The sequence below is a fragment of the Anthonomus grandis genome, chromosome 8 (assembly GCF_022605725.1).
Source record: "Anthonomus grandis grandis chromosome 8, icAntGran1.3, whole genome shotgun sequence".
Classification (NCBI taxonomy): domain Eukaryota; kingdom Metazoa; phylum Arthropoda; class Insecta; order Coleoptera; family Curculionidae; genus Anthonomus; species Anthonomus grandis.
The window spans coordinates 11,995,736-12,139,914 of record NC_065553.1 but is presented as its reverse complement, the minus strand read 5'-3'; the positions used below and the strand labels follow the sequence as shown (position 1 = coordinate 12,139,914).

Here is a 144,179-nt window from a genome sequence, read left to right as displayed (position 1 = left end):
AAATAACAATTCGGTTTATATCAAACTATTTACAGATTTAAAAAATTATATTTTATAAGAACTCTTTTGTACATTTTTTATCAAAAAAAAATCGTATCATCTTTAGTTAATATGTATAAAGAGTTATTTATTGCACCCATAGCGGTTAAAGAGAGGTGTATTCAATAAAATTGATCTATTTTTTTGATATGTTGTCTTGTTTTGTAATTGATAAATAAATATTTATTTGTAGAAAAATACTTGCAGGGAATTATTTCTATTGAACAAGGTTGAGATATTATAAAAATAGCTCTTTTTCAAATCTAACATATAGGATTTTATTTAGATTCAATCAAAGGAATCTGTTGACAATCCAACTGTCAATTGCACGTAACATAATTATGCATCTAATTCGGAAAATATAGCAATCAAGTTTAATCTAGCAGATTTTATAATTGCGTATCTAAATTTGCCTTGTCAAGATTAAGTAAATATTTATTATGAAAGTAGAGATCTATTTTTTTAGGCTAGTAGATTGCAATAAATACTCAAAAGGGTTAAAAGAGGAAAGGTATTATTAATAGCTTTAAATAAAGCACGTGTAACTCAAATATGCATGAATAGTCTCTTCAGTCTAAATAGAAGACATCACGACATGATTCTAGCGCAAAAAAAGAAAACCTCACAAAACGTTCATATTCTAAATAATACTGTACATCATATTCAAAAGTCAAAGACCTAAATGAGTCTCAAGAAAGGTTTAAATAAAACTTTAATTCACATAATTATTCATATTAATAATCTATGCAAACACTTTACAATTAAGCGTTAACTCCTTAGTATGTATGGCGATAATATGTCCCTTTAAACTACTCTTTTGCGTAAAATGTTTAAAACAATATTGGCATTGAAACTGTGGCGATTTTCCGCACTCATATTTCATGTGTCGCTGACAGCTGCTACGGTAAATGTAAGTTTTTTGACAATTGGGACAAGAAAATCTTCCATCGTACAGGTTATTAGGCTGTAATATCATTTTATTTAAATATCCTAAAACAAAATACAAAAATCAGTCAAGCATGTAAAATACAATTTAATAATGAAATTCACGTGTTACAAGTAAATAGTTTTAGTGTTTTTGTTTAGACTACTAGATTACATAAGGATCTCTCTAATAAAACCTTTAAAGTAATTAAGAAAGTCATAAAACTGAATCGTAACTATATACGTCAATATGAAAACATTATTAAGTTTTAATACATATTTATTACAATAATAAATGTTCTTTAATGCGTGTTTAAAAAGTATAAGTGTGAAAAGAAAAACAAGGAAAAATATAAAACATATTAGAAGTATAAATTCATGTTTTCCCCGTAAACGTTAATTAAAATTTGTAAACCTATTCCATGCATAACTTAAATGGGCGTTGCACTTCTGTAATTTCTATTCTAACAACTTAACAGGAGAAACAAAAGAAAGAAAAACTTAAAAGTTTAATAGCTTTGGTACCTACTACCTATGCTTATTTACTTTTTTTTTAATAAAACACAAAATAATTATTCTTGCTATAAGATGGTTTCTTCTGTATTTTAAGTGACAGAAGTAATTATTTCCATGTGAAGCAGCAACGACTTACTTACTCTAAATGCTTATTTTTTATTTTTGATTATCACAAGACTACTTGCTAAAAATAACATTAAACAGTAAACTTAAATAGTATGGCACAGTATTACAATGAGGTAATAATAAGGAGGCAAGACAAAACATCTCGTAATGTAAGACTTAAAAAAGAATTTCAGGTTATTTAACCAGGAGTAAAAAATCAAGGATATTAGTTTTTACGACAAATCATAATTTTCGAGAAGTCTCTAACTCAATCAAATAATAAAATTTATAAAATCTAGATGAAAAGTTATGTTGCATTAAAAAATTTGCCACTCTGGCACTAAATTAATTGTGATCAATCATAAATAGGTAAGTAACCTATCATAATAATTCTTCAAAGATAAGATTTTAAGATAATTATTCGCTTAAAGTTTCATTTAAAATCCTCAGCAAAGAATTTCCATTTAAAAGATACCGCGTTTTGTGAAAACAATTATTATAAAATAAAAATTAACTTATTATTACTTTTAAGCCCCTTAAAAGACCTTTAAATTTATATTGATGTTCACTTTCAGTATTGCGAAGTTTATAATTTAAACGACTATGCAAATTAATAAACATAATTATCTTTACCAGTACAATCTTTTAAGTAGTTTTAAGTCTTACATAACAATTTTTGAGATTATTTGTCCCCAGAGCCTTTATAAATACATTCTAATTAAATAAAAGTTAATGCGAAACATTTACATTATTAGTAAAGTGAGGTTGGCCTAAAGCCAATATTTATAAAATAAAATATTCATAAGAATGGTTTCGTTCAAGGGTTGCAGTCCTAAAAAAACCCACAAACAAAAACACGTGAATCATTAGGTTTACTTAATGGTGAGCTGGTATCCATGCACGTAAGCAACGTGACTTTTAAGGCTGCTTTTTTGGGTAAAAGCTTTACTGCACAGCTTACAAGTAAACTGAGGGGCCACTCCACACTCATACTTTAAATGTCTAAGCAAGTTCCACTTGTACTTGTAACTTTTAAGGCACCTTATGCACATGTGCCTGCCGTTGTCTAAAAAAATCTTGGATATAGGCTCTTCTGGGTGTAAGGTTTGCGCTTTTTTATGTTTACCTTTTGGAATGCATGCCCGCTATAATCTGACGCATGCAATAACACTGAAAACAAAAACAACGACGAAACTGGATGCGAAAACATGCTAAAGGCTTAAAATTATAAAATAATAGGATCCATCCATTACTTACCTGAAGTTAAGTGGATTAAAAAAATGTTTTTATTGAAACGAATTTTATATATTTTATAGAAATACAATAGGAATATATTGGCTTAAAAATATGGCTCTGTATACTATAGCAACCCAACCCGGCAAGTTATAGATATATCAAATATATAATAAGTTTATGTTCTGAAATCGGCCATAACGTCTCCGTGTGCCCTAAAATAATGAAGTTCTAGAAGACGCTTTTCTGTATAAGCCTTATCACAGAAATCGCAATGAAACTGTGGCTTTCGCCCACACTCGAATCTTTCATGCTTTCTTAGGTTCGCGATGTTCCTATAGGTTCTTTTGCAAGAGATGCATTTAAAAATAATACGCTCTAAAAATAAAACTTTAGATTAGAAATATTTGGTTAATAAATTAGTCAAATTTCGTTGATAAAGGTATGGAAGATTATCGCAATTTTTTACTTCTTTGTTGCGGCTCTTCCTCCATATTCTATTCATAATTTTTAATTAAAAAAAAACTATATTGTGGAATTGTAGAATAATTAGGCAAAGGACTTTACTTAGGTCACAAATAGCAACAAGGGTAATTTCAACAATGCGATGAAAATTGTCTGTTAATGTGAATTATTTCTCGTGATCTCAGCTTACACGTTTGCTTAATTTGATCGTTTGTTGAATATAGGTCGATACATCTTCAGATGATCAATCAAGATCTTCATATCTAGATCAACCTCAGGATTCTAAAAGATACATAAAAACAAATAAAATCATCGAACCAGTTTATATAATTATAATAAAATAAATTATTATAAACTCATTGACTGAAATAAATTATTTCGAAAAATTGGTTATAAAAGTTTACTAAAACAAAAAAAAAACACTAAAATAATTTCTAAACCTTAAAATGTATTTACTTAATTAAGACAAGCATTCATAGATGCTTTCGTGCTCTAGATTTTTTTTTAACAAGACAGAGAAACAAATTAAAAACCCTAGAGCATGGAAGGACCTATGAATTCTTGTATTAATTATGATATCACAGTTGTTATTTCGAGGACGATCTAGAATATAGGTAAGTGTATATGCAGTTTTTCGTTTCAAAATTTCCTAATCTTATGTGTTGTGACCTTTTGGTGAAATTGTGCTGAGTGTTTTTTTTGTTCTAGTTTATAAGATATAATTTTAATCAATGTTATTTTTATTGTAAAAACTGCTTTAATGATTTTTAATTCAATGATTTTATTTGTTTTTTATGTATCTTTTAGAGTCCTGAAGGTGTCACAGACATCGAAATCGCGACAGCAATATAATTAATCGTATGAAGTATTTTTTTTACCTATATCCAACATATGCAAAAATTAAGCAAAATTATCTGCTAAGTAAGCTGACATTGCTGCCATATGACGCAAGAAGTAATGTCATTCTTGATACACTACTCAAAATAATTATCGCATATTTTGGAGACCCTAATATAAAGTGTACGAAAATAAAACAACAATAAAAATCCAAATCTCAATTGTACGTAATTACATAATATGTTTAATTAGATATAAGTGCCCCTATGTCTCTTATAATGAAATGAGAGTGACGTAAGTTTTGTCCTTTGTTATCTTTTTATATAAAAATATCTTATAATATATCTTATAATCTTTTTCGATAATATTGACAAGACTCTTGACAATGGCAATAGCCATAGCCAATGGCAATAGCCATTGTCAAGAGTCAAGCAAATTTAAGTTTTTAACGTACAAAAAAAACGTACAGTGCATATTTGGATATGTTTTTTTTTTAAATTTTCTACGTTGCATACTAATTATGAGAGCACGAGATGACAATTCTGAATATTAATTAATATTATTAGAAAGTTTCTTTAAATAAAATACTTCAAATAAAGGGCCAATTATTTTTAAACTTTTTTTAACAATTAATTTACATTTTTTCTTAGCACCCTTAAATTATACGAAAAAGCAGTAAATTTTGCAGACGTAATAGGCTGAATACTGATGCGGCCGGACCTCTGTCACCTGTTTGATGTCTATTTGGTTCGATTAGATGTTCCAAATTTCGGAAGACAAATATCAATGTGTCTTCTTGGGGCTCGTATACATTAATTGGGTGTCAACTCTGCATTTTTATTTTAATTGGTGCGTCAGGCGGGACGCGCTTTCGGATTAATCATGTTTAGATACTATTTAATAATAGTAAGGAGAGGCTACGTTCCGTGTTAATTTTTTTTTAATTTTAATTCAACAATTGCATGAAATAATTACGTGATAAATTAATAACAAATAACTGGATAATTTTGGGTAGTGTCTACCTTGTCTACTCGTAAGCTTCGCCACTGACTTTAAATCATCATGTAGTGGAAAGATATTCTAAAAATCTTTTTACATTTTAACGTTAATCATACTTCAAAGATTTAAAAATTTTTACTTCTATAGATTCCTTTATTTCATTTTTATTTAGATAAAACTTTTTAAATACAATTAATTTCATTATTTTTATTTGATAATTGCGGAGGCTTAAAAAAGATATTTAACTAGATTTTATGATATATAAAAAAAAATAGATAGATAGACCTATAAACTTCTTTAGTAAAGTTATAATTTATTTATTAAATATGAATTATATTAAAGAAAATTGACAACTGTACTATGACACTCCCTTTTAGAGATCTTTTTAGTTAAACCCATATAAACAATATTAAGACAAATCTATTTTTTGTAAACAGGAATAAATGAGGGATTAATGCTTTAAATCTTGAAGGTGGATTGGACAGATTTAACTTTATATTAAAGGATTACTGTATGACATTGAATCTAATCCGCTTGTCATTTATGCATTTTGTCATTTTAATTTAAATGCTTATTAATGGTTTTACTTCTTCAATAAATCCTGAAAAAAGAACAGAAATATTTAAGATATTATTATTCAAAATTAAAAATAAATCAGGTAACTCTACTACGATACTCAATTATTCGATATATATTGATTTAAAGAGAATTAAATTAGTGATTACTCGTTTTAAATCTCAGGAGAGTAGCAGGAATATTTTTAACTTTATGTATTTTCAACTTAAAAGATACTGAAAAGATTCAGCTTCTGTAGATTCCTTTATTGTATCTCTGTTCAGTTGTTTATTACGGTGTGTTTATTACAGGTGACTAAAGATATATATTTGTTAAGTAGTTTTATTAAATAATTAGTGGAATGAAGAAGTGTTTATTATAAAAATAGGGCTATAAGCTTTTTGCACAAAATTATAATTTATGTCACACTATTAAGAAGTAATGCACTAAAATGTTAATAATTTTGTCAAAAGTCCAAACTTCCACAAAATTTAGGGCGATTTTAGTAGTGTTTATCATATATCATAAAGACAGCCTTGATAGACAGACCTGTAAACTTTTGTAGGTATGATGCTCCCTAGAGCTTTTTAGTGAAAATATTAAGATAAATCTGTTTGTTGTAAAAATGAAGGAATAATGATTTTAAATCTTCACCTTAATATTAAAATTGTCAAGCAGTGAATCTGACGGCCGGGTCATTTTTGCATTTTGTCATTTTAAATTAATTGCTTCTAAATTCTTTCACTTCTTCAATTGATTCATTCTTGTAAAAAAAAAGAACATATATATTAAAGATATCATTATTAAAAATTTAAAAAGAAAATAGAAAAAATCAAATCATTTCGGTACCATACTCATAATATTAATAATGGTTGATTATTCATGTAGTGAAAAATAAATAAATGATTAGTGAGTGAGTATTAGAGTAATAAGTAAGTATAAAGAGATATTTATTAACTTTTTTTATAAAATTATAATTTTTCTCATACTCCTAATTTAACTAGTTTCTAATTTAAAATCGATTTCGTAATTATTTATATTTCTTCTTTGCAGTGACCAAAAAAAAGGAATTTGTTAAGTATTTTTTATTAGATAATGCACATATCCAGACTTGACAATAAACATCATATATTTAGACATTAGTATTTTTTCGCTTGTTTTTCATTTGTTCTTTTTGTAAGAACCGGAAAATTTTTTTAAATTTAGTTTTGTATTTAAAATTACTTATTTAATTTCCATTTATTTTTTCTGTTAGATAAAGAAGTTACTAAATAGTGAACTTTCTTCTTAATAATTTTCTTAAAAGTCCAAACCACCACAAAATTTAGGGTAAGTTTGTTATATCAAATAAAAAATAATTAGGAAGCGATATTATAAATATATATATACATATATAAATTTTGAGGCATATTTTCTTCAAAAATTTATAATTTATTTATAAATATGACATTATTTGTTTACTTTTAAAGTTTAAAAACTCGGTGCCCTATTTTTAAAAAAAGTGTTTCATGGTGGTATTAAATCAAAAAGTCAAGTGTTAAAGCCATTTAAAATAATATATACAAAAAAAGCTTTTTTAACAGAGGATTATTTTAAATATAAAGGATTATAAATTAGGAGGTTAGTCAGTTTGTAAAATGATAAATTGAAAATCAATACGTTAATTGGTTTTTAATTTTTTTTTCTGATTAGCCAAGCTAGATTCTTCACTGCACTCAAATATAAACCAGAAAACCGAGCGTTAAGGAATTTTATTAATATTTTGTTTTGGGTTATTAAATTAGAAAAAAAAATCAAAATATTGCTAAAATCAAATAATTGTAATACGATAATCCCTAAAGCTTATACGCCTAATCTTATCATAATTTTCTATTAACAATGAATGCAAATTAAACAAAATTATTAATTAGGGAGAAAAAGAAATAGGAAGCCCTTTATTGACCAACAATCGAAAATTTAAAACAAGACACCGAGAATAACTTTTAAATAACCTAAAACTAAAAGAAGCGAAGTGTATTGTATTACAAAGATTTTTATAAGAGGACAATGCCACCACCAATAATTAAAAATTGCACAATAATATAACGTAAAATAAATGTTTAAAAATCACATCAGCTGAGTGATGTTTAAATTATGAAAATAGCTTAACGTGATCACAGTAAAACTTAAATAATGGACGTTTTCGTATGTCAAAAGAATAATAATACATAAAAGTACATTAATACTTTTGGATAGCAGAATTTTAAAATTAGACCTACAAAGCTAATACTATTTACAGCCAATCATATTGCTGGAAACTGTTTAGAAATTGGCAATATTACATTTCAAAATAAAAAATCCAATGTGAGCAGAACTTTTAAAACTAAAACTTGAAACATTTCCACGTAACCATGAAAAATCACTCCCACTTAACACTATTTGGCTTAAATTTGACCTCCGTACACTTAATTTTAGCGTTTCGGTGCTGCTCTAGATGGTGTTCATGCTTAAACTTCCTGAAACACCATGGACATTGATATTTGGGTTCTACTCCACACTCTAATCGTTTGTGCCGTTTTAGTGATGACTTGTTTTGGTAAGTTCTGCCACAGAGATCACAGCACAACACAATGTCTGTTATAACTAAAAGAAAAAAATTGGTTAGTAGAGGGAATAGAAAAATTGCTGGTAAAGAATAAGAACGGAAGAACAGGAAATGAGCTACATTTCTAAAGTTTTATAATAATAATTTTGCAGGAAATGTTGAAGGAACTGTGGTTTATAATGTAAAACTATTTACACTTAATTTTTCGTTCATGTTGATAGTCATCAATTTTTCACGCAATATTTTGATATCACAGTAGTATCTTTAAAATGTTATGCCGCAAAACTCACATTTTTATTTCATTTTGTTTCCAAGATGGCACTTGATGGCCAAGATGCGCCATTTTCAAACTGAACAGTTTTCAAAAGAAACAAAAGAATTATTGAGAAGTAATGGACTTTTAAATCACTTTCCTTATAAAGTGAAAGCAAGAAACGTACAATTTTCAGGTTATTCCATTGGTTGTGATGAGATTTAAACTAATATCACCTTCTAAATACTTTAATTGATAAATGTTTAGAATAATCCCAAATGCTATCTGCCAAAATTTGTTATACAGATCAACATATTACAAAGCTAAGGGAGTAGAAGAACGTATCCTTTTGAATAGAGTCAAACTAAATAATAATCGATACGGCGATGATACCATGGTGATAAGAATGCTTCAAAGTACTGACACATCTTAGTCTGAATATCAACGAAACAAATGATCATTAGCAAAAGAGATATAAATGAAGATCACCTATATGTCGACGGAACTCGAATTGAAGATGTTCAACAATATTGCTACCTTGAAACCTTTATAATTGAACAAAATACACAAGAAATAAAATGTCGTATAGGAAAAGCAAGGACAGTATTTTATAAAATAAGTGCCATCTTCAACAGTTACAACATATTTATGTATTTTTCTGTTTTGTTGTATGGCGGAGAATCACTCACAGCTAAAAATCTGGAAGCAATTGAGATGTGGCTGTATAGGAGAATGCTTAGAATACCATGGACAGCTCACATTACAAATATAAAAGCACTAAGAAGAATGAAAAAAAATCTAGAGGTAATGTACAGAATTAAAAAAAGAAAACTGGAATACCTAGGGCATATCATGAGAAATAAAGATCGATAGTCCCTACTTCCAGCCATAGTACAAGCAAAGGTATTAAGTAAGAAAAAGAAGAAGATGAATTTATTACAGCTAAGACAGCAATATTCATACCTAGAGAACTTGGATCAGGATAGGGATGATCAGGTGAGTTATGACCCAGCAAAGATATTTGGTTTATAATAGGTTAGAAACACTTAGCAATCATTTCAAGAAATCCAGATATCTTGAGCAACTTCAAGATTTGGAAAATCCACAATAGCTATAGAAGCTACACTTCATTTATCACGTCTCAATTAAGCTTAATTAAGAGAATGCCAGTCGTGTTGATGCTATACCCATTAGAAGCTGCTTGAAAAAATTAAGATTTCAGCTAACCAGTGGACAATCCTCTCACAGTTTTACTGTTGAATAAGCTGCATTCACTTTAAATTCATAAAAAATGTAAAATTCATTACCCTCTGGGATAGAGCTAGCACAAGCTATATATATATGCGATACGTATTAAGGCAGAGATAGCTTGAAGTAGTCAAGATTAGATTAGGTATATTTATTAGTGAACCTGAATGGACTCAACCTCTATCATTTAGAGTAGGAATTTGATAAATATTTTGCGAATATAGGTTAAAATTTAGATATATGCAATGGTTAATACAGTTTATGAAAATATTTTTTTTAAATAAGTGTTCTCTTGAATTTTCTAAAATATTTATGTTATATTTAAAAGTAGAATATACACAAATTCCGCTTTTATGTAAATATTTTATTATAAAAACTGAAAAATCATTATACAAAATATTAAATGTTAAATATAATATCAAAAATAAATATAATATTAAAAATATTGTCATATTATATGAAGTGCCTACATATATTTATTATCTCATTTACCATGCAAATTTTTACAAGAAAGTATGCGTAGTTACAGTATAGTATTATATGTATAAATAAGGAAACATGAATGATGTTTTTAAGATGTCCAAAGATTTCCAAATAGAGTTAATTCAACAAACAAACCTCATTAAAAAAACTTGTTATAATCTTCATTTGCATCCCTAGAAGCGTAATCTAGAGATCATAGAGGTAGAAATCAATACTCTGACCTAAACTAAGGCACATGTAAAAAAGCCAATTCAAAAAATAAAATCATCACAAAAAATCTTAAACACAATTAAATTGCAAAAAGGCTTAAAAAATAACAAAACGTGAAAATAGCTTATCCATTTACAAGAAGTGATGCTATAAGAATATATACTCGTTTATATTTTTGTTTATAACTCAAGTTCCATTTTACAGAGAATGCAATAAGAAAAACTCTGCTAAGCACCTCTTAAGTGAGTATGAATCATTTACCCAATACCGAAATGTTTAATAAACCTTAAAGGTTATTAGGAACACAACTTCTTAAAAAAATAGATTATAACTACAGAATCTAAGAAAAAAACATAGGATAGATTGTCGATGCAGAGGAGAAACCTGTTTTTAGTGCACAGACTAAACCAGTTTGCAAATTCACTGCAAGAATCAATATGCACATTGATGTGTACAGGGCTATATCCAGATAAGTACATAGAAACCGTCGTCTCTAGTAATTTTATATTTATTAAAATAACTTAACGCACACACCTTGTTTCTACACGAACAGTCTTTATCCTGATTACTTATGTGACATTATATAGCAGATTTTATAATTGAATAAAATATACTTAAATATAGGTAAACACTTCAAATCTAAAACTACGTTTACCTAATTCTTAATTATAAAAACACCATTGTATAAAAAATAGTTTAGTAGATATTCTTAAAAAAGTAATTATTCTACATTGATTTTAATTATTTAACTTCATTGTGCAATAGTTAATAAACTTTTATCAAACTTAACTTAAATAATAAATAGAAAACATCGTTAGCAACATGAAAGCAATATTTAAATAAAAAGTTAAGCTGGCGGTATTAGTCAATAATTGTAATGGACAACACCCCTATGTTCAAAATAGATTATCTCAATTGCTCCAATGTTCTTAGAGAGCATTTAGTATTCATAAAAATATCATAGCTTATCTCATAAATGTTCCACCTTCAAAAAATGCTCAAAGTCCCGCATATGCTTGCTCTTAATGTGCAATGCTAAAACATATTTATGCTTAGAAGCATAGTCGCAATAACTGCATTTGAATTGGGGCTTCTGGCCGCAGATGTACTTCATATGTCTCTTCAGATTGTCAACTCTGGTGAACGTGTTTCCACATTTTGGACAGAATAATCCCGGAAGATTTCGGGAGTCTCGGATTGTGCGACCTAAAAATTTAATGTGGTGAATTTTTGGGATTATAGGATTGGTCGAGTGCCCTTCACCATATTTGTGTTTAACTATCACCTAATGCTTAATCTGTATATACAGTGTTTTAAATTAATTAACTAGTCTACCCAAATACGAAAAATATATTTTTTTTTAATTATTCATATTAAGTGTAATATATTTTGTGGTTTTTCAGGGACTTCGATGGAGTATTGACAAAGCATGAATCGCATAGTATTAAAAATTTCGTAACATAGACTGGGGGATATACAACTAAAATATTTTAATAGTTTTGGCATTCAGCAATTTAGGTGTAACACCCTATTTAGATTGTAAGTAAAAATCTAAAAACAAATTTCTCTCATTCTCATAGTTCTGCTCGAATCTTATTAGAACCCGGTTTTTTGGTTAATGGGAAAAATTTTTACGCGGTATTATTTGTTCGATTTAAAAAAATAATAATTTTTGGTGAAAAAGTTCGATGCCCGAAAAACGATAAATTCCAAACTTTGGAGGTCGATATCTCGACTTCTATAGACATCATCGGGAAAATTCGAACGGTTTTAACTTAACTTCGTCCCCCCAAATCCAACGAGATCATCCGCAAGATCGTCGCTCTCATATAAGCCGAGATATCGCATTTTTAGAGCCCATTTTGGGGACTCTAAAACAAAGTCAAAAAATGACTTTTCCCGAATTTTTAAAGTGCTCTCCCTAAATTCCAAACTTTGTAGGTGGATGTCTTGGGCTTGCATGGGCAAGTTTGGATAGAGAATAGGCATATTGGGATCGTTTAAAGGTGGAAAGATGATGTGGAAAGAGATACCACATCATCTGTGGTATCTCTGTGATGTGATAGAAATACGAAATTGGGATGAAGTAGCATGAGATAGGACTAGATTTTGGTCGAGAAGGTTAAAACGCTTAAAGTGTTATTTTGTGACTTTAAGTAAGCAAGTATTATTTTATTTTGTACTTTATTATTATTCTTATATTTAAATGTGTGTTTTTTTCAAGTTACAAGAAAAATCAGTATTCAAATATTTCCACACTTTCTCAATAATTTTAGATAAAATAAAAAAATAATATAATGATCATTCATATATTCTAGTAAAAATAGAAATATATACACAATTAAGTACGTACACAATTATAAATAAATATCATTATCATAAATAAATATCAGACCAGCCTTTAAAATAATTTATGTATAAAGATTACCAAATATATAGGGCGTTTCTTAAATCAAAAAATTGTGATTCTCTCAAAGTTGTTTTATCCGAAAGTTATCAAGCAGATTAGAGATACAGGGTGTCAAAGTATTTTGGCACCAAAACAAAACTCTCTAAATTCCAAACTTTGTGCCATTATGTCGTTTCCTTTATTACAACAAAATTGTCACTGACATAAGGAGCTTGCTTGCTACTCTCTTTATGATAAACTTTTAAAACGCCCTGTATTAAGAAAACTCTTAAAACATGAACACAATTATACCGATCCATTCTTTGTTTTAATGCTGGTAGAGTTATCAACGTCCGGTTTAAACCCTTTCCCATGTTTCATTATCATATGCGTTCTCAGGTTTTCTCTGCGATGAGTTTTATGAGGGCAGAAGAAACAGCTCATTTGTTTTTCCTGACCGCATTCGTTTAAATGTCGCTTTAATCCACGTGCGTATTTATAGCTTTTAGTACAGTTGGAGCACTGAAACGGTCCACCTTGTAAGCCTAAAATATGTATTTAAATCAATTGTAAACATTATTGACCCTAATGATGGACGAACACTACCACGCTGATAAGAAAACTACTCGAGCAAATAAAACATCCTAAATAATAACGAATGTTGTGCATGAATAACAATCGGACTAACTACGTCGATTATTTTGGCCTAAAAAATTAATATAAAAAACTTGTCACTATTCAATAAGATATGCAAAAAGTAAGCAAAAGTATAATTATCAGATCATCAGCATACTAACGTTATACATTATACACGTCTGGTCAACTCAGTCCCTGGGTGCTGAAGGCTGTTCCTTTGAATTTTTTATTGTATTATTATTGCAGCACCCAAGAAAGAAATTGGCTAGTTGGTCAAGTCTCAAATCATGCCTTATTGCATTCATCAACGAAGAAACAAAAGAGATTAAAATTGAAGAAACCATTTCCATAGAAATCATTTCCAATCGAATCGACTCCGAGTTCTTCAAAAGCCTTGATAGGTCGATCTTTAGATCGTTGTTCTTTGTAAGGCTGGAAAAGACCGACATTTGATAAGATTCTTAGAAAATTGACAGAAGTTCTTCAGAGACATATCGAGCTTTAAGTAAAACGAATGCTTCTTTGATATTGACCTCAGCAGTTTCACGGAGCTCTCTCTCTCTTGTTTTCTTCAATCTATTATAATTTTCTTTGATCTTTTCTTCATTTTAATTATATGTAATATTATACTACAGATTGAAGATTGAAATTAAGCCAAATGCCTGGAATTTGAAAAAAAAATATTAACCGTGGGCACTACTAGAATTATTTTCAATTCAAAATAATGAATCTACTACTGCTTGGAATTTGAATTGAAATATAGTAAAAGGGTCTAAAATTCCAGAAAGTTGAAGTCATAATTTTTTTCTTATTTTATTTAGCTAATCGATTTTCTTATTCCAAGCAGTTTAGTAAAAATATTTATTTTATTTTTTTGCAGTTCAGCAAAATTATGATTCTAGTGCAAAAAAAGTGAAAATTACAGAAAAATTCAAATGTCTGAAATATGAAATAAAATTAACTGAAATAGCTAAAATTCCAGGCAGTTGGGTGATTTTATTATTCCAGGCAGTTAAGCAACTACTGCCTGCAATTTGAAACAAAAGAAGTTTTCGCGATACAGCGCTTAAGATTTGAACAGTGTTTTCACAATATTTCACCCTGGTGTACCATAGTTGTATAAATATGTTTTCAAAAAACATCGTAGTTTCGTCAAAAAATCAAGTTTACTCACTTAGTCTCAAACATAATACATATTTAATCAGCTAAGAAATGAAACACAGGTTGAACCTATTAACGCTGATATCTTCGAAGCCTTTGAGAAGATCAACTGTGAGATGCGTAAACATACCAAACGAATCAGAAACCTTTATCAGAGTGGTATTAAAGTTGAATAAAGGCACTTCGTATCTCGTTGATCATCCTGAATGTGATTGTAAATGGTATGGGAGAAGTGGTAGGGACAGACAAACAGGTTTGGTAATGACCTGAAACTCCACCTGCAGATTGAGAATGATTATTGATGTGTGCAACCATAGTAAAAGATCTTATGCAGGACTGATGGAATTGGTAGAATTGAACTACTTCGCAAATTTCGCAGTATCCTCGCCTCTTTTAAAAGATTCCACAATATCATCCGTTTGAAAGAAAAACGAGTTAAAAAAATGGAGGTAGTACAAATAAAATTTACAAATTATTTAAAGAACTTTTCTCTAATCAATTCCAAGAGAAAGTAAAATCATTTTTAATTTAACAGGCATTCTATGGCTTCTACGCATGTAGTATTTTTAGTCGCTTCTTTTTGTAGATTTTTTTATTAAGCACAAAAAACGTTTTCTAGAGATGTTTAAAAATTTTGTAAATAAAGGGTATAACTACAGGGAAAAACTACAGCGCATTTGCCTAAATATATTATTTTAATTTTTTCAACATATCTAATACACACAAGAGACAAAATTACAAAGTAAACACACCCATTTGTTTCACAGCTTGTCCCACAATTGTTTTTTCGTAGGAATTGGGATTTTTATAGGTTAAATAAAGGATACAATAAATAAATTAAATTGAAGAGATAACCATTTTACCATTATGTCTTGTCAAGGTGCCAAGTAAAGCAAGTAAGAAAATATTTTTTTCAACAATTGCCTTGTTAATAATAATAATTGTACGTTGTTTGTAAGCATAGTCAAGAGGAGAATGTGCTTAGTTGTAAATTCTGACTAGACCAATTATACAATAACAACATAATATATTGGAAAGTAAATTGGTTAAAAAAAAATAAACATAATAATTTAAAATAAAAACAGGTTTAAAATATTTCCTAAATATATTTTTTAAAGTAGCGATATTCGCTTAAAGTAAATTTTCCCACCACCACCAGATATAAAGTGCTGCGAAACGGTTTTTTCAAGCCCTTAAATTCTCAAACTATTATTGTAATTCAGTAGCATTAACAACAGCATCTTCCCAAAATTCCCTTGTGGCACCAGTATCACTTGAACGTGGTGGTCTTAAACCTGTGGCTGCTCCATGTTTCTTAACGTAATGTATTTTCAAAACGTTATTTCTAAAGCATTTATAGTCACATAAGTTGCAAAAGAATCTGTAACTTTTCTGGCACTCGTACTTCACATGCCTTTTGAGGTTTCCTAGCTGCTTGTACACTCGTTTACATTGATTGCATTGAAATCGTTCTAAAACGTATCGCATGTTAGACTAGTTAAATAAATTATACGATCTACAGGTAAATATACAACTGAGACAAATATTATCAAATAATTTTATTGAGCACAAAACAATATTTATATAATTCTTAAAAGCTATATGCAGTACATTGATAATTTGTACTAATAATTTTAAAATTTCGAATCATTTAACATTTCTTTGACAATATAAGGCACTTAGAATAAAAAGAGTATAAAGAAGATATAGAATGATAAAGCGTAAACAAGCAATGGAAAACTAAATTTAAAAACATAACCTAATACTCTTAAGGCAAGCATAAAGAAACTAATCGTAACAAGTCTTCGGTATATACATTTAGCACATAATTTTTTTTAACTATAATTAATAAGGCACAAACAGAATATAATTGTCGTCATGTGAGGTATGCAGGCAAGGAAATTAAATTTACCTAGTCATTCTTAAAAAGGGTTTAAAATAGGCAGCATAAATAAGGCACATTTATAAATTCCAGTCCGTTTTTCAGTACGTTGTCATATTTCGACTCAAAATATGCATATTTCATGTAAATTCAAATCATTATGTTCATAAAAAATAAAGAGATTCAGTGGAATCATTGGTAAACCGTGGAACAATTGTCAGTAAAGCTTTTTTTTATTTTGAAACAATATTGCCATGACTATCCACTATAACAGGTAAAAGTTGCTTTAACGTTCTGTTTCTGAGTTCCAGAAGGAATTGTTCTTGTCAGTCATATTATAATACCAAGCATAACGTTAAAGACAGAGAGAATATTATAATTCTTTTAATATTTTTATGAAAATATAATTCAAGTAAAGAAACTTGATCATGTTGTTTTCACTTGAACTGCATACCTACACCTTATTTGTAGACCCTACGCTCTTGCTTTATGCAAAAAGACATAATGAGCCTTAAGGTTACTTTTGTGTCTAAATCGTCTAAAACAGACTTGGCACTGAAACTGTGGCGGTACGCCACACTCGTACTTGATATGTCTTACTAAATGGCCCTTTTGTTTATAAGAGGAATTGCAGTTCGGGCACATAAATCTTCCGTTTTGATCCTGGGCGAACTGCATATTTCTGAAAACTATTTGGTTTATTAGTATTTTTTTTTTTTGGAGTGGAAGTTGGGTTAGGATAAGAGAGGTACAGGCGTCATAACACATGCCAAAAGTTGAGGTTTTACTCTAAATTTTTAGTAGATAAAATTGAGGAACAACCGTACCGCTATCATTGATTATAATTAATTACAATTAAAAACTTCTACAACGTTTATTTTTCAGCTATTAAGTTTATCTCAGTATAAATAGTACTACTAGAAGTTTTATTGTTTTTTAAATATCAATTACACTTTTTTCTAGGCACCTGTATGAAAGAATACGCCTTTTATCAAATTATAATAAATTCTAGCGATTTAAATCTCAAAAAAACTAGAGGATCTTTAGAAGACGGGTAACGTATTCACTTAGGTTATGCCAATAGAATAATGGTATGGCATATGGGTAATTAAACTTAGATTTTAGTAAAAACTACAATATTATATGGTTTATTATAACGTATGAAGAATATCCTTAAAGAAACTATTTTTAGTTTTTAAATACAAAACGTGGGTTTAACAACGAGGGTATATGAGACAAATAAAACATCGGTTACCAAACTGTGTCTTTTATTAAAATATACACATATCACAGTAAATTTTAAGATTACTATAAAAAGAGACATTTTAAATTGTATATTGAAAAAAGAAAGGTAAATAATATAAACAATAAAAGATGAAACAATCATTAGGACAAGACTGTGGATAACTATACAAAGGACCTTAAAACTAAAAGAAAGGAAAAAACGCTATATTGCTTTATTATGAGAAATTGAGCCTAAATTTTCCTAAATATTTTAGAATATTGTGTTAATTTAAAATATAAAGCTATTTTGTCACCTTTTTTAAGATTGGTAGTCGATGGTGATTAATATGAAAACATTTCTAAGAAGAACACTCTAGAAAACTTAATGCTTAAATCTCAATATTTTTTCAGTTTCCTTAGAAAAGGTATAAAAATTGTTAAATATATAATTCAAAAAACACAAAAAAAATACTCTAAAAAATGTACATGTACCTGTTTAAAGGCCCGAAAAGATTACTTTAAAGTTTTATTAAAAATGTTCTTTTCTCATTCTTACTGTTAAGTTTCGTATCAAGCCGAACTCCTTCGTACCAATTTAGTTGTATTTATATATAGGGAAAATGCAAACGTATATAAATGGCTAAACGAAATATCAAAAAATTCAACTCTTAAAAAAATTGAAGTGGAAAAACTTAAAGATAAATGAATTTAAAGAACTCCTTTAAAATAGTATATGTTTAAATAGGAAAAGTAATAGTTCGAGATGTTACAAACATTAAGAAAGTACCTCTACCTGCAAATCCAGAAAGCATTTCTTATATATGGTATTTCACATTTTCTTACAAGGGGTTTAAAATTTAGGACATTTAGAGCGAGAGAAGCTTAGAAGTTTCTAATCTTCATGCAAGATGAGTAAAATATATAGAGATATTTCATTATATACTGAAAATTATTAAAAAACTTTTTTACCGAATATTTGCGAATGCTATACTTTGTAAAATGGCAAAATCTGCATGACAGGACGTCATTGATAAACGGAAGCATACGTGTAATTAAGCTATTCCATAAAAGACGGCTATAAGATATATATCATTATATATCTCTTAAAAGAATTTACTCAATTAAATCCTTAATGGTCAAATTACATAAAAATTAAAATATTTTCCAGTTAAATAAAATTCCATGAAGCTCGACGCCACTGCACACGTCAAACAGATATTATTAGTATTTGAAAAAAGCATTCAAGGCCTATAGCTGATAAAGTAAGTCTTTCATATAATAAATATAAACTCTGCTTAATATTAAACATGGCAAATATTATTGTTCTGGTTGAAATATTTTAAAACCCTGTACATTATAGACTCAATAACTTAAAGCTTAATAATGAATAAAGAAGCCAAATTCATTTATAAGTACTCGTAAAGTACCGGTTATATGTATGTTTGCAAAACACATAAAATTGTCAACTATAACGTATAGTGCGGATTGAACTAGACACACGGTTTCTCAAAAAATGAAAAATTGCAATTTTCTCGACAACCCCGTATATTTTTAAAACAATTTTTAAGACGTATTTTTTAATTTTTTTATATTTTTTAAAAGCTTAGACCCGTCGATTTTTGTTGTCAATTTTTTAATATAAGAATACAGCAAAAAGGGTGGCTCAAACAGGGTTATAACACCAAAATTAATTTTTTCAAATGGCAACCCCGCAATTTTTAACTTAAAATTCTAAATTGGTATGATGCTAAACAGTATATTAAAATAATATACAGAATGCGAAAACTTAAAAAACACTTTTATTAAAAAAATACCTATCTACAGCAAATGTTCGAAGTGACCACTAGTAACTATTTAACAAAATCCTAGTTTATCATAAAAATGTTGTCACTGGCGATATATTTCTTGCTATATCTCTTATGCGCCCTTATAATTCCTCAATATTTTAAGGCCAAACAAGCTTAAATGTCTGTTCTTTAATGTAGCATAGAATATAATCTAATAGATTAAGATCCGGAGATCTAGCCGGCCAATTCACAGCGCTTTTCTCTTCCTATCCACTTGTTCCTCTAAAGTGTGCAGCAGGAGCACCGTGCATAGAATATACGGATCCTTTTGATTTGGAAAGCTAACTGCTAAAGCAAGAATTAATTGTGAACATAAGAAATCTAAATATAAACATGCATTTAGAATTCTTTCAAAAAAATATGGTCCTAAGATCCTATTGTTAATCATTCTTATCCATATGGTGACCTTTTGCGGATACTGGGTATTTTTTTAATAGTCCAGTGGGAATTTTCTTGAAACCAGTAAAGATAATTTTGTTTGTTAACTTTCCCGCTTTATAAAAATGTAGCTTTCTCTGTAAATATTATATTGTCTAAAAAATCTGGTATTTTGTCGCATTAATTCAACCCAGGCGATTTTCTAGACTATTTTGGAAAAGTTCTTGTACATAGGAAACTTTAAAGGGATGCTCTTTTTTTATATATATAAATATCAAATTTTCGTCTGTTGCCGAATTACGTAAAGACGTACAAGGATGTTCCTGAATTATTATATTTGGATATTTTTCGTTAAATAGTCTGTAAACACTCTCTCTGATTCCTTTTTATATCACCATAACCAGCCACTATTAAAATATCTGTTCGTTGCTGCTCCGTTAAATACACCATTTTTTATTATGAAGTAATAGTCAGAGTTTAAGTAATAATCGTTTTCTTGTGGTGACACTCGTTGATAATGACGTTGACAGTTTACCTTCTTAAGGTATTCGTTTCTTTATCCAAATCTTCAATTTCAAAGAATGTTAAATATGCAAATTGGTCACATTTTGCTAAAATATGTAGAATGATATAGAGAATCATAATTTAAAAATATATATTGGGTAATATATTTTTAAAAAAAAGTTGTTTATTATAACTCCTTTTTCAGCTACTTTGTATACTAATTTTTTACAGAAAAAAATGCGCAATAAAAAATAAAAATTGACCATTGTCGAGAAAATTGCTACATTCCATTCTTTCGAAACTCCGCGTTAATGTAAACGCTGTACGTATTCTTTAGTTTTATTGTATGTTATAATATTAACATAATGTTGATAAGTACTTTAATCTAAAATAGTCTAAAAAGAAAATATGCTCAAGAGTATTTTTTCCGGACTCAAAAATGAATATGATGAAAGGAAACATTATTAATTCAAAAGTAAAATATTCTAACGAGATAGTAGAAAAAGATATAGAAAATAGAAAAAAGGGACAATGATTTTGTAAATAGAAAAAAGGTGGATAAACACTCGAAGAAAAAAAAATTATTGACTTAATTTTTCTAACGCCGCAGCAGATGATTCTCAAAAAAAAATATCTAGAAAAAGTTCTATCCTCGAAATTTAGTAAATTATAAAAAATCAGAATAAAGTGATCAGGCCTATAACAGGTATAATTAGGTCGTAAAATGAATATTTCAACTGAAAAATGAAACGTGTAAAAATTTTTAAAAAGGGACGTATAAAAAAACGTTGCACCTAAATTTTTAAAAAGTATTCTCTTTAATCGAAACAATCGAAGATAATGATTATTTATAACGGTCGACATCAACTTTAATCAATATAGTAAGTATATGACATTATACGAGTACATCAAATTGTATATGTCGTGGCATGTATCTAAAAAAATTATATATCATTTTATAAATGAAGAATGAGCCCAAAGAAGCTGACATTTAACATGTTATTTGAAAAATTTATCTCAAATTACGTAATCGAAAGAAATTCAAGATAATAATGATTGTCATCGATAGCAAACCTTATAAGAAAACAATTATTTTAATGCTAAAGAACAAAATTTAGGATAAACCGAAAAGATTAAAAAAAATATATTTAATCGACTTTTTAGAAGTGACTATACATCAGCATTCTTTATTAAGCATAACTTATGAAGAAATTAATTTATATGTCAAATAATGGCTGAAAAATAAGACATAAAGCCCATAGTGAATGAATATTTACCCTTTGAAATTACTTAGTATCGAAAAAAAGCAGTTACAGATAATTAAGCCCATAATTTAAAAATAAAGAGGGGTAGAAACCAAAAACAATTAAACCTGATGGTTGTGTTCACAACTATACAAAAATTATTACCATTTCAACATGTGTATCAAGTGAATGCCATAGATTGTTAGAGTATCCTATCTAAAATCATTTCTTAATATATGTAAGTCTTTCTAACCTCAATACTACGTCGGTCATCACCACAGGTGACATACAAACTTTCTATGCAATATTATATCATCACCATGTCGAACATACATTAGATGCTATAATTATCATGCTTAGAATGGTACAAGGACTAAAAACCAATTGTTTGTTATTAGTTTGATACAAATATTAGTTCAGAATTTTAAAAGCATGAGTCCTAGTAAAAATTTAAAATACATTGCAATTAAAATTATCTTGGCAAATTTTAAGATTGTTATAACTTAAGTAACAAAAACTTCGGTGGTTTGCGCACTTTTCCTACGTATAAGTTACGTCCGTATTATATTGATGTACGGTCCTAAAATGCGTATTGTAATTACTCCTCTGCTTGAACTTTTTACCACAGACACACGTGAATTTAGGCTCGATTCCACATTCGAAATTTAAGTGTCGTATCAAATGGGTTTTTTGCTTGTAAGAATTTCCACACTTGTCGCAAGGGAATCTTCCTCGGTAATCCATTTGGTACTTGCTAGGTCGCATTTTGGATGCTACGAATTTGTACGAAATGCCTACAAAACATATTTATTTAGAACCTTGAATAAAACTAAGGATTAAGGTAATTCAAATAACACAATTAAAACATTATAAAGGCAAAAAAGGAAAATATCGTAATATTTTACAGATATAAATGATTATCAGTGTATCGGTACTAAAGTAATTTGGTTATATTTATCTCAGAAAAATCATTGGTATTCAAAAAAATTTCAGAAGGAATACACTATAAAATCAGATTTTTTATTTAAAACTTATTTTACTTGGTTTTATGGGTGTGTCAGGTCAAGTAAACCTGGTGAATCTAGAAAAATTGTATTTCAATTGTATCACCTTCTGAAAATTATATTTTCCTATTTCCATTAATTACGCATTACCATTTTCAAGGCTATTTTCAGCAATATACATATAGTACTCTTTGATTGGAAAATTACAATTTCCGTAATGTTTAAAATAATATACATATAAATATATATTATGACCTATAACTAATATGAAATTGCCACATCAAGGTAGTGTGTTAAGTATGTTGTGACAGATTTTTTTAGTTGTTATAAAAATTGGTAACATTTTTAAATAAGTTGTGAATAATGTGTTGGTCTATCTGCTGAATTAGCTCCTTACTACTTTTTTTTATATACATGTACTTTTTTACTATTAGGTTTAAAAAGTATAGTGGTCTTCAACTAAATTATATCCAATCCCCAACAGGATTAAATAAAAACAAAAAAAACACACGAAAACCCATTTATTTAAATAATATTAATCTACCTTTATGTAACACTACAGTTTTGGCTTGTATAAATATTCCTAGACTAATTTTTAATAAATTCAAACTTTTGGCTTATTACAGTCATGGCACGGTTGTAAAAATATTTCTTGTATACCGTCTTATAATCCTTAATAATTAAAAACACGAAAGTAAAATTTTATCTTAAAAAATAAATAGTATATAAGTTACGTACAGTCTAAATATAATAAATCAATGGCACTTTTAAAGACTAGATTTGGCTTAAATATCAGTAGTTTTAGCCAAAAGTCAATACTACCTATATACATTTTAGGTGATAATATTCTATTTGAATCATTTAGCAGTTAAAATGGGAAAATAAAGACTCAGTAATTGAACAGTGAATACTCCAACGCTAATGTGGTACAATACAGCACAGAATAAAACTGACAACCCGTTTTGATCTTTTTGGGTCTCGTCAGTTCAGTGATACAAGAGAATGTGATAGTCAGCTTAACTACTGATAATTTATATATTGACTGTTGAAATTAATTTATAACTTCCAAAGAGGTTATTAAAAAAAAATTATTTTCTATTGTTAAATCTATTTTGAAATCGATTTGTTAAGCGGTCTTCTCATATAAATTCTTCCCATAATATAAATTCACTGTCCTAATGAAACTCTAAGTTAAAAGTCAAAACGCTTATTAACTTGGAGAATTATGAATCCTTAAGATTTTATTTTAGATTGATAGTTATAAATACAGACTTAGGTAATAACAGGGCTTTAAAATTTTATTTGGGCTTCTTTGGCTTAGGTTTACATTTAGAATTTACAGTGGTAACTATCTTAAGTAACAGAAAAAAATTAAGATTTTGAGCATGTTGTGGTAAGAGTAAAACATAAACCCTACTAAAGAGCACGTTCATTATATCCGCTAAGTCGTTCATATCTCCAAAAGTAAGTGAGATACAGAAAAATATTTGAGACCAAAGTTGTTTAGGTTAGGGACATGTATTTATAGATGTCAGTTTGACCTTAAGGTCGTTTATCAAAGTCAATTCAAGGACACAGTTTTTTTTTAAATGGGAAGTCCTATTTTTGTAGCGGATTCGAAAAGAGCTTTTAAAGAAGAAAAAATTTTACTTTTAAAGAAATATTTCAAACTTTGTAGCCTTGAAAAGGTCAAATTATAAAAAAACTGTTAACTGTTAACTATTATCACTAGAACCTGAAAATGACCTTTAAAATTGACCTCAAGGTCAAAATGGTTAAGATTATTTAAACACTTGTGATTGATCTACCTGCTGAAGTATTTTTTAAAATGTTTAATTAATACAGAAACATAAATAAACAACTTTTTATAATTTGACCTCAAGGTTACGATAACAACGTTTAAAATATAATTACAAAGGTAAAATTTCTCGCTCTTTTCGAATCCACTACAAAAAATAGAGGTAACCATAAAAAAAAAATTACTCTGACCTTGATAAGATCTTGAAAAAACACATCAAGGTCAAACTGACCTCGACAGTCCCCCTCTATCATGAACAACGGGTTTCAAACGTTTTTCCGTACCTCGCTTACTTTCAGAGCAAGTTAGGTGCATATATTATAATGACCCACCCTGTAATCTCTAAAATTACTCTTTCATAATAATAGGTCTATTATTAGTTACTGCTATCCTACGTTTAACTTAAATTCCTATTCCCTGCTGTTTTTTAAATTAATTCTATAGCTCTTTTTAGCTACATTTTATCATAATCCGGATACAAAAATTTATAAATATTGAGGGAAAAGTTTGAAAATTCATCCTTATGGGATCCCCTGACATGCTCCAATAAAATATACTTCCTCCTTGCAGCGTAGTTGCAGTAAATGCAGGAAAACATTGGTTTCTTATTACACTCGTACCGTAAATGACGTGTCAGTGTGTGTCTGTGTTTGTAGACTTTATTGCACTGATGGCAGACCGATGGAGTAATTTCTGAGACTAAAGTTAGAAATTTGGTGGAGCCTACAATAATAATTTACTTTATTATATATAAAAATTCTTGAGGGTCTACATACCGTGCAAAAACAGATGCAGCTACTAATCACACTAAAACTCCTACAGTTATAAATATGTAATAAATATTTACCTGAGACTTTTATTTGCACTTAGTTTTATCAAGAAATATAAAATCAGTAAATATTTGAAACAACTTTATCACATATATTGACAGCTGATGTAAATATGTTGTGCTCTTAAGTCAATAAGCAGGGGCTACATTATGTCTTAGCCCTTTACGCTCCTCTCAAAAATCGAAATTTTCAACTTGGCAAAACTGTGATCTTTACCACAAATAGCTAAAAAGTTCAAGCCTACCACAGTGAGGTGAAAAATATTTTCAGCACATTGACCAATAATGAGCAAGTGTCTTGGGTAGATGTGAACTTAACACGTTATGCCAGTGACCAGGGATTCATTTAGATCTAGTCCAGAGAAGTTCTACAGATACTATAAGATCTATAGATAGACTCAAAGACACAAAGTTTCTGCAATTTGATTTTGATTTGGCATAAATGCAATTTTGGACATCGTTCTTACCGTGGTATATTAAGGATTTTTCCAGTTTGTGACGATGTTCAAGGGACCATTTCTCACATAAATCGCCTCAGAACATCGGACGATTGGCAAATTTACTTTCTGCGAGGATCAGTTAACCTTACTCGGTTGTATGAGCTTTAAATCATCAGTAGACAACACTGTCTGCTATTTAATTTTTGTTGAAAATTTACGAAATTATATTCTTTGTCATTTGGAAAACTGAGATCATATCACTATTTGAATGTGACGTAACTTGAAATTCACTATCTATACCTGTAACTTCCCTTTCTTGTGGCAAGTATATTATATAGTATATATTTGTGAAAGTTATTAAAAAATCTTTTTTTTTAACTGGCTAATTCTTCAATATAGATGTAGGTTTTAGAAATAAATAATTCAATAGGATGCCGCGTCTAAAATAGACAATCTAAATAAACAATGATCTATTTCAAGAACAAAAAAAAACTAAAATGAGGAAGACATTTTCAATGTATCTTAATAAGCTTTAGAATTGTATACACGATCGGCTAATTTGAACTTCTCTTCATCTAGTTTGGATCAAGAATTTGATTTATTATTGCAATTTAGTACAGTGATTTCGGCACCCAAGACCTAAGTAAGCCAGTCGTGTACATTATATTAAATTTATTCATATATATGAAATAGCACATTTTTTAGTCAAACAAACTTAATTTCGTACAATATAATTAACCTTAATAGATTTATTTTCTCTTCCCCAAATCAGATTTTTATCTTACCTCTTGATAAATATTTAAAATAAGACAATAATTTAAAAACAACTGTTACTATGTATTTTATTTATAAATTAAGATATACTCCATCCTTAACATAGTAGCGTAGCTTATGAAAATTTTTTAAATGGTCATTTAGTTTCATACTCTTTCGTGCCACGTATGTGCATAAATGACACTTAAATATCAGATTATAGTCCATCGCATCTGGATAAAATATCGTTGCATCAGTTTCCTTTTTTATAGTGCATGTTGAACCTAAAAAAAGGAAAATTACTTAGATTCATTATATAATAAACGATATTCATAGAGGCTCAGTAATCTCAGGTTTTTGATACACCTGATAGTAATAAAAATTATTTTTTTATACTATGTCGACTGTTTTTATTACATTTCTATTACAACATTTTCTATAAGCTAAAAATGCAGATATAATTAATATACTATATAATAGTTTTTCACAATCACACAATATTCTATATTACTTGTTTATATATAATAGTCAAAAATTACTACCTAAAAGGTATTATACAATATTCTTATTATTATGGGTACTAGCACAATACATGGCAATAAATTTAAACAAATCTTAAACTACTCAGTCCAATAAACCTGTCTTTTTTTAATAGAACCGACGCTATTTTACTTCATTAATATTAGGAGAACTGGTGAATAGCTTAAAGCAAAAAGTTGTCACCCTCTAGTTTTTGAAAAAAAATCTTGTTCCAGAGTTTATATTTTTTATTAGGCTCATCGGTATCAGGCAAACAAGTGTCGTGAAAAACATATTTTTTAAGTGGTCTATGACATATTTCAAACCTAACAGTTCTGGTAAAAAATTAAATACAAAAACACTTTAGGTTTTTTAAAAAGTCTTTGCTATCCATGCAGCTCTCCAAAGTCATAGGAAGTAAATACGATCCGTTTGTCAATTATGTTTTCCCCAATTGAAATGACAGATTTACTGTACTACTATTTTGGTTTCAATTTAAACATTTTTTTTTTGTGAAACACACATGGTGCCATATAGATTAACACAAAAACAAAAGAAGATTATTTATTTTTAAATAAGATATAGTATATATTGCACCTTTTTTGCTATTAATATCTAATTTTTTGAAAAGCCCTCCAGTAATAAATAATTTTACCCCTAATTAAATTTAAAATTACCATGGCTTAAAACAACCTAACAAATATGTCAAAAACTAATAACCTGCCTGAAAATACCAAATTCAATATTTTATACGTCCTGATCGGATAAATCAGGTTCAATTTTAACGCTTATTTCCCACTCTCTTTCTTGCATGTACCGTTCTGGGTACTTCTTGCATGCTTGTCTTTGAATATGCGCATACCAAGTCTGACGCAATTCGAAAGAGGTACTGCAAATATCGCAAATAAATGGTGGACCTAAAAAAACAGTTTAAAATAATAATTCTTTAATATCCTTGAATAGTAAATTACCCTGAATAATTGGCTTTTGTTGCTCGCAAACCTTCCTCTTCATATGGTAGTCTAGAGATGAATTACTTGTAAAAACTTTTTCACACTTTTCACATTGCAGTACTTTAGGCTCAGTTTTCTCTATAATAAATATTATTTTTATTATATTTATCTAAAGTTAAGTTTAAATAAGTATTACCGATCTTGGGCTTCAGGCATACTTTGTGGTTTAAATGGTAACGTAAAGAATTGTAGTGCCTAAACGTAGCATTACAAAATTGGCATTCTTTTTCTTCTTCCACTAAAATTTAATGATATTAATAATAAACTACCAAAGCAATAAATGGTACTAACTTTTTGGTTCTTTAGGTTCTTTTGGAGCGCATACGTTATGCTTTACATGGTAGGAAAGTGCCGATGTAGTCGAAAATATCTTTTCACATTGCTCGCATTGCAAAGGTTTTGGTTCAACTTCCTCTGCAAATTTATTGAATTTACTGATTTGTTGAAAACGACAGTAGATATTTACCTTTCTTTGGTTTTAGGCATACTTTATGGTTTAAGTGGTAGTTAAGAGAGGTCTTATGTCTAAAAACGGTGTCGCAGTTTTCACATTTAATTATTTCGTCCTCTAAAAAATCACAAACAAATATTTCAATTGTAAACTGTTTAAATATTTTTAACCAACATTTAGGTTTGAGAAAATAACTCGAGTGAGCATTAGCGTGACCGCAAGTAGCAGTTATTGTCCCTTTAAAATCTTTGTAAGGAAATTTCATTTAACATACCTTTTTCTTCTTCCACTTGTTCACAAACTTTACGTCTGACATGATAGTTTAAACCAGTGTTGGTAGCAAATACTTTGCTACATACAGGGCATTTTAACTCTTTAGCTTCATCTATAAGAAGAAAGAGCATTCATTAATTAAATGATGAGAAGAGGAATGAAAACAATCAAAGACAATTTATCAAAAACTGACAAAAACATATATTCTGAACCATAATAATTACTAGCATGAATTGAAGCTTTTTAGTATTTCAAATAAGCCTTAAGTATCATTTACAAAATAGGTCAGTTTGCTTTTCAAATTTACTAACAAGACTTCTTTAAGGACGAATTTTAATTATTTGAAGATTATTAAGTGTTATTCCAACGTATGACGTCCATATTAAAAAAAAATAAAGACAATGGTAAGACGACATTGCAAAATTCGGTAACGATAGTAATGATCAACCAAAATACACGATCTTCATGTGTCGAAATGTTGCTACCTCTAGGTCAGAAAACACGACAAAGATCAGTAGCGAATAAGTATAAAAAGAATGACCTGGGAAGATCATAAGACAGGGACAAAACATCGCTAACGTTAACAACCAATGATGTGATTTACATTATTTTTTACATATCGTCGGCTTACTTTTAAAACCTTCTAGGTCTGATTTTTACTGGTCAAACAAAATTTAAAACTTTAAATTGAATATAGTGAAGATCTATCAGACGATCGTGAAACCTTCGATGTCGTTGCATCACAATGGCATGCGTCAAAGATTTCTGCATTTTGTAGAAAAGATCAATGTGATCGATGTGTGTCATATAAGGCTGAAAACGTCAATGAGCAGGTATAAAATTGCCACATTTCTAAAAAAGATAGAGCACGTGATGAAACATCATCAGATAAAAGTAATGCTCGGCTTTTTTTCACGATAGATCTCCAATCAATTCTTCTTTGTCTAACAGGCAACAGGCATTAAAAATTGGTGGTTCATAATTTTACCTTGGAGAATCTGATATCAAACGCATTTTTGCATCTACAAATAGGCAAGGGAATAATTATTCCTTAGAATTACTTGGCAAGTGTGACAACATGCACTCCACAATTGCATGGAAAATTCGTAATAGAGAAATTAATTCGCATAAGTATATTTCCGCTTCTAAAACGGCTTGTTTAAATCCACGATCCTATTAAGATGAATATTTAAAAAATGTTGCTGTACTAAAGTATCACTCTTCCATTCGTTCTGAATATAAAACAGGAGATTATACTGTTAATGATTTGTGTGCCATACAATACAGACCTGATCGAAAGCTTTACTACAAACTGAATTTTGACGATGATTGGGTCGCATTAAAAAAAAGTCAAGGGATTGATGTTATAGTTTCTCATTATGAAAATCAATTATTAATTAAAAAAAGTAAATACGACCATTTACAGAAAAATGAATTATAATTATTGGTTAATAAAAAATCAGTTTACAAAACTGATATAAGGTGGTTCATACACGTTTTTCATCACTCGGGTACAATTAGCCTGAACTGACTTAGGACGTTTTGAAAGTAAGCCGACGATATGCCAAATGTGGCATAATACGAAATTTACAAATACGGTATAATAAAAAATTCAACATATATGATCGTTGTAGTCCCCGACTTTCAAGAACCCTAAGAAGCGACAATAAAATAGACGAATGAGTTGTATGTAACAAGTGCAAGGAATCAGAACACTAATTTAAGTTATTTTAAAAAATAGAACAGCAAATGAGTCTAACGAAATTTTGCTTTATTCCTATGCAGTGGTAGTGAAGAAATGTCTAAAGAAGTTAGCCTAAAGAAACATTTTTAGTGGAACTAGGCTAACCCTGATTTTTTCCACTACCTGGAAATCTGTCTTATACATCTTTCAATCCCCAGTTATGTGATAGCAGAGATTAGAAATATTGATTCTTAAAGTCTGAAAGACTATAAAAATTTTTTCATCTTTAGATAAACCAAACGATTATGAATTGTATCACTTAAGAAAAAAGAAATACTGGCATTACCAAATGAGGATATACTTGAATTGAAACCTACAAGATATGACTAGCATCTGAACTGAAAAAGCTATAAACATTCAACTGAACTTTAAATTTATCAGATTTTGGCTCCATCAGATGGCCCAATAAAACCCTGTACTATACAACTTACCCCTTTTCGGCTTGAGACACACACGATGCTTCTTATGGTATCGCAACGAAGACAAGTGGCGAAACCCTGTGTTGCAGACATCGCAAAATATGTCTCCTTCGCGATAATCGGGATCTTGGTTCGATAATATCGAATCGAAATGACCCATATCGATTATGTCTGCGTCATCGAGGAATTCGGCATCTTCGATTTCATTTAAGTCTAATATTTGATCAGAATGTTTTTGGTTAGCAACATATTCCGGTTCCTCGTGGGAGACGTCCATTATTTCTTCGGAATCAGTTATGTTCTTATCAGCAGTATAGTTTTTTTGTGCTTCTTCAGGTTCTGTTTGGTTTGTAGCACCACTTGTGGTTGGTTCCGGTTGTTTGTCTGTATTATTAGGCTCCTTATCATTTGATATAGATTCTTTAGCAGGAGTAACTTTGGCGGTTTCATTTGCTTTATTTTTATCTAAAAAAAAAGGCTATAAGCATAGTTTTCATATGTTTATATTATACAATAAGATAACAATTAAAAGCAATGGATTGAAATAGGAAATTAAATAATTTGCTAGATTGTTTTATAAATTGAGAGAATTGTGCATTTTGATCAACCACAGCAAAAAAAGTCAATTATAATGTTAATAATTATTGCTGCAAAAAATAAGACAACAAACCTTATTGTTTATACATCTAATTATAATAACTATACAATCAGTAATGATTAACACACCAAAAGCTGTATTTTAATTTTACCAAATACTAACCTCTAAATAAAAAACAATTGATTTAGAAAATATTAAACTTTGAGTGTTCAACATGTTTGCTGAAGAAATGAGTTTGCAACTCTTGCTTATAATAAAAGCGTTTGTTACAGTGACTGCACACCTCATTTTTCTCTTTTCCACATTCGATGCGCATATGTCTGGTGAGACTGCCCTTAGTTTTGTATTTTTTTGAGCACCCGGTGCATTGAAAACTGTCAGCGCGTACAATGCCTACAAAAAAAGTACTTTAGTTTTAATTTATGAGAAGGATATCGCTTGACATAAGTTGCTGAATGACAGAATTTGCGAGTTCGGTGAATGAGTCTTTGAAGATGTCACCCTTAGATAACTTGACATGCAAGCTCAACATTCTCACAATTAGTTTGTTAACAGGGTTTACGAATATGAGTTAAGAATATGAGATTCACTCCATAAATTATTGAATACAGATGTACCGCCATGTAAGGGACATTTCACTACGTGTTCTTCAGGTAAATTCGAGTTAAAAATGTTTTATGAATATGGCTTTCCCAATATCCGAATTGTTATTTAGATCCTTAGTTTGTTATTAAGTTTACCAAACCACTTCAGCTCTTGTACATTATTTCTCTGCATACTCTAAACTCTTCATATGTCCTTACGAGTAATAGTCCAAAGGATTTAAATCCGGGCTACCAGGAAACTATTAAACTGAAAATCATTTGCGGAATCATATTCATAGAACTTTTCGGCTTGAATTTCCCTAAAAAACACTTGAATTGCTCCATTACCTCGCGGGTTAACGTGTATGTATGTGATATAAATGTAACACTGTAATATGCAGTTTTGCTAACATCTTTATTTATTTACTATGAGTTTTAGATGTTAAATCTAGGGAAAAAAGCATAAAAATGATATTGCTTAAGGATTTCTTTGGGCAGCCTTATGTATAATACCAGATACGCTATGATTTTAAGATCAAGGACAAATGTTTGGTTTAATAAAAAATCTGAAATAAGAGGAATGGTTTGCAGTGGAGAGTATTGATTTTAAGTTCTCATAGCTATTTTGTTCTCTCAGGTATTCTAGTTTTCTGTGTTTAATGGTGTACGTGCCTTCTGGATCTTTTTTTCTTCTTAGTACTTCTACGTTTGTAATATGAGCTGTCCATGGTATTCTGATCATTCTTCTATTCATCCGCATCTCAAATGCTTCTAGATTTTTAGTGGTGGCTTCTGTGAGTATCCAGAAGTTTATGCTTTACAATAAAGCAGAAAAGATTTGACTGTCTAGTTTCTGAAGTAGAGGAACAAAATCAAGTTGATTCAACTTATACTGATCTATGTAAAGCGTTCGACAGTCTGCTTGACCTTTTTTGATCAGTAGCGACTGATCAAAAAACTGCATATGATTGGAATGTCCGGTAGTTATTTAATGTGGATAGAATCGTACCTTAACCAACGACAACAAAGGGTTAAAGAATGCGGTTACCTATTAAAAAATGTAAACGTGACCTCTGGAGTGCCACAAGGATTTCAGATTGGCCCAATTCATTTTCTTCAAGTTTTCTAAAGTTCATTATGCAGATGACTTAAAATTTTGTATTACCATTGATAATGTGAACGATAAGCTTCAACCAGATCTTCATGGCTTTGTTTTCTGATATTTCCTAAATGGTATTAATATTAATGTGTCCAAATGCAAATCTATCAGTTTTTATAAATCTCGAAACCCAATCTTAAACATTTACTCCATGAACAATATTGCCATTTAAAGTACGCGGACTCAATTCTTGACATAGGAGTAAATGTTTCAGTCAGATCTGAACCTTCAATCAGCATATTGACAACATTATAGCAAGAGGGCTTAGAATGCTGGTATTTATCAAGAGAAATACCAGGACAAATTCAGGGTACCAAGGCAATAACATCCCTGTATTACATCTTGGTTCGTAGAGTACTGCTCCTCTTATTCAGCCAATTATACAGTTCACAAGCAGAGGTTGGAAAGGGTTCAAAGCAAATTTCTGAACTACTTGGCCTCATTTTCCTTCCGGGGACCCTACAATACCAAGCTTCTTTTGTGTGGTATTAAAAGCTTGGAAGAGAGAAGGAAAGACGCCATGTATATAGCGTCCTGGTAAAACTTTTAAAGGGTGCAGTGGATTGCGATATTCTATTGGAGTCAGTCAGAACTAAGAGGTTCATCAAGAATGACTAGACATAGCACCCTATTTTGGAAAGCATAACATGGTCAGACTGCATTTATCAACAGACTTAGTCACAAGTACAATCACAGTCTTTTTCTCAGACTGTAATATATTTGTTTCGTCCACAGCAAGCCTTAAAAGAAGAATGTCTTAGCCTAATTGTTCTAATTTTTAGCTAATTACTCCTTCATTTTACGAATTTATTGACTATGTGTATATTTATGTTTGTCTATAATTTTCGTTTTACTTGATCCCCAGCTACTGTAATGCCTTTAGTCTTTTTGTTTGTATAGTTACATAATATCTTTGTTTGGTGTCTCAATGTAATCATACTATATAGAACTGATAATTCTGTAGCTCAGTATGTCAAACAATTAGATAAATAAATAAAAATATTTACATAAAAAATACCGTCCTTTCTATCTTAATACTTAGCAATATTGTTAAAAACTTTCAATTCGAGTTCCATCAACGTCTAGGTGATGTTTATATCTCTTTTGCTTAAGGTCATTTGTTTTGTTTTCTTTAAATTGATAATAAAACCATATTTTTTACTGTACCTCGCTATATGGTCCATTAACGTTTGCAGAGTAAAAGTATCAAATATTATTCAGTCTATTATTCAGTATAAGTACTGTGTTAAGGGCTTCGTTGAAGGTTTTTTCGGAATATAAGTTGAATACCAAAGGCCAGAGGACACATCCCTGGCCTTACGTTGTATTTTCACCTGTTCCGTTCATTCTCCATCAACTCTTAAGCATGCTGTCTGATTTCAGTAGTGATTTGAAATTAATCTGATATCTTAATCGTCCAAGCAATAATTCCAGGATATTAATTATTTTATGATATTGAATACGATCAAATGGTTTTTCATGATCGATGAGACATATACATACATCACAGATGCGTATGCATCACAGTTGACGTCTTTGTATTTCTGCATTAGGACTTGAATTCCAAAGAGTGCCTATCAGTTCTTTGCATTTGGCAACTCTATAAATTCTGATTGCAGCCATTTTTCGAGGATATTTCCAGAAGTATAGATTCGTTCGAAGATGTCGGTAATGCCAGCTATTCCTTCATCATCCAACAGCTTTAGAAATTCAACCTCTATGTTGCCTGGTCTCACTGTTTTTTTGTTTTTTATTTGTTTTAATGCTATTTCGTGAGCACGGGTCTTTGACCTTCAAAAATCCAAGTCATACTGGCTTCGACCTGTCTTTCAGATCATGTTTGTCAATGATAGTTGTTCCATTTGTCTATGATTTGTCATAACTTGTCACTTTTTCTCGGTTTCAGTTACCTCTTTTATTTTTTTGTATAGGTTAAATATGTCGTGTCTAGCTTGTAATTTCTATTTCTCTGCAGCTTCTTATTCTTCTTTGGTTCTCTAATTTTTTTTTTAATCTGTGTCTGTGTCTGTATATTCTTAAAAACCACACGCTCTCAAGAAAATAAGAGATTTTGTTTTCTGCTTACAGGTCGACTAACCTTTAAAATCACCGGTAAAATGTCTAATTTTTTCAAACCAATAAAAGAACTGTAGACAAATGTTTTTTTTTATTCTCTCTAATAATTATAAAATAGAGCACAAAATTTCAAAATATATTTTAAACAATAAAATAGATTATATAAACAAAATTATTACTGCTAAATAATTTTCGTATCGATATATCAGCTCAGTACTTGATATATTTACTAACAAATAACTGAAAAATGTTTATGAATCAAATACAAATCATAATTAAGAAAAAACATTGCATTGTTTATAAACAATTATTTCGTTTGCATATATTTATCACTTATATTCCATAAATAACAATTTTCCAACCAGTTTTCTCATTTCAAAAAATTGGTGGCCATCATGTTCATTATCGTGATCTCGCTTTTAGAATGTAATTTACATTTGAGTCATGTCCGGTAATGCTAATGTATAAAGATATTGTTTATCCTAATAGTTAAGCGTCTGATTTTGCTGATACCAAATTCGGCTGGTTTTGCTGGATTGAAATGTTCTCTCATAAGCTAAAATAATTATTTGAACTCAATTGCCTAAAAAAGTGATGTTTTTAACTTGACATGGTTGAATATCTTAATGTTTGATATTATCTCTTATTTTATGCCAACTTACAAAAAAAATATAATAATTTTTTTTTAAACAAAAACATTAATATGTTTAAAATGAACCGATACAATGTGCTTTCTCAGATTATCACTTCTTTTACACACGTAGGGGCAGTAGGAGCAAGGGAAACTGCCGTGTTTGATACCACATTCGAATTTGATATGACGGTCTCTGCTTTTTTTAAGCCTATAGATCTTCTGGCACTTTGGACAACTGTATAATATATTTCTGTCTAAATAAGCTAAAATTTAAAGAAATGGCATATGTTTACTATATGGAAAGGTTTATAAGGTATTTTATAACTTACTAGTTTGTTTTACAAAACTACTTTACTGTATGGGCTAACCAACTCTACCTACTTGGACACACAGTACCAAAAAACCAGACAAAAATAATACACAGAAAAACTAAAGCAAAAGTTCACAAATATCACGAGCTTTGAAAAACTCTTATTTGGATGACCAATATCTAACGTAAATAGATTGAGGACATAGATTATATTTATATTTGTCTATTTTTTATTGATCCAGGATGATGCTGCATGGTGCTCATGGTGTTTTTATAGGAATGTAATTGCTAAATGTAATGACTTCTTTAGGTTATTACCCTATATAAGCTTATCGGATTGATAGTTTTAAGAAAATAATGTATTCCTTAAGTCATCAACATGTTCAAGTTCAATAAATTATTTCAGAATTTCTCCACAATTCATTAGATTAAGATATTATTTAGTAACGCCATCAAAGAGCTTTATAGGTCTGTTGATATATTTTAACAAAATTTAAATGAACTGAGCTTGTTTTCCGAACTTAACTTAAAATTATGTCATAGCACTTTCAATTATCTTATGTAAGGTAAAGTCACATACTATTAGAGAATTGTTTTGAATCCCTAATTACAAGTTCACTTTAAAAAATAGGGCAATAACATTTTTTTTTAAAGACTCCTTTATAATAATGATAATTTTAATACTAATGCTCCAATTGTTTTGTTTTTAAATTACTATAAGATACGTAAAAATCAGACAGTAGAAGCTTGATCCGCAATTCGCGTTTCTAGCTTGGCAAGCGTATGAACTGAGCTTAAGGATTCTCGTATGGTGGGTTGCCTAATAAATTATGTGGAATTATGTTGGTTTAGAGCCTTCTTGACGTGGCGGCAAAATTTAAACTTACTAGGCTATAAAATAAAACAAATTAAAAACTATTAGTTTCATAGCAAATAGCATTTTTAATGTCAAAATATTTATCCGTCGTTGAAATGTTTACATTTAAATTATTTATTGGCAAAGCGAAAAATTGAATATTTTATTTTGGGAGACTCGAAGCACCCCCAAAACTGGTTTATTCGAAGCGAAGAAACAAGAAGTAAATGTTTAAATTAATCCAACAATTTTGCTGAGAGAAATACAAAGTAAAATAGAAGTGACTCATGAGATAGCTCACTTTTAAAAAAGTATAAATTTAAACACTACAAATACAAAATACGAAAAGAAGGTTTACGAGATTCACAAACCCGACAATATTTTATCAAAATAATACACGATAATGGTCGCGAAAAAATCCCAGAATTATGAGAGAAAGTGGTTTTCAAGAACGATTTGAGTTTAACGTGTGGTTGAGTGTACTTGGAAAAAAAATAATTGGCCCTTTTATATTGCAGGATGTATAGGACAAAGATATTTACATGTTCTCTAAAATTAAAATGAAAATGTACTCGATGAACTTCCTTTAATCTTTAATCGCATAATATTCCAGCAAGATGGAACACCGGCACATAACACTAGGATGTCTCAAATTATTTAAACAATTTGGTGAAAATTGATTAGGCACCGATGCTCCAATTAGATGGCCAGCAAGACCACCTGATCTTACCCCACTAAATTTTTTTTATTTGGGGATATTTTAAAGAAAAACTTAGAAAGACGCGTAAGAGCTGCAGTAAGTCAAATTTCAGATTTTTTTTAATGTAAATTGAGCAGAATCATGGCTTAGATACATATTCGTGACAAAAAAAATGTGAGCCTATTATATCGTTACTGTGCCCGGTATATGTGACATAAATGTTTAATTCCATAAAATGTACATAACCATAACTGATAGGATTTCTAACTACTTTATCAATAATTCACTTGCAAATATCTGTTATAAGTAATTAATTCTTTAGGAAACTGATTTATTATTTACTAAATTTATTTATTTATTAAATAACTTTTTTTTTTAATTGAAGAAGTCCTTTTTGGTAGTAGAATAAATGGTTAATAAGGAAAATATTTTCTTGCTTTAAGATTTATGCATTTCGATGAGATAACTCATCATCATCGTTTAGCGTCAACATTTAGTTTTAATGATTAAAAACAATCAAACAGATGTTTTTGATCAGTGGCTTCAGCAATCTCAGAAGATTTTTTTATTTACCTTTTTTTCTTTGAATTAATGTAAAATAGTTTATTGAAAATACTTTCCAGTAATTTGTCTAAACGACTGTGATTAGTTTTTGAGTAACGGTATTCAAAAAGTAATTTATTTTAACTGTCTAAATACCTCATAAACTTATTAACTAGCTCAATGAATTTAGTACATGAGTCAAACTTTGAAGCTGATAAGACAAAATACTTAATTTTATTATATTTTTTAACTAAATTTTTAGATATATGGTATATAAATATCATTAAAATACCCTTTAGTTAAAGACTTTGTGATCTGAAGAATGTATTGTGCATTTAAAAGAACAAATGGTCTTTAAGTCTTAAGAAATAGCATCACATTGGGGCTTAAGCCAAAAGTTTAAATAAACATTATACTCTTATTCACACAAGATGTTTTTAGTTTTCGTTGGTTCATCAGTAAACTTTGGCAATAAAACTTGTTTTCTTTAACAACAAATATATTTTAATAAAACAACAACTAAAAATAATTAATATTATGTCTGGCGAGTACGGGACATTTATGTATGTTCATCTGGTGCTTCCTTTTAAACCTCTTTCGACAACCGAGACATTCGAACATTCGAGCTTCATCACCGAGGCTTTCGCAGTCGAATTTCATATGTCTACCTAAGTTGTACCGGTACTTGTATCCCTTATTACAATGGGGGCATATGTGCACCTTTTCCAAATCTAAAATCATATTTATTAGTTTTCCTTGATCCGTCTATATTTAATTTAAAAATTATGATAAAATAAACAGACAAAACATTGTGATTAGAATATTTATTATACCATTATAAAAATACAACAATATTTTAAGAATAAAATGATAAAAAAAGTAAAAGTATAATAAAAAATGATACTGTTCGTTAGATCACTTTTCCTGTAAGTAACTACCTAATATCGTTATAACAGATCTCTTAAAGTATAGTTGTATAAAATACAGTCAGAAATATTTAATTTTTTAATACTTATTTATAAAGTCTAAGTATAAACCCTCATAAAACTAAAACCCTTTACCAAAAATGAATAATAATAAATTACATTATACGTGGACGGAACTACATTCTAGAATAACATTATAAAATATAGCGAGATTCTAACATGAACCAAACTTACACTAACGAATAAACTTAACGAATATAATAATGGAATGTTATATAATTATTAGGTCATTAAACCAAATGGAATGTTAATTGCACAATTTTGATTTTTTGCTTCAACAATCAACCTATGTAAAATTAATAGTATAAAAATATATAGTCTAGATATTAACCACCTAACTTGTGTTACCAATCCCCTGTGCCAAAGGTAAAACTAAAAACATTAACTTAAGAAAACCTATATGCTATAACAAATACGAAAGTAAACAGACCGAAAAAAATACTGTTTATAGTCGGATCCTGCCAGTCTACAAAAGTATTGGCTGTAACTTTGCATCGGCATGTTTCTTGGAGTTTAGATGGAACTTCAAATAGTCAAATCTCTTACACTTGAAGTCGCATAGAGGGCAGCAAAAGTTGGCCGCCTTACCGCACTCATACTTCAGATGACGACGGATGTTACCTTTGAACTTGTATTGCTTGTTGCAGCGCACGCAGCTGTAGACCCCGTCTTGGCAAATGTACTCGCCCATAATGTCAATTTCTAAAAAGACAGGCACAGGGTGTACATAGATGCGATTTTAGTGAAAGTGACCCAGCACCAGTCAGATTTGCACCATAATTGGGGTAGTAGTTAGCTTGAAAGTTTGGAAGGTTAGTGAGAATATACTTGTAAAAGGATACCAAAGACTAGAGGATGTTAATAATTCTATTGTTGGTTAAGGTTTTTGCAAGTTGGAACTACTGATCTTTTGTCGATCTCCACCACCAACAAAACACTAAAACAAATAGCTACGGTTTTAATAATGGGGAAAAAAATAACAATGTCAGTCAAGTGGCTTTTTTAATTTAATAATAATAATAAATGTCTTTATTCTTGTGAACATACAAAAAATGGCAGAGTTTAGCTTTACATAGCTACTCTACTTAACCATTAACTAAATCTAACATAGAGAAACATAATAAAAAAATTAAAATTAACATGCAATAACACTCATAGAATAAAATAATAAACTGATAAGTAATATTCCTAGTTAAGTCACTGATATTCGTACCGTCGCCATCATGTATTTAAAACAATAAAAAAACACACGTACTATCCACTAGATAGAAGAAAGGATTTAATCGATTTCTTAAACTTCAATAGACCCATGTTCATAAAATTTTCAATTCACGAGTTATAAGTAGACGGAGCCAATATAGGAGGTAGGAGAAACTATTCTTAAAAAATCCGTGATGAAAACGAGGTGTACTAAATCGATGAATATAACTTAAAGCAACGTTGTGTGTATTATAGCGATATTCAAATTTATCGTAGAGATATTGAGATGATGTGGAAAAATGTAGACAGTGTACAAAAAGTGAATAGGCATAGGTATCCCATTTATTAACTTTAAGCCATTCCAGCTCAACCAATCTTTTACAAATATCGTCGTACTTTTTTATTCCGTAAAACAAATCTACAACAATTATTTGTAATTTTCTGCAATCTATTTTAGTGAGTGAGTTTAAAGAAGCATAATATATTTAATAGCAGTAATCAATCATGAGAAAAACAAGACTTTCGCAGAGCTTTTTCCTTAACCTTTGGCTAATTATGTAAATATTGCGATATAGTGGTTGTAAAAAACCGTAGCATCTTTTAGGAACCAAAAATACATGTTCGCGGAATTTTAGGGCATAATCAACCATAGGCCCAAGATTTCTAGCACTGCTCAAGGTGCTTTGGATGGCAAAAAGGTAAAGCTAAGCATTTTTTTCGCATTAAGCACAAAGTTATTTTTCTTAGAATATTGATGTATTTGTTTAATATGAAATGGATGAAAGGTCGAATAAATATCGCATTTGGGTGTAATCGGCAAAACAATACATACTGCAATACATAATCCAAGCAAAAATGTCTGAAGTGTATACCAAGAATAATAGGGGTCCAAGTGTGGATCCTTGCGGCACTCCAAAAGTGATGCGCACCATATTCCCAATCACGATAATAATCAATAAAAAACTTCGAACTCAAAAGTCGAATCAACGCCATTTACTATTCAAGCTTGGCACAAAGCAAATTATGATCCAGAGTGTCGAAAGCTTTTCAAAAATCTAGAAGAATTATAGTATTTTGGAAATTGTAGGAAGTATTCTAATGGCTCTTAAATCCCAATAAAGGAGGTATATGCGAGATTTTCACGAGTCTGGAAAGTAACGATTTTCCAAACAACAATTAATAATAATATGGGTAATATGTTTTTCGAAGTATATTTCTTTTAGATGGGCTGCAGTAAATAATACTGTGGCATAAGATCTTCAATTCTGCAAATATTTTACTAACTATTTGACGACCATCCAATAAAACAAATATATATACAAAAACCAAAGAACAAGAGAAAAGCTTTAGTAAAAAAATTGTCAGGTTTAACAAACACATTTTAAGTAGAAAACAAGTATAGCAACTTAAAAAATTATCTAAAAGCAATTTATCTACATCTAGAAAGAATTTATTATATCTAATGTTCATTTATCAGAAAAAAAAATTAATTACTTTTATTGCTATATGGGGCACTTAAACTCAACTCTAATATCAAAAACAGGAATTGGAATAACTCGGTTATTCTCGTCATAGATTTCATTGTATAAAATTATTGTATATTCATTACATTTTAGATACTACAATAGGAATACTACCCTCAAGGAATCTTATTATATGTCTGTTTCTGAATTAAAATCAAGAAGTATTGTTGCAGATGTTCTTCGGAAACACTGACCAGTATATAATCCAGGGTTCGGTAATTTTAAAAATTGAGCGACCTGTTTAGCCATATTACCAAGTTTATTTACTCCAATTGCTTGCTTGGTGCAGCGTCCATTTTGAAAGTTAATGAAGACATTATTTGTCCTAATATCTGGTGGCCGCAGAGATAAATACTTTTTAAATAATCTATAAAATTCTCCTGTGATTGTAAATTGCCTGGATATTTTAGCTTTCGTATCAGGAACATTGATTAATACAGCAGATCCCAAATCCTCAATATCCTGAATTTTCATTGAATAGAGTTCATGTCTTCTACAAGCTCCCATTATTCCCATTATTAAAACAACCTAAAAATGAATTTATTACTAATATTGTAAACGCCCTATAAATATAGGTACCTTGGTAACAAGATAAATATCATCAGGTGCATTATTTATAAAACGGGTGACTTCTTCTCCAGTCAATACATTTGACTTTTTTCCTTCATAGCCTAAGGATCGTTTTTTTAAAAATGCTCGTAACCTGGCATATTTTGATAAATCTGTATTGTGTTTAACCTTAATGGTGGTTCTTAGCATTGAGTACACTTTCCAAAGTGTAGGTGCCTTATTTGACTTTGCTAATTCGCTAAAGTAGGCAAGAACGACATTTTCGGAAAAAGACTGAGCGTCTTTAAATCCTGGCGATTGGATAAAAAGGTTATATTGCTTAAGATATGAATCTTTAGACTTTTCAGGCAACATATTTCCAGCAGTCTCTGATAGTTCTTCAATATCCGGAGTTGTATCAAAATCAAGATCATTACTGCTGTCATCAGACACTAAAAAGATTAAAGTTATAGATTAATTTTTAGATTAGTAGTAATAATTAATGAAATAATAATAGTTGAACTTTGTTTTTCCATGTAAAAATTAATGAAAACAAAGAGCAGAGAGGTTTATCATTTCGATTCTTAATTCAGGTTTTAAAGCATGGCATTTATCAACAGGGGTGTGATAGAAGCTGTGTAAATGGTTGTATTGAAGTTTGTTAAGAAAAGTAATAAGTCTTATTTTTCGCAAAAGTAACAGCGTTAGACAATAGATATTAAAGCGTTTAATAATCATTGTATAACTATAACGGTATGCTGTGTTATAAACAGTTTGTAGGATAAATTTACCTTCAGTTTTTTTTTAAATAAACCTGAAATTATAATAGAATTAATAAAGGTAACTGAGTTGCATTTACTAAATGATTTTGGCAACGTACAAAAAATTGGCTATTGTAAAAAATCAATAAAAAAATTACCAAAGAATTACTTCAGACTAATTTCAACCTGTAAGTAAAATCCTAAGTAATTCTTCTTCTAAGTCACGACGAGGCTAATTAAAAAAAAACAACAGTATCATTATTCGTACTGTTTGTCTTTTTAAGTAATAGATTTCTTGCTCGTTTACGTGGAGTAAGCAGCATAATGAATTAGTCATCTTTGTCGGTATCGTTGACATTGACCATTTGGTCCAACTCCTGCTCAGCAGTTTCAAAAAAACTTTTAAAACTTTCTCTTCACTTACATGGCAACACAAGCCAGTTTGGTTCGAAGTTATAGCTTGGACGCAAACCTTCTTGGGAAGTATAAGGTATCACAATCATTTTTAAAGGTATAATTGTCAATTCCTTGCTATTATTTCCAACAGTTTCCACTATTTTAAACATAGTTTTGATATAAAATACCGGCATATACCATAAACAATAATAATAGTTGCAGGGTATGTTACGAAAATTAAAAGATCCCTTTACTATACAGCAGTTAAACGAAACACAATATAACCAAATAATTGTCTACTGTCACTTTAGTTTTATTATGTAGTTCTCTAACGCGCTATAGTAAACAGGGAAATTTAACTTGCTGTGTTCCCAGCTTAGGCATTATAGCCGATAAGGATATATAATCGTCAGTTATTCTGTTATATCTTGATGGTATAAAATCTAAAATTTTAAGAGTTTAAGAGTCAGATTTAAAATATTAAAAATAACACCTACCTTCAGGATCAGAGTCTACGATATTAGAAAGTAGCATAAACTTAACATTTTTGAAACAAGAGTTTTTCAATAACCAAATTTCCCAAAATATTTATATTTTTTTTAGTTCTTAGTATATTGTGTTGTATTACTTTCTATAATTAATCTGAATAACAGTAGCATATTCTATAATGAGTATGAAGCAAAATTCTGTACGAGTACATTTGTTTGGAGGGGCTCTACAATTATGGAATTCTGAATCCTCTTATCCTTTAGACTATATTTCATAAGGAATAATATTTAAAACAAATAAGTATTCAAAAAACGAACCCTTTTTAATGGGAAAGTTTACCTTTTTGGCTCCAGTGCCTTTTTGAAGCAGGACTTAAAACATGCAATTTATCTATATCTAGAAAGAATTTATTATATCTAATAACTTCTCAGCATGACTTATAGTACATAGTATTCTTAGAGGAATCTTATTCTGTGTCTGTTTCTGAATTAAAATCAAGAAGTATTGTTGCAGATGATCTTCGGAAACACTCACTAGTGTATAATCCAGGGTTCGGTAGTTTCAAAAATTGAGCCACCTCTTTAGCCATATTCGCAAGTCTATTTATTCCAATTGGTTTCTTGGTGCAGCGTCCATTTTGAAAGTTTATGAAGACATTATTTTTCCTAATGTCTAGTGGCCGCAGAGATAAATACTTTTTAAATAATTTATAAAACTTTCCTGTGATTGTAAATTGTCTGAATATTTTTGCTTTCGTATCAGGAACATGGATTATTGCAGCAGATCCCAAATCCTCAATATCCTGAACTTTCATTGAATGGAGCTCATGTCTTTTACAAGCTCCCATTATGCCCATTATCAAAAGAACCTAAAAAAAAATGAATTTATTATTAACATTGTAAAAGTCTAATAAATATAGTACCTTGATAACAAGATAAATATCATCAGGTGCATTATTTATAAAACGTGTGACTTCTTCCCCAGTTAATATATTTGACTTTTTTCCTTCATAGCCTAAGGATCGTTTTTTTAAAAATGCTTGTAACCTGGCATACTTTGATAAATCTGTATTATGTTTAATCTTCATAGTGGTTGTTAGCATCTTGTACACATTCCAAAGTGTGGGTGCTTTATATGACTTTGCTAATTCGCTAAAGTAGGCAAGAACCACATTTTCGGAAAAAGACTGGGCTTTTTTAAATACTGGCGATTGGATAAAAAGCCTATATTGCTTAAGATATACATCTTCAGACTTTTCAGACAACACGTTCCTAACAGTCTCTGATCGTTCTTGAATTGTATTAAAATCAAGATCATTACTGCTGTCATCAAACACTGAAAAGATAAAATGTTATAACTATTAGTAGTAATGATTAATGATAATAAATGTAGCACAATATTTTTCCTCAAATAATGAATGTCTCCTGTATTGTAAAGAATGACTTATTCTTTAGATCAGCATCACATAAAATATGAACGTGAACAAAGAGCTATGGTAGAAGTTTAAATTAATGTATGGCATTTATACGATACCATGGTAATAAAATTATAGCGGGAAAAGCTAATGTTGTTTAAAAAGATTTCCGAATTAAATCTATGATTTAAAGTAGTACGACTTCTAGGTAGCACCACATACCCAACTAGCAAAATAGATCCCTAAAAAGAATGAAATTATTTTATAATTATCATATATCCTTTGAAGAACAAATGTTATTTTATAAAACGTATCATTACGACCATTTTGTCGTAAAAACAATAGGTTTATGTAATCCACATTACAGAATAAAAGATTACTAAAAGAATACAAATTTTATAACAATTGCACTCAGTTGCGTTTAGAAAATCATTTCAGCAGTGTCGCAGTAGAAACAAATAAAAAAGAGTCGCCATTTTAAATTGGGGGGGGGGGGTATGTTACGAAAATTGAAAGATTCCTATACTATACAGCAGTTAAACGAAACACAATATAATTAAATAATTGCCGCGCATCACGTACGTTAAACGACACTTTAGTTCTATTATGTAGTTCTCTAACGCTTATAGATTAACATGGACATTTAACTTGCTATGTTGCCAGCTTAGGCAGTATAACCTATAAGAATATAAAATTACTTCGAACATCGTAAGTTATTCTGTTATATCTTATACTTCTTATGAGCGTATAAATGCACATAAAATATATTTAATTTTTTTGCTATAAAACAAGATGCTGTCCTAAAATATTTTCTGCTGAAATCTGGCAACAGTAACAAATCATTAGGAATCAAACCACTTGAGGCGCTGAAAACCGTTTATAGCGTCTCTATTAAACAACATTATAGGACTTTATTCTCGTATAAAGCCAGATGAGAACAGAATTTATGTATAGCGTTTCTTATAGCACCAAATTATTGTATAAAATTAGTCGCTATTTATAAAATGTTTGTTGAATTTCGCCAGAAAAAAAACAAAGTTACTGTATTAGCGCTTCTGACTGCGTTATAAAATACCTATAAAATATTTTGTGTATAAACTGAGACCCTTTTTCGTTGTAAAAGCATTATATAGTGATTTATAGCCGCGTTATAATATTTTCACGTTTCTGGAAGATATGCTGTATAAGTGTTCTAACAATCTCTATAAAACTAGCTAGGATATACTCATTCCAAAACGAGTAATAAAATAAAGCCATTTATTTATTGAAAAGTATATTGGAATTCGTGTACTTCATAGTTATCGTAAAAAAGTTATTGTCAGTGCTTTTTAAAAAATACTCAAAATGAAAAAAGAGATCACAACTCTCATGAAACAAGGTTCGAAGTCCTCAATGCTTCATCACACCAAAGACATCAATTTAAATATTTTGCAAATGATAGATGATGACCCTGGGAGTGTTAAACTTTGGTGTGATGCTAATGGCTTGACATTTAATATTACAAAGCCAAGTATCCTAAATTTTAGACATATTATTGAGAACATTGCTAAAGGAAACACTAAAATTGAACACTTGGATGAATGTAATTTTTTGGGAATTTGTATTGACAGCAGGTTGAGCCTTGAGTCTCATATATGTAAAGTTTGCTCTAAAGTCTCTTCGAGTTGTTATCCTGTGAGAATTGAGATTGGTACTATGGTTGCAAGAAATGTATATTTTGGTTGAGTTTATATTTGGTTCATATTAAGGTTCAGGTTAAGGCTCATGTTCAACAACAGTCTTTAATTCACTTTTTGTGCTACAAAAACGAGCAATGTGTTATATCTATATCCTGGCTTCTACTGCTGACTGAGACTGCTGTCATCTATATTTTATCAGTGATAAAATGTTATCATTAGCATGTATTTTCATTATGAAAGAGTTTACTTAGTTTACCCTCATTTAGCTTTGACTAAAAGGTATGTCATTTATAATAGCAGTAAATTATTAAATAATTTGCCACTCAGGATCAAGTGTCTTCAAAATTACAAAAGGTTTAAAATTAGTATCAAAAAGTTAGTTGTATCCTTTGCATTTTATCAGGTCGATGACTACCTAAATTGTTTATTTTAGAATTTATTTTTGTTTTCTATGTATCATTTTATCAAGCATTTTACGTTATAGATTTTATCAATTTTAATATGTTCAACACCTAAGTACTTAGACCTATGTATTTTCACTTCCTACATGTTAGTATGCTCGATTTTTTTTATTTTTTGCCTATTGTCTAGATATTGAATTATTGACTCTATTGTATCATTATATTTAGATTTCGCTTTGTTAGTAATTATATAGTTATGACAATAAAGCATATTTTGACAATTATTACATGGCCAATTTAATCAATTAATATCAAGAGAGACAAACAAGGATGCAAGTAGTCGTCTTTATTACTTAAAGTTTCCTCTAAGGGGATGGTAAATATAAAAAAATTATATGGTAAATATAAAAAGAAAAAATTGGGTTTGATTCATTAGCACTAGCAACATACTGACGATACCATAGAAATGTAGTGTGTGTTAGAGACTAAAGAAAATGTATTAGAAAATAAAGAAATAGAAAAAGGCAAGTTCGTTAGCCGTCAATTCCAATCAATGTAACATGACTTATACAGTCCGCTATATATTATGCGATGAAATCACTAAGAGTAAATTAATGCTCATTTCGCAGTTAATATTTTAATATTCTATAAACATAACTAAATATATAACAATAAGAATTATATATATAATTCAATTATATATATTAATAAAAAATAAGATTTATTATAAATTTATATTGTACTAAAATAAATATTTTTCATTAGCTGCAATCCTTCTCATTAGTAACTTTTTTCAATTTTGAATATATCCTGATAAAAATATGATATTCCATGTGCTTAATAAACGTCAATCTCGAGTAGAACTTGGTATCACATATGTCACAGACGTATGGTAACTTGTCGCCTACCAAAAATGGCACACCTAAAACAGCACCTATAAAACTTTATTGATAAGCCTTTAATATTAAAAAATTAAATACATTAGCAGCTTAGCATGTAAAAGGCAGACTTTGTACAGCACTTTTAATTTAATAAAAAAAAAAATCAAAAATTAAAGATTTTTTATTTAACGATATAAGTACATACATTAAAACATAATTTTTATCCTCACAAAAAAAAGAAACATAAGGATTTTCGGCACTAATTTTTCAGTAAAGCCAACTTCGTCGTAATAATAATCGCTATTTGTTAGTCTACATATGACATAAATTCTGATGTTCAATCAATTGCTGATGCGCCCAAAAGCATTTCTTGCAAAACTTGCAATATCGCTGTTTCATTCTTCCGCATACGAAATTCCTATGGTTGTTAAGAGATTGTTTTCTTTTAAACGCTTTACCGCACTCGCAACGGTACTTTGATGGGCCAGATGGTAAATTGATAACGTCTGATTGGAGAGAGTCAACGAGGTGCTCTGAGGCAGTTTTGCCAGAGTTCTAAAAGAATTGGTTTGATTAAAATCCTTATTTCAATTAAAATTATATATATTTGCTATTTCGTGCACTTAGAAAAACAAGGTACTAACTACATTTTTCTCAAATTTGATATTTTTGCATTAAAGGTTTTTTACAGCATTTTCTGTCGACTTTTAATGACTATAACGAGGCCAACAAGTTAGAGCCATGTTTGGCTAATAATTTAATTTTACAAGACTCCTTTGTTAGTCTAACTGCGCGATTTATAGATAGTATTCTTATGGAAGCTATTATTTTAAATATTTCCTATTACTAAAAAATTGTTTTTCATTAGCAAAAACTCCCAGTAAGTTTGAATAAACATATATCAACAAAAGTAGAAATTGTTGTTAATCGAACAGGATACAATAGAGAACTTTTTTTTTCGTGTAACTACGGCCAGTTAAAAATACTATTTAAATTTTTAAATAAAAGAGAATCTATACCTGCCATAGAGTAGTCAGTTTTTCTTCTGAACATTCTTTAAGAGTATTTATGTCTCTAGGTACAACAGTGCCAACCAGTGAAGTTTCGATTGTTATTTTCGTTTTTTTACCTGCAAAAAGAGAGTTTAGAACCCTTAACAGAGTCTTAAATGACTTAGCAAAACATAAACTTTGAATGAGAACTAAAACATGAAAATATTTTTTTTGTTATTAGGTTTAAATGTTCTAAAAAGCCTAATACAAAATATTAAATGTATATATTTTGCCAAATTACATTTCTATAATTACAGGTCACAAGGTAGCCATGATTTAACTTTTATAATTTAAATTTAATAATCCATAGTTTCCCATGTAGTCATTTTTATTTAAATTTCAATGTGTTCTTTTCATATGTGTCGACAAGTGTTGTTTTCTGGTGAAAGCTCTACCGCAAATGTCACATACTAAGCTAAAGGTTCTTCCGCAGTCTTTTGACTGGTGACAGTGCAGGGAGTTTTTTTTCTTGTATTTCTTTGGACATCTGTCGCATTTATAAATAAATTCTAAAATAAAAAAAATGAAATTAAGCACATAGTACATAGTTCTTGGGAAAACATTTACCTGGTTCAATAAACATTTTAGTTTCTGGTATCTATCCTGGTCATGCCATGTTTTATTTATTTATTTGTATTATAATATGGAATATGTTTCAAATTGAAAAAATAAAGTAAGTAATAAAAATAGCAAGTTTACTATAAAAACCAAACGATCTGACTAGGAGAATGTATTTTTAAACAGGAATAAGAAACTGAGCTCAAGCTCAATCCTATGAAATATGGTCGAGGATGATATACTAAAAAGCGTAAAAGCAGCGATACATTCTTCCATCAAACTGTATACAAATTCCGATATAGAAGAAGATAATAATAATTTTAGAAAAAAAGAACTTCATAAGATAGGAAGGAATTCATGGTTATGCAATTTGAAAAGTAATTTTATTAATCTTTACTCTTTTATCGGCAAAATTAAAAAAAAGTACATTAATTTATTTTATTGCAAAAAATTGAATAAAGAACTTGCGAAGATAAATAGGCACATGAAAAAAATCAATTTCTAATTTTGCTTTATAAGATACTTACACAATACTATTCGTTGACGATATCTACAAACATTTATTAAAGTAAACAGTAATAAATTAAACTCCAAGTCACAGGTCTCACACATATTGAATACAAAGTCAAAAGGTTGCATGTGTTTTGCCTGTACATCCTCATATCTTCTGTGAGGAAAAAACAAAAAAAAAAGGCTTATTACTTCTGTTTCTTCCTTACCACAGTATTGAGAGTTTGATTTATTACTGTTTCATTTGGGTCTAAAAATGGACTATTTCTTCGAATTTATTATAATTATAGATTTTTTATTTGTACTTTTCGTTTTTACACGCGCTGTAATAAAAAAAAATCTCAGAAACTCCTAACCTAAATATGTTACTTAATTTTTGACAATTGACAAATTAAAAAAAAATAACAATGAAAGAACGTGTGAGGAACAATTAAGAAATAAATGAATTAAATAATATTAATCATTACTTCGCATTAGGGTTAAAATGCATCATATCCAAATGGTCCTTTGATTTCAACTGATTTTTCAATTCCTGTTCAACATACTCGAATTAGTATACTGCGTGGAAGACTTGAAATATTTTTTGAAAATTACCTTCTACAACTAAAGTATATTTTCACAATTGCCATCCTCTGATAGTCCACTATCTCCATGGTAAGTTGCAGACGTTCTGCGAAAACTGTGGCCAGTATAACGAGACAAATTAGGCAATCCTAAATATTCGGCAATTTTATAAGGACATTTGGCAATTTTATTTCTTCCGATAACTTGGACTGAGCATTTTCCATTTTGAAAGTTTAAGAAAAATCTATTGGTTGTCGCTTGTGGAGGCCTGAGATTTACATATTTTTTGAAAATTGCAGCATATTCTCCCACTAAAGTATACGATCTTCTTTTATGTGCTTTTGTATCAGGTAATTTAACCAGGATGACATCGCCGTGATACTCGATGTCATCCATTGTTAGGTTCACTAACTCACTGGAGCGAGATGCTCCGAGGATTCCTAAAATTGCCATAACCTAGAAATAAATTGTTAATATAATACATTTTTATTTTATTATATTACAATTTATTTTTATAATAAATAAATGGTTACCTTTATATCAAGAAACTTCTCATCAGGAGCCTCGTTTAAGAATTTTTCTATGGCTTCTGGTGAAAACACAGCGGCCTTATTGGGACGATAACCAACAGATTGAGTTTTAATGTATTCCTTTAGTTTGGGATAAGTACCAATATCAAGGCCTTCATTTATTTTAATCACAGTCCTTATCATCGAAAATTGGCTCCACAGTGTCGAAGGTTTGTACTTTTTCGATTGCTCATTAAAGTAAGCGAGTAGTGTTTTCTCGCCATAAGATAACATATTGTTCGACTGCTGCCACGTTTTAAATATTTCAAATGTAGTGTTATATTTTTCCATGGATTTTTTTGGAAGCAAACCTACTTCTGTATCGTTGGATAATAATTCGATGTAGCCTGTAAAAAATTCTATTATGTTACTCTTTTCGGTGTAATAAACTAATTTAGTAAACCAATTTGGGTCTTTTTACAACGATCTTTTGTTGAAGCTATATTTCTAACCCAATACTCACTCGAAAAATAGTGAAATAAACGAAAAAACTCTTTTCTTCAATTTAATTAATCATCAAATTTCGTTCACCATCACAGTTTTACAAAATAGTTAAATGTTTTACTGAATCTGACTCATGTGTATTGAATGATAAGACTTATTTATTTTCATTGGTGCAGAACTGTCCTTTTTTTTTAATTAATCTTAATAAATAAGTTTACAAATTCTCTCTTACGATGATTATGTGGTTTCCTAAGCAGAAATCTGTAAAATTACGAAACATTTTTGAATGAGAATGAGGCTAGGCCTGCAAGGGCTATAGCATGTTGTGTGACTAAATTAAAAATAAAGAGGGCAGTAAATGTAAATAGAGTACTAGAATTATTAGATTATCATAATTCATAACACGTATAAAATTACCTTAGGAATCTTCAAGATGATAATTTAAGAACTTCAAATAGCCATATATTAGAAAGAACTTGGGAAGAGCAGGGATGGGTCTCAGTGGCGTGCATTGGTGGTTAGATGGTAATTGATTGAGCTTTAATTTACAGCTATAGTTAAAGAAAATGTTTTAAATGCTCCAAGTTTTAAAGTTTCCAAATGTACAGTAAATTATATTTTTCAAGGGCAACTGCTCCATCCTTGCCACCTGCAAAAGTACATGGTTTAGGCCTTAATGATTACCCCCCAAGGGTAGAACTTGTACATGGGTCTTAATGAAGTTTAACCACAATGGATTTACCTCTTTAATATTATTTTTACCGTACTTCAATTAGCTGAATATAGGGGCCACAATTATTGAAAAAAGTAAAGTCAATGTTTGACACATATCACAAGTCTAAATTATAAACAAAAATTTAAAAAATCCTATTACTTAATTTATATACCAAAAAAATATATATTTTTCACTTTGGCATTTTTTTTCACAATTTGCAAGTTTAGAGTCTATTTTAGAGTGAATATTTTTAAACATTTACACGATATCCGATTACAAATCAACGAAATTTATATCTAATATAAAGCTAGAGTCAGATCGGGCACATAAGTTACTAACGACTTGTCATCTAAGAACACACTTTTTCCATATAAAAGTGAAAAGTATTGAGAAAATATAAAAACTTTATAAACACATATATATATATTTACAGAATAAATAATTTTACTTTCAATAACAATTGTTCTTAACACATTTTATGCACTCTCCGTATGTGATTGGCAAGATGTTGTTTTCGCTTATATTGCCGCCCACAAATATCGCAGATCATACTCATTTTATTGCAGTCGCGAGTTCTGTGAGAGTTCAACGAGTTTTTTAACCTATAAGCTTTGGAGCATTTGTCGCACTTGTATGGGTAAACTGAAAGAAACATAATGGTATAGGTTTAATATTTAAATACGAGTTAAAAACGTTTGTTTATTTGTGTCTTAGATGTATGCTTATTAATTAAGTAACATTAATCTTTATCGTAGTAGAATTCTAAGAGTATAAGTCAGGAGGACTCGCTAGAATTAGGGCAAAAGCTCCAAAGGTCTCTATTTCCACAACAATTGCCATAAGAAGTGGCCAGTCTTCTAGTGAGTGTACCTGGCTTTTTTTCTGCTGCTCACTTATATCCAGTCTTTTAATCTCTTCTCGAATGTAGTATTTATAGTAAAATTTTAGTACAATGTTCTTAAGAGTCCTTCAAGAAGGTCATATCAAAGATCACTTCTTGAATCTGCTTACTTTATCTTCAGAAAAGATCCACTGCTTGAGATGATAACCATGAATGCTGAATAATGAGTCTCAGTATTTCAGCATTGAATAATTAAGGTAAATCCATCCTTGGATGGCTGTTTTTCGATGGGACAAATGAAGCTTCTTGTACCCAGTTGTCGTTTTATCAAGTTGATGTTTTGTTTACACGAAATGCTGGTTAAAATGTTAACTTAGATATAAATCTATTAATAAAATTCCTTGGAACCCTGACATCAAGCGATTGACATTAAATCAAGCATTTAAGTCATGTGAAATTCCAACCTATTCCTTGTGCACACTCAAGATCATGGCCGTAAGAATTAAGTTTTAAAAGACCGAACACTACTCATCACTGTTATTAATTTGATAAAAATGTATATTGGATAAAGATATTTTAGATTATTTAAATATAAATGCAAAAATATATTTAAGTGAATTTACAAAGTACAGTTTTCAATAAATAATATAATGTAATATAAAATAAATAAATAAAGTTAAAGAATGTTTCAGATACTATAGCCAATAAACATATAAAATTTAAGCCCCACTTAGACTACAGATCTGTACGTGGGCGTTAATAATAAAAAAAACAAAATCAAGAAATTCAAAAAAGTACCCACATAACAACAAGAATAAAAACATAAAAAACACAAAAAAAAACGATGTAAAAAACAATAAAAGAATTGTTTATGTAAAAAAAAATATATATGTAAAAAAAAGTGAGAGACAAAAAAATTAGAGACAAATAATAAAAGTTTATTTTTTTACTGAGTGAGCCTAAAGACGACATTTGCTTTTATTTTGTTTAGTTTTGTTATTAGTTTTTTTTGTTATTTTTAAGGGCAGAGTTCTTTCTTGGTTGTTATTTGAAAGCCCGAATTTTCTTGTTTTACCATTCTTAATGAAACTAGTTACGGTTTTTATAATTTTAAATTGGCGTTTTTCTTGGGTACAGAGTATCTCAGATGAAATATGTTTATGCCTCTAAATCTATAAAATATACTTTACTATCTCATTTTTGAGCTCATATGCGAAATTTGCCTATTTTGTCCACTTTTGCGGTAAATCCTTATTTTCTAAATATAGGAAAACTATATTTTAAAACTTTTGACTCAGGCTGATTAGAATATTATGGTAGAAAGCATTTATTTTCTAGATTAAAATCTTTAGCCAAAATTTCCCAATTGTTTTCTAAAAATCTTTTATTTACTAATCTTTTATTACTAAAATTCTTTTATTTATTTGTTTAGGAACTTCAGCCTTAGTAACCCTATTTTTCTATCTAAATAGCTTACATAGAGCTTGGCTTTGAAGCTGCCAGGGAGATATTTTTTATCTTTAGATATTTATAAGATTAAGATTAAATCTAATTTTACAATGAAAATGTAACGTTTTTATAAACTATATAAACAAAGCTATTGTATAGATTATGGAAACCTGTGCCATTTTTTAATAAATTTTTTAAGTTATAATTAGTAATAATATAATTGACGTATGTTAAAAATGTTATATTTTGAAAAAAGCTCTTTGCTGGGAGGTCAAATTTTTATCAATACTTTAAAAATTTTTTTTTGTAATATGGCTATTGGTCTGAGGTAAGTTTAGAAACTCCTCCCCATGCCAATATGTCATATCTTAATATAGGTTGGACTAGGCCATTATAAATTACGAGCTTTTGTTTGGTCGTCAGAGTAGTTCTAACTTCTTTGAACGTGAATATTAAATATCTATTTTTTTTACATAACTCTTTGATACAAATGTCATTCCATTTTAAATGGAAATCAACCACAGCTCTGATATAGGTGATATTTTGACAACTTGTTATTTCTAAGTTTTCATTTTCTGACTTCAGTGAGGTAAAATTAGGTTGAGAAATTCTGTGTGAGGAAAATGGGATAAATTTGTCGATGTTCATTGTTAAAAGGTGCTCATCAAAGAAGTCTTTTATTATTTGAAGGTCTTTTTCTGCTTTACTTTTAACTTCTTGTAAATGCAATTATTTCTCCATTTAGGGGAAGTAGTAACAAAAGATTTGGAAAATGAATTGTACCTTATGGTACTCCAAAAGACGTTGATCTATCGTCACTTTCTTTCATCACCAATTTTTACAATTTGGATTCGATCAGTTAAAAGTTTTTTAATAATTCGTAAACAAGACCATAAAAGCCAAGGCTATAGATCTTCTTGAGCGAGTGTTCTTGGCTTACAGTATGAAGAGCCTTCGTCAGGTCTATAAATATTCCTAACGAAGGCTCTTTATTGTCAATAGTGTCATAAATTTGTGAGGTTAGTGATGTTATTGGATTTTCTGTTGATGTTTTTTTCTTAAAGCCCAATTGTTTCTTTGATAAAATGTTATATTTTCCTAAATAGTTTATGATTCTGTTTAAGTGCTTGTTCAAAGATTTTACTCAAGAATGATGTAAGAGTGATTGATGGTCGGTAAATTTTAATTTCTAAGTAGTCGCCGGATTTATTTATAAGCTTTATTGGACTCTGCTTAAAATTTTTTTGGTAGTTTTGAATATTTGGTTTATTAGGTAAGTTAAGATTGGAGAAATTATATCGAAACAGTTTTTTAGTATTTCAGTTCTTACGTCGTCGTGTCCTGGAGCTTTGCCTAATTTAAGATTTGCTATGTTTTTTTTTTAATTTCTTCATTTGACATTTGATAGATAGATGTGTTTAGTGATGTGTCTTTTTTATATAACTTCTTTTTAATTTTTTTCGTCATTTTTCCACCTATTGTCAAGAAAGTCTTAGAAGTCTTTTTGGACTTAAGAATGCATTAAATTATTAAGTTATAATTAATAATAATAGCCTTTTTCAAATCAGAATGCCTGTATTTATTAAGATATCTAATATGACCAGTATGACCGGTCTTGTAGTTACATAATTGTACACAAGTAAATTAGTACATCGAGATTTCGAAAAATCTTAACCTTGTCGTCATTTAACCAATAAATGAAAAGCACCAAGACGTTTACGTTTCGAACGAGATTAGTATTTCTAAATTTGCTCAAAACAATCCTTAAAATTGGTACTTTGAGCGCACATCTTCGAAGTGTACAAGTGCTTTTTTAAATACTCCGTCCTCTTAAGGATTTTCTTGCAGATTTTGCACTGGAAAACTTTTTTATTTGTGCAGTCGCGAGATTTATGTGATTTGAAAGAGTTACGGCTTCGATACAGTTTACCGCAGTCCTTGCATTGGATTCCTTTAGGAGCTAGAAAAAAAAGCGAAATTTAACAACAGGAGACAAACAAAAATTCTTTTTAAATCTAGATCCAAAAAAAAGAGAAGTTATGGAAGAAACTTAATTGTTGTTTCAAATTGTTTTGAACTTATTATTTTATATTAAAACTTTACCAAGTTTCTTGCATCGCTTCTAGTTTCCTAGATGCTAAAATACTCACGGTCAATGCTGGATATTAAAATAATTAATCACCGCATCCATTTTAGGCTCCTACGATATATTACGTAATAATTTTATGATAAAAAGTATTATTTATTATTATTCGTTAGATGAAAAGTAAGGAGACTGGAGGTAAGGAGACTGATCTGGATTCGCCAAGTAGCCACCTCGGCGCTGTTGGTCAGAAGTGAATCTCGCTGTTAGTGGCTAGTATGCAAGTAGCAGTATTTCATCCTTGTAATTAATATTACTGTTTTGCAAATAATACAATAACACAGCGCCGATGTGGCTACTTTCTGAAATTAGTTATCGTTCATTTTTTGGGTACGCAAGTTTAGCATACAGATTTCCTCTACTTACCTATAGTCTTCAAGGCTATGGACCTAGGCAACTTTTATATAGTAGCCTTAGGTTTTTGGACAATTGTGTTTCTACATCCTATTGGGTTTAACTGTTTTCCTTCTTTTAGTTTTAATATCTTGATCCGTACAATTTTCTTTTCATTTGGAAAACTTATGAATCGCTTAGAAACCATTGCATGTCACAACATGGAAATAAATCCTTGTTATCAAAATGCCTGATGTTTTTAAGATACTTTTGATAACAAAACTACATTTTCAATAAAAATGTAGATTCACAAAATTTTCAAACCCATATCATTAATTAAATAGACGACAGTCAGGTATGTGATTTTTATTTCCAAGCCAATAAAGAAAAAGCCGATTTATCATAGGTTCATGTTGTAGATCCGACATACACTTAGAAAGATCCTTTAAAACTGTTTTTCAAATAAAAAATGTAATAGGAGCAACAAGAAAATAATTAAACTAATAACTTTAAAAATATTTTCACTTTTCCAAAATATTTCAGAATTTAAGTGTTTTGAGGACAATATCCAATAAATCCTTGGTTTACTTTGATCAAATACTGCAATGATTTAAAAAAAAATAAAACAAACATATGAAATTCATATATAATAAGAAAGGTAAACCAAAATTTGGCAAGTTATAAGGTTAAATAAACTTAAACCTAGTTGAGTAAGTAAAACATCACTTAAAAGCAAGTTGTTTCAAAAAAATGACTAACCTAGGCTAAATCTTAAAATAATTAGTGGTGGTAACGTAGTGCAGGTAAAAATGTAATATTTGTACAATTTGATTTTGGTATAAAAAGATACCCAGTTTTCCTGGAACGAATAACATAACTTATTCTAAGATAAATATTACAATATTAAAATTGGATGGATAGTAGGGTTACTAAATAATTACCTAAATAAATAGTATAGGAATAAATAATTATAACAAAAACCTATCCTAATTCCAAATTAAGTGTCAATAATCTCCTATAATTTGGTAGTCACCTTAATTATTATGGCAAGTATAAATAAAAGCAATTATAAATATTATCTTGGTAAGCTAGTTTTCAAAGGCACATAAAAATTAGAACGAGATCACTTAAGGCATTAAAAACAAAAATAAGTAATAAAACATACTAAACTAATTTGTTAGAAAAATAATACTGGTCAGAGATCTTGGTTCAGTCCATTGGATTTCCCATTAACATAATGTTCCCTTGATTCATAAACCTCATGCTCTCCTTCAAAGGGTTGTGTTTTCCTTTCATGTGAACATTCAAATCGTATTTATGTTTAAACTTCCTAGGGCACAATTCGCAAGAGTACCTTGGTTCTTGGCCACATTCAAACTTCATGTGACGTGTTAACGAATGTCGTAAATGGTAGGTTTTTGAGCAACTAAAATATTTATTTAATTGACTAAAATCTTACTCAAATAAACCCTTATTATCAACGAAAATATTACTTACCGTGGACACATGAAAAGTTCACCTGATTTATTGTCCGGGCTACGCTTTCGTTTCTTTGGTTTCAAGGGTTGAATGTTTGCTGTATTGCAATTTTCTTTGTCCGACTGAAGGTAGAGATACCGGAAGAGTTCTATTTTAAAGACAAAACAAAACATTAATATTTAGTAAAACTAATCTAAGGCCCTCTCTACTGTTCTACAAACCTACACAATACAGGATCTAGACTTTTACTGGGAATTAACAATTTTCTCTGCTTTCCTTCTAGCTAAAACATCAACATACAAAATAAAATTCTAAAATGCAATATTTTGCTTATTTTTCTATTTGCATAGGTATACATTTTTCATATAGTTACAATATTAATTAAACCTGGGGAAAACAATTTAACTCTGTTTAGGATGCTCTTTCATAATGTGTAACTGCAAATCACCCAAAGTGTGATCTGTGAAACTACATTTTAAACAGCCATATTTGCTCTTTTTCTTTTTGCCCTGGCATAGGAATTCATGCTTCGCAAATACGGACCGCATGAAGAATATTTCGCATTTGGGGCATCGCAGTTTATCCTTTGGTTTAGGTAGTCTATCTAGAGGCCTAAAAAAGTTACATAATGAATATTTGGAAATTTTTATTATTTAAATCTATTAAACTTTTGCATAAAAAAAGTTTTAATTACATATAATGGAACACAGTAAGTGTATGAGCATGTTTATCAATTGTTTAAATCAAAATCAAAAAATCATTGGAATACTGTACAGTCTTCCAAATTCGTGGACGTCATGGCAGTTAGCAAAAGAATCAGGAACGAAAATCAAATTTTTACAGTTGCCCAGATAAGTTCTGCCCGCAATATATTTTTTTCATATAAGCATTAAGTCTGATTTTAAACTTCTATAATAAAGTTAGGAAAGGTATAGGCACAAGTATAATTACATATAGAGTAAAATAAAGGGTACATTTGGTTTTTTTCCCAACATAAAAGATAAATGTTTGTAAAATAATAAATAATTTAAAAAATCACCGTATTTGTTAACATTTTGTTACAACTTCAAACTTTTTGTGTAAATTAAAGATAGAATACACCATATGTTAGAGACACACATTTATTTATTTATTTATTTATTTTATTACTGTGATTTTTGTAAATTATTTATATTTTACAAATATTTGTGTTTTATGTTTGCAAAAAAATCAAATTACCATTCCCTTTTTTTATATGTAATTATAGTAATTTGTATAACTCTCTTAACTTATTTTAGAAGTTTAAAAACAGATTTAATGCTTTAATTTAAAAAAATATATATCGTGGACAGAACTTATCTGGCCGACTGTAATATTTATTTCAAATTTAATTTGTTGATGAAATGCCAAAGCGGGTTTTCAAAAAAATCTTATAGTATATGAGGCAACTAAGGTCATCTTATTAAAATATTGCTAATACCTATCATGCATTGTTCTGTTGGCTGTTGCTCTTGTTGGCTTTTTTTCCCCTGTCCTCTAGATCATTGCGACGTGTCTGTTCAAATTCATTTAAATTCAAAGTCATTAAAACATCCAAATATTTTTTTCATTCAACGTATTTATTTATACAAATTGCGATCTTGTAAATCACGATCTTGTCGTGTTTTACGAAAATCATTTCTTCTTTTTTCACAAATATATGTAAGCAAACTGTTAAAATTATTATTAAAAATAAAATTTTAATCCGCAATTATCGGTAATTTTGATATACTTGTGCAAATAACGACGAAAATTATCATTTTTTTTAAAGATTTCGATAATTACGGAGATCCTGTTTATCACCCTATTTGAGATGTAAGTCACACCATTCGTAGATGATAGCTAGTACAGATAGCTAGACATAAAGAAAGGTTCTGAAGGTATCATATGCAAAACTTGCATTATTATCCTGTTATTCGTAAGTTTTCACCTAGCCCAGCAAGAAACAAACTATAAATATTAGACTAGGCAATAGCCATTAATGATCAGTCAGTTCATCCTTCAAGCAAATTTCATTGTAATTTCACCTAATGAAATAGTTAAGTTCTGGTGTTGAGTAAATGAGCACTATTGGAAAATATGAATACACATACATAAAAAACTAGTCCAAAGAAAACCTTTCTGACACTAGTTGGTCAATACAGTAGAGTAGCTATTTATCTTTATAAGGTTAGCACTCGCCTAGGAGAACTAGAAATAAATGTTTTAAAAAAGGTAGGGCGTAAAAAGAATATTAAATTTGCCAGACACTTAAAGAAATTAGTACCTCATTTCTTCAATTTCAACTATCAAGCAATTATATAATTGCTATCATCTTTTGATTTCTTTTTCGATCCCAGAAAATGAGGAACCATATAGCAATATTAACTGGCCAAATTTTCATAAAACTCATTAAAGCCTCAGATTATTTAGCTAATCGGTCATTTATATCATAATTTTAAAAATACATGTTTAATACAAAACGCATAGTTCCTCTGACCAAGACTTTTTTTTTAATTCAACAGATAGCGACACAACCTAGTTTACATCTGTTAGGCTGCTCTTATGAATATCTTAAATACAATTATATATACATATTCTTTTCAACTTACCCGATACATTTCGGCTCCTTTTGAACCTTTTCAGGTAAATCAGCAATAGTCATACTCAAAAATTTCTTCCTTCTCTGTTTACTAAATGCGCCTCTCTGTTCCTCTTGTACCAAAATAATTCTAGAATCTTTAGTCAGTTCACCAATCTGTTTTGGGGACATTGGTTCATCAAGGTCAATAATGTCATCAATCTGCTTGTAAGGTTTTACTTTTCTTACTAGCGGATCAGCATCAGCAGCAGCTGGTTCTGCGTCTGATATGACCTCATAGCTGCCCTCCTCACTGGCATCTACTGAAATAACTTCATTATAAGCATTAGCGGGTTGCTCTGCAGCAGCCTCTAGCTTAATATGTTTAGGATTTTTATTGGCCGAAACTGCTTCAGAAATATTTTTTGTGAAAGAACTTGCAGATCTTAGTGTTCTACTATTAGCGACACCTTGAGGAGTGAAATAGAAAGGCTCGGATTTCCTTTCAAATCTACGACCAGTATCTGGTTTGACCAAAGTCGAGTTGAGGGCCAGTTCCTTTTTAATACGTGCGACTATATCATCGTTTTTCAGATCCTCTACCTTTAGAATTTTTACTAACGGTCTTTTATGTTCTTGGATTGGGTTGACATGTCCTAAAATAAAATATCAATTAGGAAAGTGTAAAAATTAGTTAATAAACCTCAAAATATTTCTCATTTTCTTTGAACAAGGCTTTGCTAATAACAGGCGTATCTTCATACAGATCCAAATTTATTACATAATTTTTATTTCTTACAACATATAAGAATATTTCATAAATTCAATTTAAAATGTTAGCCAGTGGAATCCTATGTACGAGTATGTCTTCGTTTTAAATGCGACTTCAAATTGTGTTTAAGTTTTGTACTATAGTCGCAATAAAGGCACTTTAAGGCCTTTTCTTTATTACACTTACATCTTTGATGTCTGTTTAGGTTTGTCTTATACTTGAAGATTCTATTGCAAAATTCGCATTGAAACAGCACTAAAATGGTTTTATTTGTATGCTATACATAGAGGCGTGTGCAAATACATTTTACTTGCACAAACATGCATTAAGTAAAAATGGCTTAAAATGTGTAAACAAAATTCCTTCGAAACTAAAAAATATATAATGAATAAGGTAGGATAAGAGCATAGTATGGATAATTTAGATACTAAGGTAGTGAAGAATATATTTTAATATCTTTTAACAAAACATCCGATCCTTCAAAAACGAATGACGTAAATTGAAAGTTTCCTGGTTAACATTGATGATTTTATAATTTGTTCTCACTACTAAGAAGTAGGTTTGAAACATGAAGAATATATCGGCTTGTCTGAAGTGTCTAAAATCCCTGATATTCAATGTGAACTATGTTAGAGAATGAATTAAATAAGTACTCAGAGTACTCACTGGTGATGAGATGATAATCTGAGAAAATATTTACAGCAGTCCTGGAATGCATCATCAAAAATAGAAATTATTTCAATATATTACTTAAAAGAAGATTTTGGCACATTGGACAACTTCTTGAAGATGAAAATATGACCAGTTTCACAAAATTGTTAAAAATACAAATAGTGTAACGGATTTCTTCTCCAATATGGCAGATAGGTTGAAATGGAAACCTTCTAGTGAGACCAAGAGTGCCAAAGAATTTCTGCAGAAACAAGCAAATATGTCAAGCATTATATACACAAAGAAGATCCAATCGACTATATCTAAATATTCCGTTATTATCCAGCAAGGTTGCACAGCTTCAGAAAGGGTTAATAATACAAGTACGCAGAAAACTTAAAAACAATCGTTCACATTTAGCTAGTTTGACTTTGGAGATGGCTTATCCGTAACCCATGCTTTATTAGACTGAGAATTGTTTAAATGGCATTAATACCGATAAATATTCTATTATTTGCTTTAATTAGTCTATTTAGTTTAGATGTGATTTAAATCAATAGATTCCCTTAGCAATTAAAAAAAATAAAGGGGTTTCTAGGGATTTACCTTGATTCGGAACTAAGATTTGATGAACTAGATGTGTACTGTTTAAGATATTTTGCTTCATGTAGCATAGAGTCCATATTTGCCTTGCAGAGAGCCAAATCTTTGGTACAGGGAAGTTAGAAAACACTATTTGGATCTAAATATTCTTAATTCATATGGCTATAAACAATTAAATGATTTATTGTTACAAGAATAGAATAAGTAATAATTTGAGCATTACGTACTAAGTAAAAATACAATATATTTATTATAACTTTAATATATTAGTTTACGTCAGTTATTATTTTCTCATTTTAGGAAAATAATCTCAGCTAAAAAAACATGGAAAACTAAATAATTATATAAATATAATTCCTAAATGTGTCTCCGAAGTAAATGTGACTTCAAATTGTGTTTAAAATTCGAACTGTAATCACAATAAGGACATTCAAAGGCCTTTTCCTTATTACATTCGTATCTGTGATGCCTGGTTAGGGTTGCTTTATACTTGAATTGTCTACTGCAAGATTGGCAATGAAACAGTGCTAAAAGTTCAATATGATTTGAATGTTATACGTATACAAATGACGTTATCCTCTGCTACATATTGTCACATAAGATAATACGAATGATACGTAATATCTTAAGGTAATTCAAAGGTATCATTTATTATCACATACCATGCATAACATTTAATACGAACTAAAACAAAGCAATGATATAAGAGTGTTTAAAAAACGTAGTAAATGACTAGATAGTAAATTCCAATATTTTAATATCATCTGATATCATAGGTTCTGGTACTATGACAATGTAAAAAAACTGACATTTGTTCAGTAAAAGGTTAGAACCCACGAGTAGGTAGTGGTTTATATGCTTTCATTACTCATTCCAGCTCTCTGTGCTACTTTCTTATTCAGGTTAACTTTTGGACATATTAAAAGAATATTTACCAAAACAATAAATTAACTTTATCTGGTATTTCTTTAAAATATTCTATAAAAATTTATCGTCAAATTTAGTATAAATAAAAAATAAGTACAGGGTCTCCAATTTACAAAAAAAAGAAATTAAATATTTGTGTGATATTTTTAAAAGTATTCTGTCAAAATAATATTTATGAACAGTGCAGTTAGTGCATCTAAATTTTTTACCATACTCATATTTTGTATGCCTGGCAAGTTTTCTTTAATGCTTTCAATATTTTCTATGGGTTAAAGAGACTTATAGTAAAACTAAAATTAGTAAAATAAAAAAAAACAGTAAAAACATTAAATAAGATGCATTCTCAATTTAGTGAAGTGGGCATCATTGGTTGATTCCCAATTGTTTTTGAAAACCTTACGACTTCTATGAATTTTCAAATGATTTCCATAAGTTTCCTAGAAATCTTCCTATATTTTCGTGTACTCTGTGGACAACTGCCATTTTCAGTTGTCCACAGTTGATCAGGTCTCTGTACATCATACATTCTAATAATAGAAATAAGTATAAAAACAACTCTCTGAGCTTTAAATTCACTATTTATTTTTGTAGCAGTCAAAGTTTACACAAAACGTTCCAGCATAAACTGTTTTTGATGTTTTCTCTCTACGTGAGTTTTTATATGACTCTTCTGGAAAGCCGCGTAGTCGCAATATGGACATTTAAACGATCTTTGCCTATTACACTCGAAACGTTGATGTCTGTATAGGTTTGTTTGATGTTTAAAGCCTTTTCCGCAAGTTTGGCATCTGTATGTTGCTGAAATTTGTATGGTATTTTAAACACTAGATAATGCCACTCCTTTGATATTCAAAAAAAAAGCATGTATCCTCTCTTTGGCCTACTGTCTTTTCGGCACAACACGCAAAAAAGTGCATGAAATAAGATGAATGTTGTGTGTATTAAGGTATAAGCTTTCACACGTAAAATACGTAACGCATTACGTTAAGTTTAAGAGAGAAGGTCAATGGTTCACTAATTCCCTGATTCGCCACTTATGTCTCGGTTCTACGTTCAATTTGGGTTAGACTGTAATAAATAGGGAGGAATTAGGAAAACGCTATTGTTGTTGTTTTAACCTAAACTTAGATTTAATATTTGAAGTTAATACAATACAAGACCTTGATTGGCCGGGCGTGTATACTAGCAAAGCCAGAACTGGTATGTATGGGATGTACTAGAATACCCAAGGGTATTAAATGATAGTAATTAAAGTAAGGAAATCAAACTATTAGGAAAGATCATGAAGATGTACAAATTGATATTTTTAGTTAGAGATCCTTGTTAAAAATATGAAATTAATAAAAGTAACTCAAGCTATGTTTCTACAGATATTGAGTTGAAGGAAGAAGCTAAGGGAGGAAGTGATAAGACAGATACTGGACGGTAGTTAAGGTTGGAAAACGATATAAATCTTTAAATTTTAGGTAGGAAAGACATAACTAGTTAATACTTTAATGAAAAAACTTTATTAAAAATATATCATATGTGTATCAAGAACATAGATATAGGTAATACAATAGAAATGCATATTAATACCGAGGGGCGAAAGGCGAAGATTCTTAAATAGTGTGCAGTTTGTAGGTCGAATAAAGGAAAAAGAAACAACAATCACACACTTAAGCATCTGGCCTTTCGGCACTAGTTATATACATCAATTTTCATAACTAGTGCATCAAAAGAAAAAGAAGTTTTTTATAGGATCCTGTCGAAAGCAACTTTTGACCCTTCTGGGTAAAAATCCAGCGTTTTGGCATGGCTTAAGAGAAAATACTTTTGATGCGCCTATTATGTAAAAAAAGATTCAGTATAAATAAAAATACTTTAGTCAAATATAAACTAAATGGCTAATAACTGATAACAGAAAAAATAATACATTTTGTAAATATTGAATCGAAGGTGAAAAAGAGCACGTTGAAGTTGTTTGTCATTAATTAGAGTATTTATTTAAAATCGTGAAATCCACCAAGGACTGAGAATATTTAGGAATTAAATAATATACTAGGAGTAATGTATTACTTAGTTATAGCTGCGAAATGTATACAATACTAATATATATTAGATTACCCCAGGTTGTTGGAAACGTAGTAAGTCTTCTCAGTTAAATACTCTCTATTTGTTAAAATTTAATGCATTACGAAAATAAATAAAACAAAAATGACATTATAATAAGAAAATTTAAAACAGACAGTTCTAAGCATAAAAAATAGGACTAATTATATTTGAATAGATAATCGTTTCTGGATATTTCATATAGACTTTCATCCATGAATATATCCATGTAGTCATTTTACAATGCGATCCCAAATAGTCCTTCTTGATCCTACCTAAATGTTTTTTTAAAGTTTTCATGCACTTGTTAATATATTTTTATGTACTTGCTTTTATTTTTTTTTATTTTAAATTAAATTTTTTTTTTAAGTTATTTTCCCAATTTTACAGAATGTCCTGTAAATAATGGTAACAGCAGATTCCTTTATAAAAAAATAAAGTTGAGGTAAACTTTCCTAGTCTAAAAGTCAAAAAGAACTAAGATACAGGGTGATAAACTTAACTATTTTTTTCGGTAATTTTGGCTATAGATTTATCTTTAACAGTTTTACTTAAAAAAGGTATTGTTTTCAATATGCTTAAGATAACATTTTATTTTCATACTTTAGGTTAAAATATTTTCATGACGAGTGATTATTAAAATTCAAACTCAAACTTTTAGTAACGTTATCTATTACCTTTATTTTTTTCTTATTGTTAGGTCTAATAGATATTGTTATTTATTGTTACTTATTGCGTGTGACGTTGAAGTCGAAGACCTGGGCCATCACGAAATCCAGACTTAAACCCATTCGATTTTCGCATATGAGGATACATGAAATTAATAGTAAAAATATTAACTGCTGCTGAGCATTTCCAGATGAGCAATTATTTTTTACGATTCGGCGATCTTTCAGTAAAACAATTTTAAAATGTATTGAGACAATTGAAAGTCATGCCGATCATTTACTGGCAAATATTCATAATTTATTGCTCTAATTTATCTTTTGTATTTTATTATTCATTCGAAGTGTATTAAAGCAATTTAAATAGTATATAAATGTGATTTTTTTTAGTGCATTGAAAACTTTAAATGTAAATATCTCGACAAGGGCTAATCGTAGCGAGATTTTTGAAGTACATATATCTTTTTTAAGTGAAACTATTGCCAAGCCTAAAAAAGATACGGAATTTAAAATAAATCAAAATATTGCTGGTAGTGCTTTCTATGACGTAATTTAAAAAAAAAGGTAAATTTTAAGGTTTGCCTTATAAAAAAACATATTTAAAATTTTGTTAGCAAACGAAGAATATGAAATGCTAAATTTATGGCCAAAATTCTAAAAAAAATTACATTAACTTCATCACCCTGTATTTTGGTTATCTTTGACTTTCGGAGTAGGAAAATTTACCTTCATTTTTTTTTTAAGAAGTCTGCTGGTAAATTATTTATCATTATTTATGTGACACCTTGTATATTTGTTATACTTGCTGATAAAATAATAGCTTATATCATATCATTGGTGAAAAAGTGGGACATAAAAAATTTAGCATGAAAAAGAGAATCAAATATATGATCGAAACCTCGTTAAACAAATAATATGTAATGCCCTATTTTTAGTTTAAATTTTAAAAATTGGTAATTTTCAAGTTTCTTTTAATTAATCTAAGCAAATTACCTTTTTTTATTTCAGGCTAAATTTCTCAGTACTTGTTTGTTGATGATTTTTATGAGCATGAGCAGTCTTATTTCTAAAATCACCAGATTCTCAAGTAGGCAGTATATTTTCATATTTTTTCAGGCAGTATATTTTTCCTTCCGGCCGTTAAAAGTTCATTTTAAATAATAAAAATTGATGTTGCACTTAAAGGGTTTTTAATTTGCAAAAAAAATTGATTGCCAAGGCAAAAAAAATTGCACTTAAAGGGTTTTTGACATAGTAAAAGTATTATTTATATTCGCCAGTACTTTTTTTTTTTAAATATTCTAATGAAAGGCTGATAAAAAGTGCGTTGAGTATTATATTCGATACCTAATTTTAACATTGCTTCGATATATTCACTTATATATGTAAGGAGAACGGAATCACGGTCACAATTTGTACCCAAGTCATTAGTTCTTACAAAATATTAAATTATTTTATAACTGTGTAGTTTTAATCTCATACAATGTAAAAGGTATCCCAAAGTCAAGAGTAACCATTGGCATGTCGTAATACATACAATGTCGGCAAAGTTAAGTAAATTTAAATTAAAACAAATCCAATTATTTCCAGCGATATCCGAAAAAAAAGAAACGAAAACTTAAAAAACCCTTTTTATTTTTTGTGACGATATTTCATACCGTAGAGCAAAATAATCAATACTTTTTCATGGCCACTTTTTCCTTTCAACAATTATCTTTAGTTTTTTTTTCTTATAGACACCATATTGACATTTACCAGATATAATTAGTTCTTTTAACTACATTGTAAACAACATACTACACTTCAACAAATATATCATCAAATTCAAACATATCCAACAAGTTCGGTACTACTAAAAAATGGATAGAAAATTCTTACCTTAACATTAATATTAACTCTCAAAATGTTTTTAATAGGTGTGATACATCGTTAAAAAGGTAAATAAAAGGAGTATTTAAATTTAGTATAATCCATGACGCCCATAAGAAATCGGTAGATACACAGAATGCAGTTGATAATTTAATATTGAAAAAATCGTTTTTTTTTCTTTAATTTAAATAAACGCAACTTTGACCGAACTTAACAGACCATGTACCTCTTATGGTTTCCGAAATACCAATGGTCACTCTTGAATACAAATACATAAAATTAATTTTTATCCTGAAATTAAAATGATTTTACAGTTAAAAGGGGTTAGGACTTTTCACAATCGCACTGTATATCTACTTCAAACGACATCTCGACACATGGGTCTTAGACAGAATTTGATTAGTTAAAAAACAATATGCGGGTCAGTACTTTTTGGTAGATAATACTTAAATACAAACAAATGTATATAGTTCGTGCACAATATAAATATAATTATCCTCTCATTTTCTCATACTCAAAAAAAATGGCAAAAAATCATAAATATAGTACAACCAGTCTAAAGAAAAAAAAACATATTTTGATTTTCTTATGTAAACTATCAAATGTAATTTTCGACAACGCACTGCGAGTGTTTGGATATCAGGTGCCTTTTTAAAGTGCATTTCTGAAAGGAACTATAAGGGCAGTAGTCGCAAAAAAACGATCGTTCTTTTCCACACTCGTACTTGACGTGACGTCTCAAGTTGGCTTTATTCGAATATAATTTACCGCAGTAGCACGGGTACATTTTTTTGGAATCTAAAAGTTAAAATGTTTTATTAATATTAATATTTTTCTGTTACATTAGAAATAAGTGTTAAATTGCCCGTCTTTCAATAAAACTTATAAAGAATATAAATACAATTTTTGATGTTGACAAAACATACAATAGCAGTATGGAGAAATATAAGTCGTGTCAAAAAGTATATTTATAAAATAATAAATGAATGCACAAAGAATAAAGTTAAAGAAATTTATTTTTTTTAATTATATATTTCTTAAAAACTGACAAATATTTTATATTAATGCTAAATAAATCTTAAAAAGACTAAAATAAAAAAAAAACTGTAGACACTTGTGTCATATTACCAGATATTAATTATAAATTGCTGATTACCTACTCATATATTAGCGAGGCTTTTGCAAACAAAAACATAATTTGTGAACCTAAGATTTTGCAATAATTTTTCAAATTACGCATTGATTTTATTTATTCTTCAATTTATATGACATTTACTGTTAATTAAGGTTTATTACTTTTTTTCGCACATGGTTTTTTAACTTTAAGTAGTTTCTTCCAGACTTCTTTTTAATATATTTTTTTCTAACTTATAAAGTAATGGAATATTTTATATATGATGTCTAGTCATAAAAAAATCATGATTGATAATGGTGAACAAGTAAAGAGTGACCACCAAAATGCCTTTCCAGAATTTCTAAGTTTTTTTAACATTATGGTGTATACATCTATTTTATAGAAGAATATAAACAGTGAAATAAATCTAAGAAAAATATGTTAGCCTAACAGATCAGACTTCAAAGAAAAGCTAAAATTAACAAATTAGTGATAAATGCTGTAAAAGGAAAGCAAAACTTCCAGTATAAAAACATAAAGAGCATAAGAAACTAACATTTATTTTACATAAGTTTTATGGAAGCCCGATAACTCCGGCAATGCTTTGTTAAGAACATATTTAAACTTAAAAATAGAAATTAAACTTATAATACTTAAAAGAAAATTAATTGTTCAGACTAAAAATACTGCGTGCTGCATTTTCAATGCATTAATCTAATTAGTAAATAAACAACGGTAACTTTAAATATTATTTTAGACTTAAAACAGTAAAAATCCATTGCAATAAGTTAGTTGTCATTTAAGAATATGTATTAAAAACATTTAATTTACATCTTATGCATTATCCTTAGAGTTTTAAATAGTTTCATTAAAATGCTTAAACATTTCCTTATGTTGACATATCACGTGACTTTTCAGGTGATATTTGTGATAACTGGCATAAGGACAGTAGGGACACACGAACGATTTGATCTTTTGGCACTCGAATTTTTTATGGCGGCTTAAGTTGGGCTGGTGCTGATACGACTTTCCACATACGTCACAAATGAATAATTTTTTTTCGTAAAACGCTAAAATAAAAGCATGTGACAATAAACATGTAAGGTAAACAGGAAAAATATAATTTAATAAAAACTTATTAAATATGTAACATTGAATAGAAAAGGTTAAAATATTTAAGTACGGTTTATTGGTTGTTGGGTATTTAATTACCTGGAGCTGGTTGGAACTTCCATTAAATGAGTATATTTTTTCTTAGTCAGTTATCCATAAATAATAGAAAAGAAAGAAATGAATGTTTTTCATTTTTAATAATACATCTCTGATCCAAGGTTTTATAAGATTAGTGACGTTTAATAGATTTTTTCTAATGGAGATAAAAAATTGAAAATGTAATTATAACTTATTACAGATGAAGAATGATTGAATACAAATAAAAAGAATCAAACTATAGAAAAAAACAATTGCAGTTTGGATAATTCAGGCGACGATAAAACAATAAAACGCGATAGTATCTGTCAGCAAGGATACTGAAACTAGGTTTCTGACATCCAACATATATAAAAAGAATACAGTGGGTAAGCGAGACCTAACATACAGTATAGCAAAAAAAAAGAAAAAAAAATTGTTTTCCAATTTTTGGTTATAATCTAAGCTATAGACCAGTGGAATCACAATACAATGCCGTTGGTTGTATAAGGCAAGCCAACTTGCATAAGAAATATGAAATTTCAGCTAAATCAGATGGTAATAGATGAATAAAAGGCGAGTCTTTGATAGAAAATCTTTGAGTACACTTAAACGTCGTTTAAGTTGAGTCTGAGACAAGTTTTTTTTCACGCTTGCATTTGGTTTAAACATTCATCAAATTGCTTTCACAGTCATTTTTAGGAGGATATTAGGTCAGGGCAATATGTATTTGACATTACTTTATTTTAATAAAGCAAGATTACTCTCCTTTGAGTTACATTTCACAAATTCCATTTCTTCGTTTAAAATTGTATAGCCAACCGTCACTGGCAGTGAACTTGGAAGGTGTGCAATTTCCTTCGGAATCTTCGGTTTTTATTGTACGCAGCTGCTGATATATAGCTTTTGCTTTTTCCTTGATAATAGGACCCTGAATGGATATGCCCAAGCTCCGCTTTTGCTTGATCCAATCGAGAAGAATTTGCTCAACTTGAGGGAATTTTCCTTCATCGATGCGAGTTCGGTTGCTCAATTTGCTTGGAAGCTCTTCATACTTTTTCCTGTACAGACCTTTCTTTTTCATGATTCTTCCAATTGTGGCTTTGTTAACTTTGTAAATTAGTGCAACGTTTGTGTTTTTTTCGCCACCCTCAACAAGATTTATTATTTCATTTTTAGACTTCAGCGTCAATTTTTTGCATCTTTTGACTTGCCTACATTTGTCATCTAAAAAAAAATAAAAGAATCAACAATAATTTTATTGAACAACTCAACAGTATCGTTTACTGAGTGAAGTAAATAAACATCATAACTTCAAATTGAGTATATATACCTGACATGGTTGCAGCTACAAATCCTTCTATATTTCCAATTAGTCAATCATGTGCAATAGTGGGCTCTCCTTGAGTCAACATAATCAAAATGTTTACGTTCGTAACCAGTAAACTTAAACGAGGTTTCAGTGTAATTATTACCCATCTCAGACAAAGCGTTTTGAAAAATCATAATGTAAGGACGTTTGACCATAAATTTTAACTTAGCTTTAAGTTAATACAACAATAAAATGTAGTAGAGATTAAAGAAATAAAGAGAAAGATCTTATTTTAAGACATGCAACCTATTTCTGATAAAATTTCTAATATGGTTGGGATATGGATGGGAAAATGGTTCAGATTGCAAGAGAAAATGAAACGGCAGTAAGGAGAAATTTGAAAAATCAATTTTTGAGACAGGTTAACCCACTTAAAACACTATCAACCAAAAGGATCCTAAATAGGGTATAAGACAGAAACAAAGAAAATCTAAAACATGTATTAGGTGTTCATTTTTTAAACAAGATAACTTATCTAAAACCTGAAAGAAGTCGTCCATTTTCTCAGACACCTAGATTCTAAAATCTAAAGACGACGCAAAGTATGTGTGTCAAATATTTTTTTAAACGTTAGTTACACGTGTTTTAAGAGCATCATCAGACCTAAAAATTAAAAATAAAGAAACGAATTACAATAAAAAACCTTAGATTTTTAGTACCACTTTTCATCATTGTCCATTTACCCTCATCACAGTACTGTTTCATCATTTGATAGAATATTTTTAAAATACTATATTTTTTTTTATAACATTAAGGTTTTTTATTGAAATTCGTTTTTTTAAGGCCTGATGATTCTCTTAGGGGCAAAACACGTGTTACTTTTTAAGAAAAAAAATATTACTTGAGACCGAGACTTTGTGTCCCCTTTAGATTCTCTAAAACCTATCCTTCCAGTAAAATGACAATCCTGTAGAGAAAACATACAATTTTAAGGTAATTCGCATGATAAAAACAAAAATCAAATGATGTAAAGTAAAAAGAAAATTTTAATGATCCTAACTAACTCAACCTAACCCAACCCATATTAGACAAGGTATGTTGAAGCATCATAAGGATGATTGAAATGATGCTTGTTGTATGTAATGAGAAATAATATATTATGAAAAAAACTTAATTTGAAAGTGTTACAAGAAAAGTCTGAAATAAGGTAAAGATGTAAAAAAGAAGCATTGAAAAATTCATATTTTTCCTTTATAATAATTCATAATAAACAAGTAGGATGTTAATAATATAAGGTTTGTTACATAAAGTAAACAAAGTGACGTTTCGACGATAAACGATACAAAAACCCAATAAAAACAATGGTACCATTTGCATATATCTATCTGCCCTTTTTATTTTTAAACAAGAAAAAACATTGCCTTTATAAAAAGCTTACAAGCGTTAACAATGTACTTATATACTAAACAATCTAAATAAACAATTGAAAAATTACAAATCAAATGATTTGACTTAGAAAGAAAAACTTAAGGAGGCTTTATAAAACCGTTAAAAAAACTTTTGTTAAAAATGTATTCTCCCCTCCCCATATAACAAGATCTCCCAGTTTAATACGAGAGCCATATACTGCAACAGTAAGCAACTGCCTTAACTTAAGTATACATTGCATTTATATCCAACTCACTACCCTTATGCTTTCTCAAGAAATGTCTCTTAAGGGTATACTTGAAATGAGTAGCGTATCCGCACAACGGACATACGAACTGTGGTTTCTTATCGCACTCTTTATTGATATGTCTATAAAGTGACGGGTGGTGGCTAAATGATTTTCCACACGTTTGGCAAATGTACTTTTTCTGTTGAGTCATAATTACTATGGTCTCATCCTGATTTTGTTCCTCTTTAAAGGGCTCGTACTGGTAATTATCAAACACCTGAACTTCTGATGCGGCCAGAATGGAATCGTTATCAGTGTCACAGTGGGATCCATTTTCATCAGGAATATCTTCTTCGTCTTTTTCGACAATAAATTGATAGTTACCTAAAACTATGGAAGGATTTTAGCAATTTTATTTTAACAATCAATTAAAAAGACGAAAGACATTAAAAAAAGCATGATATTAGGAAATTTAGGGAGTAAACAAAAATGAACCATAACAACGTTTATTTTTGGTACAGTTAGAAAATATAATCAAAACTATTTACTCATAGATAAATGTATAACAAAAAATAAATTTTTTAAATATATTTACTTAACATTTTATACAGGGCGTTTCTACTATATCTCAGCAATGAATAATCCAGTAGCTTTGTAAAGAGAATCGTTTAATAGAAGTGGCTAAAAGACATTACTGAAAACAATATTTAACCTTCTCACTCAACAACAGACAAAATCGGACATTTTTCATCTAACTCATCCTTATAAGTCACAAAAAAAATACGTCGATAATTTCAATACAATTCTATATCGTTTTGGCTTTTGCTATAAAATGTCGAATGAGGATAGGAGTGGAGGTAGAAAGTTTGATATTATTGTGCCCAATTTGTTATTTTTTAACAAAAAGTGATAAACCAAACAATGTAGAATTGTAGAAAAAATTTTGACATAGATTCATTTTTCTCCACTTTTTATGAGGTTGCTAAAAAAAAATCCTTTTCTTGCCCATAGCAATGAGGTTCCCTAGTTGTACAGGAAACTGTCAATCTGACATCATTAAAGAAAAATTTGATTTTATATAAAGTCGCCCAGCGAAAATTCTGGAAATTATTGTTAAGTTTGGCCACTAGGGAGCGTAATTAAAATGCCAATAATTCAATTACAATTTTCTCCGGATATGTCAGCTTAAGATACCTTTCTTTTAACATAATTGGAAACCTCGTAAACCTAGAAACCCGTATAGTAAAATTTTGATGGCAGAATCGAAAAGTAGATTAAATTTACTAAAAAAAAACTCAAAACCGTAGTCGACTATCTTTTTTACTTTTCGAGTTATTACCAAAATAATCATTTTTTACGCTTAATATGGGTATCTCGCTTGGCATTAATAATTATAAGGTTGCTTTTGTTTATTTGGCATAAACTCGTCATCTTTCTAAACTATCACTCATTTCAAATTATGTAAAAATAAAAAAATTTCCAAAAATTCTGAAGTTATTATAATAAAAAGATAATTTAATTTAATCATCATTATACTAAAAAATTTAAGGCATGTTTTAAGGCCATTGGGTTTTAACCAAAGAACAATAACAAAAGCTTCAATCAACCTTCAATATCAACCATTTTTTTCAAAAATTACTAAAACAGCATCATAAATTATCGATGGCCGTGATTCGGGAACAGTTGGCACGCGTCAACTCTCCATAGGATACCTCGCCGTTCCTCTTTTGCTATGTGCGAAACAAAGATGGAAATATAATGATGGAGCGTCATAATAGCGAAACGTCCAAACTGCTCTGCAATTTTTTGTTATATTTTTTATTTAAAAAAAAGGGTAATTTTATTTTTTAAATTTTAGTTTGGCGTGTGATAAGTCGATCATAACTGATGTTTTTTGGACCCAAGAGAGGGAAAGTATTTCATATATTATTTTACGTCTTCCAGAGGTCAGAAAAACAATTTTTTTCTAACCATCCTCCCAGGAGCCTGGAGGACTTTTTTAACGTCTTTGATCTGATTTGTTATGTTTCCCAGGAAATGTATTTATTTTTTGTTTTCCAAGCTTCTGATGTAGTTTTTACACCTTCCAGGAATTTAATTTTCTTCCGTTTTTTCCCAGACTTTTGACGTCATTTTTAGGTGTATAAATTCTATGCCGGAAATTTCGATTTTTTTTGATTATGCAAGGAATTATGAATATTTTTTTCCGCTTTCGCAGTTAAAAAAGAAAATAATCCTTGCAGGCTCTTGAGAACAATTTCCTAATGGCTTTGAGGTTATTTTTTCGTTTTCCACATTCGTCATTTTTATTCCGAGGCATTTTTTCAATTCTTCCTGCTTTTTAACGTATGTTTTATGTTTTTCAACATTTGGAATTGTTTTTCTCGTTTTGCAGTGTTCTATCGGGAGTATTAGGACAATAATCAGTTTTTTTTAATCTTTTAATCCTTTCAGGCTCTTTTTTTTTGGCCTTCGACGTCAGTAATACTGATTGTAAGTAATTTGACCAAATTTTCTGTTATGTTTCTTTTATGTTTTCCAGGACTTTGAAAAAGAATTTTTCCAGGTTCCTGACCTTATTCTTACGTCAGAAAGTAGAAAAAAATTTATTATTCCAGGCTCTTGGTAATTTTTCTTGTTTGATATTTTCTTTCCAGGAAATGAAAATAATTTTTTCCTTTTGCTACGCTTTTGACGTAACTTTTACGTTTTTTATAAATTAGAAAAAAAACTAAATTAGAATTTTTTTGGTGATTCTTTTTTTCGAATAAATTTAATCTACTTTTCGATTCTTAAATTTATTACTGCAAAATTTAAAATGAAGTTAATCAGAATTGTACCGAGCTATTTATATTTTTGTGAAAAAATCACAGTAAAAGTTTTTAATTCAAATGTCGCCTCTTACCAATTTTACTAAAAACTTTCGCGTACTACCGGATACAATAATTAAAAGTAATTACATTTCACTTTTAAATAAGCCCAATTTGAACAAAATGGATGCCTTTTAAACGCAATTAAAACAATTACAATTTCACTACCTGTCCTCCTACTTTCTGAAGATTGAATTATTGGTAATTTATCTTGGGCACTTCTTTAATTTCAAAAAAAGACTTTAATGATGTCAGATTGACAGTTCCCAAGATAAAGCCGCAATGCACCCTTAGTGAAACACCCTGTATAAACACCTTGTATAAACCTATATAATATTTTAATAAGGATTACACTTATAAAAAGGTATTTGCAATTTGGTATTTGTCCCAAATTTATACGTAGTAAGAACATGCCGTTTGTTTTCTTTTTGTTTGCAATTTTACATTTGTTTTTAATATAATGAGCGAATTTTTGTTCCAGTTTTCGTATCAAACCATAAGCATCGTGTATATTTAGATTATGCCACATGAGCATAAACTAAATAACTAAATACATCTTAAGAGAAATAAAAAAAAAAACTTAAAATTTGTATTCCGTTGTAGGGTGATTTATGCCCTATTCCACTACTTATTTACAGTCTCAAAGGAACGAAGACAAAAAAAAATCGTTTATAAGAAAAATACAAATGACTCTTTGAGACACCCCTAAAAAAGAGAAAGTATTCCTTAATTATTTTATTGCTGGCTCATTGTAAATGCCCACATATAGTAGTAAATATAATAATAAAAACCAGTAAAACAAGAAATTAGAAACGGTTTCATATACGAATCATAACCTTAAACAAACTAAATGATAACTTGAGCTATAAACACTTAAAACTGAGGAAGTAAATTCAAAATTACAATAATAATAAAAACGAAAAATGTCATTTTGCTAGATAACCCAAATGCCTGACAATAACATGCCTCTGCAAGTGAGTTTTCTGGTAAAAGGCAGCCGGGCAAAAGTCGCAGAAGAACGACTTTTCCTTATTACATTCGTACTTCTGGTGTCTCCAGAGACTATTTGAGTGCACATACCGTTTTCCGCATGCCTCGCACTTGTTGTCGCGCCTCAAGGTATGCCCTGTAATTTAATTTAAAAAAAGAACAAATGGGTATTCGTATTGTAAAGTGAGTCAAATGATTCCCAGACAGAACACAGGACATGACAACGGCATCAGCAAGTTATTGCATGTGGTTGCAAAGCTGGGTTTTAAACACAAAAGGCACATGTTACTTCCCATAGCAAACAGGTCATTAGCGACTGCAAATCATGGCAAAAATATAAGATACTTTTTCCAATGTATAAAATGTATAATGATAATCAGTAAATGTAACTAGCCCATGTTTGTTATATAAAAATAAGTATCTAAGTTATTGCTAAAAGGCTCCTTTTAAAAGCTTAAAGGATCCTTAACAAAATGTTTGCAATAGTACTTTTTATGCCTATCCAAATTTTGTCTGTGATAGTAACTTTTCTCGCAAAATGAACACTTAAAGTCTCTAGTTTTTTTCACATTGCAATCTGCACATTTTTTGTATTGGCTTGTAGGTCTTCCTAAAAAATATAATAAGTCAATAAAATATTACATAAATGAGTACATTAATACCGTAAACGAATATTAAAAAAATTGGTACAGCGGACAAAATTTGTGCAATCATTCCCGTTTAGTATTAATTTGGTCAAAAAAATAATAGCAGTATTTAATTTGACGTTGTTTATGGTTATTAAACAGGTTATAAATGTCTTATATAATGAAAATAGTAAAATCAAAAGTAAAGTGATTTAGAAAATGATAAGCAAAAAAATTATTGACACGAAACCTACTGAAACTCAATTATTTTAGCGTTTCTAACTTTGTCGGTTTCTGATGAAAAAATTTTACTGAAATAAAAATAACCAAAGAGCTTTAAATAAAAAATTATGAGTTATGAATTTTGTTTATGAATTATGAAATTTTGGCGACTTTTTTTTATAGTTAATTATTTTATATAATTTTCTCATTGTTTTTACTTCACAATTTTCTAATAATACGAACTTTTGAACACAGAGGACATGTTAAAATAGTTTATAAAAAAACTAGTAAAATAGGAAAATAAGAAATAAAAATTTGATATTTAGAACAACATAAAGAAATTGTTGCATTTCTTAAAGTAATAATAAATATATATATTTTTTAAATATGTAAAGAACATAACAGTAAAATCACAAAGTAATTCCAACTTACACTCATACACAAATAACAGTTACTGAAACCTTGGAAACAATATTACACCATTATTTCTGCATGTTTTATTTCATAGTCTTTTTTGGGTTGATTTTCTTTATATGATCTTGTTCAGAGTTAATTATTTTAACTACATTACAAATTTGTAATTAAGATTATATTAGGATAGTGTTATAAAGAAAAGTAAAGAAATAACACTTTTAAAAATTCTTAAACCAACATAGGTACATGATGATCACTGTAGTTTCTTTTTCAATAATTAATTATTCGGTTAATTTTTCTTTAATTTTTTAATTTTGTAAATTTGTGCTGAGAAAATTTTACTATGAAAAAAAATTCTTATTATTTTGATTTGCTTTAAGCTTATAAATATTTTTAATGGAACTGTCTTTTAATGGCGTTTAAAGGTTTATTTATCCTATATCTGATATTAAATTTATTATTAATCCTACATATGCTTATAGTCTCTATGTTTTTTATATTACTAATATATAAAAATTATGAAAATATTAACTAAAAAAAAAATAACTAACAAATTTTAGATTTCTCTTACAAGTAAAAGCGAATAAATAATTTTAAAAAAAATAACGTATATATGATACCCTAAAATAAAACGTGAATAAATAAATACTTAGAGTTTTTTTTATGTTATTTAAAAGTTTTCTTCTAATTTTCGATGAATTTATGACATAAAACGTTTTTGTTTCAAATGTTTTTTTAATTATTTTTTATATTCTTTTCTAAATTTGTTTACTTTATTAAAATTTAAAAACATTCATCCAATAGAGTATGAGAGTGTCTATAAATAAGTTGGCTATTTATTAGTACTATCAATTTTAGGGTGGTTATCTGAAAAAATATTTTACTATACTTCTTACCATCATAACCATTACGTAATATTGTAAAATCAAGAAACAGGGAGAATTTTAAAAATGGTTCGACTAAAATTTGTATCGCATTCATAAAACTAGTAGTTCCCACAAAAAAAATCTCCTTTTGCGCAAAAAAAAATTAATTTTACAAATAATATTAGAATATAATAATAATTTAATCCAACTTAATAAAAAAGAAAACAAAATTAATATTTATTAACCATATCGTTTATTAAATATAACTAACTACCCTATCCAAAAAAAAAAACTGAATATATAATTTCCATAACAGAATAAACGGGTAAATATACAATCAAATAAAATGTCTTATATCCACTATTGACAAAATAATGTATGTGCAACGTCTATTGTGTGCCTCAGGAACTATGATTTATAGCAACTTAATTTAACAATGGTATAAAGAGAATCACAAAACTGCAGAGTATTTGTAATTAGCTGCGAAAGCTAAAAAATTCGTCCGTCCCTACACCTTAACATTGTAAACTTACATAACTTAATATTAATACATTCAGGGCCTTTGATATAAAATCGTAAATTTTGAAAAAAAAATGAATTATAAAAGCGTTGAAATTCTATACACATATAAATTAAAGACCCCGCTGTCTAACTTAACAGAGTATAAATTGTCTTAGCTTAATTTTATTATATGTATGTTTTTGAGCATTCAGAGCAAGCGAGTTTTTAACTAAATCCTAAAGCGTATATAATAAAAATAACTCTTCAAACATATTTAATTTTGATGTCACACACGACTTCGATTTCAATAATTATTTAAAATATGTTTGAAGACGTTTATAATCAAATGAGCAACGAAGCAGAATAACATCGCAAAAAAGCACTATCTAAATAATAGTAAAAAAGCAAAAAAACTACTAATGGAATCATATAATATGTCTTTTATCGTCAAAACTTAATAATGCTTATAATCCAGTAAAGAAAATGTTACAGAATGAAAGAAATGTATGTTGGAAAGATATTTTGGTGTAGGGTGGAATTCTTAGAGAACCCTTTAAGCGGAACATGATTAAAAAATGATATCTTGTCAAATAATTTTATATATAATCTTGCATAAAAAATTCATAAAGAGCGAATATGTATATACTGTTGTTTTTCATAAAACCTTATATATTTTTAGCTTGATAGAAAAACATACTTGTTATGGCAAAAATACAAAAAGGACCCACAGAAATTGCTACCAGTCCTTTAATACCTATAAGGCAATTTGAATTTAATTTTTTTTTAAATGTAGTTAAAGGTAGCACCACCGTAAATCAAAATCTTTCCAAACCAACATTTTCTCACCAATAACGAGATACCTTATTCAACTAGGATATAAACGAATAACTATAACTTAATAAAAAAGGAGGTCAAGGCTTCGTTCGAAAGGCAATTTTCTTAAATATTAACATAGTATAAAAAAATCACAATGTTTTAACCCTTAGAAATATTGTGCTGGAATACGCTATAAAATATGGTGATGTTAGGAAAAAATTTATCACAATTCTTGAAGTTTGGCAAAAATTTTGACACTAGCCGCAATTTCAAAATATCTTAATAGGTATACACTACACAATAATCGAATTACGCTCATACTGGTTTCATTAACAGGAAATATCACATTTTATTTTATTATTTTAAATTTATAAAGAGAAATCACGATTTTTTTATAAAGATTAATAAAAGATTTAAGAAAATGTGTTCATCATATTTTATAGTAATCTTTTTTTGATGAGTTACTGACATGTTCCATTATTCACATTTTTTTAAGATGATTTATGGTTGTTAAATTATAATAATTACTATGGTATATTTTCGAAAAAAAGGTCAGGTCAAGGACAGGTCAATTTTGATTTCTAGGAGGAAGTCATCTATAGCCGTACAATACAGGGTGATTCAACAACCCAACCCTAATTTTTTTTTTAATTTTTAGATTCTCCATGAAGTTTTTAGTAACTTGTTTAATAAAGTGTCTACCTATATTCAATGGTTGTGATAATATTTAGGTTAATAAAATTCAAAAAACTTAACCTAATACAGATAATAATTGATTGCAAAAACTAATAACCACGAATATCAGCAAGATCATGTAGCATCAGAGTATGTCATCGAAAAACATTGTCTTCATGTGAAAAAACATGCATCCACAGACTCAGACCCCACAAGTAAGATTTTTATTGTTCTTATTTTTGGATCTGTTACATACACAATCTTTAAACTGCACTAAATGCAACATCAAGGTACCAGCAACCAGTGTTCCAATGATTTAAAATAAGAAGTATTAAATTAGGGTTGTTTTCTCTTTCCCTTAAAACCCTAAGTCGAGTAGCATAAGGATGGTTTTCCCTAGGGAGGTCTATTGTAAGACTTGTGGAGCTAGTGGTAGTCGGAGATCAATGTTTAAATGTCTAGGAACCACAAGAAGCCTGGGACATAAATGGTGAGCAAAAGTTTAATAGAAGAAGAATTACTTGAATCTGGTCTATACCAGCAGCATCCTTAGCCACACCATATAATTTTACCAATTTATTTTATTAAACAAAAATGGAATCACAGAATTTAAAGTCATTAAAGTCCTTATCCCATTATTAAAGTCCTTAGAAAAATATTGCAAAAGATTGGAGCTAAATAAGTTTCGATTGGCATTCCGTACATCATTTGGCACTTGCGTTTCTCTGCACATTGATTTATTGACTATAGACTCATTCATATATTAAATATGATTATATAATATGTTAATAACCTTCTGAATAAGAATTTTTTGTTTCTTACAGGCACTTCTGGAATAATAATTCTCATATCTCCACTACTAGTTCATCGATGTTGGTCACTTCTTCACTTCAGACTATAAAAGTCTTCAAAGTAATCCAAGAATTAACAATTCCCAAACTCTACTACCAAACAACCTACTAGAATCCAAGATATTCACTTGTCAACAAGACACAAATTATTTTGCTACTTACAGGCACTCCTGGAATAAAAATTCTGATAGCTTGTCTTTTTATGAATGGATTTTAAACATTCCTTCAAAAAAGACTAAAAAACTCTTCAGACTAGCCGACAACACCCGTTGCGAAGTCCGGAAATAGATCCTATAAAGTGGTGCGAGGGATATAAAAATGCCTACTTATGTTGCTTGTAACTTATAGAGTCCCAAAAATAAGACGAATCGACGTCATACAAATAATTTAAGACATACCTGAAAATGTGAGGAATAGATTCTTAGTGCCATAGTCACCCACATGTTTATAGCAAATGAATTTTTTAACTTTAACGTGCGTTCAGACTCTAAGTTGTTTTTTTTATTCGTTTTTTTTAATATTCGGAGAGTTATTGAACGTTTAAAAATAAGCCTTGATACTTAAATCCAAGTAAATTTTTTATACAATTAAATAGTTCCTCGACTATTGAATATAGGTATAAACAATAATATACAAAATTTCTATTTAAATACCTAAGGCAATATTTTATTTTTCCATCACCCTGTATTGTAGAAATGAAATTTGACGTATCTGATCGTTTTTCTTAAAACATACCAGGAGAATAAGGAGACATACAAATAGAGGAGCACCTTGTATGTTGGCACCTATAGAAATGCTTTACTACTGTCCAGAATAATAATCTCTAGATAAGTTAGATCTTTTGGAATGTTATTAGATGGCATCCATCTGCTTTTTTTGGAGTGAAAATGTTTGTTCTCTAAAGCGAAAATATGGATGAACACATTTAGTTGAAAGAAATAAACATTATCCCAGTATAAGCCCTAACAAGCCGAAAATAATATGACATATAGAGAATATAAACACTTTTATAAAAAATACAAACACTAAAATGTCTAACATTGTATACAAATATCAAAGAATGTAAAAAGTTATGTAATATAATACCATTTACTGGCAGTATAAAAAATTAGTTGGTTCCCTTGAGTTATTAACAAACGGGGGCGTTCGCTGTTATAAAAAAATGAGGTAGAAGAGTGGTAGGATGTTCAATAGAAGTTTGCTGCTCGTCTAAAAGAGCTGAGACTAAAGGCACTATTGGTAATTTGTTTTTGCGAACACTCCTTAGTATTAAGGCAGTATTAAATCAATATTGAGATTATAAAAAAAGTTAGATTTATTATACGTATCTTGTAACGTAATTCTAACAAGAAGAGCTTTCTTCTTCAATTTTCAATTCAGCATGAATATTTTTTAGCATGGAATATTCAGGCCTATCGTCACTAGACCCTTTTAGATCCTCTTCTTTCATTTCTTTTCTTAAAACGCTCGAATAATCAATGTCCTTGTGCATCCTTTCCATATGTCTTGCCATATGCATTTTTTGCTTCGCCTTGTATATACAGTATGGGCACTGAAATTGAGGATCTTTGCCACATTCCCATTTCTGGTGGTTCCGCAAAGAGGATTTTAGCTTGTAGGTACGATCACAATCGCCGCATACAAAACCCTTATTTTCATTGATTAGAGATCTAAAAGAGAGTGATTACAGGTGATCATTAATGTGAAAACGTACATATTTTATGGATACAGAATTTTCCAAAACGTCAAGCCTTTAAATAAGTAATTATTAATGAATTAAATGTATTTAAATTGGGCGACGTTTCACTAAATTTATCGCTTCCTCAGGACGCTTTAGAAGCAGTTCTTAAGGAGATTTTTTCAGTCAAAAATGTCAATAAAAGAATAAAATTAGTTTACAAAAACGTCAGCCCATTTAAACATATTTGGGCTTCTATTTATTGGTCCCTAAACTCAAAGAGCCATCAATTGTGACAGTAAAGTTATTAGATCTTTAAAAGAAAATACTCAGTTTTCATAAGTCAGGTGAGAACTTCATTAAAATAACTCTGACTCTAACGATATGTACACTTAACTCAATCTGAGGTACAATTCTTTCATCCAGGTTTAAAGAAGTGAAGATGAGTGCAATCTAAGCTAGATTGGGTTTAGATTGTTCGTGAAAGTAGTCCATAACCTTAGAGGAGTTTCATCAGCACATATAAAGGTTCATTAAATCAGTGTAACATTTATTTTTAATTTTTTGCATTAAGTCTGATGCAGTACTAATTTCTGTTTACGCTGAAAACGCTTTGAAAAAAAATTAGCGTCCTTAGCTGCTCAAATATTGCTTGCATATGCTTTTACTCTATCTCCATCTTTTTCTGTTGCATTCAAGTGGAATGTGTTTATCTCAAAAAACTAAGCAAAAGCATGTGCTTCTGTTTTATTCATATGAGCCAATATCTCGCATTCCTTAAGTGTATATTTAGCCTCTAACTATGACTCTTATATATTCTCTACTAGGCCCAAAATATATTCTATACTGATTACACAGAAAATGTAGCACTGACCAAATAGAAAGTAATGATTTTTTATTCATAAAATATTCCTAACGTTGAATAATATCAAGATATAAAGCGTAATAGCCCTATATTCGTTAAATTTATGCTTCTTTCTTAAATAAGTATTGTCATGCCCTCTTTTGGATCATTTAACGTTTATAATTTTTATGGAGCCTTAAGGTTTTTGAAGGTCTTAAGAAATGGATGTTAAAAATAGCATGGACAGAATTACGAACAACCATCGCAAATACGTCGAGAAATACGTCGGAAAATTTAAAAGGTGGAAGATTATTTCTTCCCCAACCCAACCCAACCCAACCCAACCCAAACACTGAACAAGAGAAAGCTTGAATAATTTGGACATATCGTAAAGGTCCCAAAATATTTGTTCTCAATATAAAGTTCTCCTTCTTTTTATTTTTCAAGTTTTGTAGTAGAAACTTAAAAAATAAAAAGGAGAACTTAAGGTTTAATTTAGGGTTAGGTTTAACATCAAGTCAGTTAATTAGAGTAGCTGCAAATAATATCAGAATTTCCAGGATGTCTCCAACCTCTGGCGAGAAGGCTTAAAGGAAAAGAGAAGCGAATTTTAGAAGCTAAGATTCATATGGTAATTTGTTCCATAGCCACTTGTAAATCAGATGTAATATTTACAAGTATTAACACTGTTAATTCTGATCCTGCTCTACAAATCATAACGGTCTCAGTCTGTACATTATTACCTTCTTTTCTGTAAAATTCTTTTACAATCCTAATAATGATAAAATAGGTATGACCTATTTCACATGATGTGATTTCTTGACATGCTTGCTAGTTCTGTATAGTGTTTTTTCACTCAACACTTACTTAATTAACTAAAATGGTTCGATGTCGACCCATTATTTATTACAAGTTTCAAAGGCGTAATTTTGGAAATTTCGGCACCTATAAATTACTCTACGTTGCAATTACATACCTATTATTAATTTTTGGTTTAGCGGTAATGCTTAAATCCAGCGAGGCACTAGGAGTAACGCCAACACTTTGAAAAATACTTTTCTTTAAATTTTCCCGCATAAGCATCATCGGTAACATTAAATTCGAGTTCCATTCATTCCAAACTTTCCGTAGCCGTAGATCTTGTGCTAAAAAAGAAGCATGTTAGAACCAAGCACTTTTATTAAAGATTAAAGATAACATATTATATTTACATTCTTAAGTACTAATCGAATGGATATAGAGTGAAAATGAGTAATCATACGGTTTATAAACTGCTGTGTAAATATGGGTTGTTTAATTAGAACTAGCGTTTAACTTGCCAACAACATTTAACACAAATTGTTCTTTATAGTTCTTCTTACATATTTATACATTTATTTACCAAGTATTATTAATAGTTGCGACCTAATAGCACTGTGCTTCTAATAACTAGTCCTAATATTAACAAAAATTAAACATTTTTCAAAAGTTTTTTTAACTCAACAGTTATTCTATTTAACTTAAAGGTATTAATTCTATTTACTCCTTAACTAAACAAACTTAAATAAGATGCGGGATATTTATATCCAATCTTTATCCATCTTATCAGAATCCCTTCTATATGGCCTAGGCTTCTTAGGTTGATCCTTATTAGACTCAAAATATTCCATAGCAGCCGTAACGCCACCTTCTTCAGCTTTAGAACCAGAACTTTCTGTTCCAGCATCTTTTTCCATGGGTTCTTCAGCACTAGGAGGAACAACCACGTCAGATATTATATGAACCAAATTAGCTGTATTACGTCTCTTAAATTTTTGCGCAGGCTTTTTACCTACAGGGAAATCTCCCCTGCGAGAAAATAAATCAGTTTGACCGTCGGCCAATTTTGGTTCCCTTCTAAAGTATAAATCACCTGCGTGTGAAGTAGGTTCTCCAGATACCACTTCACCATGTACAAATTTTAAATGGTCTTTGAGCTTTTTCGGATTGGTAGTTTGGAAAGAACATTTATGACACATTGTCTGATTGGAGGAGTTCACTGGCTGAGGTTCTTTAAAGGTATTTGTTTCATCATACTTTACATATTCTTGATAGGTCTCGGCTTGGTAATACTGAGCATCTTGCATATTATCAGCATCGGTTTGTTGATGATCCATAGATATTTGAGGGGCCTCCGGGGCAACAATCTCCTCGCTGCCCTGCTGATATTGGTAGTTATCTTCTGCGTAATTCTGCTGATGTTCGTAGTTTTGATTTTCATATTGATGCCCATAATATCCAGCTTGCTCGTTTTCATATTGTTCAGTAAGGTTTTTATAATTTGGATCATTATAAGTTTCTTGTTGATACTCATACTGGGGTTGATTATCAGTAGTCTGGATATTAAAAGCTTCTTTCTCTATATGATACTTCTCCAGGTCCTGATCATCTTGATCATCCTCATAGCTTTGCTCTGCTAAATTGCCACTATCATATTCCCGGCATGCCTTTGCATCTTCAAAGTGCTGTTCTCTTGCCTGATTCTCCTTTTCCTTTTGAGCTTGCTTTGCCGCCTGGTACCTCTGATGAAGCAAGGCCATAGTAATTTCCTTTTTAAATTTATCTGTTTTGTATTTTTCGTACTCATCTCTTTCATAGCTAAGCGAAGGAATATAGGGAGAAACATTTTTATTTAAATGTGTAGGTGGTTCAATATCAAAACCATGAGGGTCCACCATAATATTTTTAGAATCAGGGCAAGTAGCAGCTGTGGGGACCTTCATAGGCTCGCAAATATCTTTATCTATTTTAACGTTTCCTAAAATCCGTTGTTTAGTGGTAAACCAATCCTCCGTACTTATATCTGGAGTTGGTTGTGGTGTCGGCTGAGAGATTCTGGGTGGAGCCGGACAATCCACGCATGCTGACTCTGTATCTGATACCTCGGCGTCAAGTTGCTTATCCAGCTCTGACGTATCTGATGGCTGCTCCTCATAGATTCCCCGATTTTGTGCTGGTTTCCACTGCTGATTATTCCTGCGGGTAAATATGACTGACAAGCTATCAGTAAGTAGCCCAGAGCCTTTCATAGGGGATCTTTTTGGAAGATTTGCAGGCTTTGTACGGGAATGATCTTCGACCATTCTTACTGATTTCATTTCAGCCGGCTTTTTAAATTGGATGACAACCGGTTGCTGTCGCTTAGGTTCAGGTGCAGCAGGAGCTTCAGACTCTACTGACCAAGCCCGCCTAAATTCTGTCGGTCTCGTCGGCTCAATTGGTTTAAATGATTCTGGTTCAGAAGGTCGCTCGAGATTGACTTGGGGTTCAGCCGATCTTCTGACTATTTGAACAGGTTGTATTTTACGTTGTTGCACCGGATTTTGTGGAGAAGTTTTCGGCAGATGGGTTATAGCAATTCTTTCGTTTTGAGGTTTGATCATTCGTGTTGCAGGTTGAACTTTCCTTTGGAAATTTGGATTGCCTTGTGCAGCTATTTGCGGTCTTCTCAGGCCTAACACTTCTATGTTACGTGCGTTATAATCATATAAAGGTGCCGAATGTTGTTTAATCGGTGCTGGCCGTTGTTGCCTTTGGGCCACAGAATATTGCCGCCTGTATTGCTCACGACCAGCGAAGCCTAAAAATAAATTATTTGTTTTAATGTATATAAGAGAATAGAATTGAATACTACATAAGCATGATAAACAATTATGCTTTGCATGAGTAATTACTTATGCAAACACAAATTCTAAATAGAAAATGGGAAGAAAGGAGTAAAAAATGGAAGACTACACAAAAATCTTTTTTATTATATTATGCATCAAATAAAAGAAAAATTATTTTCGACGGCTTTTTCAAATGCTCGTTATAAGTTACAATCCAAGTCATAAATGTTATGGCTTAAATTGAGACTATAAAAGACTGACGTATTTTGTAATAAAATTTTAAAATGTTTACTAGTAGATTGTTATATGAAAAAAATCCAACTACGAGAGCTATTTATTACAAAATATATTTTATTTAATTCTTTGGCAATAACAATACTATTTACAAATCCTATCCTTATTTTACTTTGTCGCTTCTTTATCAACGATCAGATCCCACCCATGTCTCTTCCTCATATGATTATAAAGTTCATTTCTCCTGTAGTTTTTATATCCACATAATTTACAGCCGTATTGGGGATCTTTGCCGCATTCCATCCTTAAATGTCTCTGCAAGTTCCTCTTGGCATTGTACGTTTTCCAGCATGTAGGACAAGTAAATTCTCCCGTTACTTTTTCCTGAGTATCCGTGGTCTGTTCTTCGCTTAATATGGAAACAATCTTAAAACGTAGAATTTGGCAACACATTCAATAAATTAAATTAGATTAAGCATTACTTGCTCGTCTTTCACTATTGAATCTACTTCTGGTAATTCCGAATTGATTTCGCTGACCTGTTCCAAAACTTTGTCTTGAGATGGGTCCAAAGTTAAAACGATATCTTTGTCGCTCAGTAGTGTGCTGGTAGTAGCGTCAGGATATATTACTTGTATGGTCCAATTATTTTCAGTTTCAGCCTCTAGCCCGGTAAATATCATGTCTATGGGTTCTACAATATTTTTGGTTAATACATAGGTTTATTTCATAAAAAAGAATATACTAGTTTTGTAGTTAAGTAATGGCCAAAAGTTCTAAGTTTTACTAGCCCGTTACCATAATTTTGTCGATTTTGGGGTAATTGAACTTGAAATTAAAAGATGATACTGATAATGTAAAAATGGATCCCTAACAAAATGGCCTATTGGTCAAAAAATATTGCAAGAATTATTTTAGTGAAATTAAAATTTCAAAGTTAAAAAGAGCCCTTACAAATGTAAATGGCTAAACCCTTTATTCTATCATATAAGTAAAAAGTAGGTCCTTCATGTATGTCTTCCTTAGATGGAATTATGGAAAAAAGTTCCTATAGACATAGTATGTTCTAAACATCCTAGTATTTGAACTACATCATAGCGAAAAAAAACCGAGACCAAAAATATGTTGTAGTACAAGAAAAACCAGTGGCGTTCGTTTTTTTTTACGCATGTTTTTTAAGAAATTTTCAGTTCAAAGCCCGCATAACCGTCGCGTCAGTGGCAAATACGAGTATAAAAATTTAATTTGTATATCAAATTAAATTAAATGGCATGAAAAATATACAGAGGTATGAAATTTATGGACAAATATGTTATTTTCTTACAACTTTACCACCCCGCAGTTTAAAATCCAGGACGTTTAAAATAAATATTCATAAAAAATGCTTTGCTTTATTTTATTCAAGAGCCACGTCTCTGAATTTTGTGGCAATATTAAAAAAGACCTTCATTTCATTATTATTAATTTAACACGTTAAAGCCTGGAAAAAATTAATCTGCCAAAAGTTGTCAAATTTACGCTCGATAAATTGTTTAAAATGTTATATTGACAGAGAGCGTAAAAAAATCAAAATGTTTAAAATCGAGTTAGAAAATGGTCAAATTAAGGTTCATTTGATGCCTATTAAAACCATTTAATTAAAGTTTTAAAGTTAGTGTCAAGTTATCAATTCCAATTTTAACCTGAAAATTTCCGCAAGATTTCCGAAAAATTAGCTTTAAAATAAATTTATACAAAGAAATATAAGTATAAAATAATAAAAAAAATACTTTCAAGTTTTTATTGAAAAGCACACAATTTTAATATATTACAGGCAACAAAAATTTATTATACAAAGGCATATTATAGTATATTAAATTCTAATAAAAAGACTTAGATACATATGTACAGTATGTTTGATGACGTGGAAGACAAGAAAGAAAACTAATCTAAAAGTAGACTTGTTGAGTCAATTTTTTTTCAGGAGTAAAAACCTTTATTTTACAGTTTTTAACAAAATGCAATTTGAGAAAATTATTTTAAATGAAATATTTTGTGCTACTGAATAAAAGCTTAGATTATTTGAAAAAAAAATCATCATTTCACATCTTGAAAACCCTAAAAAATCGTATTTCTAGTAAAATATCCTAAAAAATAACTTTTCTTCCAAAACTGTTTGCTGTCTTGTCTACCACATCCCCAATCATACTGTAGAAGAAACAATTTAGTGTCCCACATGGAGCAATTTTCTTCTTTGACAAATAATATTAAAAACAATGCTTATATATTAGATTTTATAAATACAGAAGCATTAGCCAACTGAAAAATTATTAACGAGTAAAAAAAATGTGGATATTACTAATCTAATATCTTTTAGATTAATATATTAGTAATTTTTGTCTATCTTATAATTTACTTATGACACTATATTCGGTAAGCACTTGTAGTGAAAGAGAGACGTTAAAGGTGAATAAATTATAAATAAATTAATTAACAAATAAATAATAACGTTACTACTGACAAAATGACTAGTTAAATTTCTTTAAGTCTTTAGAATTAAATATTTGGTGAGATCCTTACAATTATAAGTTGTAATACAAACAAACACTAACTACAAACTAAAAAAAACAAGACTAATTCAGTAAGGTGAAGTAAGTTTTGTACACATTCAACAGAATCTATATAAAGATTTTTCTTCAAATTTTTGTTTAAACCTTTTGTTGGCTTCTCTAGATTCCAAAATATATTAGTTAAATACTGATTTAAACAAAAATTAAAAACTAGATCGACGTCGAACCACTCAAATAGTATCTTCAATATAAATCTTATCAGAGCCCTTCTCATGCTTGACCCAAGTAGAGTTATACAAATACTGATGTCCTTTAATATGGTTATTAAGGACATAAGCCCTTCGCGCCCTATATGGACAATGGGGACATTTCAATTCCGGTTCGATGCCACATTCCTGCCTAATGTGCCGACTTAATGTCTTCTTGTGGTGGTAGATTTTTCCGCACTTCGGACAAGCGAAAATCGTAGATAATCTCGACTCCTTTCCATCCACTTTGTTTCTAGATCGACCTATAACATTCGTTAGAATTTTTTTTTCTTTTTGTTACTCGGGAAACTTGGGACAGACATACCTACAGGCTGCACACGATACAAAAAAAAAATGCTGAAAATCAAGATGCTTAAAAAAACACACTGGCAACACTACATCAAACGGCAAAAAAAAAAACACACAGGCACAAAAAAATACTAAAAAGCAGCTGGCTGAAATAAAAATGCTTAAAAGTAAATTAAGCGCGCATGGTATTGAAAGTCAGGAAAATTTTTTAGAAATTTTTTTATTTTTAAATAGTTATATAGGTTCAATTACTAAAACTAAAAATAAGCAAATGGTATATTGGCCAGAGTTCTGGAGCAATTTTATTTCTAGGAGATGTAAATGTATATCTTAATCAGTTGATAACTGAACCAACACGTATTTCAAATACCTGTGAAAAAATTATTCATATCATATATTAAAATCAACCGTCAACTGTTGTTGATTGTTCAGCATTAGATGCTTGCTTATATCAGATTATAGAACTGTAATGTGTGAAATTAACATTAAGATTATAAAATCCCTACCGAAAATAATTTTTCAGAGAGATTTCCGTAATATCAATTATCCAACATTTGGCAGGGATATTAGCGCTATAAATTGGGATTCCATTTATTACATTAAAGATATAAAACAAAAAATTGCATTTTTAAATAAAAATATTTTAAATTTATTTACTTTGCATACACCGCAATTTTCTGGTTTTCCCCAAATATCAAACTACTTATGAAGGAAAAAGATAAAGCTCTAAGTAAATTTAGAGTATCTAAAAGTGAGGCAAATTGGAGTTTTTACAAACAAATGAGAAATAGTGTTGTAAACGTTATACGAGTATCTCATGGAATCTCATCAGCGTAAAAATGCCAACAAAAAACTATGGAAAGGAATAAATAATTTACATTTAAAAAATTGCCTAATTCCTGAACATTTAAAAAATCCAAATGCCATAAATAGTTATTTTTCCTCAGTATATAGCCGCCCTTTCAATGATTGCCCTGCGACAGCAATGCCAAATTTCAAAACAATTTAAGTTAATTGGCAACTGTGAATGAAATTTTAACAATTATAAATGATCTTAAATCAAATGCGTATGGTTGTGATGGTATTTCAGCTGAAATGATTTAATATAGTGCCTATTTTATTCCAAGTCATATTACTTGAAATAAAATAGTATACATATACAGTGCATTTTTTTTATATCGGGTCATAGGGTTTTACGTGTAATATTTTCAACCCCATGTTAGAACAATTTTTTTTCGCAAAATAGTGGGAATTTTTAAAGTCTGTTAACTTAAACTTCACTTGTTCCAAGTTTCAATCCTATCGATTAAATAGAACAGGTTCTAACATGGGGTTGAAAATATTACACGTAAAACCCTATGACCCGAGATAAAAAAATGCACTGTATACCATAAATTGCTTTGTACGTAGAAGTCCATTCTTGAAGTGGAGTGGCTATAATATAGGAAGGTTAGAAAGGACAGGAAGACTTTTTTCCATAAATGATTCATTTGTGGAGAAAAGTCTTTTCGCCCTTTCTAACCCTCTAAGTCATAAATTGCTGTTCGGAAATGATTCGGTATTTTCCAGACATATGAAAAGGGGCTTTAATAAGACCCCTGCCCATGGTTAGTAAATCTGAAAATTATTCAGAGCTCAGATCTATCTCAGTTATTTCTCTTCGCGTAAAAAATTTATTTAAGTGTAACTTGAGTGTTTTTGTCCACAGAATTAATATTAGATCTTCACCCCTCTATTTGTTTAACAAATTGGTAACTAGAGATAAAGTACCTAATGTCAACGTAAGATTTTTGAATAGGCATTCCTCGGTATTATTTAACATATTTCAGGGGTAGTTTTTCGTACATTGCTGTCATTATTTACAACAAGATTCCTGCAAGTATTAAGCTTTTTACAGAAAATGGATTTCGTAATAAATTTTGAGAATATTATTTCAGTAATCAATTAATTGTACGGGTAAACTGGTAGTAATTCTTTTTATTATTTTTTTATGATTATGATATTATATAATATATAGGTTAATTAGTTTGCTTTTGAATTTTTTCGTTTTCTTCTTTTCATTCAAGTTTATATATATATTTTTTTATATATTAGGTTAAGTAGAGCCTTGTTTGGTATTAATATGGTAATTTATTATCATTATTATTATTATTAAGTAACCAGTTTTTACGAATTCTGCAAAGAAAGTGTAATAAATTAATTCTGTTTATGATATTTTTCTTCTGAATTTAATAATAAATCTAAAATATTTATTTTTTCGTAGAAAACTATTTTATTAATATGTATAAACAGCGTATAACATAGTAAAATATAAGATGGAATTAAATATAAAAATAAACTCAAACGTCTAAAGTTATAATAAGGTAATTTTCAATAGCCCGAATTAAGTTTAAGAGTACTAACCCAAAATATATAACAATTTTTAAAATTGATAATTTTGTTTACCACGTACTTCAAATTAATTTATATTAATTCTTTTCATAATTAAATGCCTTTGACTATATCTAATATTCAGGTTTAAATTTAGATATTTCTCTATTACATTTTAAATGTCCTGGTTATTGTGTAATGTGCGTCAAAACGTTGAATTTAATTTAAATCATTACTTTAATAAATGTGTTAAATGATCCAAGAAAATTGTGATATTTAAAAATATTTAAAATTCTATTGATGGACGAGAAAAAATCAGAAATCGTTTCATTTTTCCCAAAAAAAGAGGCCAAAAGATTTTTAAAAAAACGTTAAAACAATTATACTTAAGTTATTTAAATCAATTTATATTTTTTGAATTGGAACATTTGCAAAAAAAAAAATGCAAAAATTTTTCGCCCTTTCTGATTTCGGAATAAAAAATAGCGGTTTCAATCAAAAAAATAAAAATTGACTTTGAAAAATTAACTTGTGGTCAAGAATACAAAATCACCACTGAGTTTTTAAGTCTAAATTCAAGTGTTTCCTTAGAAAATGCGAACCTAGGAAGTTACAAGAGGGTACCGTTACACGATGTATAACGATTTGGATAAGACATTTATATGTGTTAGCAGTTCCAAGTTTTGCTGTTCGTTTGAAAGTTTGAATTAAAGTTATAAAATATTCATGTAACAAAATGCTGGCAATCAACGGTAATAATTTTAGTGAGTTGTAGAGTAAAAAAATGTTAAACAAATTTTTTAAATCTTCTAGAGTATTCATGGGCAGTAAGAATTGACAACAAAAAAAAATAGAAACTTTATTCTTCAGTATCCCAGATTTTTTGTCCTAATCTACCGGTTTCCAGTTATGACTGAATACACAAATATGCGATTGTTAAGGTGTATATTCTCTTCTTGCCAATCCTCTTTTTTTTTATTAAATTATTAGGCTATTATCAGTTGAACCACCTAATTGTATATTTTTTTTTATTTCGTTTTCTTTCATATAATCTTCAAATATATATTTTTTTAAATTTTATCAAATTATAAATACTATAGCAAATTTTATAAAAATCTGTACAATTTAAAGCATCTGCTTTTCTAGATACATGATTATTATGAACTTTTATACGTGTAGGTTTTGAGACTGCAACATCCTGTATTATAATATATTAGAGTATATCTTCAAATTTATGACCAATATTTAAACCACAATAGGAGTGCATTAAAAATTGATTTTTATAATCATATTTTAAATTAAATTTGAAATTAATTAAATTAAATACATTAATTTCAACTATATATATTATATTGATTTACCTGCATATTATAGTAACTAACTTTGTTCTATATTATTATTACTGCTACATATTTAATGGCAATTTCATTTTAGAATCAATATGGCATTTATTTAATTAGCCTAAAATAAGCAATTACTAGAAATTCCATTAAACAAATTAATAGTGACAATATTACATAAAATATTGATACCAGTAATTTTAAAAACATTAAAGAATTACAGTGACGTTAATAGATTTCTAGACTAATTATGACGGTGTTCGTATTTATAAATACATTAAATATCATTTTTGTTTCTAATAATCATGGGGTTTATTTACTTGGCATGTTAGGTATTATTTTTTATTATTTATGCATCTCGTTCCTAAACAAATTGCGGATATTTGGCTTTCCTAGATGGCACTAAACATTTGAAAATATTCAAAATCTTCGGGCATTCAATCTCCTTGTGAAATTTTAATTGATTTTCAGTCCGGTACGATTTTCCACAGGTACATTTTAGGCCTAAAATAAAAAAATCGAGTTAGAGAAGGTCCTCATATTATTCTGGTTTTTAAAAGTAAAACGATAAAATATAGCTTGAAAGTATTTATTTACAATTATACTAAAACTAAAAGAAAATAATTACAACAAAGATAAAATAAAAATGGCATATGAACTGGCCGGAGACAAATAACTTATAAGTAAAATATGTATAAAAGGATTTAATTATCTATTGATTCAAATTGTAGTGATGCGTATGCAGATGCTTGTATCCTGATAATGAAAGTTAATTAAGACCCCCTTGATGATCTAATCTCAAATCAATATATTAACTCCTGAGCACCTTTTCCATTTAACGTTTTTGTATGGTTTAAAACATTTTTTCATAACCCAGTTTGTTGTTAATAATTTGATTTCTTTGATCAGGTAAATTTCACATTTAAAAACATTTCAGATGTGATTTATCTTAAATCATGCCTATCGTAATTAATGGTACGTAATATAGACACATTTAGCGTTATGCAAAAAAAAAAATTACACAGTTGGAGTTGGACGGACTGAAGGTGAAAATATATATTTTGATTTGAACCTTCCTTCAATTAAAATACACCACACAAGATTTAATACCAATTGATCAATGTAATTATGCACAACATTTATCAGTTGGCAACAGAAATAATAGGCACATGTGTAAATACAATTGTAGCGTTTTTTCCAAAAACAGCCCTTGTCAAATTTTTTTTTTTAATATCGCTACAAGATGGTGTGAAAAATAATGCATATATTACTATTAAAATATTTCATAAAATCCAAAAATAGTCCAAAAATAGGCAAAGGCTTTTTTTGCTACAAATATAATTGGCAATGTCCAGCTGATGTGATACCACAGGCATATTATGCTTTAGTGATTGGTGATAAAATGAGCGACACAAAAGTTCAAGTGCTCGTTAAACGTGTTCGGAAAGTAAAAAAAAAGTTGGTTATTAAAAGCATAGAGGTGCGTGGTAAAATACACTTTAATCACCAGGGAAAATCGATTAAAGCCAAAAAAGTTGGCGCAATTGCAAGTGAGTAAATTAAATTATTTCTATAGATGTAGAATTAATAATATATTATCATTGGCTTACAGGCAAAACGTACACGCAAGTCATTTGGAAAAATGTTATTCTCACACCAATAAGTAGGTTTCAGTATAAATTGTGGTTATTTTATTTAACATTCATTTTCACTTAGTACTGTTTGCTTATAACTTCACATATATGTTTCAATTCGTACAGAGGAAATGTATTTTTTTTAAGATGTAAGAGATAAAAAATATTTCAAGGTCGTATTAACAAAGTTGGACACTTAGACACTTGGAATTTTTTGCTAAACTTACGAGTTATAAGTGAATTTCTTATTGCTCAATGTTTGTATAACTAATTAGCTGTTTATATATTTTTATTTTAAGTTAAAAAATTGTATTATTTTTTTTTTTTAATTTAGTTGGTACGGATCATGCAATATAATATAATATCGTGACACAAGTTACTATAAAGTCCTTGTATAAAAAAATCGCCATGGAAATAAAACTTTAAACAAAATAAACCCTCTGACCTGACACCTTCATGTAATAAAATAATATATAAAAAATAAAAGCTAACTAACATGGAGTGATTAGTTTGATTCTCCTGAATAGTTTGTGTATCAAATGTCAATAATTTTGCAGGTAATTATAAAGGTCAACGTTCCTAAATTAAAAGAGATAATTTGGTAAACAACTTTAAAAAACTATTGTGTTTTTAATCGTTTCATTTATTATTAATTTAATATAGGAATAAAATCAAAATATTTTAGATCAATATTAAAGTCTGCGATAATACTATAGTATATTTTTAATACATATTTGTGTCCATAAGTAAATAGAAGCATAGGGACATTTTTGTTTAATGGATTTAAGGTACGCTTTCTAAACAAACCGAAAAAAAAACTAAAATTCGTTGGGTCGTAAATTGCTCTCAATCACCCTGTTATGCATGTAAGAGTAAGTATTCGTAAGAGGTCATTCGTTTTTACCCAATGATCTGGACTTTTCTATTATAAGCAAAATAAAAGCAGAGTTGAATTTCCTGGAGAATGGGACCATATCAAAAAAAAAGAGTCGCTCTAACCCTTTGCATTTTAACGTTGTCAATATAAATTAATCAAACCTTTATAATGTAGAAAAGATAATATCACCAAACCACCAAAAAAAAATTACAAAATTACAAGACCATTAAAATCGATTAGGATGTACAAGGTTTTGCAAGAAGAAGGTGCTTGGACCAAATCGATGGTGAGTAACAAAGCTTCCTAATGAACTTGATTTAATGTCACTATATCTCTTCAGATAAATCCTCTAAAAGTTAAATATTTGTTGGATTTATGTGCGATGTTAACGAAAAAGAAGAATAGGATCTTTTAAAAATTTCCGTCCCACAAAAATGAAGATTCTGCCTGAATTTGAATAGAGTCTAAGGATGATAGTACTGGATGTGAAGATACTTAATATGTAGCTTGTCAATATTTGTACGTGACATTTTTTGAAAATAATGTATCAAAATAAACATATTAATTTAATAAATAAACAACAAACTTTTATTTTTATTACTGAAACTGAAAAAGACATATAATTTATTTATTATAATTAAAGGCATTTTTGGCCAATTTGCCAATGCTTATGACATAAAAGTTCCAATTTCTTATTTACTTAATTATTTTTTTTTAATTTTTAAAAGAGAAACAAAATACTGACGAGGGCTGCTTTTTGGAAAAAGCGCTCCAATTTTTATAGTAAGAAGTTTCAATATCATAATATTATTGAGACAAAGGCAACAACGTTTGTCACAACCAACAAATTTTAAAAAAACTGGACGGGTGAAAGGTAAAATTATAGATTATAGATACAAGTTTATAAATTACATGTGCCTACGATATTGAGACCTATTTAAGCCAAATTATTTGGTATTTTAAATTGAATCTCTATCTGGAGAGTACGTCTTATAAGATCTAATACTAGTTGACCTAAAATTTAATTGATCAACGGAATACGCACAACATTTGTCAATTAGAAATCGGACTAATGTGAGTAACCAATGTGATTTCTAGTAATTGTAGTTGTTGTGACGTTTGTGGTCTTGTTACTCAGGGTGTAGTTGATATGACTTCTTTTTTAAAAATGTTGCTTTTGTTAGGTATAAAAGCAATAAATATATACCGCGATTTATTTACTACTAATATTTTTGTATTGATGGTGGAATTAACATGCACTGAGAAGCTTGAAATTAATTATTAACTAATAAAATAATGAAGTTTTTGAATTTCGATAACTCTTTGCCAATAAATGGGTATATATGCAGTGGTTTAATAAAAAAGGCCTTAGTGAAAAAAGTATATCAAAGAACTTTTCTAACTAACCAATTCAATTTACAACAATTATAATAATAATAATAAAAAGAGTAATACCTAAAACAATCTTTTTTTTTATAATTAAATAAACTGTACAAGCATTTAGACCGTCGGCCAGAACCTATGCACTTTCCTCATATGTTTTAAAATGTCAAATCTATGTTTCATCCTGACTTCGCAAAACGAGCACTGAAATTCCGGTTCTTTGCCACATTCGTATTTTCTGTGTCGGTTCAGGGTCGTTTTGGTTCCGTAACGCCTTCCGCAGTAGCACTCATATCTTTTAAATTGGCGTCCTACAATAAATTCCTTTATAGTCTTCTAAACTTTATTAAAATAACACAAAATCCTATTATAATTAAATTAGTGAAGAGCACAGATGAAATAAAACAATTAGTGCAACTTTTTTTGTTTATTTCACTACTATTTCAAAGCATTTTATAAATCCGAGTATATAAGGTTATAGTTATAGTATTTTTAAGGCAACTTTAACAAAGGCCGGATTCGCTATCGAATTTATTCTGATTTGAATACAAGCAAAGTGATAATCGAGAATTTTTACGTCAGTTTTATAAAAACCGGTTCACACTGGGTTGTAGTTCTAACGAAATATATTATCTAACTAGACGGTGAAAATTTCAGGATTTAGTTTTAAAAACATTCAAACTTTTTTTTGGTATTAATATATATAACTAGGCTAACATAGGAAAACTCGAAATGCAAGGAGGTCCAGTCAAATAATTTCGGTTAAAGGAAATTAGATGTTATAAGATTTATAAGAAAGTGAGTGTCATGGCCATTTAGGATATGCAGAAATAATATAAAAAAATGTACATAAATAATTGTACAAGTTCTAAGTTTTTTGTAACATACGTTTGATGTTCACCGCATAGGCTTGAATTCTATTAAAAAGTAAGTTTAATAGTTTAATTGACTAGAGCTTTATTGAATAATCTAAAATAGATTTTTTTAATGAAGTTCTCCTTGCAAATCGAATTTTTTATTCATAATATAAATATGACTACTTTTAACTTATCAAACAAGTTTAAAACACAAAAAACAAAGAGATATATTTTAATCCCTAATTAAATCTAGCAAAACTAAACTTTCTCCTGATAGTGACTAGCGACATTTCGAGTAATGGCAACTTCAAAGAGTATTATTATAAAGAGTAGTAAAACACAAGACCATCATGGCTTAAAACCAATGATAATAAATTATTACGAGCTAGGAAATAAATTAAAATAAATAATATTAACCCTAAGTAATAAATAAAACGAACAATAACAAAAAAAAATATCTAGTACGTATTTTGTTTAGAACAAAACGGCACGAAGAAAAAAAAACAAAATAAATAAATAAATAAATAATACTGGAATGTTTAAAAATTTTACAAATTATAATATCATGCTCTAAATTTGAACATCGGCGGCACCAAATATGGCATGTTCAAAATTTAACACAGTTTGAGCACCCTGTGTTAAGTTTTCATTTTTTACTTTAACCATCCTGGAAGTTTTATTAGGGTTCGTGAGGTTTAAAAGTAAAACTTTCTGTACCCCACTTTGTAAGTTTTTAACGTTAAAATTAAGATTTTGTTTTACTTTTGAAATTTCACTGTCCTTGGAGAGGTGTTTAATGTCAGAAGGTAACTCGGTTACAGTGCTTCTTTGTCTCAATTTTTGTATATAAATATCATGGGTATTTCTCATATGTTTTAAAAGGATATATCCGTGTTTAAATGCCTTCGAGCACATTTGACACACGAAGGCAGGCTGCTGGCCACAATCAAAACGAAGATGGCGACCGAGAGTTTTCTTCTGCTGATAAGTTTTCTGGCACTTGGAGCACCCGTACCTAACCTTCTCATGGTTGAAAACCTTAAGATTAGTGTACTGGTCAAAATCTGACGCGTAGAAAGTTATTCCTGCAACACAATATGGCGTGCAATACAACATGAGAGTTAGAGATAAACTGGCTACGATACTCACACAAAAAAAACTAGCAGCACAGTAGAGCTAAGGCACTCAAAAAAAAAACTCACAAAAAATAGGCTGCAAAAAATACAAAATGCACTAAAATACAAGCAATGTATATGCAATCATTATTGTGGAGGACAAATTAAAAAAAGGCCTAATAAGTTCCATTTTTTGGTTTATTTCTATGCTATTTGGTTAATGCTATTTAATCAGTATGAAATTGAAAAAATATATTTATTTTTCACAATATATACAAATAATTGGGTGTAGAATAATACAAATTTCAATAAAAGAATGCTTAATGATTTTAATTGTAAATAATATTCCTTCTGTAAAATTTGTAACAAGTTAAGGAGAGGTGAGTATCACAAAGCCTTATTTTTACTTTTTTTTGTCATCTGTAGATGAAAATTGAAAAAGGATATATAATACACTGCAGTATTAATCATAAACATGCAGTTTAGTTTAAAGTTGAAAACAAATCCAAACTTCCCATATATGGTCTTGCATGGGTCATGGTATGCCTGTTTAGATGGTGTTTTTTCTTAAATCCCTTATTACATACTTCGCAAAAGAATGATGGAGGGACTCCGCATTCGTGCTTTTGATGGCTCTTTAGATTCCTCTTTAGCGTGTATGACCTATCACAGTTATTGCAAGGGTAACGAAGTTCCAATATTTTTGGAAAGCCTACAATAAAAAAAATTAAAAACAATTTACATCTTTTATCAAGTATTTCTTCCAAGTCAATTTGTTAGTATGTTCTACCTATTACCATGCCCTGGTTTCGTAGATTGTGAATCTCAATTTATAGCGGAGACTATAGGAATATGTATAAAGCCAGATTAATAAATTTTTACTTTGTTTAAGAGACCATATGACGGTCTGTTACGTTTGCTTTTTTTATATTACCTAATATCGTATTGCAGTATTAAAACTGTCCGTCGAAATTGAAGAGAGATGTCAAAAAACTAAATGAAATATAGCAAGGCTTTTTACAAGATATCGTAATTAAAGTTAACAGTATCATAAATTAAAAACACAATTTTTACCCAAGAAATACTTTTATTTTATGTTTTATTTTGGAAAAACATAAGATTTTTTATTCAACCTACCTAAAGTGCCCTTAAAAATAATGACTAAATTTAAATCACCCTCTATTGCCCTATGTTTTTATAATATTAATAATGAGAATAGAGAAGGACCCAGGATCTCGCATAGAGATTCTTTAATTTTATTATCACCTTATATTGTAATAAATACACAGTGCATAAAGCATATCATAAGCTAAGTACTTCAGGTAGGCCTGGAAAATATCCTCGTAGGATCCAATATATCCATAGGAAATTTGAATAATTCTCGTCCAAAATTTCCTCCCATTTCATTAAAATTTCCAAATTGCTGCACCACGCTAGTCATGTTATTTTGAATATTGTTTGTATTATTGGAATGAATGGCACTACCATTGGGTGATGGCAGTTCTGGTTTTACAATAGGTTGGAAGGTGGGTCTATAGTCTGGTAAAGGGAAGATCGTGGGATTTATGGCATTTTGTGGAGCACTTGTGCTAAAAAAATACAACCATTAATTAAATATTCGAAAAAGGTTATAAATAGTTTATTAGTATATCGTTACTGATTAATTATCTAAAGGTTAAAAAATATCTGCTTAGACTATGAAATATTGAGTTTAAAGCAGGTTTTAAAAATAACTTAAGGGGATCTAAGTGTGATACTTATGGAACTTTAAAGAAAGCGAAACGTTACTTTACAGAAAATTTTCCTAAAAGAGTAAATGCAAGAAAAATCAAATCATGCCAACTTAAAAAGATAACAAAATCATTTGATGAAATTTCATTTAAGAACTTTATTCCAGTGTCTTTAACTAACTTAAATAAGGGATGCATCACTGAAAAAACTTTACCATCAGCCTTTAAAAGAGCAATTGTTCTTCCTCTCTACAAGAAGGGTATTCGGAGATACCAGGAAATAATAATAAAACTATTTCCATATTACTCATTATATCTAAAATCTTTGAAAAGTGTTGAGCAAGGCAACTTGTTGCTTATTTAGAAAATGAATATTAATCTCAAACAGAAATACTGCAATGGTAGTATGGACTCTGACATCCTGAATAACTTTGACAGTCTTGAATGAATCCTTTTAAGTGATCTAAGCAAGGCATTTGGCTGCAAGGATCATAGCAATCTCCTTTAAAAAAACTATCTTTTTACAATATTACAAATTCTAGTATAGAGTTACTAGAATAATATTTAAAAAGGCAAAACTTAGCGTGTCAAATTGGGTGCTGTGTTTTCAGCAATGTGTTAAATATTCGGGTGCTACAAGGCTCAGTGCTTGTACCATAATGATTTCAAATGTACAGGGTGTTTCACTAAGCGTGGATTAGGGCTACATCTCGGCAAAAGTTAATCTGACCTCATTGGAATGTTTTTTGACATTACAAAGTGGCTTAAACAAAATGCTGGAAATTATTTTTAAGTTCGAAAATTGACCATTAGGAGGCGTAATTGAAAGATCCATAATTCAATTCTAATTTTCTCCGGAAAATGTCAGCTTAAGGTATCTTTTTTTTAACATAATTAGAGACCTTGAAATATTAAGACTCATGGGCGTACCGACCGTCATAAAGTAGGGGACGGTAGTGAAAATGTAATTGCTTAAATGGCTATAACTTTTAAAAGACTTATACAATTTTGTTCAATTTTGGCTTTTTTAAAAGTGAAATCTAAATAGTTATAGTGGCCTAGAAAAAACCTGTACACCGCAATGACTTTTCGAGTTTATTACCGAAATAAGAGTTTTTTGACGCTTAACGCAGGTGTGTCACTTGACGTTAATAATTATTGATTTTCTTTTGTTTATTTGGCATCTCCCTTTGCAGTTTTTTTAGGCATAGGACTAATCCAAATTATGTAAAAATAACAACATTTCTAAAATTTACATATTTATTTTTATATTTCTAAAATTATTATAATAAAAGATAATTCAGGCTACCTGGCCATTCCTCTTTTGTTATGCGCGAAACAAGGATGGAAATATATGACGGAGCGTCACAGTAGCGGAACGTCCGAACAGGTTTGCAATTTTCTTGTAATATTTTGTATTTCTAGAAAAGGGTAATTTCTTTTTAAATTTCAGTTTGACGTGTGATAAGTGGATCATTAGTGATCTATTTTGGACCCAAGAGGAGAGAAATATTTTATATTATATTTTACGTTTACAGGAAATTGGGAATATTTTTTTCCTGTTTTCAGGCTATTGTCGTAATTTTTACGTGTTTCAGTAATCTGAAAAACATTTGTTTTGTAACCTTCAGGCTCTTGGAAGGATTTTTTTCAATGACTTTGATTTAATTTGTTTTGTTTACCAAGAATTAATTTTTTTCCTTTTTTTTTCAGACTTTTAAGGTTATTTTTAGGTGCATAAATTCTACGTCAGATATTAAAAAAAAAATTTTTACATGCTAATAAAAGAATTTTTTTGAGTATTCCAGGAATTATATATTTTTTTTCGTTTTCCCGGCTTTTGACGTAATTTTTGAGTCTTCCAGAAATAAAGATAAAGAATTCTTCCAGGCTCTTGGGAGCCTGATACCTTAATGCCTTTGACGTTATCCACGTTCGTCCCGTTTATTCCAAGTTTTAAAGACATTTTTCCAAATCTTACTGGTTTTTGGCGTAATTTTCTGTCTTCCAAAAATTGGAATTGTCTTTCTCGTTTTGCAGCCTTTTAACGGGAGTTTTAGGACTTAAATTTTTTTTTCATTCTTTCTAAGATTTTAGAGCAACTTTTTTATGTCTACCGTAATTTTCTGTTTTCTTCCCGGTATTGAAAATATTATTATTTTTTTGATTTTATACAGATTTTTTTTTATTTTTCCAGGTTCGTTAATGTTATTTTTTATGTTTTTCAGAAATCGGAAAAAAGAATTCTTCCAGGTTGTGGACCTAATTCTTACGTCAGAAATTAGAAAAAAATCTTGGCAATAATTTTTGTGTTTAAATAGGATACAGCTTTAACGTATGCAACGGTTATAACGAACTCCTATAATGCCTTCGTTTAGGCAGCATATTGACGTGCTGCAATAAGAACAAACTCAAAACACTGAAAATATACGACGGGCATATCATAAGCCTTGACACTGGTGTGAGTCATTTTAACAATAAAAAGAAGTCTCAAAATTTAAATTAGAATAATGCACAACTAATTGTGAAGAATAATGAAAGTATGAACAATGATCCAAATTGCAGCAACCATGCATACATTTCCATTGCATGGAAATTTTGCTAAAACACTACTAAGTAGCCACTGTGACCTACCATGTGAAGTTTAGACAATGGTGTTTTCAAAATAGAATTTAAAGTGCCGAGCCATGTAGACCGATGTAAGTCTCTGAAAATCCATAAGCATGAACTAGAAAAATGGATCGTAGTCTCACTATAGAAAACTGGAGTTGTACAATAATGCGACCAAAATAGTCGACTTGTAAAGAACTTACTACAAAAAGACTCACTCTTGCAGGACTCCAAAGAATTCTAAATATATAGGATTATACAGAAAAAATTAATATTTCAAGTACAACAGAACAAAGAAGGTTATAATCAAAAAACTAGCAGTTTTAAACCTCCAGTAAAGATACACGAAACCATTATTCAAGGGTATGAAAACTTACCCCAAACTTGGAATATTTCCCATTAAATTTGGAGGCACATTTAACAAATCGCCAACTAACTGCCTTCTCTCAATTCTCTTCCTTTCACTCTCGTTCTTTAAATATTCTACCACTTTATGGTCATTTCCGTGTACCAACAAATGCCTTTGAAGATGCTGTTTTTTCTTAAAACCTTTTTGACAATTGTCCACGGGGCAAAAATGCGATGGAGGTCTATTACACTCTTCCCTTTTGTGATTTATTAGGTTCGGCCGGTGCTTGTAAGATCTTCCGCATTGATCACATCTATGTCTAAGTTCCAAACCTAAAATTAATTCGCTATTTACTAAATTGTAATTACGTTTAATATGATTTAGTTATATAGATAACCATCAAAACTCTGCTCGTTTAGGACCGTAATTTTATTTCTCAACTATAATATCTAGCATACAGCTAAGGATAATAATTTAAAAAAAAATTCCAAAAGTAAAAACTAAAAAGGAAAAAACTGCACCTCATAAATATTTTCTTAGTCCCGCATATGCTGGGACCGGATGTGCAAAGTCAGGTCGTGCTTCCTTTTGCTCTTATGGCCACATACCGAACATTCGAACTGGGGCTCCACTCCACATTCGAATTTTATATGTCGTTTAAGATTGTGCTTGTGTTTATAATGTTTGAGACACCTGGCGCATTGGAACGTTTTTAAACGCTCCTTTTTGAGCTTTTGCGATAGAAGCCTACGAATTATTACTTCTGCTTCTATTTGCTCATCTTCATCTAAAATAGAAGCCGATTATGTCAAATTCTTGTTATTATTCACAATTGGTTTAAGAATTAAAGCGCCCAAGAACATGATTTGATATGGAATGTGTTTTCTTATTGTTTCGAACATGATCGAGCCCAGTCCAAAATGAAATGAGGACAAGATAATGATATCAAAATGTATTAAATTTCTAAAAAAAAATATAATTTTGAGGTTTGAGGACGTGCACTGAAAATCTTTTCATCTCATTTCTATACTGCTTGGAAATGCAATTTTTGCAATATATAGTTATGTACGGTCTCAGAATATTATTTAATAATAATAATTAATGTTTTTTATTTACTCAACTTCAAAATACATACAAAGTTTTCATTTGGAAAAAAAATTAAAGGAGTAAATAAAAGGCCGGCAGATTCAGATTTCTGCCTGCTATATGCATTCTTCTGCTTCAACTGTCAAGTGTGATTATACTAAAATCTAAATTTATAAACATGCCTATGTAACATTTATTTTTAATTCTTCTTAACACAAAAAGAAACACATTTTTAAACTAAACCAAAGAGCTAAATCTATGTCGGACGCAGTTTCAAGTCGATATCAAAAAAAATTAATTTGTATAGGAATATTGTAAGAAAATGATCGTTTAAGGAATTCAGTTCGATGTTTGAGAATTTGAAGCGTTTTTCTTCGAAGATTCAAATGATGAATATCAGTACTAAAGAAAATTTTTTGATAAAGGTATCGTGAGCTACGTTTAATGAATGCATCAATCTGCAGTTAGACATATTTAACCACTTTAGTTCACTCAATCTATGTGATACATGATCTCGCCTGCATACGCCAAAAATAGGTCAAATCGCTCAAAATAGTTGCATGCATTTGTTGGATTACTACTGCTATTAGTGAAATACTGATTAAAGTAATTAACATTTTTCGTATTACCAGGAATTCGTTGACTATTAATTGGTTTTAGTTTATTTAATTGATGCCACTTCTCTGTATAGTTACGTGGTTGCTTATTATAATCCCACTTGGATGCTAACTTCGAAATTTAAAAGCTTTATTTCTTAATTTTTGTAAAAACTTTTATCGGTTGTCCATAAAGAGTATTTTCTTTTTTGTAGACGTTTAGTATTTAGAGCTGCATGTTTATCAAAAAGAAAATTGCAAACGCTCGAAAAGAATAGCTTAGGTTTAATTACAGAGGTAGATTTATTATTAAAAATTGACAGAAATTTTCAGTGATCCGAAAATCAACAATCGAAGACTCCCTTATTAATAGTATTATTATAAGGGAGTAGTATTATTATAGTTCCTATAAAACAAATCTATTAAGGAGGACGAATCAACAAATATTCGGGTATGATCATTTATTGATTGAGTTAGATTAAAAGTGTCACAAATAGATTCTAACTTTAATTTAAAACTAGAAAATCAAAAACTTCATACAAGAGATGAAGTTATTCCTTAAAAATACTTCAATATTTTGATTATTGTTTAAGGTGTTTAAGTTTCAAAACATTTTTGCGTTTGAATTGATGCTGCTACAAAGCACATGCATGATAAAAATAAACAGGTATCGTTGCATCGTCGCGTGGGTAGTTAGTTTTTTTCTTTTTGAAAATACTACTATTACAAGTAAACCTTCACAAATAGCTTATATAGCCTGCGAATATGCAGAAGTTCACTATGTTCGTGATAAAAACGCTCGAGCTGCGGCCCGAGAATATGCAATTCATTTTCTCGGTAGAAATCGCCATCAGTGTTATTTGAAAGGTAAGATTACTGGTCAGCCACGAAAAATATGAAGTCCTAGGAATAATAACGAGGAAGAAGATATAGTAGATATTGCAACAACAAGTGATCATCGCATATCAAGACGTTCGGCACTTCCCAAATCCACAGTTCATCGAATTTTGCAAGGAATCTGTTAGATCTCTATCATGTACAAGATGTTCAAGCACTTCTAGCCACTGCCTATAAAAAAAGGAATCAATTTTGTCGGGAAATGCTGCATCGTAATAGACAAGACTCTCATTTTTTTTTTTAATTTTGTGGAGTGACATAAGCAATTTTAAAAGAACGGGGGTATTTAAAATACACAATTTACATTATTGGAACTATGTTAATCCTAAAATGGTGAGAAATTATCGTACGCTACCAAGAAAACTTAACGGTGAGGACTATTGACATTCTTGCAACATAACTCGAACGATTTACTTAAAGACGTATCTCTAGCAACACGCCAAGACGATAGTTGTAGTACGATGTAGCTCTTGGTCACTCTGACCAAATCGTATGGCAACATATCAGTAATACTGTTAATAATCGATGAATTGGAAGGGCAGGGACCATCTAATGGCCGCCACCATAACCTGACCTGAACCCAATAGAATAGATGGATATATTTCAAAGAACTTGTTTTTTCTTCAAAGCCACACTGAAGTAGAACTGCGAAAAAAATTAAGACAAGCGGCCAATATTATTACCAACAATGGAAAAACCTTAGCAGCAATAAAATACCTTTATTACATTATTTTAAATTGGTTATGGGCTAAGTGGTTTTTGTTCAAAATCGATTACCTTAATAAAAATGTCAATCAAAAAAGACTTGTGTCTTATTTGAAGGTATTTCAATGCATGGGATCTTTATTAAATAAGTAACTTTTCCTGATAGTTGTTAACTTTTTGTAGTAAATTTATTTTTGCCAGCGTCACTTAAAACGCAAATAATTTGTACGATGAAATAAAATATATTGAGAAATTTTTTTTCTGAATAAAAGATAGAAACAATTACGCATACAAATCATATTTGTGACAAAATGAATGCGTTAGGGCCCCACTCGCACTAAAAATCAGAAAAACGGTATTAACTTTTGAACCATCAACAATCGGATAATAATATATTAACTTTTGGGACCTCCTGTATAACTTTAACTACATACTTTCGGAAAAATCCCAATTTCCAGTTAGAATATCATCAAATTTTAAATCTTGTCCAACATACGCTACGATTACGCTGCCTTCAATCATTTTGAGCAATATTCTAAGGGAGATTGAGGACATGATCATCAACATTTTGATTTAACCAACTCTCTGTAACATCAATAAGGTGGTGATTTTTATTTTGCAAATAGTCAATAAACCCATGTGAATGTGCCAGCAAAGATGTTGTGTTATTATGAGATTTTACAGACATGTAGTTTAAAAATAATTAATAGTAAAAAACACCCAAATAAGAAAAAAGCATATAATCAAAAAACTATTCTGGTAACTGGAAGTTTACATCATTAACGATAACAAACCATTTTTCAAGGTTATAAAAACTTACCTCAAACTTGAAATATTTCCCATTAAATTTGGAGAAACGTTTAAAAAATCTCCAAACCTTCTCTCAATTCTCTTCCGTTCATTCTCGTTTTTTAATTTATTAGGTTAAACCAGTGCTTATAAGATCTTCCGCATTAATCACATCAGTTTGTAAGTTCCAAACCTAAAATTAATTCGTTATTCATTAAATCGTAATTACGTCTAATATGATTAAGTTGCATAGATAACTATCAAAACTCTGTTCGTTTAGGAGCGTAAATTTATTTCTCAAATATAATATCTACATCATAGCATACCTAAGGATAACAGCTAAAAAATCTCCAATCTTAAAAACTAAACAATTGCCAAAAAACAACTATGTCAAGCACCTCATAAATATTTTCTTATTCCCGCATATGCTTGGACCGGATGTGCAAAGTCATGTCGTACTTCCTTTTACTCTTATGGCCACATATCGAACATTGGAACTGGGGCTCCATTCCGCACTCGAATTCTATATGTCGTTTAAGAATGTGCTTGTGTTTATACTTTTTGAGACACCTGGTGCACTGGAATTTTTTTAAAAGCTCCTCTTTTACCCTTTGCGACAGGATCTTACGAAGTATTATTTCTGCTCCGTCATCTTCATCTAAAATAGAGGCCAATTTAGTAAAATTCCTGTTAATAATTAACAATTGGTTTAAGAAATGTTAATTAAAGCGGCCGAGAGTATGATTTTAAATGGAATGTGCTGTTATTGTTTCGAAGACGACAAAAACCCCAGACCAAAATGAAATGTGACAGGACAATGATTTCTTGTCAAAATATATTGGATGTCTGAAAAAAAAATATAATTTTGAGTTCTTTAATGATCCACCTTCATTTAGTTTATCTTATTTCTACACTGCATGGAAATGCGATTTTGCAATATATGATTAAGGCCTTATGGATCTATATATGATTTCAAAATATTATTTAGGTATAAAATAAAAGCATTTTAAATATTAATCGTGGTAAGGTGTAATTTACTTATTTGCAGCAATATTAAAATGTCGCATAAAAGTGAAAATAAATGTACTTTAATTCATAACTTATAAAAAGAATATTAAGGGGTATTAAGCAAGTTTCCTGTACAATAAATATTTGAAATATATGAGGCTATAAGTTACTAATAAAATTATTAAGAAAACACACATTTTATTACAAAAATATATTCAGGTTATATAAAAATAACTTACATCAGTAAATATAAAATAGACGGTAACCTATAGTATATAGATGGCACCTAAAAATAAATTCTAAAACGTAAAAACTACATAGAGATATTATTGTACAAACATATTTGGCAACATTGATAAGTACTTTGTTCAAGGCACTTCTAAAAGTCACTAAGGTTTTTTTGGTAAAATTTTATATACTCGATATTTAAAAAACGTTTCTCAAAAATTCTTAATTCTAAGAGATCTCGAATGGGTCAAAGCATTAAATTAAAACACAATAAAACTAAGCACAAAAATACTAAAATTAAAGATTAGAAAAATAGGTAACTGGATCTCCAAAAAGGTACTCAAACTATTTATAATAATACTAAAAAATACGAAGTCGATAAAACTGATTGAGCATGTACACTTAGGATAGGTTGATTATTTATATAATAGCAATAAATAATAAAAGAGTTACAGAAGAATGTGACAAAGTCTTCAATTCTTTTAATAGTTCATAATATAAATTAATTATCGAATTTATATTATTGTAGCATAGTAGATTCTAAAGACAGATTGCAATTGAAGTTAAGTTTAAAATGTATTTATTCTTCACAAAAACCCATTTAAATGGTTCCTTGACATCATTAAAAAATTGTATATTCTAAAAGTAAGATTGAACAATTTAAGAAGAGAATCCGAAATGAACTAACACTACAGTAGAGGCATTTTAAACGTTGATGAACACATTTTGAAAATCACTATAAATTAACTATTAAATTGTTTAATTTAACTCTGTTTCTTTGCTAAATTTCATTTATTACTAATTGAAAACTGTAGCTTCTAAATTAAATCATATTTCATTTCTTGAAGAGTCATTGGTTCAAAAGTCAGAAGAGAAAAAGTGTTGCAACCTTTAAATTAAGAATTTCAAAAACGAGGACAAATTTAATTCAGATGATAGATCGACTTTAATAAAGTTATTTATAAAATGTATACGACAAACCACAAATTCAGAATTCACAGAGAAATCCAAAGATGTATTATCGTAATTAAAGGAAACATTAAAAAGTGTTGTATGGTTAAATAGGAGGCATTAGAAGGACTTAAATATATGATCAGGTACTGTCAACTAAAGCCGCCAATAGAAGAACTATTTATCCAATTTAAATCAACATAGATGTTTAAAATATTTACGATCTAGTATTTGAACATATAAAGTAATAAAGTGATCACTAATGATCCAAACTGTCAAGATTTGTCCAGGATCTTGCAAATAAACTTTCGTTTCAGCAATAGAAATTGAATTTACTTTTTAATGATTAATAGAACTGTACTTTGTCACACTATCCTGTAAATCTATAAATATAAAGTATTATCAGTAAAAGAAAGCCATATAAATAAAGATTAAATAGTAGAAATGCGCCACGGTAAACGAGAAGCAGTTGCAATGATCACATTTTTGGTCTTCTTCGCGGCAATTTTTCAATTATGAAGTTTGGATTTTTTAATTATTCTGCTGATTGGAAGTTAAACTTAAAGCCCAAAAAATACAAACTTTTTTCTTCCTTTATGATAGGTATCCCAAGTAAAAGAACCAGAGAAGAACTACCAGAGTCATTTAAATTCTTGGCTCAACTTTTTTAGTCAAACTACTAACTAAAAAAATTCTTGAAAAAAAACAATGAATGAAAAAGAAGTTTATCTCCTTTGAAGAACGCTAATTTAAATCATTAAAATACGTAATTTTAGCGAATGATTCGTTCGAAGCAAGAGATTTTAAAATTATCTTACTTTTCAAAGTTTAAGGTTAAAATGTAAAATTAATAAGATTTTTGAAAGCCCTTCTTGAACATACTATGGAAGTTAAACTTTAATCATAACATTTTTCACTTTTGCTTCTAAATAGTGAATGAAAAGAATCTCAAATAGCCGTCGCTTCTATATCTATCTCATTTTTACATTGGAGTTTAACATCAACCCCATGTCTGTTAAATAAGTGTCTCGACAAGTGATACTTTCTCCTAAACATGTTCAAGCAAATCTCGCATTTAAACTTTGGCTCTACTCCAACACACTCCTCCTTCTCATGCCTGTAAAGATGCCTCTTGTTCTTATAACTTTTTTGACAAACTTTACATTCGTATCTTTGGGCGGGCTGCAAGACGTTCTCAGGTTTTCGTTCGTTTAAACAGTTTGCAACGTAAGGGTTTGGTCGTGGGTTTGGTCGTAGGTTTGGTACATTAATTGGCGAAAAAGCCTCCTCCATGTTGGCTTTGAGATATTTGTAGTAATTTTGCAGTAAGGTGGTCGGGGTAAGGACGTTTTCCTGACCCTGCGGTGGAAGTATTTTGGGCGTTAACGGTTTTTGCTCTAAAAGAAAATCGAGTTTACATTTTGAGGATTTGTGCCTTGGTAAGGATCAAAGTCTGAAGTTGCTACTACAACAACTACTTACAAAACAACATACAATCTACGATCTTCTACTATATTAGAAATCATTTATTTCTAATTAATTCATATAGAAATCAATAATTTCAGATAATCGTTACTGGGAGATCATTCTTTTTTATATTACCTTCTAAAGGACACGCTGCTTTTTTCTAAGACATAACTTCTTAGAATGTTTAAGCAATTGGTGGCCAATGAACTTACCTAAATCTAATCCTGGAAAAGAGATTTTGAATGTTTAAGAGATAAATCCTCAAGACATATAATAAGATTACTATAATTATTTGTTCAATTTATATAACTCCGATTTTAATGACGACTAGATATACTAGTATACATTATACAGGTACTTCAAAGTTATAATGCTCAATTTACTAAATCGTATTTTTTCTTGTCTATCAATGGCATAACCATTAACATTAAAATAAGCAATTTTTTTAAAACTTATCTTTTATTTTTCAACGTAACTCGTAATATTTTAATCCTTATTGGACTAATTTACTTTTTTTGCGAAATATTTTATTAGTCTGTTGAGAATGCAATTATTTATGCATCAATTACTTTATTAGTAATTGTGGTATATAACTGACGGCCTAGGTATAGTATTCATTGTCAAATATTAGGATGTTAAATCACATAAAAATTTCGAAAAATTCGGCTACTATAACAGACGCAAATTCACAGTCTCAAAAAGGTAATAAAGTGCCTATGCGTTGTGCTTAATTTAGAGCACTCAATTTATATAAGACTAAATATACCACAAAATACAGTACATAGAAAATAACTTAAAAATACGTACTTTTCATGCCCACTATCTTTTAACTGCATTAAATGTAATAGTTCTATTATTATTAAGAACATCTTAACGTTCTAATTAAGCAATAGACCTGTATAAAACTCATTAAAAATACCAAAAATCTTAAGATTTAAAAACAAATAAGAGATTTAGAGTTTTTATATTATTTTATTTGCTTTGTGCACAGAAAGACGTTTTTTGATTTTTGTCAAAAATGCATCAAGGTCCTAGAAATAAAATTGAAACGTAAATTAAGCTTTATTATCTGCAAAAACAGCAACACTGGTACAAAATTATAACAATAAATTAAAATTATATCGAGCAATTGACTATAAAACATTTCTTTCTTAGAGATTGAGAATTTAAATATTGGGAAAAGAATAGATCTAAAATTTTACCCTAATCATTAAAATGTGCATCGAGGACACCCTTTTTCATCACTTGAAAAACTATTATAATATGATTTTTTAATAAATCACTATTCTGTCCTCCATTTCCTGATATGCTCCATTTCAATAAAAATTCTAACCGTCTATATTTAGTACATCTTGTTGGGTAGCAGACCCTCCAATTCGTGCTTCCTATATATATGGATTTTTAAATTTCTTTTTCTTCGTGTGGTGTGAGGACAGTAAGGGCATCTCTCTAGATTTCCCTCACCCGAGCATACCTCCTTAATATGATCCTTAAGATGATGTTTGTGCTTAAACTGCTTGCTGCATTTTGGACATTTTAGGGGATCTACAAACGGAATATTGGAGGTCTGAATATATTTGCTATGGATGTGTGTTTGATTATGTTAAATAAACGTGAGCGTGAATGTTAGTCCAGTTTTATGATGTATAAAATGTCTAGTCGTTCTTGTTTAAGTTTAATAACATTCAGAAAGTAATTTTAAATAGTCTTACCTTTGTCTTGTCTTTGGGTAAATAAACTTCGTTTACCAGTTCAAATAATATAGTTCCAAATTGTAACAATATTTATGTTTGCCCCAAATTAATTATTAAGAATTAAGACGCTTTATATTTAATTGTCCAATGTTACCAATGCTACCGATTAAATATAAACTTTTAAAATTTTTGTTGAATACAGAATTGTTTTTTTGCCAAGATTTTTCAAATAAATGCGTCTAATTTAACAGTTCCTATAAGTAACTATAATTCTTAACCGTAACCAATATAATGACCGTCTTCGAAAACCTATTTAGGAAAAATAGCAGATTACAATTTAATTTTTCTTAATAAAATATTTATATACAGATTTAAGATAAATACTACGTTAAAGACTGTTTTTTGGTTTACAGGTTTTTTCCATTATAATTGAGAAAGAAAATAGAAGATTTAATTTTTTTTTTTAATTATTTCTCTAAAATTTAATGCTAGATGACAAAATATCTGTTAGGTATTACGTGTATAAGTAGGTTTTATTTAGGTGATCTGTAAGATAATAATTGCTTGTGTAATTTACATTTATTTATCTTTTTATCTTATCTTATACTTTTTCAAAAGGTACATATTAAGAAATGTTGTAAAATATTGTGTGTACATATTAAAAATGTATAATGTATAACACAGAAAACTAATGTAAAAATATAAAGACAATAAAACTCAAAGTTAGTCAGAAATACGTGTCATCTTTAATGAAGTAATATAGAATCCATAGCACTAATTAGAGTGCATAGGACTAATACCTATATCAATGTTCATCAGCCTAAAGTTCAGTAAAATATTTTAGTTCTGACATACAATTTTAACACAGAAAAAATAAATTCGCATTAATTAAAAGGCTGTGTTGCTGGAAGGAATTTCTTTTTTAAATTGTATTTCGAGACAAAAACTTAAAATAAAGCTTTAGAAATCACTTTCAGGTTATAATTTAGACTTAAAGCACCACCAATGATGATTTAGACAAAGAAACTCAAGTATATGAATTTTTTATTTATGTTCTATAAATATGTTTTTTTTTTGTCATTAAAGTTTAAAATCTGACCTAAATAGGCGTATGCTAAGGAATAGAATTCGGCTCTACGGTTTCTATTTCTTCTTTTTAATAATTATATATTTTTTATACTTTATTTTTTATATATATTTAATAAAGCAAAAATTTTACAAGAAAAAAACAGAAATGGGCAGATAGTGTAACTCTTTGTCAACGTCAAATTAAATAGTCGAATAAATTTACTATTATACATCAGGGTATTTTTTTAATATTGCGACAAAATTCAGGAACGTGTTCCTTGGACGAAATCAAGCAAAAAAAGTTCCTATGAACATATGTACTAAACGTTTTAGATTTTGCACTACAGGGTGGTAAAGTAAAAGAAAAAAAAAACTTTTTTCGATAAATTTGATACCCCTATAGATATTTTTCTGAAAATTGGTACGAAGTTTCTAAGCATCCATAGCGTTTTTCCTATACATAATTAGATTTTTATATTCGCCATTAGCGTTCATGCGGGCTTTGAACTGAATATTTTTTTAAAAGAAGGGTACGCCACTGGTTTTTCTAGTAATAAAAATATTTTTAAATTCTTTGTTTCTTTTAGAGCATCTCCAGTCTCTTGGTAATTTTTCGCCCGATGCACGGTTTTCGCATAGAAAAATAAAAACCATTATTATGGATTGCTATAACGCCTAAATCTGATTATTTAAACAGGTATTACCTATTATAACTCTATTTTCAGCATTTTTCTTAAGTTTTTCGGTAAAAACATTCGAATATATGCCTCAAATACATTGATACATAAATAAATGTATCAAATTTTTTGGAAAAAATAAGTTTTTTTCTTTCAACATTACCAACATGTAGTGTAAAATCTAAGACGTTTAGACTAACTTTTTTGCTTGATCTCATTCAAAGAAAACGCTTCTGAATTTTGTCACAATATTTTAAAAAAACACCCTGTATATATTATAGAATAAATATTAAAAACTACTTATCTGTGCATTTTCACCTTGTATTTAGATATATTATATTTATCATCTTTATTGATATTTTCCTAAGTGAGCATGACCTACTACAAGTTGGAAACGTCAGCACTTCTTATTGAGAAAAGTAGTTTTAGTCAGATCAATTTTTATTTAACACCGTAAATTAAGGAAAAATGTAAATAAATTAATTAAATATAAAATAGAGGCCCATAGGCACAGTAACACACCACAGTATTATAAAATTAAATCGATAAAAAGGGATAACCAATCAAACCATGCGAAAGATATATTTTGCCAAACGCCATCCCTTTTTCGGTATTATTGACTACTCGTGCTTTAAAGTTAGGTTACGGTTAACTCATTTATTTTGTTTACGAGTCTACTAGACTGTGGATGAGTTATTCTAAAATTAAACGTGCATTTTCCAATGTGGCATAAAATATAGTCAGAACTTATTTTGATATTGTTGAAAAGAACGTATTTTGTCTCTGAAATACCTATAATCTTTACCTCCGGTAATCAATGCCTTCCTAAAAAGAACCTTTAGATGTAAAAAAACAAAATTAAGCTGTAAAGCCAGCGGATCGTCCGTACTTTACCCTCTATATTTCCACCTCGAAATAAAGCCTGATATCATTTGGACAACACATTCAAAACTTCACAGACACATCAGAACCATTAACACACTAAAGATCACAGTTTCCCAAAGCGAAAAACTCAATAGAACCGCGAAAATTTGGCAATTTAACCGAGATGTAAACAAAACAACGTCTGTACTTTCCGTTAGACGTCGTATACTAACCATACAAAAAGGCACCCCCTGAAAATTTACCCTCCATCCGTCGTACCTAAGCAGGGTCAAAGTACCAGGGGGGAGTGAAAATCTAGGCAGCAGCCGGCCGCCCTGTGCCGATGCCCTTTTGTATTCAGGTAGAAAATCGATTTTATAACCGAAGGGTCTTGCCAACAGAAACTTACCCTCGTTTTATGTAGATGTTAATATTGTTTAGGTTCTGGTTGGGTTTTGATTTTAAAGATGTATTTAGATGCTTCCTCGCCATACCTGTTGTATAAAAAGATTCGTGAAATTATGCATCCCCTTTCTTGAATAAAACGATTTAATTTTTTTTATGATACCCTTAAAGGTATTTTATTTTTAACGTTTTGTTCTCGTATGTATATAATACAGACGGTTGTAATACAGTTTAGGGATATAAGTCATGCTTTTATTTACTTTATAAAACAATACATATGAATTTTGTGCTAATTATTCAGGAAATAAACAAAAACGTAAGAGAATTGTTTGATACAACTTAGGCAGGTCGCAAACGAAGATAAATAGATATTTTTTGATACATGTCAAATTTAAAACGCGTTTCACCGCATATAGTTATTTATTTATTTTAACCAGAAAATGTGAACAATTTGTTTGTATCAAATATTCCTTCATAATGTTGTAGAAAATCTGATCTTAATATCCCATCAAATTTAATATCAATATAATAATTAATAACGTCTGTATCGTTAGATGGTACTAAAACCATTTTATTAAAATTTTTCAATTTATGACGCATTGATTGATGACAACTAAACTTTGTTGGTTTTAATAATTTTTTACATTGATTATAGAAACTTGATACCATAATTATTAATTTGTACAGGTGCAGGTTCTGTATCAATTAATAATTTATAGGCTTCAGTTGCATCGTTAATGTAACATAAATTTCGGAAGCGTAAGGTAAAGGAAGGATTTATGGAATTTCGGTTCTAGAAACTTTCATTATTCTAGGAAATTTCATTATTATCTTTACTGCTAGATTAAATATTTCATAAAACCGTAGAATCAATGTTACTTTAATTAATTGATAAGAAGAATAAAAGTCATGTTATTTTGAGCAAGCATCATAATTGTTTCATTGTTATATTACATATATTCTCGAGAAAGTAAATTATAAAATTTAATTGAAATTACATTTTATTTGAAATTAATAAGAACCTTTTTTGTATGTTGTCAGAGAATTATATTTTGCATAGGACTTTTTTAATGCTTTTTTTTAATACAATATTTTAAATCTTTTTAGATCAGCCCTTTTTAATGTTAAAAAAAGTAGACCATCTTGCAATGTGGTAGAAAGTATTGGTATAAAATTCGTCCTTCACTTGTTTGATGTGTCAAAATTCTTTCTAAATTTTTTACCAAATCCTTTCTAGCTGGTGAGAACCTACTAAAATATCATAAATTCAAATTTCCTCGTTGTAGTTTTTTTGTTATTTTGACACCCATAAAGAGCTGCTCTAAACCCTTTGTCATAGCATCTATGACACACCTCGAAGTTTTTTTTATAGAGAACAGAACAAAATATGCATCGGCCGCCTCTTCTGTCGTTGAAAGCTGTATGAAGCTTTTTTTGAAGTCGTATGTTAAATATAATTATATGATATCTATCACATTGACCGATAAAATATTGGTTAGTCATTCGCATACTACGTTTATTCAAATGTTAGTGGAACTGCATAACCAATTTTTTTCCAAAACATTAAGGGTTCACGCTTATCATTTTATGCAAGTCACCTCGAATCCATAATTCGGCATCAGATTATGACACAAGGAGCGATAAATATATTGCTTCCAAAATATAAATTTCTCTTACAATTTCGAAAAATTTTAAATGCCAATTAATATGAATTAAGAAAAAAAATCATTAACTTTATTAAGAATGTGTGGTTTGGATGCTCAAGGTTCTCAAGTAAATAAGGAAATTCCAAAGGAATAGGGGAACAATTAAAAAATTTAAATATAGAAAAATTAATAAAATAGTAAAATTAATTAGTTGATTAATATCATATACGTAATATTGTATGGCCACAGGCAATGTATAACGTTACAGATTGAATCTTAGAAAATGGATGATGTGCAGAAAGGTTTGTTCATATAAAAATCCCTTTAGGACAGATTAAATCTACAATTTTTTTTCGATTTGTAATTTGTTTTAAAGTTTTAGGATTTCTTCAAACCTCTATTAAAATTTTTTTTTTCTGTTATTACCAATATATTTATTAATAATATATTTACAAATTCTCCTAATGTGATACTGAAAAATAATTTAGGGATATTTTTTTTCTGTAATTTAGACTTTGAGGTAATGTGAGCATCCTTGACCATGTGCATTTTATGAGAGGCCGATACATTTGTTCAGAATCTAAAGGATTTAAAAAAAAAACGCAATCTTAGCGTAAAACAAATTTTTATTTTATTACATTTTTGTATATACAGGTTTTTTGCTTGTTGCAGATAGATACCAACTTTGATATTATATTTTTTGCATTTTACTCTTCAAAGTATTTTTTACTAATATAGATAATGCTGCTTTTTTTTTAAGATAATTAGTATTTTTAATTTGTTTAGCTGAAAACAGTCTTGATGATTAATAAGCTAAGAGTTATTTTCCTAAACTTTTTTTTTAATGGGACACCCTATATACAGAGCGATTAATGAGGAAATATCAATACTTCAGGTACGTATTCAGGACTCAAAAATAAATATAAAAATCTATACAAATATGGGCCCGCAAAGCCTTCGTTTCCGAAATGCAGGGTGTTGTTACAGTATAAAAGTCGGTATCCGAGAGTTTTGAAATTACATAATTTTAAATTAAGACGCATTTGTTTTTTTAAATAAAAAGCCTGTGAATGACTAAAAAAATAGAAGTGTGCCTTGCCTGCCAAAACTATCGCTAGTTGGCATTGCCATCTTTTATTCTGTTACTTAGCAATGACAAGATCAATAATAATAAATAATATCAAATTTTGTTACAGTCAACTTCTGTTCATAACCTTTATCTTATCATTTAAGAAACTTTAGATCTAAGTATGTTATTATGCCTGCGAAATTTTGCATTGCGCATCATGAATTCAAGCATCTGGAGTTGAGAATACAATTCTGTAATTGGATTAGTAAAAATGAAAGATTGTATAAGTATCTTTTGTTTACTGATGAAGCACAGTTCATGCGTGATTGTATAATATTCACAATGAACACCGGTGGTCCTATGGAAACCCTCAGGCTGTGGTAGAACATAATTTTAGCATTAATGTGAAGTGTGGAATATTAAATGGTCATTTAATTGGTCCAATCGAAGGTATTCTTACACGAAAAAGATATTTAGATTTTCTTGAACATCACTTGGGAAATCTATTAGAAAATGTCACCCTTAATTAAGTTGAAACATTTATTTGCAGCATGATGGAGCGCCTGCACACAATAGTTGACGGGTAAGGGATTTTTGAAACCAAAACTTTCTGAACTAATGGATTGGTCAGTATAATTGGCCACCTAGATCGCCAAACCTTAATCCTTCGGATTATTGCCTTTGAGGGTGGTTCAAATCACTGGTATATTCCAATAAAGTACAGAAGAAGTATTAATGGATCGAGTAACAAAGGAAGCACAAACTCTAAGAAATTCGCCCCAATTACACAGAGCACCAGAGCTATTCTATGCTTAGAAGTAAATGCTGGAATTCTTGAAAATTATAAAACCTAGCTTATGTTTTATTAAACATAATTTAAGAATAATAATTTTCATGAAAATTAAAATACATGTTGTTTATTGTTGAAGAAGTAGTCCATTCTTGCAGTGGAGTTAATAGATCAATGGTAACTAAAAATACTTCGGTCATCCTCCACTAAATTTATTTCAAAATATTAATCCTACATGTTTTGACATATAACATGTCCATTATTAGGGATACTATAACAGAACAAAGGAAACAAGATATAGATTCAAATTGTTAAATTACAAAAGGTATTAAAATTACTTACACAAATTAAGGGGTTCCCTCAATACATCTTACAGATCTAGTGCCTTAGTTAAGATTAAAAGCTTAAAACGATTAAAAATCAATAATATATAATATTTTTAAATAAATTTAGTGGAGGATGACCGAAGTATCTTTATAGTCACCCATTGACATGTTGTTTAGTTATACATTTTCATTCTTTTTTAATTTTTGCTATAATAATAAAGTCAGATGCGTCGTAATTTTTAAAATCCAAATATCTCGCAAACGGTTGCTCATACCAACTTTTAACAGATAGGTAACGTAAAAGAGGATTTGATAAATATATAAATATATGCACTGTTTCTGAAATTTCTTTCGGACATTTTCGAGCCGTAAAATTTTTCAGTAACATTAGACTGACTCATCCTGTATGAGTACCGACGCAATGTCATAAATCGGATATAAGTATACCGTTGACAAACAGTAATTGCAGTTATACTAGTGCTATATCTGAAACAATCAAGGCCCTTCTTTAACTCTTTGGAAAAACAGGCATCTAACTAGGAGAGAATCAACCAAGATGATTTTGAGTGGAACATTTTGAAATGTTTGTAATGATGGAGCTGTCGCAAATAACCAATAATACATGAATCAATTGTTCTTTTATATTTCCAATTACTGCAGAGGACCAAGATGCTAAAGTATTATTTTGTTCTAAAGGGACGATATTTTCATAGATAACCAGATATTTAAAAAATTATTTAATTTATGTTTTTGATTTTTTCTTAAACGGTAAAACTATATGTAGAATCTTCTTAATGTTAAACTTAGTATCTTTTAATCCCCTGTAGATTCAAAGAAAAGGTTTTAATAAAATGCCTATGCTGTATATTATGAATATCTACTATCTTATTTTTTTAAGATTCTGCTACCTTTTTATTTTATTCTTTCAACCATAAGGATTTAAAGAACTTCTAATTTTTTTTCTGTACTTATATGTTTATTATCTAGGAATACACCATCGTAATAACATTTTCTTTCTTCAACTAAAAATAATTTTACTAACGAATAATTTGCAATAATGAACAATTTCCTATTCCTACAAATTTCTTCTATGATTTTACTCCAACCCAGTTACAAATTAAGGTCCAAAGCGTAAGCCAAAATAAGCAGTTCATCCAGATCTGCGTCAAATTAGTAAAAATATTGCGAAAAAGATATGCATATTCAGTATTAAATTCTGATGACCATCCTTGATCGTCCAGCAGAAGCTTATAGCTTGGCATTTTCTCATTCACTATCAAGCTTATATAGCTATACCATATATTTTGACATAGATTAGATTAGATATCCAGTACGAATGAAATGTTCTTATCATTTTTAACCATAAAAAAATCGATACAGGATTTTCCATCGATATTTACTTCATAGGTTTTATAAAAACTAAAAAGAGGGCCCTCTTGAATTTTTATAATCCGTCTCTATCGATAAGTATATCCGTGCATGTTGTATATTTGCCACAAAAACTATTTTTCCTTCAATGTATTTTTTTCGTAAAGTGTTGACGACGCCTTCTAAGGAGTGTTAAAGTGTAGGGTCCATTTTTTTTAAGTTATCCTAATTAGGAAGCTCCACCTAGAATTTGTATAATCTTTCTGCATCATTGTGTTACAGGACTAATATTTAAAATAAAAAATTTACTAAGACTGCAAATTTTAAGTGTTTGTTCAAAACCTGAAATTGGAATTAAGATTTTGTATTAGGTATGGTAAAAATGTAGAAATTAGGAAAATTATATTTAATAGAAAAAGGTTTTTGGTAAAAAGTTTTTTTGGTGGAGAGTTCCGAGAATTTATCGTAACTCGTACGAGAATCCAGCAAGTCCTTTAGTAGTACCATTAATCCAGTTCCATCATCAGCGAAATTTGGTATTTTGCTGATAATCCTTTGAAAAGGGTGTAAAACTAATATCGCGAATTACGTTTGGCAGCCAATTTCATTACTCTATAGATCTGTATACCATTTTTTTATTAACAAGGTTAATGAAGTTTCATTATTTTTCTTTAAATTTATTGACCAATTATTATGCAGCAGATTTATGTTTCTATGAACAACAATGGACAATTAATCACATACTCCTTACGAGATGAAATTAATTAAAATTCACTTCATGATAATACCAGGATTAACATATGTGCTGAATGTACCATAGAACTTCTACTAATTTTATTTAAAAATCAATTTTAAGAAGCCCTGGTAAACAGTTTTTTTCCTTAAAATCTTGATGGTTTTAATTTAACTAATAATTAATTTGATTCAATCCCCTTTAAAAAACGGCAATTTAAAAATTTGCTTCAGGTTTTTCTTTTGCTTTCCATTTTAAAACGTTCCAATTTAAACTTTAGCTACAAGACTGCCTGTCTAGCGCAGCTCAGCGTAATAAAATTTTGAGTTAAAAACTATTATTATTAAATAATTAAAGCAGTAAAATAATAAATCACTTTAAATTGTTTCTCCATTTATGAATTCTTTGGCATGTTTAAGAACTAGATGTTCCTAGAACAATAATTTTGACCGAAATCTAAACATACCTACCTATTTCATTCGCTAAATCTGAAAACCTTTAATTGCTTTCGTAGTTCTTCCATAAGTTTTGCGTAGTTCTTAATTGATCGATTTCTTCACTGATGTAATCCGCATATTGCTGAAAACTTTTCTTCGACATATCAAACGTTCTCCTGGACCAGAAACAACCAACCACCAAAATGTACACATGCATCCCAAAAGCAAGATTTATTTATTTACAACCATTTGTGAATCAAATTTTTAATATTTAGCACCTTAAAAAACTGAGATTCTTATTTGGTTCTATATTTTTTAGTGGTGAGCGAAGTCTATGGTTCAAAATTAATATCTTAACCCACACAAAGAGAGCAATTTACATAAGGTATCAGGAAATGTCGACTGATAAGCAGTTCAGTACGTTGTTAAACCGTGGGAATAGACTTAACTATTGATAAAAGCTAATTATAGATTGTTCACAGTGACAAAAATAGGTTATTTAAATGCATTTCCTTGTATGAACTAGAATTTGGGAACGTAAATTGTCAAATTCTTTAGTTGTAGCTCAGAAAAAGCTAGAGTGATAAGTATTCATAAAAGACTTTATCTTATTAATATGAACAGTAATAATTAAGAGTTGTATCCCTAACAGTCTTTTTTATATTTTAAAAGTTATTCTTTGAAAATAAAACTTATATTAGCTGTAAATTATTGTTCAAAAATAATATGATTTTAACATGTGTTGTTTGTGACAACCATAAGACCTATAGAAGGGTTCTGCTGATCTTGTTAATTACTTTGTTAAGTAATTTCTCTGATCTTAATTTGTCTTAATTGAGCCAATGTTTAACAATCAACTCGACTTAATAACTTAAAATACAGGGTGTACCAAATTCGAGAGTGATCATTTTTCAAGATTGTTTAAATTGATGTAGTTGCCTGATTTGATGTTTGTTTAACGCCGTTTAACATGACAAATTCACTTTCTTAGGGACACTTTTTACGCCCTACCTGATGGTTATTATTAAATATTTAAATGGATTGAATATTGAAATTTAAATAATCAAGAATAAAATGTACTAATGCGAAATAAATGGGCCCTAAGAAACCGTAAAATGTAAGCCAAAAAAGCTCGACTTAGTTTTGATCTGCGGCTTTAAATAATATAAGGAAAACTTTTGGTTTTCTGGCAATATTTGTAAATGAAATCTTATCAAATAATAGAAGTTTGACATAACTTAATTAATCTTATGTTTTCCGAGATCCCAAATGGTCACTCTCCAATTTGAAAAACCTTGTATCTACGAGTACATACTCATATGAATGCATTTAATTATAATTAACTTTATTGTTGCACGTTAGCAAAAACAAATCATTATAAACCAAAAATTAACTTGTTTTCGATCCAATTAACTGTGGATAAATAGATTCCATTTATTACACACCAAAGAACTTTTTTTTGATATTATACTTCATGAAATTAAATTTTAAATCAATTCTTGGAAGGATTCCAATCTCGAATTCTCTGTATGCAAGGCTTCTGCTCGGAATTTTAGTTGTAAAACAAAACGGATCCTGGTCCGATTTATGTTAAATTACTTAGGAATTACAGAGTACCCAATAGGCATGTGGAGTTTCTTCGAACAAATTTAGTATGAAAATTAAAATTCACGCTTATTTAGCGCTAATTTTTTTTTCTTTTAATAAAGAATCCAGATAAGACAAAGAAGCAGTAAAAAATCGTTTACACGTTAGAAATAAGAGAAAAAATGTGAACTTCACCCTCCCCACCCTAGCAAATGAGATTCCCAACTCTTAAATTAATAAGATGTAATAACATACTTGAGTAACATTGAATGTTTGAAAAAAAAATTAAAGTTGTAACCTACATGATTGTGGAAATGTCTGCTGCCCAAAAAATCATTTTGAAGTACTACTCATGGAAAGTTAATAGTTGGAAATTAAAGTTTATAAATAGTAAAATATACATTTTAAAACAAGTTAGCCAATGCGCAACTAAATTTCAGTTAAAATGAAAGGGGTTTCCTTAAATATGACACCCCATATTGGTTTGGATATTTTGCGTTAAACCTTGAAAATTGACTGGTTGCAACTTTTTGTTCTTTGCTTAAATCTTTGGAAAGCATAATACTAAAAGTAAATCAAAATTGTGTCAAATTTAAGGAAATGCAGCTTACATTATTTAGTAAAATAAGTCGTTCATTTGAAAGTCAAACTTGAATTAATTTTCATCGAGAATTGAAATGTATACAAACCTATTTCGACCTATTAAATCCAAATAATCATTGCAGAAGCAGAACCATTTTTAGACTTCTCTTCAACCCAAGCTCTCATAAACACAGTTCCGCAAGGCAGCATAAATCAAATTCTAGAGCCTAGTCCAGATTCTAGATTAGTAATTTACTAAATAAGCAAGTTATTTGTCAAACTGTATTTTCCGATTAACTAGAACGCGTTTAATAGCAGAAATAGTCGCCTTATTTAAGTAAATTATTACACCAGAGTGAATTAGGCTTAAAGATTTGAAAGTTTTTACAGAAAGTAATGCCATAGCCACAGATTTATAAAATAAAAATATTTTTTTTAACTTATCAAAATTATTTAACAGGATAAATAATTTTCTGCTCTAGCTTTAATAACCAAATTATTAGCATCTTTTCAGATCAAAGGTTTAGACAAATAATTCCAAAACTACTCTCGATGGAATTAAATATCAAAATGCAATAAGTTTTTGGCTATAGCACACTTTCATAAAATATTGTAACTTAATTTTGAAAATGATTTCACCATTTTTAAATAAATACTAATATCAGACACCGAAAGAAACACAGCCATGTAGAACAGTAAGGTATATTAGTATCTACGCCATTTTGTTTTACGATTAAATAATTCCCCTAATCATATACATAATATATAGTAGCACGCTTCTATACAATTTCCTTGGATTAATAACCAATAAAAAATCTACTTACTATCAACATCAAAGGTAAAAAAGGCAAGTACCTTATGCAGGTATGATGGGTAACTGCGGTTTTCAATAGATGGCAAGTAATAAGGACTAGATCATGCATAATATAAAACTAAAAACAAAAAATTTTGAAAAATTAAATCTTTGGTGTAAGAATAAAATGGCACGTAAAAGGAACTAAAATATAAACAATATCCTAACCTTAGGAGACAAACTAAAAAATAAATAAATGTATAAATTTTTAGTATTTGCGGTATTTTGCAACCACCCACTATTTCCTTAAATACCCTAGCTATGTAACTATTTACAATGTCCATATTTAAAAAAAAAATGAAAATTAAGATCTTTAGGTTATTTTTCCTTGAATCCCAAGTCAAATTAAGCCATTACTATAAAATCATTTAAAAAATTTAGTGAATATTCACTGAAACCCAAACTTGGAAATTATAGAAAAACTTTATCCCCAATAACAAATTGGGAAACCCTATAAAATAAAACTAACTTAAACCTTTGGTTTATCTTTGGCTAAAAAAGAATGAATTAAAACGTCATGACGGAAGGACGTTTCGGCATCCTATACACGCTAATGCTATTACTAAACTTTGGCATGGTATTTGGCAACATCAAAGTATTCGGTAAAAGGTCAACAGAACCGCGAGACCCACCCATTAAATTACCCCCATTATGTTTATTCTCAAAATGGCGCTTTAAATTACTTTGCTGATGAAATTTTCGATCACAACATGCACACTTAAACATGGCCGGTTTGCCGCACTCGTACTGAACATGTCTGCGCATGTTTCCTCGGTGTTTGTAGATCTTGCCACAATTTTGACACGGGTACCCAATCTCGTGCTCGATTTTTTGCAGGTACCAAGAACCATCTTCATCTCCTGGAAAAATGATTCTGCTGTACCAGTTTAGTAACGTATCTCACACTGTGTTTGAGAGCTATGGCTTTTCGATATTTACTTTAAACTACTGCACTTTTTTTCTGTTACTTTAAAGCAATCATTAAGAACAATATTTAAGTAAGCACAGTAGTTTAAAATTTAAAAGTCACACAAGAACAAAAACTAAAGCAGGTAGAGGAAAAATGCAACAGAAACAACTAAATTTTTATAACAAAATCTATTGACCATCTATCAACAATTAAAATATCAATGTATATTTAAGACTTTGGCTTTGGGGTCTCATGCTGTCTGAGCTTGAGCATTCTGTAACAATAGAAAAAAAAAGCTTTAAAAAGTGTTGAAACCAAACTTTGCAACACAGTAAGACTGTTGTGACATTTTTTGTTACAAAGAAGTAAGCAAAAATCGTCTTATTGAACTGGGAATTTCATAAAGTAGAAACCCATTTTAGTAGAATTTAGCCAAATTAGTAAAGTTATACTAACCATTATTTTTGGGAATGCATCACCAGAGTTCTGCTAGACGTCTTCTTCCAAATGGTCTTCTTTCTTCACAGCCTTCTTCAATTCTTGATGAACAGGAATTATAAGGAAAATAAACAGGATTAAGTGGAACAAAGGACTAACAAGGTTTAGGAAAATAAAGGAACATTTCCCCACCCACTCAATAAATGACTAGAAAAATTTTCCCACACCAATTTTGAAAATTTAACAAGAATGTTTCTTTTTTTCATGAACCCTTAAAATATCCCTTCTTGTAAATTTCCTAAAGCAAATGCCACAACTGAATTGTCTATCAACCCCACATTCATACCTCAGATGCCTTTCCAAAGTGTAGGCAACAGAGTATCCCCTCCCGCACCTTGTGCACACAAATGGATAGTTTTCTGCAAAAATGTCAACTCTCATCAGAACTTTCTCAAAAAAAAAATATGTCAAATTCTTAAGTTCCCAGATATTTCAAGACATAAATTATGACAAAGTAGCATAAATTATGTCTCAAATCTACAGGAAACAAGACTTTAAGACATTATTTTTCAACACCCACACACTAGCCAACCATTAAGATGCAAGTCCCATGATTTTCCCAAAAACGAATTTTGCTTAAATTTTTGACAAGCATACTGGTCAATTAAGTATATGACCAGCCTGTTTATCAAAAATTTGAAGACATGCATAGGGCTCATGTTCACGCAAAAAAGGAATTAAGGAAATCTGGGTGCAAGCTCTTGTTGGCCCTCTAACTCAAATGCACAAATACTTTCTTGCAGAAAGGTTCCATTTTGCGAGCAAAAGGCACTTAATATAATTATTTGAATTAAAAAAAAATTAATAGAAGTATTTCATATGCAAATACCACCAAAAGTATGATGGAGTTTGCTTATGAATTAAGAAATTTAAAATATTGACAGTAATTTATACTTTTCTGGATTTTTTTAAAATTTTATTACTGCTATTTTAAAAAGTAGCAATAATAAAATTGCAATTTCAGAAGCTTTAACAAAAACAACTGAAAGTGACTCACTTAACTATAAAATTAATACATTAAACCTATTGCTAACCTAAAACTTAACCTAGTGTTCCTTTTACGGCCTTATAGTAAATAATAAACATCGTAGGGATTGTATTGCACAACACATGCAATACAAGTTTCCAAATACAAAAAAAAAACATTACAATGCATTAAGTAATACATTGCAAAAAAAAAATTAAAAAATTACCCCCCAAAACCCCATGTTGCATTAATTTGCACCTTTATCACAAAAAAATGAGCTAAAGGTACAGTTTAACACAAACCAAAGCACTTAAACAAAATTTTAAAGTAGTTTTTGCAGTCAGAAATCCCAACTAGAAAAAGAACCTAAAATTTTGAATAAATGTTTCTGAATTAGCAAGACAACAAATGTTTGCCTTACACAAAAAATGGTGCCAAATAAATCAGTCTTGTAACAACTGTCACAAGACAAGAGAAAACAAAACTGATACATTTTCCATTGATTTAAAAGTGTAATCAAAGGAAACTTATATCAGAGCAACATTCATTTTTTACAACCATATCCCAGGCAGACCAAGATAAAATTGTAAAAAAAGGAAAAAAATATACAACAATTGACAAGACTAAATTTAGCCATGCCAAAAAATACAATCAAAAAGGGATAAGGAAAATAATATACACAGTAAAAGCATGCAACATGATAGTACTATGTTAGACCACAAGTAAAATGAGATAGAAGGCCAACAGATAAATTGGGACACCAAACAAACGATAAACTACATCAAGTTACCCCCATATCTTAACAAACTTCTTCCTGGTCTACAACAATAATGCAACACACTTTCAAGATACAGGGTATCGCTTGCTTAGCCTCCCAACAAAAAAATAAAAAAAGAAAATACAACCCAACTTTTAATGTTTCTGATCCTAAGGCAAAACATTTTTAGGAACAAATGTATATATAATATTTGAAAACAAAGAAAAATAATAATAATCAAAACAAAATAAAATATGCAAGGAATTAATTATCAAGAGCCAAGACTTGAAACAGTCCCTGATTTTTGTATAGGTTAAGAAAGAACTGGCCTAATGGTTACCACTTGGGTCCTCCAAATCATAATTAATAAGCCCAAATACATATCATCCTTAATAAAGTAGAAAGGGTGAGATGTAGGCTGAATCAAACTATAGAAAGTGGCAACTGGGCTATTTCTTCCTTTTGCCCTTACTCCCTTCTTCTTACCTTAACAAAGTACTCAAATTCAAGATGGTTAATGACTACAACTTTCATGTTTCATTATTATTACAAAGCATTTTATCAAGAATAAAATGCCAGTTTCCTATTTTTATAAGCTGTTAACAGTATAACAGTTCTTAATCATTCATCTTTGCTTAACTAAATAGTGAAGTGTTAGCAAGCATAACAACTTCAAATAAAAAATGTTATCAGCATAACATTAAAAAGAAAGCATTAACTGCATAATGCTTCTTGTACAAACTTAGAAGCATTCTACAAAGTGCTATTATCCAATATCTAAAATGAAATGTTATGAATTCAATCTAAAAGAAAAAGCTGGAATGGTCAAAATTCATTACAAAAGCCATTCAATTAAATGTCTTTAAATATTCCTCTTCCAAAATATCAATGAGTCTAATTTGAAAAAAATTAGGGAGAAGGGTAGACAATGATCAAACCATACCTCTTAAAAATAAAAGCTACTGGAAGCTACAGGTTAAGGATAAAGCAAACCAAAAAGACTATACACAAGCAAGTTAAACGCACCAAAACTAAAAGGATGGTAAAATAACTAAAAATAAAATAATCAGAGACTGGAATCTCGGGTTCAGTTTTGCCTTAAAAATCAGAAACATTTTAACTGCAATACCTATGTCAAGTCGGCCCAAAAACTAAAAGTCATGTAACAATTTTGAAACCTTGTCAACAAACACAGACTGAATAATATGAAAGAAACAAAGAGTTCTCACACATTATTGTCTGGCTTGAGCCAAGATGACTTAAAAGCCCACAACCAGAAAAAAAAAATTGGTTTGCATTGAAACAATTGTTGATTAATTGAAAAATGTTAAAAAAATAAAAACATTTCATTATTAATGGAATAAATGAATGGCCTTCTTGAAATCAGCACTGAAGTCAATAAAAAATAAAACAAAAAATCTTACCTTGTGAGTCCCTGTGTGCACCAACTGCCTCTTGGGCAGCCAAGAATACCTCATCTTGTGATTGATTACCCATTTGCCAGTGTCCAAATCCTGATAAAAGTAATAATATGAATTAATTGAGGAAATTTTTAAGATCAAACCAAAATTATTATGAATAGATTTCTTAAAATTTCATAATTAAATCCAGTGGATGTATAACTTGCTTTCCAAAGTTTCCAAACCAAGTTCTGTTTTCAACATTTCAAAACAGTTAGAAATAATGGATTTTTAAGAGACAAGTTTTGCCATTTAAATCTAAAGATTTAAATCATAAAAAATAAAGAGGCAAAATCAACATGATAATTAAAGCAGCAAACCTTTTTTAAATCAAAAAATAAAAATCATAAAGGATGGACACCCAGAAAACTGTCTAAGATCACTTGTCATATAAAATAAAATCCCAGAGCATTGAAGTGTGACAAAGAAGTCACAGTTAAGTATTCAACAAGAAAAAAATAATACAATGAAATTTTAAGTTTTAATTTAAAAAAATTGCCAAATTGCTTCTTTATATACCATTTAAGAAAAATGGCCATAAAAAACAATGTAAGGCCAATTATACCCAAAATATCAAACCAACCAAAATGCAAAAAGTATTAAATTGATTGTTAAGATAAATGAGTAAATAGATTTTCTTGGCTAAATTTTAAAATCCAGTTTATGGTAGCAGTACAATGTTTCCAGAGTTTTTATCAAAGTGATCTTAGTAATAGTTCTGTTTTTTAATGTAATTGTAATGGATAATAATAAATTAGATTGTGATAGTTTTTTTCTGAATGTATCACAAGGATTTGATCAATTGGACAAATATTTTTTTAACTTTAACATTAATCCAGAGCAATTCTGTGAAATTTAAAGATAGTTACCTTGTGCTGATCCATCGCCACCATGACTAGGTCCCGCTCCATCATCCATTTGTTCCATATTGCTCAAGTCATCATCATCTAATGTCAGGTCCTCTACACTGTCCTCATTCATTTCCTCAACATATTCAGATTTAGGTTCTAGCATCAGTTCTGTGTGTGTTTCCAATTTTTCTTTGATAATAGGAACTTGTGGTGCCGATTCTTCTTTATGCCTATAAAAGGAAATTACAAATATTTAATTAAGATGAAATATTTTTTTTAATTCTCTTAATAAAAGTGTATAAAATTATAATAGAAGGAACAATATAAATGTGAGTAACATACCTAGAGATGATTTCCTGTTTTGGGTCAATGTTGTCAGACATATCAGAGTTCATTTTAATGTTAGCAGTAACCGAGGGAATGTTTTGAGGAGGCAGGCTGTGGGCATCTGAAGAGTTTGAGGCATCATGGTGATTTTCTATTTCTTCAGATTTACGCCTCATCCTTTTTTTCTTACGAGGACCTGGTGACATTGAGCCTTCTCTGTCATCTCGACTTCTTTGCTCTATCGTCAGACCCTGAACCTTTGGTAATTGAGTTTGTGTTTGAGGACTTTTTGGGGGCGCCGGAGCGGGAGCCGGCCTCTTCACTGGCCCTTCATCCTTTTTATTGTCACTTAATCCCTTTATTTGAAGGGATTCAGCTGCTTTTAGTAGCGCCCCCAATTGATCTTGAGATATGTTTACCTCACCCCTGTACATGTAGTCCATCATGGCTTTCAGTTCTTGGAATTTCACGTCTTTTAGGATGAGGATCGGGTGTTTGTCGTAATGTCGAGACAATAATGCCTCGAAATATGGACTACATGCCGATAAGACGACTTTGTGTGCATTTAAGAATTTACCCTCTGCCGCGAGGGTACAATCCACCAATTTGTCATTTTCTAGTAATGTGTCGAATACCGCTACTAATGTTGATTGGTGGTTGTTCCACCTAAGGCAGAACTGCTGGTCGTCATCCATTATTCTAATAACTGTAACAATAGAGAAAATAAAATTAGACATTATTCTACCAGATCGTAATGTCTTCGTGTGTATTAAGAAATGATGCTACATAATGTAAGACAAAATCTTGTGTACCAGCTCCTTAAACACAAAAAACTACAAATTCATAGAACCAATACATATTTTCAAATTAAAATTTAAGAAAAAAACACATTATCAAAAAATAACAAAAGAGCCTTGAAAATAGGTAAAACTGCTGCCAAAAACAGAAGTTAAATTAAACAATAATAGAACAAAACAAAAGGTATTACAAAATATGAAAATGATGTTATAGCACAGGTCGAAAATTATCAAGGCTATAATATCCTTTAGTTAATAAAAGTGATTTTAACTTGTTTTTAAACTTTTTAATATCTAATGTATGTTTAATAGATAGAGGAACAGGATTGTACATTTTTTTACTAAGGTATATGAGAGTTTCTGGTAACGCCTGGATTGGTAGGGGGAAAATCATTTACAAGTTGGACAAAGGCATTCATTTAGACATGGTAGTGATGACCTAACCTAATATTTAAATAAATAGCAAAATAGTAGAACACCTGACAATGAAAATTCCAGTTAGGTAATGAATATTAATTGTAGTGCAACAGAAATATAATTTGTAAACAGCTCGACTACTTTAAAAAACTTTAATTTTTGGTAATTTTGCAACTTTTGTCAGAATCCAAATTTCTCCAGTCAATTTTCTTTCAAATAAATAAGAATTGATGTAGAGGGAAAAGGGCCTATTACAATATTGGGCCCCGTTATTAAAATACATATCTTTCAGAACCTTTGAATTAAGTCTGTCTTTAATATGGCTCCAGTTAAGTTTTACTTCAGTAAATTTGGTAATTTCAATAAAAAATCACACAAATAAGTTGATTTTGATAAAAATTGCTAAATTTGAGGTTTACCTAATTTATTTAAAAAAAAATAGTTTGAAAAGGGATTTCGAGTTCACATACTTGCAGTAGTCATAGATTAAGTTAAAATGAAAATCCCAGTGTCCCTCCACTAGTTTATTTCACATAAATCTGATTTAGAATTCCGAACATGTTTTGGACTCAGTGCTATCCATTATCAGAGAATAAAAATATTAAAATTGGCAAAAATTTACATACACCAAAGTTCCATTTTATGCCAATAAAAAATCAAGTCTTTTTTTATTAACATAAACTCAAACTTTGGTGTATGTACCTCAATTTTAAACTTTTTATCCCCTGATGACAGAAACCACTGTATCCGAAACATGCCGGGAATTTGAAAACAGATTTATGTGAAATAAACAAATTTTACCTTTTCACAACTATAGTAATTGGTAGGGTCTAGATTTAAAAAAATAAGCCTCAAAACTGGTTAAAAGGTAATAATCATCAAAATTTGGGGTAACTATTTAACTTTCTATGATAAAAGAATGAAAAGCAACTAATTTTGAATCAATATTTATATACCAATACTCTCATTAAAATTTGTTTTATTTAGCCAAGATTAATGAAGGATAAAGATTTGCTATAATTAAAATTACAGATATCATCAAACAATAAAGAAAAGAACCCTGATTATAATTTTCATAAAGGCATAAATACTTGAATGTTGAATATTTATATAGATTTAATGTTAATTTAGTGACCCCATTTACTAATTTGTAGTTTTAAGGGTTCAGTTGGATGTTCCAAGGCTTTTAAATCTTATTTCTCTTAACGTTTTGGCCTATATTATGCCTTCTTCAGAGCAAACAGAAAAAACCAAAGCTTTTTGCTTAGAATGGCATTTTTAAAAGATACACCAATGTATTAATTTATCCTGTCTAAGGAAAAGCTTTAACTTTTTCTGTTCGCCCTGAAGAAGGCCTAATATAGCCCAGAACGTTGGTAATAAAGAGGAAAAAGATTGAAACGGCTTGAGTTCTACTTGACCCTACATCAACTCAACCTTTAAAATTCAAATGAATTTCATTTTGTTGGCATAAATTAAAGAAAACCTTGTACCTGTAACCTAAACATTGATAAAGTTTCACTAAGGTATAATTTTAAAGGAGAAACACAATAAAATGGTCGCCACGTATGAAAACCAATATGGCCGCAATAAGACTCGCAGCTTTAGGAAAATAGCACGAAAACAAATTTACATCAACAATAAAAATAAAGGCTTACCAAATATGAATCAATAAAAATAAAAACTTATTAAATTATCACAGAAAAATCAGCAAATACTGAACACCCATGTGCTCATCGTTCAACAACGTTACACTAAAATGGCGGAGTTCTTGTGCACCACCAACACGAACAACTTCGAAAGTGCCAAGTCGAACAGAAGAATAGCGGAATTGCGCAAGTTCCCGCTTATCGAACGCGGTCTCTCCTTTTCTAGCGCACGGGAGTAGATAGAGATGGAGGAGATCGCCGCTGAGTTAGCGCAAGCTCAGAAAGCGCAACCGGAAACACGTCAACTCACAACTCAACAACGAGAATGGTATTTAAAAAAATGGCCGCAACAATGGCGTCTCAAATTGGAAAATCACCGTTTTTACGTTGTACGAATTATGTAGAACAGATCTGATAGTGTCGTATAAAATGTGTTTGTTGACATAAACAAGATGCGATAGGTGGCAATCGTTGGCGGTGAGCCAAACCGCGGTCGTGTTTAGGAAAAACACCCAACCGACGCCATCGAGAAAACACCGAAAAAAAAAAATTGAAAAATTCTGAAAAAAAAAGACATGGAAATTAAAAAGGGGAAATAATAATTTACCTTATTTGGCACCTATCACTATTATCACAATTCACTTTCACTTAGGTATGAACTCTTAAAAAGAGAAAAATAACTTTTAGTGTTTGCTAAGAGTCTTCATGAGGCGGCATCGAACTTGGAACTAAAAACGACCGGGCCGGTTGCGTTGCTCTAGCGCCCAGCGGAGCGGACGGCTACGGTCCACGAGCCGTTCGGATTGCTGGCCGGCTGCGCCCATGGCGACCGCGCACCGACGCCACCCGCCCGACCAATCGCCGCGACGCCTTTCAACGTTTACCGGGCGCTCATCGGAGCCGGAGAAAATTCCCGCGTCATACCGCGAGCCGTCCGCTCCGCAGGGCGCAAGAAATAGATGAAGAGAGAGGAACCGTGAAAATGGGAAAGAGAGAATGTAGAGATGAGAGAAAAGAGACGAATTTGATCCATGAGAAATAATGAGCCTTGAGGTTCTAGCAGTAAGGTCGGTTTTCCCATGAAAACCTTTTTCTTTTTTCTGTGCTTTGGGAGGGATTTTTCAGACCTCACGCCATTCTGGCGGGAAGGGGGATTTCTCGTCTTCCTTCTGTTCCATGCGGATTTTCCCGCTCGCATGAAGTCTCCTCATCTAGATTTTCATTCAATACTTTGTCCTATTATTAGCCGATTACATTGGAAAAAATCATTTTTCAGGCTCTTATAATAGGTTGCTTTGTTTACATCGAATTGCGTTTAAAATTTCTATTGTTGTGATGACGGCACCGGTATTAAACATACCGGGCCGGTCTTGGCGGCAAATTTGAATTTTAAGAATTGGCGGCTTCATTGCGGTTTCGTAACCGTTTAGCGGAGCGATTACGTGCGTGGCAAGACAATCGCGCGGTGACCCGGCATGATGAATAATTATTATGGTTGATTATCGCGCATTTTATGTTTATCTCATTTTCGCATGTTTAGAGTAGCCAGCTATAGGGTCAGGCGAGGGAACAAATATGTATGCCAAAAACGTTGGAAAATCGCATACGCTTTTCGAAATATATGCTTTTGTTGGATTTTCTAGGATATCTTTTAATGTGAGGACATGCCACTGAGGCAAGCCGAGTCTCCTCCATTCAGAGAAGGGCAGTAGTACGAATTCTTCAAAAGTTACCGAATAGAGCACATTGCAGATTTTTTTTTTTCCAATTTGAATATCTTGACTTACTTATTCCCTCTTCATTTTTGCCGAAAGGGGTTAAAAACCCATTTCGAACTTCGTCTCGAGACATTTTCAGTGGCGCACACTATCAATTAAAAAAATATTGGATATTTTACCTTTTTACTTTCTACTTACGTGGTTTTTTATTTTTATAACCAAGAATAAAAGCGATTGATTTTCTAAACCTATATTAATGGATTCCTTTCTTCGTAACACTATTTGAAGTACATTTTTTAAATGTTTTTATGTTTTATGTTTTCATCATAAAATAAAAAAATTAAACAAAACATAAGTAAAATTAGACACTATAATCTGACTTAAAAGACTTAATAAATAATATATACAGTGCTTTTCTTTGAAGCCCCCCCCCCCCCATTTATTTTTTGAACGGGTCAAAAAAATTTTTTGAAACTTGGCATAAGTAAATTGGTCTATAGATACTATTTTTCACTGTAAACTAGGTAGTTGTAAATTCCAAGATGGCGGCTATGCGACGTCTTGAGAAAAAATTTTAAATAGAAAGGGGGGTCGTGTGGTACCTCATTTTAAAGGTCTCAATGAGTACTTTATAACCCTGAAATATTAGACCCATATCTTAACTCGTTTCAAAATGGCGACCTAATAAAAAAGTATTTTTTTTTATTTTAACGTTTTACATTTTTATGATTTTTGAATAGGTAAAAATCAGTGTACGAAAATAAATGCGTCACTATTTTATTTTGACATAAAAACGACAGTTCTAAATGTCAAAATAACACATAAGCGCCATCTTGAATAAATGCATTAAATAGAAATCTTGTGTTACCTCATTTAAAAGGTTTTATTGAGTACTTTTAATATTTATTACATGGACTCAGTGGACTCCATTTTGACCTGTCTAAAAGTAACAGCCAAAAAAATACACTGTTGCGATTTTATTAACGTTTTTAATAATAATATACAAATAATTTATATTGAAAAGAAGAAGAAAATTGTTGAGCGTGTGAGATAAAAATTTCTAAATTGATTTTTGCTATAAGTGACGTAATACCTAATATAATAAGTAACTCATTATGAATTCGTCACAACAATACAGATTTTAGTTAGACACTACTTGCTAATACAGAGTAATAGGGGGCGTTGTCCATAATAACAACAGTCTGTTCTGGAATATTTTACAACAGTTTTTCTTCTATCCATTTCGTAAAAGTTGTTTCATTTATTTGCCCGTGATAATCCCCCGTAGATAGTCCAGCTTTAAAAATTAGAGATGCACCCTAGAGAACAAATCCATTTTCGTTTCCGGCTTGTACTACAATGTAGCGACCACTCGAACTAATGTTTTCTGCTATTCCGAATATTCCATTAAAATGTAAGGAGCATTAATTTGCTCCGGTTTTGACATCTTCTCCAATAAAATTCATTATTTTTTAATAATCTTCGCCGGGAGTCTTTTTCAAAAAAAATTCTCAATTCTTCTTATTACAATAAAATCAGCATCATCAATTTTTTCCAGTACTAATAATCTCTTACGTTTTTTTCCTGGAGTCGATAAAGGCTCTGTAGGGTCAAACTCTCGTCGATGTTGGTCTTCTTTTCTAATTTTTATTATAGTACATCGCCCTACTCCACAATACATCTTCAGTCACAGCTGCTTGTTCTGTTTTATTTTTTAAGGGTACTTTCCTCATCACCAATCCTTATTACATTTGCAAAAACATCACGAGTCTGACCTTTCAAGACTTTATTTTTTAAATGTCCCATATTACTGATTAAGAAACCACACAAAAACTAATATAAACACCGGAAGAAAATTAACGCGATATCACAAGATTATCAATAAATGAAAAATTAAACAGATACTCGCATACTTTTAGAAAAAGATAGGCGGTTCTAAAATAGTAGGTGTGTGCTATGTAGGTAAAAGGCTACATTGGCAGGTTCTAATAAAAAAAGCGAATAATAAACCTGTCCCCAAATCATTTACCAATATGAATATATATATCATAAATAATTAGATTAAAACATGTTTGGATTACTTAATGTTATCAGATTAGCCCTTTAAGATACGACTGGTAAATAATAAAAAGGCAACTCGAAAGGTATAAAAGGATACAAAAATGAAAGGCTAGGTGCAGGTCATAAATTATTAATTATTTTATAACTATATAGGTACTAAATTTCCCTTTCCTTGATAATCCAACTATTATAATACACTAATATATTGATAATTAAACTAATATGATACCTGCATAGACAAATACCATATTTTATGGATAATTCCCAGTGGGACGCCAGTGGGACTAATTTTTTCCTTTTAACCTATTTAAAATGTTACGGCTCCCGTGATATACTCGTAAAAGTTCATTGTTAAACGTTAAAAAAATGCACTGTTGTCAGTCCTATTTTTCTTCTTTTAAAATTCAAATAGAATAAAGTAAAAAGTATGCATAACAGCTAAAATTGGCAACTCGGTTCAACCCAACCATTGCTTTCTTAACATTTTTTTGCCGGCTACAGACTCAATAGATGAATAGTAAATGTAAGAACACATTTATTTGGTAATTATGGAACTTTTCAGGATCTTTATCATCATTTAGCTAGGAACAATAATAATATATACATTGATTTTCATAAAATAAATCGCATAAGAACTAAAACATCTTCTTATGTGTCTATGTTTTATACTAACTCAATTGTTATTGTGCCTTACATTAATACTAGAAGACAAAACATTTTTTACTTACAAACACATAGCACAAATTTGGCAAAGAAACAGCCTTTATACAGAGCATGCTCTTGGTTTAACTTGGTCCATTTGAGTCTGGATGTCGATCTCTTTAATATATCTTCTCGTCATTTTAAAAAATTATTGTCAAATAATATCGTAAACCTATTTAGTTAACATGCCTCTTTGATATATTTTTTCTCCTTGAACATATTTTATTATTACCTATTAGTTATATTTCTATATGATTATTATTATTTTTCATGATATATGAATTGTTATTACTTATATTTTGATATATTGTCTTAGTGATTAGGATTAGATTCCTGTTAGACAATAAATATATTTCAATTTGAATCTCGTAAAACAATGTCTTATTTCAGAATATTTTTACAGTCAGAACAATCAGAATATACTATATTTAGTATATTCTGTAAGCTTTGTACGCACTGATTTTTCTTAATAATAATATTAATGTTTATTTATTTAGCAAATTGCTAGATAGAAATTCAATAATATAAATTACAATTCTATATTCTATATAATTACATGCAAACTAATAAACAAAAAAAAATTTTTTTTTTCCTTTTTTCTTAGGTAATTTTTCGCCCGATGCACGGTTTTCGCATAAAAAAATAAAAACCATGATTGTGGATAGCCATAACGCCTAAATCTGATTACCTAAATCAAGTATGTATTAAGTACTTATCTAACCCTATTTTCAGATTATTTTATGTTTTTTCCGGTAAAACTTTCGAATACATGCCTCAAATACATGAATGCATATACCAAATTTATTGAAAAAAGTAAGTTATTTCCGTCAACTTTACCACTCTGTAGTGTCAAATCTAAAACGTTTAAGACATATGTTCACAGAAACTTTTTTGCTGAATTTCGTCCAGGAAACACGCCCCTGCATTTTGTCATAATATAAAAAAACACCCTGTATACAATGTTTATACAAGGTGTCTGCGAAAGGTTGGGAAATTTCGAAACCGGAGATACTACAGACCAAAATATGTGAATTGACCCAAATATACATATTAGTCCTTAAATTGATAGTTTCTGAGATACAAAGTGTTAAAGTTACAATTTTATTTTTCCTTATTACATAAAAATATTTCAGATTTTGGCATGAAAAATATAGGAAACTTTTCTAGTATGAGAAACAAGTCTCTGTTACATTTTGTACCTTTTCTATAAATTCTTATAGAGAGCGCCACTTAATTACAGCACTATTTCGGTAATTAATCGTCACTTTTTGTATACAATAGCTGATCAAAAAATCTTATTTTCCCATATTTCCCCAACAAAAAGGTCCACTTCTTATAAATGTTTAAAATTAATAGCATTACAGATAATTGATTTTCGAATGCATTATGTGTATCATGATGATAAAATATTTTTGTAAGAAGACATTCAACTTGCTCTGGATAATTATCTGAGGGCAACAAAACTAATAAAAAAAAACTAAATGCAAAAATTGCTCAAAGTGAGCACCACTTTACTTATTACACTACCGAGCTCGACGAACTAATCCTTGATGCACTCTGCAAAGCATTTAAATGTCATTTTTCTGGCTATAGAGGAAAATCCTTTGTTGAAGATCACCTTCAATTTTCACTGGCGTTTCGTGAACGCGTCGTTTTAAATCACCCCAGAAGAAGAAATCCATAGGATTTAAAACTGGTGATCTAGCCAGCCACGATACAGGTCCTGATAAATCCGATTTGGATGGTCTTTAATTAATAAATTAAAATGAGGTGGAGCGCCGTCATGCATAAACCACATATTCATACGTGTTTGTAATAGACGATCTTCGAGCAGAATGAACAATTTCAAGAAATTGTAAATACCTTTGGCCAA

The 144,179-nt window shown here is 29.8% G+C and overlaps 1 protein-coding gene across 3 annotated transcripts; it reads right to left on the bottom strand.

Moving 5' to 3' along the window:
• Positions 1-27,619: 27,619 nt before the first annotated feature.
• On the bottom strand, positions 27,620-138,595 carry LOC126739549 (modifier of mdg4). 3 transcript variants are annotated; one of them, XM_050445296.1, is made up of 11 exons: positions 138,433-138,595; positions 134,978-135,668; positions 134,654-134,865; positions 133,749-133,838; positions 30,972-31,424; positions 28,798-28,908; positions 28,539-28,640; positions 28,364-28,486; positions 28,209-28,310; positions 28,031-28,150; positions 27,620-27,976 (listed from the first exon to the last, which is right to left on the bottom strand). In XM_050445296.1, exons 2-11 carry the CDS (start codon positions 135,655-135,657, stop codon positions 27,807-27,809), a joined length of 2,163 nt encoding a protein of 720 aa, XP_050301253.1. In that variant the 5' UTR covers positions 135,658-135,668; positions 138,433-138,595; the 3' UTR covers positions 27,620-27,806. The 3 variants fall into 3 exon arrangements, with proteins under 3 accessions (XP_050301253.1, XP_050301250.1, XP_050301252.1); XM_050445293.1 differs by lacking the exons at positions 27,620-27,976; positions 28,031-28,150; positions 28,209-28,310; ... (2 more) ...; positions 28,798-28,908; positions 30,972-31,424 and adding an exon at positions 87,408-89,733; XM_050445295.1 differs by lacking the exons at positions 27,620-27,976; positions 28,031-28,150; positions 28,209-28,310; ... (3 more) ...; positions 30,972-31,424; positions 138,433-138,595 and adding exons at positions 87,408-89,733; positions 137,835-137,995.
• Between the last annotated feature and the right edge of the window lie 5,584 nt (positions 138,596-144,179).

What these genes read in the sequence shown, in the direction of transcription:
- LOC126739549 (XM_050445293.1), bottom strand. Translation starts at nt 135,657, where the DNA reads ATGGATGACGACCAGCAGTTCTGCCTTAGGTGGAACAACCACCAATCA. An exon ending in AAACAGGAAATCATCTCTAG is followed by an intron (nt 134,866 to 134,977) that starts GTATGTTACTCA and finishes TTCCTTTTATAG; the next exon opens with GCATAAAGAAGAATCGGCAC. An exon ending in TGCACACAGGGACTCACAAG is followed by an intron (nt 89,734 to 133,748) that starts GTAAGATTTTTT and finishes ATTTATTTTTAG; the next exon opens with GCTTCGCTGGTCGTGAGCAA.